Source organism: Phascolarctos cinereus, unplaced genomic scaffold (assembly GCF_003287225.1).
Source record: "Phascolarctos cinereus isolate Bilbo 61053 unplaced genomic scaffold, phaCin_HiC Scaffold_9;HRSCAF=440, whole genome shotgun sequence".
Taxonomy (NCBI): domain Eukaryota; kingdom Metazoa; phylum Chordata; class Mammalia; order Diprotodontia; family Phascolarctidae; genus Phascolarctos; species Phascolarctos cinereus.
Genome location: NW_027556402.1, coordinates 29,922,221 through 30,066,399, shown reverse-complemented (window position 1 = coordinate 30,066,399; position 144,179 = coordinate 29,922,221). Strand labels below are relative to the sequence as shown.

The window sequence follows — 144,179 nt, the reverse complement described above, 5'->3', positions numbered from 1 at the left end:
ATTTGAACTCAGGTCCTCCTGACTCCAAGGCCAGAGCTCTATTCACTGCGCCACCTAACTGCCCCTAAATTAGTCATTCTTAACCTCGGTTGTCACAGGGGAGGAATTCCCACCCTTTGCTGTTGTTTAATCAATTATTCATGTCCAACTCTTCATGACCACATTTGGGGTTTTCTTGACAGTGATACTGGAGTAGTTTGCCATTTTCTTCTCCAGCTCATTTGATAGATGAGGAAAGTGAGGCAAACAGGGTTAAGTGACTTGCCCAGGGTCACACAACTAGTAAGTGTCTGAGGCTGCACTTGAACTCAAGTCCTCCTGACTCCAGGGCCAGTGCTGTACTGACTGCACCACCTAGATGCCCCATTGCCTCTCTAGAGGCACAGAATTTTGAAGCTCAGAGACGTGGGGGCTCAGCTAATCCATTTCATTTTATAGAGGAAGGAAATAAAGTCTGAGGTCACTTAGTTAATTATTAATAGGATCAAGACAGAGCCTCTGGCTCCTGGCTCAGTTTTCTTCCTGTGCCCTGGGGTGCATTGGACAGGTTGTATAATGGTGACATCTCTCCATTGCCATTGCCAGTAGAGCTGGCAAGCAAAAGATCTTTAGCTCCTAGAAGGAGGAACTTTAGGAGCAGCCAGCTTGAATGCCCCCAAGTTTGCAGATTAATGAAGAAGCAGCTGTTTGAACCAGTGCAATTCTAATGGCAAGAGTAGATCAGGGGGCCTAGTTGTGTCCTGGATGCCTTGGGACACCCCCTTCTCAGAACAATGTTTTTAGTGCATAAAATAAATTAGGTGGATTACAAATCAAATCAATTGTATTGAGATAAAGATGTAGTTTTTTTTCCCATCTAAGTTCACACCCTTCACCTCCCACCTTGAAATCTATTCACGTTGGTCTGTGGACGCCAGTAAAGAATCTCTCCTTAGATGCAGGATTGCATTTCTCTACAAGGTTTCCAGGGCTGGGTACTGCTCACCTTTAGAATGGCACCTCCAGATAAAAGGATCAGGAATCAGGAAGAGTTTTAATGATGGAACCCCGAGGAGGCTGTTCTCTGAGAATGAAATGGCTCACATTCTCTGTGCCTCTGAGGTACCTTAAATTTAAGCTGGCTCAGTAGGAATCACAGCGATAAAAGTAGTCTTCTGGATTAACAGAGAAAACTAGCAGGGCATCTATCATATACTTAGTTTTAAAATATCATTGAAAGTGGGCCAGTTGTATGGGTGCCCCTCTTGCAGGGTGAGAGCCCAGTTTCCTGGACTACCAGCATTGTGCTGATCTATTCTAAAACCGTTAAGGAAACACCAGATAATGGGTGAAGTGCATAATGAGCTTTATTTATTTAGGGTTATTTCCTCAAGTCAGACACGCCACTGAAATTTGCACAGATCTAGCAGCACCATTTGATTCGAGTTTGAAAATGTTTGGCCACCCAAATAGAACATTCAAGTAACTCATGAAAGTTGTTCATACTCCTACAGAGGTCTCCCTTTAAGGAGAAATTTGGCTTAATTTTTCCAGAATGGTCTCATTAAAATTAAAAAATCATACCATATTTTATCAAATGGGCAGCTAGGTGGCACAGTGGATGGAGTGCCAGGCCTGAAGTCAGGAAGACTCATTTTCCTGAGTTCAGATTTGGCCTCAGATATTTACTAGCTGTGTGACTCTGGGCAATTCAGTTAACCCTGTTTGCCTCAGTCTCTCTTCTGATGAATGAGCTGGAGAAGGAAATAGCAAACTACACCAGAATCTTTGCCAACAAAATCCCAAATGAGGTCACAAAGAGTTGGATACGACCAAAATACTCAAAGAAAAACAGACTGTTTTATCAGAATAGTTCAAAGACAGAAAATAGTGTTGACTATTTGGTATGTAGAACACTCAGTAAAAAGTCTACTGTGTGGTTCCTGTTCCATTCTGTCTATTGAGCCACCTAGCTGCTGCAGACCAAGTGCTCAAGTACTTCCTTAGCCATTGACCATCCATCATAAAATAGACTGGGAAAAACGATTTTGTTTTATTAATCACATCAGCTTCACATGCAGTGAATATCAAATTAAAGTCTCTTTTGAGACTCAGAACCAGTGCTGTGCCCATGCGCAGGAGAAATCCAACATAAGAATTCCCCTCTGTGCTTCCCTTCTTGTTTCATTTTAATTGCAATGATGTTTTGGGTTTGTTTGGGGGTTTTTTGAGGCAGTTGGGGTTAAGTGACTTGTCCAAGATCACGCAGCTAATAAGTATTTGAGGTCAGATTTGAACTCAGGTTCTCCTGACTCCAGGGCCAGTGCTCTATCTACTGTGCCACCTGGCTGCCCCCATTGCAATTATGTTTTGAGAGAAGCAGAGTGTGTTTGTTAGGCAGATGTTTCTGCTTTTCAAAGTTCTTCAAAGGGGGGACTTCCTTCCATTTATTTACTGTTGCAGTGCTTTGTGTTAGGGTAGGTGCTTAGTAGATGTTTCCTTGGTTTCCTTAGGTATATGATGGGGGAAAAGTGAAAGTTGAGAGGCAGGCAGTGGCAGAAATAAAAAGGGGAATTCAGTGTCAATTGTACAGACCTAGTTATGGTTAATAGTTCCATGCAAGCCTAGGCCATGAGAGCTGTCCAGCACTGAACCACTATGCTCTGTCTTCCCCTCCGCAGGTGAATTTTGTAAACTCCAAGACAATGAAAGTGTCTGTGACAGTGGGGTAGAGACCTCCTTCCGTAAACTCAGCTTTACTGAGTCTCTGACCAGCCCCAGCCCATTGATAACACTCAACAAAATGCCTCGCGACTATGGACAGGAAGCATCAATCGAAGGCAAAGTTTAACCACATCGTCAAGGATTTACAGTACACCATGGAAACGAAAATCCTGAAATGCCATTTCACCAGTCAAAGGAAAGGAAGTTCAAGGTGCTCAGAGGAACTGGTTTGAACGATTTTGGATTAAAACCAGGATCTTCAACTTCCTTCTTACTTCTTAAACTAACTTTAGTTTGGTTCATGTACAAGATAAGTCTAGTAAGCAGAACCAGGGTCAGGGTGGTACCTTCTTTAGGGGAATGGGTCTTACCAAACCTTTTTGGCTGCCAATGAAGTGCTTTCTGTTTTTGTCCTGCTGTTCCTATGCTGCATACCCACTTCCCTTGAAAGACTTGGGGAGTGCCCACAAGGATACTCTCTCTAGCTTTTTGTAGTACAGTTACTCACTCAAATTATAAAGAAATTAAGAAAAAAGTATTTTGAAGTGGGACTCACTCAATGTACAATTTTTTAAAAGCTCATTGCTTTTGGTTTTCATGATTTGAAAGAAAGGAATATGTATATTTCAGTGAATATTTAAACATTGGTCTAATCAATGCTGAAAATGGTATTTTCCACTATTTCTGCATTTTACTATTGTAAATAATTTTTTTAGATCAAATACTTTAAAGGAGAAATGTTGGATTTATAAATGCTATTTTTTATTTTACTTTTATAATAAAAGAAAAAGTAAATTGAATACCTCACCTTCTCTGATCTTTGAAGAATCCATTTGCGACAAAATATTGCTTTGTTCACATAGCTCCTTCACTGTCAGCCTTTGTAAACTAAGAAACTTGAGACTTTGTCATCGCAGTCAAGAACCAGAATCTGGTGAATGTTTTAGACATAGGCTTTGGACATAAACCCAGATCCTGATCAGCTCATGGCAGATTGTGCCTTTCTTTCTGCCAAAACAGCAGAACCTTCTCTGAATCTTTCTTGAAGAATCCTTTCCATAAACCACCAAGACTGAAATATATGAGTGCCCAAGTCTCTCTGCAAGACATTATCTCATTAGGACTGTTACAAGGAGCTTTGATAACATTCAGTTGCCATTCTAATTGTTCATTCTGGTTAGTTGTACCCCACCATCCTACAGGATTTTAGCACAGCACCTAGTAAGTGTTTAATAAATGCTCTATTTATTTTCAGAAAAAATCTCTTTTGTAGAGTATCATCTTTATCTCCTCCTATCCCTCCCATATTACAGTTCTCTGCGCTGCTTCCCCTTCATTCCCCTATTAAAAATTCCATTGCTTTCCTTCTTTAGTTCTCTTAAAATGCAGCCCTTCCTTGAAGTCCTCTTCTAGGTTTCCTTCTGAACCGTCATTCTGCTTGTACCTATTTAAGGGGATCATTTAAAGCAGCAGTTTCCAAACATTATACAACAATACCTACCACCCGTCTGCTTACTAAAGTAATTTTTTAAAGCTCATACTTCATACTTTATATTTCTATTAGAATGTTAAAGTTTGTAATTTATAACATGTAGAACAAGTAGTAGGTTATTTATAATGCTCATGTGGATGACTTATGAAATGATAACCATAATGATAATATTAATTAGATGGATAGGCTTGGTTTTATGTACTGAGTTTCTATGAGATGCCATACATTTTCTGCCCTTCTGGTTTTCCTCATCAAGATTCAGTCCAGGGGAGGCAGCTAGGTGGCGCAGTGGATAGAGCACTGGCCCTGAAGTCAGGAGTACCTGAGTTCAAAGCCAGCCTCAGACCAAACACTTGACACTTACTAGCTGTGTGACCCTGGGCAAGTCACTTAACCCCAATTGCCTTAAAAAAAAAAGATTCAGTCTAGTACATTTTCTAGATCTGTTTAGAGAAAATTGTGGAGGGGAGCTCAATCCCATTGATTCGTAATACTCAGCCATCTTGACTCTGCCCTACCAAGTTTCTCAAAATATGGTGTCATTGTTACTTCTTTTTCAATCACTATTTGACACAGACACTTGGTGTTTTTAATGGCTGTAGCAGAAAACCCCATTTCATTCAAATGAGATGTTACAAACACTAGTAAGATTTGTATCACTTTGATAAAATGGAGAACTCCTTACTCATCTGGAAACACAACACAATAAGCTTTTTAGGTTTAAATGCCTAAACATGGCTTACAGGTTCCTAATAAATTTGTTTTTAGAGACAACTAATTCTTTAAAATGAGAACTGCTCCTGTAGACTGGGTCAAGTGATTAATTAAAGTGATTAAGGCAGAGTTTTGCTTTCTCTTATATTTTCAAGGCAGATTTTTTTTTAGATTATGAAATACATGAATATTTCACAATTTATTATCCATGACTTTAACTTTCTTATAAATAGTCACTTTATTATTGAGTAACCAAATGTGAATTTGAGGTCGTTGCATTCATTAACTACTGAGAATATCCATTTTAAAAATAAGGTTTCAGGAGGAAATTTGTTAGAAAAATGAATTTGCTTCATCTTTATTATAATAATCATGAAGAAAAATGGTGATGATTGTCTCTTAGCTCAAACATTCTTCAAACTACTTTGGCATGAGAAAGCCAACATATTTTATAATGCTATCAAAGTGTCCTCTCCTCTACCTCTATCTCATTACATTTTTATCTAGCTGGTAAGATTTTTTAAAAATTTGGTTCTGCTTATTAAAAGCAAGCAATTTTCTCCAAAAATATCACATAATGAACTGCTTAAGAAGTTGATTTCTTCTTTTAACAACTTTGAAAATTGGATATGGCACTTATTCTTTGATACAGGTAATTGTGTATGAAGCAATGTGTCTAAGTTACACACACTAGTGCTTATAGACCTATATTTCATTTGGACACTGAGCACCATAGGTGCTGATTCCAATACAATTTTCCCCCATTATATCATTTCCATTTCTAAAAGTCCAGCGATTTTACTGCAAATTCCTCCTGATGGGGTATTGCCATCAGTAGATTTGCAACTGCCCTATCAGTTTCAACAACCTGTCATACATATATAAACAAATTAGCGTATATAACTACATCTATTGCTTAACTCATTTGTAATGCATGAGGAATATTTTAATTTCTCAATTAATTACAAAGGTCTTCACACATGGGCAATTCTCTTATTACTTAAACTGTCTTTACTTGTACCAGTTTCAGCTTCTTTAATGGGTTTCATCTATAAGCTGGTTGTGTATTTATGCATCAAGAAAGGATATTATTGCACTTAAAAAAAGACAAACATTTCAGAAAACTAGGTTGGATTTTAATTGCTGAAAATTACTGAAAAGTTGCAAGTATTTTTGGTTTTGAGATTTTTGAGGGGGAAGCTAGCTTTATTAAAATGAATGGCATTGAGAAATATAACAGCTATTATGGTATTTTTAAAATACCAAAATTATTCTGGAAATTATACTTCTCACATGCCATACTAAGTAATTTCTGTGATACATTCCCTTGGCCCAAATTATCTGTTCAGTGTTGCTTTTACATTAACTTGGAACTTTCTCATTAAAAAAGTGCATTGATTTATGGAATTGTGCTAAAACATCCAATAATTTTAGTTATTGTTTTTCATTCCCCAGCACCACCGTGGTCTAGGTTTTCCATGTTGGAAAGCTCTAAACTTAAAGGAAGAACTGGCATGATAGTAGAGGGTCTAAGTGTGAGGCTCAAGACCATATTCCCTAACTTTCGGAGTAAAAGGATCCTACTCCAAAGCCCTTTCCCTCTGTTCCAGAAACTCCTTCATTATTTTACTTACTCTAACCTGTACCCTGGCCGGGACTTCTAAAGTTAAGAGTCAGGCTACTGACCTGATCTTTTCTGCACCTCTGTGGGATGGAGTCATTTTCATATGGTACCAGCAGATGGGGATAAAGCCACAATGAATGCACTGCTTCAGGGAAGGTCCTGCTAAGGCGTTGAAATACACCTTACCTTAGATCACAGCACGAAAAAAAAAATTGTAAGATCACTTCCTAGGACTTAGATTATCATTTGGGGTTTCTCTTCCTTTACAGGTATAACCCTGTCTATGAAGCCAGCTTTTTCTCAAGTCTTATTTGAATCAAGTCTTATTTGAATCAACATTCTTTTAAGCCAGGAATTCGTCACCTTTTTTTTGGGGGGGGGTGTCATGGTCTCCTTTAGCAGTCTTATGGATAGGAACTTAGTATGAGGCTTCTGGATAGCGCCCCACCTCAAAATCATGTTTTTATCTATCTATCTATCTATCTATCTATCTATCTATCTATCTATCTATCTGTCTGTCTGTCTGTCTGTCTGTCTGTCTGTCTGTCTGTCTATCTATCTATCTATCTATCTATCCTTCTATCCATCCATCTATCTATCTATCTATCTATCTATCTATCTATCTATCTGTCTATCTGTCTATCTATCTATCATCTATCTATCTTTCTATCATCTGTCTCTATCTGTCTATCTATCTATCTATCTATCTATCTATCTATCTATCTATCTATCTATCTATCCATCCTTCTATCCATCCATCCATCTATCTATCTATCTATCTATCTATCTATCTATCTATCTATCTATCTATCTATCTATCTATCTATCTATCTATCCTTCTATCCATCCATCTATCTATCTATCTATCTATCTATCTATCTATCTATCTATCTATCCATCCTTCTATCCATCCATCCATCTATCTATCTATCTATCTATCTATCTATCTATCTATCTATCTATCTATCTATCTATCTATCTATCTATCCTTCTATCCATCCATCTATCTATCTATCTATCTATCTATCTATCTATCTATCTATCTATCTATCTATCCTTCTATCCATCCATCCATCTATCTATCTATCTATCTATCTATCTATCTATCTATCTATCTATCTATCTATCTATCCACCTATCTATCTACCTATCTGTTTGTTTGTTTATTGGTGAGGCAGTTGGGGCTAAGTGACTTGCCCAGGGTCACACAGCTAGTGAGTGTTATGTGTCTGAGGCTGGATTTGAACTCAGGTCCTCCTGACTCCAGGGCCAGTGCTCTATCCACTGTGCCACCTAGCTGCCCCCATGTTTTTAAATATATAAAACAAAATGCATAGCAAGGAGACCAATTACATCGAAGTGCAATTATCAAAATATTTATTAAAGGCAAGTTCACAGACCCATTTTGGCCAAGGGAAACACCTGGTTTTCCTAAAGCAAGTGTCGTCAATCAAGTCAGCACACCCAGATGTTTTCAGCCACCTAGATACCCTAGCCCAACCTCTTGGTCATCTGTCATCTGCGTTGCTTGCCTTTATTTCTTAGTATTAGGCTGTCTATAGTTCTTTAAACAGGGGAAGAAAAAATAAAGTTTTTGATGGAGCTATTATAGCCTGCCAAGATGCAAAATGAACCAGGATGTGGAGAGAAAGGATGTAGGATCTGATAGAAGGGGCTAAATTCCCACCTAGCAGAGGGCTGGCTATGGTGTCTACCCTTTCAGTTGTACATAGATAAGTTCTCCAGTTTTTGGACCACATAGAAGTCTTGCTGCTCCATTTTCTTTTCCACTGTATGTTTTAGGGTGTCTTTCTGCTTGCTGGTACATCCATTATGTTAGGCCTGCTGATGCCTAAAACAGTCGTATTTCAGCCAAGACCAAAAAGTTCCATCAGAACTTTACTTAGCACATGACATCATTGTCATAGGTGCCCTTCCTTTTGCTGTAATATTGGACCAGACCTGTGATTTTGTTGGCATAGGCAACTCCCAGTGAAGACATTCCCACTACTAATGAGGATCACCCACCCATCCCTGCTCTTAAACTGAGAGGTTAAATGACTTTACCCACAGTCACAGAGCCAGTATTTATCAGGAGGCAGTCTTTCTGACTCAGAGTCTGGCATCCTGATGCCTCTCCCTTCTCTGCAATATTCACCCATTGTCATGAACAGCAGACGCTGGTAAATCCAAAGAAGTTTTTCAGGGTTGGAAATTAAAGTTAGGAGACAGCAATGGAAAATCAAAGTTATTCTTAAAAGAGTCTTTAGACCAAGGGCTATGGGGGATAAGATTGTTTAAGGGTTGGAGCAGAAAACCATCTTCCTGTTTGCCCTGGATTTTACTATGTGGCCTCATACAACCTGCACACCTTCCAAGTTCCTTACCTTTAAACACTCCATTATTCTGCTATTACACAGAGTCTTTCAGGTAGGAGGGCAGGTGTGTTACACCTCAAGAACAGCTAGAGCCGAAATGCAAATCAAAACAACTCTGAGGTACCACGTCACACCTACCAGATTGGCCAGCATAACAAAACAGGAAAATGATAAATGTTGGAGAAGATGTGGGAAAATTGGAACACTAATGCATTGTTGGTGGAGTTGTGAAATGATCCAACCATTCTGGAGAGCAATTTGGAGCTATGCCCAAAGGATATAAGTGCAATACCCTTTGACCCAGCAATAGCACTTCTAGGGCTATATCCCAGAGAGACCATACAAATAGGAAAAGGACCCACATGTACAAAAATATTTATAGCAGCTCTTTTTGTGGTGGCAAAGAATTGGAAATTGTGAGGATGCCCATCAGTTGGGGAATTGCTGAGCAAGTTGTGGTATATGAATATGATGGAATATTATTGTGCTATAAGAAATGATGAACAGGCTGACTTCAGAAAAACCTGGAAAGACTTGTATAGTCTGATGCTCAGTGAAGTGAGCAGAACCAGGAAAACATTGTACACAGTAACAGTCACACTGTGCGATGACTAATATTGATAGACTTATGCCTTCTCAGCAATACAAGGATCTAAGACATCTCCGAAGGCCTCATGATGGAAAATGCTATCCACATCCAAAGAAAGAATTATGGAGTTTGAATGCAGATCGAAGCACACTGTTTGCTCTTTTTTTTTCTGTTTTGTTTTGTTTGTTCTTTCTTGTGGTTCCCCCTATTGGTTCTAATTCTTCCTTACAACATCACTAATGTGGAAATATGTTTAATAGGAATGTATATGTAGAGCCTATATCAGATTGCGTGCCGTCTTGGGGAGGGAGGTGAGGAGGGAAGAAGAGAAAAATTTGAAACTCAGAAGCTTATGGAAGTGATTGTTGATAAACCAAAATAAATTGATGTAAAGAAAAAAAGAACAGCCCAATATTAGAAAATGAGGCAACCAAATTGCAAAGAACTGGCAGGAGCTAGTGGTTAGATTCCCATCTCCAGTTTCTGGTAGGGGGCTGAGAAGGGGAATGAGGGATAAAAACCATCTCCCCAGCAGCCCACAGAGAGAACCAAGGTAACCAAGTTCCAGAAAAATCAAAGTGTTAGCATAATAGAGCTGGAAAGAACCTAAATGGTCTCCAAGTCTAAACTCCAATTAACAGATGTGGAAATTGACGACCAAGGAGAGTAAATAATTCACCTACTGATATAAAGGTAGTTAGTGACAGGACTAGAATCCAGGTTTTCTCACCTCCAGTCTAGTGCTTAGGGCATCAAAATTGGGAGCCCTGATAACACTACTGATGGATCATGAAAAACAAGGCAGTTCTGCAAGGTCAGAGAAGGACAAATGTCCCAGTGCTCAAATACAAAAAGAGAACAGTCTGCAAACTGTAGGCCAATGAGTTTGACTTCAATTCCTGGGAAATTTCTAGAACAGATCGTTAAATACATGGTTAGCAAACATCTAGCTATAAAAGGAAACAGTGATTACAAAGAACGACTATGATTTCATCAAGAAAAGGTCATGCCAGACTGCCCTTTCCTTTTTCTTTTTTTTAAGTTAATTAATTTTTGTTTTCAACATTTACTTCCATAAGCTTTTGAGTTTTAAATTTTCTCCCCCTCCCTCCCCAAGACGGGGTGCAATCTGATATAAGCTCTGCATATACATTCCTATTAAACATATTTTCACATCAGTCATGTTGTAAAGAAGAATTATAACCAATACTTCTTTTCCTTTTTCTATAGAATTATGAAGGGATTGCTGTGGATAAAGTTCATCTAGGTTTTTGCAAGGCTTTTGATAAAGTATTTCATTATATTCTTATGAAGAAGATGGGGCAATATTGAATATTGATGTTGTGGTAAAATTCAGGGGTTTTGTGCAGCTATTTACAGAGACGCTTCTAGGGACCTGTAAATTTTTAGTTCTTCCTAGGTGGTATGATTGGTAAAATGGAATGTGGGCATTCTGTGGATGGTGTTGTAAGTTTCTTTGTATAACTATTGTGGATGCCTGGGCCATGTTGAGTATTATCCTTTCTGCTTTGAGTGATCCATCTTGGTGTAGCCATAGAAGACCAGCTCTGGATAGGAGTGGAGTGGGAGAGTATTGAAATAGATGGGGTGCTGGAGACAAGCCTGAGATTGGCTATGGTGGAGGAGGAAGTGGGTGCATGAGCAGTTGCACTTCTTCACCAGTTTATAAAGTCTTTGAAGTTGTTCATTTTATAATATTGATTCTATATAAATTCATATGTCTTTCCGTGTCTTTTTGAAATTAACGATTTCCTCATTTCTTATATTACATTCATCAACTTAGACTTTGCTCAATCAATGGGTCTCTTTTTAGTTTCTCCTTTTTTGCCACCTCAAATAGAGCTGCTATACACAGTTTTTTTGGTATATTATCTCATTGTTCTCAATTTCTTTAATGAAATTATTGGTTATTTCTATTATTTGTTCTTTGACTCATTTATTTTTTAGGATTATTTAGTTTCCAAATAATTTTTAATCTATTTTTCAATTGCCCGTTATTGAATGTAGTTTTTATTGCATTATGATCTGAAAAGGACGCATTGATAATTTCTGTTTTTTGGCATATGGTTATGAGGTTTTTATGTCCTAAAATTGGTAAAATTGTCACAGTTCTCAACCCCCTCCTTAACTTCAGTTGAAACATTTCTCTTCTAAATTACCAAATTCTCTCTCTCTCTCTCCCCCTTTCTCTCTCTCTCTCCCCTTTCTCTCTCTCTCTCTCCTCTCTCTCTCTCTCTCTCTCCTCTCTCTCTCTCTCTCTCTCTCTCTCTCTCTCTCTCTCTCTCTCTCTCTTTCTCTCTCTCTCTCTCCCCCTTTCTCTCTCTCTCTCTCCCCCTTTCTCTCTCTCTCTCTCTCTCTCTCTCTCTCTCTCTCTCTCTCTCTCTCTCTCTCTCTCCCCCTTTTCTCTCTCTCTCTCCCCCTCTCTCTCTCTCTCTCTCTCTCTCTCTCTCTCTCTCTCTCTCTTCTCTCTCTCACACACACACACACACACACACACACACACAAGGTTTATTTATTTCAAAGATACAACAAAGAAAGAATTACAAATATTTCCCCCAGTGCCTCAGGGGTATACTCTCATCTATACCATCTCTCAGTTTCTTTTAATGAGGGGGCTCAGGATTAACATAGTTTCTATATAGCATTGGTCTCATCAAGTTCACATCCAAATGTGGCATTGTTGCTATGAGTCTGTGTCTCAGCTACCAATGGGTTGGGTCCCAAAGGTTGATACTTACTCTCCTTTCTCTGGGTTTTGTGACACGACTCTCTCTTGGTTTACCTCCTTCCTGTCTGCCCATTCCTCAGTCGTCTTTGTTGAATCATCATTCATCTCACACCCCCTAACTATGGGTGTTCTCCAAGGTTCTGTCCAGGGCCTCTTTCTCTTCTCTACTGATATTCTGCCTCTTAGTTACTCCATCAGATTTTGTGAGTTCAGTTATCATCCATGTAGATGCCTCCCAGATAAAAATATTCAGTCCTAGTATCTTCAGTACCTCATCACAAAATGCCTCTGACATTTTGAACCTGAGGTACTGTAGGCATCTCAAACCGACATGTTCAAAATTGGACTAATTACCTTTCTCTGCAAATCCATCTCTTTTCCAAACTTCCCTATTTCTATTTCAAAAGTGTGTGCTGTTCAATGTAGTTTTTTTTTTTTTATGTCTCCCTGGCTTGTCTAAATGTAGCTCACTGGGAGGTACTTTGAAGTCTTGCCCACTCCTCTCCCTTTGATTCCTGTCTGGAAAGGAGTAGGAAAAGGGGCTGTTAGGATTGCCTCCCTCTTCTGAGAAAGAGGAGTACCAGACTAGATTTACAATTATCTGTCCCACTGAATATTTCCAATCTAGGGAAATGATTTTTTTTGTAATTCAAAGCATCAAAACTTCTAGCTTTGCTGATTGCTATTCCTCAAAGGAAAAGGGGGAGATATTCCCAAGGTTACATCTATAGACTTGAGTCATTCCCACCAAATGCTAGTTACACAGAAGATCGTCACAAATGGGGAATATTAAGTAAAGCCAGATTAGAATATTCCAGAAAATACAGAGTGAATTAGCTTCCTCACTGGGAGCCAGATATCTCAGCTCCCAAGAAAAAGACACTAATTTCACCCAAAGGAAATTCCTCAAAATGTCTAAAGAAATAAGCTGAAAATCAGGAACGCTTTGAAAAGCAGGCTTTCTCCTATGTTTCTGTATTCCTCTCTCTACATGTCTGGAATCAATCCCCAAGTGAGTGTGGAATCATGCATGTCCTCTCTCAAAGCAGGGATGAGGAATATATTTTCTCTCTAAAACTCTCCATTCAATCACTCCCTTTTCAGGTGGCATTCAGGCATCACTCTCTCCACCAGTCCAGAATTACTTCTAAATAGTAGCATGCAAAACAACTCAATATTTTATATTCAATTACATATTGAGAGTACCAACTTCCTATCAGTCACCCAGGTTCTCAACTTTGATGTTATCCTAGATTCCTTATTTTCCCTAATCCCACATATCCAATCAGATGCCAAATCTTGTCATCTCTGCTTCTACATCTTATAGTTGTTACTTTCTCTTCACTCACATAGCCACTACTCTCCTTAGTCTCTCTTACCTGGACTACTGCATGATTTCTGCCTCCAATTTCTCCTTACTCCTTTACACAGCTACCAAAGTGAGATTCCTCAAGTGCAGCCCATGTCACTTTCCTACTCAAAAAATTCCAGTGGCTCCCTATGGATTCTAGAATAAAATATTATTTTACCTTTAGCTTATCCTTTTTTAACTTCCATTTTATAATGTAGATAATGATCAGTACTGTAAAACATATATAATATAAACAAATATTTACTGAGGATACATGCACAAAATGTTTTTACTGGTAAGGGTGCACAATCTAAAAATTTGGAGACCACTGCTCTATACTGTTTTTAAAATTTTTTTTCATTTGTTCCCTTTCCTTAGTCATCTTTTCAGGATGCCTTATGCCAAGTTTCATGGATCCATGGTAATTAAATCTAATTATAAAGCATTCAAATGTCACCCTTTTGCAAAGGTAGCATTGATGGATTGGAAGGAAGTAGGCCAAAAAGCGGAGATAAGAAAAAGTTGCTCTGTGGCAAACCTTGAGCTCCAGCTCAAGGTCTCAACCTTTGTGAGCACTGAACTCTAAAAAAGAAATTGGGACTCAGAAAAAGAGCTACTTTAAGGGTTTCTTGAGTTCATATTCCCAGTGTCACTATTCAATAGCCATGAGATTCTGGGCGATTCTCAAACTCTGAGACTTAGTTTACTATATAGAAAAAAAGAGGATAACAACACTGGCAACTGAATTCTGGTTCAAGACACACATTGGTGCCTGACACATGTTGGCTGTGTGGCCCTGGGCAAGTTCCTTAACCTCTTAGACCTTTAGGCAACTCTCTAGGACTAAAAGTTGTGGAGAAGGTGTACCTCGTTTATGACACTGTTCCTGTGGAGTTGGCTGGCTTTGAAACATTCCAATAATCATCATATTTCTGCAGAATTACTCAACGCCCTTAAGTCTGGATTTTTCCAATTTTGCCCCAACCAAAATATCTAGGAGTCCTCCCAGTTCTCATCTCTTCATTGTATGGAGCCATCCCCTCTCTGTGGTTCATTTCTGGAATAAGAATTAGGACCAAACTGAATTTTTTAAAAATCCATAACCAGTTGCCTTGAGGGTAACAATCACAGAATTTAATTGTAATATTGCTAAAGAATGAACTAATAGATCTATGTAAGCATATTCAAATGTCAAACAAATACAGTCATGGCTCTCATGAGATTCTTAGTAGAGAAACATTCAACTTAACAGCCCCTAACCCATCTAAGTAAAAAAGAAAAAAATGGGGTACAAATGACCCCAACGTCATTTTATCCGGTTTTTGTTTGATTGGTTGCTGGGGGTACTGATCATGATATCCTTGAGAAAGGCGGTTCCAAGGGGAAATCCCCCTTAATAATGCAAACCTGAAAATGCTCTGCCAATGGTGGGGCCTTAAGAGAGTGACCTTAGAGCACTGAGAAGTTAAGTGACTTCCCAGGGTCACACAACCAGCATGGGTGAAAGGTGGTATCACAGAGGCAGATAAAAGGGATCTCACAGGTATCCAATATCTTCATTTAAAGATGAGGAGACTGACCCCCAGGGAGATTAAGCAATTTACCCAGGACCACCCGAGCAGAAAATGTCACAGGGGAGTCTGAACTCAGGTCATCCTGACTCCCAGGCCAGCCCTCTATCTACACCCCTTCTGGCTTCTCTTAACATTTAATATTTAAAATAAATTGGTTTCCTGATGACACCTACGTCTTGCCCTAGGGAGCACTTTGGCTTATTCGAGGGATAAGGGAAGAGTCAGGATATAATGAAAGTTAATCACAACATTAGTACCACCTCTGAACCAAGAGAGCTGTTAATGAAGATAGGTCTGTCCCAGAAGAAAACGTCTCCACCAAATAAAAAGTCCCAGCAAGGGTATTGTGTGAACAAGCAGCTGAGTCAGCAGCTATGGCCCCCAGAGGCCATTACACTCCTGATGAAAAGGAAGGAGACCACAGCAGCTGCCCGTACTCAACAGCCTCCTCTTACCGGCTTTATGATACTGTAAACTTCCAATTATCCATGCTAATGGGGGCCCAGGGATTTCACAGGCAGATGAAACAAACTGCTTTTATTTTTAGCTACAAGTTTGAACCTCTTCTCCAGCCTGATCCTGGGTGAGAGCTGCTAAGGCAGAAAAGAGGCTGATGCTGCGTCTCCCTTGCTCTCTCCCTTCTGTGAGTGGTGAAATGCCCAAAAGGTGCGGGGCAGGAAGAGAAAACAAAGAAGACAAAGGGCTTGGGCAAACCTCAAACTGGAAAATCGGATCTGAAATTATTGAAAGTTAGTGATTACTCTCCCAGATGCAAAGCTGAGATAGCAAGAACTTCCCTCCTTCCCACCCTTCCATCCATCCATCCCCCACGTAGTCTGGAACAAACTGTTAGGGAATGACTCTTGTTCTCTTGGTGGAAATGATGTCTGCTGTTACTGAATATGTTAAATGATTGTTTTTAATTTTCAGGTACTTATTGTCTTCTTTCTACTACTCCCACCTTTCCCACCTCCATTGAGAAAGAAAGAAAAACGAAACCCTTGTTACAAACGTGTAAAGCCAAGCAAAGCAAATTGCTGCGTTGACCATGTCAAAAAAAAATTATGCCTCAATCTGTGCCCTGAGTCCATCATCTCTCATTCAGGAAATGGGTGATATGTTAAGTCATTTTAACATTGAAATGTCAGAAGAATCAGCTTCTGTAAAATAACCCTCAGGACACTGAAGAGAATAATCTAAGGGCTATAAAACTGTGTGTACCTTGTGACTCAGTAATACCACTGTATCCCAAAGACACTGTATCCCAAAGACATGAAATAAAAGGGGGGAAGGACCTATTTATAAAAAAATGTTCGTTTTTGTGGTCATAAAGAATTGAAAATTGAGGGCCCCATGAATTGGGGAATGGCTGAATAAGTTTGTGCGATTGTGAAGGACTATTATTGTGCTATAAAAAAATGGCAAGCAGGATAGTTTCAGAAAAACATGGGAAGTCTCATGAACTGATACAGAGTAAAGTGAGCAGAACCAGGAGAGCCCTGTACACACCAACAGCGACATTGTAATGGTGATCAATTGTGACTCAGCTACTCTGATCAAGATAATGATCCAAGATGATTCCAAAGTACCCATAATGAAAAAGTGCTACCCACCTGTAGAGAGAGAACTGATGAACTGAGTGCAGATTGAAGCATGCTTTTTTTCATCTTCTTTTTTCTTGTTGTCTTTATATATTTTTTTGCAACATGGCTAATATGTTTTGTATGACTTCATATATATAATTAATATCATGTTGCTTGTCTTCTCAAAGGATGGAAGAGGGGTGGATGGGAGAGAATTTGGAATTCAATTTTTTAAAAAAATTAATGTTAAAAATGTTTACATGTAATTGGGAAGTATTTAAAGGAATGAACATATATCTAAAAATATGCTCCTCACCTTCTGACAGAGGTGATAGGGCTAAATAAGCAGAAGGAGCCTAACTATACGTACTTATAAAAGGGTTTTTTTTTCCTTCCCCAAGGAAGGGAGGCCTGAGAGTAAAAGTAAATGTCAATTAAAAAATAAAGACCACATCATCTATCCTATCAAAATGCAGAATGAGATACATTCTTGGACAATGTGGGAATATGTTTTGTTTGCTTATTTGTTATGAGGGTTTGCTTGTTTTTGTTTTTTCCCCATGGGAGAATAGGAATGGGAAGAAGAAAACATAGTAGCTATTGAAAAAAAACTTTTAAGGATCTCTGGCTTGCAGATGAGTAGAAATAGCCTCAAAAATAGGAAAACAAATAAGACTTAGGCAACCCACCTGGAAAGAGCAAAAACCTAGGCCCAAAGAACTTTTGGTAACACAAAGCCACACACATATAGAGCTGCAAAAGAATATCTGCAGGGTCAATGCAAGAAGACCTGAGGTAAAGGAGGAAGGAATATTTAGAGCCAGATAAGGAAGCAGCTTCTTTCTCCCAGAGGAAAGCAAAACATAGCTCAAGGTCAACAGTATTGACCTGGGAGTTGATAATCAAAGAGAAAAGGTTTAAAAAAAAAAGCCAACAAAACCATTCCTGGGAGAAATGCCATTTCCCCAAAAAACTACTGTGGGGTTGAAAGTCCAGCACCCCCTCTCCAATTCCAGAGAAGAAAAGGAACTAAGGTAAAGTGCCCCCAAAGTTATGCTAATCAAGCCAGTCTGTGGATAGGCTCTATCCTGAAGGAATCTATGCTTTTAAGACTCATCTATTTCCATGTTTTTCTATTTGTTTTCCTTCCTTTATTTTCCTGATAAAAATTCTTTTTGAAAAATTCCAACCATATCTTGGGGGAAAGGAACTTTAGTCATAATAGACATAGGGAGGAGGAAGAGGAGATGGGAGTAACCATTGGACCAGTTACTACACCCCATGTCCAGACTCTGCTGCTACCAAGTCTCCTGCCCCTCCCCCACAACCATGACCACCATGCCCAAGAGAAGGGCTGAGGGAGATTATGCACACCCAGTAGATGCGATGGTATGAACACTGATATTGCCAGCCTGTCTGCCGGGAGTAAAACATTTGTACTTCTCCTTCCCTGTCTGCCATTAGCATTGACTGGACTTCTCCAAACACAGGGGCCTATCATTCCCTTCACTTCCCCACCTTCCAAAACAATCTGGTCTTCAATAATGGCCCTAAGATAGACTCCCCTAAAGACCTGAAGTTCTCTTTATGTTGGGGATCTTTTTTCCAGTGAAGAATTCCAGTTTTCTTTTTGTTTCCTCAACGTGCTTTACAAAAAATCACTTTGGCAGCTATGTGAAGGTTATAATAAAGAGGGAAGAGGCTGGCACAATAGGACACTAAGAGGAGACAAGGAGGTGGGGTGGCAGATGAGGTGGGAGGGGGTCAAGCCACAGAGTATGTCCCCTGTCACCCCCACAACTGCCTTCTCCTCTCTCTCAACCCCCAACTTCCAGAGACCTCGCTGCCGAGGGGATGAGTGCCAGAGAGCACCAAGAGAGGGAGATGGAAGTATTGTGTTCTATTAATGAAGAAGATAAAAGTTGCAAATAACAAAGCTTTTGTTTTGATATAGGATTGGTGAAAATGGTGAGCCCCAAACCTTAATACAAGATTCTTGGAGGGAAACATATCCATAAACAACTCCAATGATATATAAATATATGAAGTTTCAAAAATCTATTCCTTTATTAAGATTATCAAAGGATATAGGAACATTAGCAATCAGTCATATATGACTAAGGTCAGGGATGTGCCTCCATGGGTCTATGGATGCTTTTTTTTTTCCAACAGTATTGAATAGTCATCTGCAAAGCTGCTAAACTGCTACAAAAAGCTGGACTTTATCTTGGAAATGTTAATCTCTCTCTGTCTCTCTGTCTCTCTGTCTCTCTCTCTCTGTCTCTCTCTCTCTCTCTCACTCACACACACACACACACACACACACACACACACACACACACACTGTCTGAATATGACAATAAAGACCAGTTCATGTAGACTCATCAAACTGTTCTTTTATGACATCAATAAACAATATTATCTCAGTAGAAACTCCTAATACCGCTCTTCCCTGATGTAAGGGGAAAAAAAGCTTTTTTTAAAAAGATCAGCTTAAAAAACCGCAGGAATGGAAAACAGATGACAAAGAGGAGCTTCCACAAGGCTGGCATAGATTGGTCTGGTTGAGCATGTAAGCCAAGCTGGTTCTAAAGATGATGAAGAATGAAAGGGACCTGAGAAAATGAGAGACCACCTTTTAATGCAGTGAACTGGCAGCAGCTTTCTTCTTTCAGCTCTCTTTTCTTGACTGCAGTGACAATTTATAAACCCTAAGTTTCCTAACTGATGCGATGTTTGATGCCACAAATTCATGCAGAGATGGCTTGGCCTCTCACTATTCTCATCAATTTGCCTTAAAGGAAGGTCCAGGAGCGTGCTAAGTTTTATAAATGGTCAAATACAGAGACGAATAAATAATGCTATATAATCAGTGCTAATATATACAACCTCATTCTAGAGTGTGAGATTTTAAGGGAATGTAAAACCAATTAAAATCAATCTGCTCACAAAGCATTCCATTTTCAATTTCTCACCCCGATGGAATAAAATAGTAAGAGGGAAGCTATTTAGCAGAATGATCCATGTTAATGGGCTTGTCACTTTATTTAAAGTCTTTGTTCTTATTACTTTTCTTCATTTACTGAGGCTTAAATTGATTCAGAGAAACTTAGCAGTTGAATACCACTGTGACCTCTTAGAGAGTTTGCAACTGTATTTAATTAGTCCCCTCTTTTTTTTTTTTGCAAAGGGGAGGGGGCTGCTATCTTCTCACAGTTAAATCTGAATTATATTTTCTTGATATTTATGTATTGCAAAGTGTAACCAGAAGAGGTTTTCACGGTATATGGACTACAGAAAAAACCTATTTGTGTCTAATGGTAGCTATCTTTAGGGCAAGAGGCTTTATTATATATTTATATTATTATCATTATATATGATATATAATATGTTTATATATAAACTTTATTATATATTTATATATAAAATATTTATATATTTTAAAATAGTAGCAAATTGTGCATAATAGATTTGCTTTTTCATGTGCAATCATCTTTTTATTATACTGTTATAGAAATGCCTGTTTTATTCCATAAATTAAAAAATTAAATAAAGGTACTGCTCATAAAAAAAAAGAAAAAAGAAAAGCCTTGGCAATTGATTGGATATGGATGAGAAATAGTAAAGGCCTTCGGATGACACTAAGATTGCAGACTTGCTGGGTGAATGGTGATGCCCTCGACATAAATAGGGAAGGTCAGAAGCTCAGTTTGCTGTGGTCAATGTCTCTACTTGTTTGTTGGTCTGTTTTCTCCTGTTTCCTCTGGGAACTTAATCCTTTGATCATCTCCTTTCTTTCAAATTCAGCTTTTCCTTATCTCTATCTTTACTGCCTAGAAAGTTTCCGTCATCCTTTAAAAAAAAAAACCTTTGAGCTTTCCGCTTTCTTCTATTCTCTTACTCTCTTTTCCATTTTCTGATCCATTTCTCATCCCCCACTTACAATCAAACTCTGATTTTAAAACACTATCTATACTCACTGTTTCCAGTCATTTACCTCCCACGTTTCCTATAATTTATTTGGAGTTATCATTTATATATTAATTAATTTTATGACAATATTGGGAGAGGGAGAGAGAGTGTTTGGATCTCTGATTTCATCAGAGTTTAAAGCTCTATTAGGGAACTTCTTTTACTCATGCACATGAGCACCAGAGTCTTAGAGAGTTGTGACAATATTATTTTTGCTGAGGATAATTCCACCCATCCATACAGTAGTAGGCACTTTTCAAAAATATATTGCATGATTTGACACATATGATGCTTAATGCCTGCCACTGGGCTTTTTTCACTTGACATAGTAAGTCGAAATTAAGAACAGATGATACAATTCAACGAGGAAGTCCTAGGCTATATTTGACCATCTCTTTTTTGCCTCCCAATTCTGGTGCACACTTTGTGTGAGTTCTGAAGGAACATGAGCCGTGGAAGAGCCATGATTCTGGAACAGCAGTCAGAAAGATCTAAGTTTAAATCTTACCTTGCTTTCTAGTTTTGTAACCCTGGGCAAGTCAGCCTCAGTTTTCTCCTTTGTAAAATGGGGATAAAGATGACATCTTTGTAAAAAGGATGTTTTGAGGATCAAATGAGATAATAAATGTAAAGAATTTTACAGAGTGTAAAATGATCTTTAAATATTAGTGATGATGATGGTGATGATGACAATGATAACTATCCTGGACAGACACAGACATACCAAATACTCCCCAGACACACTTCACCCCTACACATACACACAAATACAATAATAACAGAAGATGAAGAAACTACAAGCAAGGTGGGAGGCAACTGTGCCTTCCATCTTCAACTTATGTCTACTCTGTGCTCATCCCACTGACTCTTACCACTGTGCTCATCTTGGAGGATAGATCGGATAGATCTAAGCTATCCAAGCCTCTTTCCTCTGATCTGGTTCTCTCAATTGCTGCAGCAGAACAGCCAGTGCAAACAATTGCACCATTGTTAGCTGTTTCCCACAGTATTGGCATTACTAGGACATCTGCAAAGGAGCTCTCTTGCAAAGTGCCAGATCCTACCTATGCTCCTTACACATTCCTAATGCTCTCTCTGCTATACTTACCATTCCAAACAGGGCAGGAATTGTATTTTCATTTTTACAAATGAGTAAACTAAGGCTGAGAGAAATTAAATGACTTGGGCAAAGTCAAAGTTTATAAGTGTCAGAAACCAGGTCTTCTGACTCCTTGTTCAAGGCTTTTTTCAAATACACAAATTTGTAATACAGACAACAGGCTAGAATGAAAAGTTCTTGTTTGTACTTCATTTTCGAAGAGGGCCAATGAGATCACAAGGTGATTTCTTGACTTGTACGTGAATTGGATTTAAGTGAGTCACAGTTGCACCAAGGCATCAGCCTCACTCTCTTCCGGAGTCATCCAAATCCAGTGGCAAGACAGAAATCAAGATGACTGGTGATGACCTGGGATACATAGATGACCTTGGTGTCTTGGATGTCTAACTAAGTTCTAAGTACTTCACAGAATCTGCTTCAGCCACTTTCATAGCCGTTGGAACAAATTATTCTCATCTGCCCATTCTGTGTGGGGAAATTTTCATATGCTCAAGGTAGACAGCCCCTTAACTCACCAATGGGTTTAAGGCTTGTCTGTTACCCTCAGCCTGGTTTAGGTCATCTGCCAAGATGGTTTACGGGGTATGGCAGCTGTACATGGTACAGCTTTTTAGAGCCACAGAGGAAAGAATGAAGAGTACTCATAAGAGAGATATTATACCCTTCTCTGAAAACCTTTCACTTGAAAATCTGAACTTTTATATAAACTAGCTAAGTCCTAAGTTCCTCATCAATAAGAAATTCCTCCAATGTTACATAATAAAATTTGACCTTCCTTTTACCAAACCCTGAATGCTACCTATAAAAATCTTAAATGAAATTTGAAGTCAACAGATAATGTTGCAAAACGTAGTGAAATATACCATTTTTTTCGTTGAGCTTTAAATCTCTATGAGCAACATGAAAATTGAAATGGAGAAAAGTCACAACATGATATTTATAATCTTAAAAGTTTTAAAAATATTTCTTCAGAATAATCCACAATAAGATCTAGTTGTTCTCCAGTATAATAAATCAATCAGACAACCTCTTAGCTTTTGATTGTGTAGTGACATCTACATTACAAATGGACAAGGTCCAGGGAAAAAAAACATTCATGGGTCTTCTAGCCGAAGTACACAGAGTATATATGAGACGTGAGTTTGAAGTTTTTGGTTTTTTGTTTTGTTTTGTTTTTTAAGCCATTCCTCTTAACTACAGAAGAGCCTTTTACTTCTTTAGTTATGTTGTGGGACAGTTAAAAGGTTTGAGGTAACATTACAGGGAAATAGACTTTTTATCAACAAACATAAATTTCCAGATTTTGTGCTAATAATTTTTTTTAATGTCATGTTCTTTTCAAGATTTTGCAACAGCTTTGGACAACACAGTATGCAATTCTGTGCCTTCTACAATAATGAAGCTTAACTATTCTGGAAAATTTTTCTCTCTAAAACCAACTAAATGCAAACTCTTTGCTTTGAGACCATTTTTGTCTTTGTATTTCCAGAGTAGTACTTTATGCATGTTTGTTGAATTGAAATAATTGTGCTGATTATATTATTAATATCACAATAATAATAATATCATTCATTTTAGAGGATGTTAAATAAAACTTCATACACATTCAGCCTGGCCCCATGCTCTCTATACTAATTTTTAAAAATTTTTAAATAAATTTCAATTGCTTTTACTTTTTCCCCTATATCATCTCTCCCTCTCCCCTACCAGAGAATCACTCCTCATAACAAAGGAGAAAACCAGATCAGTGAAACTAACCAATGTATAACCGAGTATGACGTTATATGAAGTGTTCCACACCCATGGTCTCCAACTACAGCAAAAAATAGTTAGGGGAGGTTATTTTGTCACAGTTCTTCTTTGGGGGCCTAGCTCCCTAAAGAAGCCACAAATACAATTTTTTAATATTCATTTTACATAGCTTTGTTGTTTTTGTCTTTCTATTTACATTGTACTTATTGAGCATATTTTTTTCCCCGGTTCATTTTACATTAATTCACATCAGTCTTCCCAAGCTTTGTTGTATGTTTGTCATTTTTTACAATGTAGTAATAATATTCAGTGACATTCATGGAGCCGAATTTATTGAGTCAATTCTGCTTCTGAATTCCAGACTTTTCCATCTTCCAACTTTTCTACCTCCATCCCAGCAGCATTCTCACCCTAGAGATGTCTCTAAGTTTAGGCTGGTCCATTGTCTGTCTTGGTAAGTTCCTACCCAGAACCTTCATTTGAAGGAGTACTGAGCTCAGCCATAGCTTACTTTTCCCAAGCTATGCTCCTGGCTCCCTGGACTTTTTTTACTTTTTCCTCTCACTCCTTCTCCCTGACAATATTTTCTCCCTTTCCTTCTTTCTTTCTTCCTTCTTCCTCTCTTTCTCCCTTCACTGCTTTTCAGTGCCTTTTTTGTGTTAGCTTGCCACATTAGAGTATAGGCTGCCTGAAGGTAGAAACTGTTTTCCTTTTTTACTTATATTTCTGCTCCTAACTCTTAGCATATTGCCTGGAGCATAACAAGAGCTTAATAAATGATTATTGACTAATCCACCAGTCCACTAATGCTTATCTACTTCCTTTCTAGGTCTTTGCTACTACAAAAGGTGATATTTTGTTTTATGTGGGCTATGGTGTCATATTGTAGGTGCCAAAATCGTTTCCCTCTTCTGAGTGCCAAACCCTCAGCTTTAAATATTACAAGATATTTCCACTTGGCTCAATCAACCAACCAAGAAGTTTTTAAGTACTTCTATATTTGAGACCATGCTAAGTGAAGGATACAAAGAAAAAGTGAAAACAGTTTCTCCTTTGAAGAAGTTTTAATTTTAATGGGAGAAAGAACATGTACATAAGTAACCTTTAGGGGTTGCTTTGGAATTAGCCCTCCTCATTGCCTTCCCCAATCAAAAAGTCCCATCATTAAAAAAAAGAAAGAAATTAATTGATAGGCATGGAAGTAAATACTAAATGACATTACAAAAATGGAAATAATTTTGTTTTAACAAGTAATAAATACTTTGTTAATTAAGTGAGAGTCAGTCCCAAACCCGCTGTGTACTGTCAGACACCAAGCTTGTTATGCATGGTACAGAACAAAATCAATATAAAATTAGAGGAAAGAATTAAAATGAAAAATGTATATGGTTTGACTTTAAAACAACTCAAATTTAACCAGTTTTTAGTGATTAACCTTGAAAATGGGAAGTGGATAATAGACATCAGCACCAACTAAAGTGATATAAATCTATGCCATAAAAAGAAGCAAAAATGAATCTAATATAGTCTTTGTAAGAAAAGATGATTACCTCCTTGCCAAGCAGAAATATGGTTTTTAATAAAAGAGATAGGAAACACCAGAAAGGTAAATTCATTGGCAGAATGTTACAAAGAAAAATGATGGGAGATTATAAGCACTCTCACTTCATAAAAATCATTAAAAGGAGTAGAAAGAAAAATACACATAAAGAAAACATAGTAAAAAAAACCCACCTGACAAAAAGTCAACCCAAGGACACACAAGGATGGAAATATTAGAAGGATAAAAGAGAGGAAAAAAATGGAAAAGATCTCCAATTACTGTTTATAATAAGCTCTTTTCATCATCAAGGACAGGGAAGACATCCATTTGGAATTTTACATAACACTCCAAAATGTTTTTATTAAGGAATGACCATTTAAAATTGGGAAAAGGGGGCAGCTAGGTGGCACAGTAGATAGAGCTCCGGCTTTGGAGTCAGGAAGACCTGAGTTCAAATCTGACCTCAGACACATGACACTTACTAGCTGTGTGATACTGGGCAAGTCACTTAACCCCGATTGCCTCACCAAAAAGCAAAAACAAAAAAATTTAAAAAACCAAAAAAACCCAACAACAACAACAACAAAATAAAATTGGGAAAAGATCATTTTAAATTGGGGAAAGGAATTGGATTACACGGATGGAGGAGGTTAATGCTTGAGGCAACACAATTTTGAGGGCACTAAGGGATTGATTTTTAAGTTTTCTAAAGGAGAGGAAGATACCAAAGGCACATGAAAAAAATACACTCACACCTTCTTAACTCAAGTGGATCTGCAATTTCATTGATTCAGGAGCTCCCTCTAATTATATAGATCATAATTTATCCACATCTGCCTATCCTGTGTGATTACACACACTCTCTCAAAAGCTTGCCAAAGGGAGTCCTCCCAATATGATGAAGCTCTCCCTCACTTTTTCACAGCACAGGACTTCCAATGGAGCACTCTGGTTGTTCATGTGTCATGCTTTCCTCTTGCCACATGACTGTCTTCCCTTCATATCATACAATTGTTTGATAATACCCTTAACTCCTATTTTTCAGAGTTATTTCTTTATCCTATGTTGTATCCTTTTTATGCACCACGAATCCTTCCCATTTCCCTCTGTATGATACTCATTTTTAGTTCTTCACAGACAATGGTGTTCCATGTCTGGCCGCCATGTAACATTTCTAGTATTGAAAGGATGGGCCTTTGCTTTCATGGGAAGATGTGGATAAGGAAAACAACTTTGGAAGAGAAATAGCAATCTAGGTCACTCTCTCTTTCCCTTTCAATGCTAGGCCCAGTTAATGGACTATTTGTATTATCCCATATACATACAAGTAAGTATGTATGTATGTATATGCTGTTGGACAAGCTCTATAGGGTGTCTATCTGAATGTATGTTGAAATCTGAGCAATTGACATTCTTTGTTCATTGTTTCTTTCCTGTCTGGTGAACTTCTTTAAGGACAGGACAAGGGTTGCATAGAACAGACTGGCATAGATGGGTTGTGTTCTGCATTGTGGAAAGGAATACCCACACTAATGAGACAGATCAAAGATCTATTGGAATATAAAAGCATAATGGCTAATATGCAAAATAATTAGCAGTATAATGGGAAAATCATTGAACTTTTAGTTAGAGATCCTTGGTTACATTTTAGCTGCACTAGTAACAATTAGCTGTATGAACCTGGGCAAGTCACCCTAAGTCTCTCAGCTTCCTCATCTGTAAGACAGAAATAATAATGTCTCCCTTGCCTGCTTGTTATAGGGATCAAATAAGTTGAAGTGTATGAAAATATTTAAAAACTGCATACATGGCATTATGATATTGGTTCTGTTTCCATAAATTTTTCTGTATTTTATATTTTACATCTGGCCAGTAGAGGGCTCCTAGATACAGCTCTAGCTTGAGACTAATGTGATCTTTATCTTTAATTAAGTTTTTGTCCTTATTTAGATAATGGCTAAAATATGATAAAAGACATGTGTACATCTATAAATGTATAACTACTATCTGTGCTTTTTATAGATTACTCTGTGAGCCTTATTCCTTTACTGAAGACTTTTTCTGGTGTCTCATTATGGGTTCTTTTTAAAAATTTAAAAATTAAAATCTTTATTTAAATTTAAAAATTTTTGAAATTAATTTAATTAATTTATTTTTCTTATGTTTTAAGTTTCAAACTCGCTCCCTCCCTCCTTCCCCAATACATGCTAGAGAAGGTGGGCCACCATTTGACACAGATTTGTAAATATATGTAAAACAAAACTATGCATACTTCTATAGGTTCTTAAAGGCTATGCTCATAGGGTACAAAGGCTTTAAGTATAAGCTTAGTGACATTGTATATACATATACATACACACACATATATGCATATACATAGACACATACATACACACACACACACACACATATATATGTGTGTGTGTGTATATATATATATATGTATATATATATATATATAATATATATATATGTATATATATAGCAACAATATCAGGAGGATGGCCACCAGGTAATAAATATTTTGACCATAGCAACCCATGGAGAATATTTACTAAGACACAGAGAGATCCCAACCTGTGCCAGTGGAGGGAGGCATGAATGAAATCATGGATTTTCATTAAATATTGAAGAAACTGGTAAAACATGAAGAGGAAATTCTATTTTAAGGTTAAGTGATTCTCTTCTCTTTGCACAAGTCAATATTCAGCACATTTAGAGTACTGTACTGAGTTCTTTTTCTATTTTAACTATGTATTTATTACATTTTTCACTACTATACTATACATGAGTTAGACATGTTGTTTTTGATCAGAGGTGTCAAGCACACAGCTCATGGGCCTCATATGGCCCACAGCACTCCTGAAGGTGGCCAAATCAGGTTAAAATGTCATTGGGAAATATTTAATAAACTTAAAAATTTATAAAACATAGATATATCAATATATATTTTTCTAAATCAATATGTGGCCTGCAGAGATCTTATATATATATGTCTTAGGGACCTCCATTTCTATAGAGTTTGACAACAGTGTTCTAGATCATCTGACAGCATGTTAGATATGCTGTAGTATGTATTCCTTTTGGGTATGTGTTGAACTACATAGTCACTAAGGTTCCTTCAATCTTTCAAACTTCTGTGATTCTGTGATTCCATTATTACCATCTCATCTATAGGTATCAAGGTAGTGGGTCATATATCTTAGAAAATCACCCAAATAAAAGTTTGGAAAGGAAAAAATAATACAATCAGGTTTTTTTCATGCATACCTCAGGCTTTAAGGACCTGTGACTGTAAAAGTGTGGGGACATTTTCTACCAATAGCTTATAATACTTTCATGATGGGTGAAAAAAAATCCACAGCTTTGTAGCCATTTTTTAAAAATTTTGAACTTTTATGTATACAGTATCATATACTTTTTGAAATAGGTTTGGAGTTCTGGATTTTGTTTCACTTCATTTTTCTTTTATTATTGAAGTTGAGTGTTGGGGATTTTGTTCAGAGGTCGTACTTTGTTGTTACCAGGCTACATAAAGTCCTGGAGTCATCGAGTTTGATGAGAGTAGTAGCTTAGTCATCATTTCCTGAGGACAATTCTGTTATTGGAAAGCCCTTCCTCTAAATAATTCAGAATTATCTCCAAAGTTCAGACTCTTACATGAACTTTTATAAGACTTCACATTCAACCTACATATAGGAAAATGATTAGAAATATGGTTTATCTCTTTGATAGTGAATTATTTATTCAATAGATATTTACTGAGTACAGTACCTGCCAAGAAAACCCCAAATGGGGTCATGAAGAGTTGGATATGACTAATAGACTAAACAGTGACTATAACATGATGTGGTAGGTGGTATGGTGGGTACAAAGATGAATAAAACATGGCCTCTGCCTTCAAGGTTGTCTCAATGACAAATATGGATTGTAACATTTTCCACAAAACTGCAATCATTTTTCGCACATGCAAATAGACAGAGCTTATGCCACATAATGCATGTGTGGAGGAGGTGGAAATTTACTCCTTGGAACAAAAATACCATTTTAGGCTTGCTCAAACTCACCAATAAATACATTTTCTAATTAACCCTAGTTCCATTGGTATGGGTTATCGCTCCTCATTGATGGAGAACAATGCCTTATACTTGTCTACCTGTTAAGTGAGGTGGAGCTGGTGAAAACCAGAGATTTATCTCTTTGAGCATGAGTGTCTCTTCATGTCTCTTCTCTTTGAATTCTCTTCATTCTTTTCAGGTTCTATGGAATCTGTACTGTCTTCTGACACTTCTGACTTGCAGGTTTAAGAGGGAAAATGAACAATATCCACCTGATTTCAGGTTGCTTGAATACTCTGGGAATAGTCAACAGGAGAGGAGCAGGCAGTCTCCACTCATCCATCAGTTGATCAATAAACATTTATTAAGAGCCTACTATGTGCCAGGCACTGTGCTAAGTACTGGAGTTACAAAAGAGTTAAAAGACAGTTCCTGCCCTCAAGTAGCTTATGATCTAATGAGGCAGACAACATACAAATGAATATATATATCATGATTTATACAAGGTAAAAAGGAAATAATTAACAGAGAGAAAGCACTAGAATTAATAAAGATTGGGAAAGGCTTCTTGTAAAAAATGAGATTTTTAATTGGGACTTAAAAGGAAGCCACTGAGTGGAGCCAAGAAGACAGAGTGCAGGTAGCATTCTAGCTGAACCCTCCCAACATTCTCCTCCAAACCATTTTAAAATGTGTCAAATCAAGTTTTGGAGCGGCATAGCCAACAAAAGGTCAAGATGAGATATTTTTTCCAGCCCAAGGCAATTTAGGAGGTCAGGAGAAAAGGTCTTCGACACTGGGGTAGGGGCTGGCCTTGATTACACAAGGTAGCAAAACCAGCTCTGAGTCTTGGAGGTAGCTGTCACAGAAGCAGCAGCAGCAGCTACAGCAGCTTCAGGAGCTCTCAGCTCAGAGAGGGTAAGGCGATGGGACAAATGATCAGAAAGAGATCATAAGGCTCCCTGTGCTTTTCCTGGGCACAGGACCAGGTGTTGTTTGGCAACTCAATTGTCCACACTTTGTTCTGGGTCACAGATCCATAGCAGGGAGGAGAGCTAGCACTTGCAGCCTTTACCTGGGTAAGAACCAGAGCCCAGACCAGGAGAGCAGTAACCACACTTCTTGATGGCTCCTGTGACTTTAGAAGCACTAAAAGCTTAAAAGATTCTTAGAACTACCTGTGGAAAAAGCAGAGCCAAAAGGTCTGAAGCTTGAGACTGTTGTCCTCCCTGCAAACAGGTAAACAGAGCTCAACCTTAACAGAAAGTTCAAAGTCAAAAAATATGTTGGAAAAATAAGCAAACAAACAAAAGAATTTAATTATAAAAAGCTACTGTGGTGACAGGATGGGTCAAGCCTGAAGACTCAGAAGAAGGCAATGAATTGAAAATAACTGCAAACAAAGCCTGAGGCATGGATTTATGTACTTCAAGAACTGTAGAAAATAGACTAGTTGAAATAATTAAATATTTATTTATTTGGCTAGACAATGGGGTTAAGTGACTTGCCCAGGGTCACACAGCTAGTAAGTGTTCTGTGTCTAAGGTTGGAACTGAACTCAGGTCATCTTGAATCCAGGGCCAATGCTCTATCCACTGTGCCACCTAGCTGCCCCAATAATGAAATATATAATATGTAAAATAAACAGACATAAATCATCAGCATTTCTATATATTACCAATGAAGTCCAACAAAAAGAGATAGAGGAATTCCACTTAAAAAGAACAGCAGAAAGTACAAAATTCTTGGAAGTTGAACCTGTCAAAATAAACCCATGAACTATATAAACACAATTACAAAAAACTTTTCACACAAATAAAGACAGATCTGAACAACTGGAGAAATATTAGTTGCTCATGGGCAGGATGAGCTGATATACTAAAAATGACAGTTCTACCTAAATTGATTTACTAATTTAGTGCCATACCAATTAAACTACCAAAGAACTACAGAGTTAGAAAAAATAATCACAAAATTCATCTGGAAGAACAAAAGTCAAGACTATCAAGGGAATTGATGGAAAAAACTGTGAAAGAAGACAGCCTAGCAGTAGCAGTTTCCAAACTCTGTTAAAAATGATATTCATCAAAACAATTTGTTACTGGCTAAGAAATAGAGTAATGCACCAGTGGAATAGATTAGACACAATATATAGCAGTAAGTGACCATAGGAATCTAGTGTTTGAAAAACCCAAATATCTAAGCTTAGGGGGCAAGAACTCACTATTTCAAAAAATTTACTGGGAAAACTGGAAAGCAGTCTGGTAGAAGCTAGCCGGAAACCAGTATCTTACATTGTATGAAAACACAAGGGCAGCTAGGTAGCACAGTGAATAGAGCACTGGGGTTGGAATCAGAAAGACTCATATTCATGAGTTCAAATATGGTCTCAAACACTTAGTAGCTCTGACACTTCACCCTGTTTGTCTTGGTTCCTCATTTGCGAAATGAGGTGAAGGAGGAAATGGCACTCCAGGGCCTTTGTATTTTTGTCAAGTTTCTTTGTGTCTGCTCCAGTATCTTTCCCAAAAAGATCCCAAAATCCTGAAAGAAGTTCATAGAGAGTCTGACACAACTGAATAACAATAACGAACAAAAACATAAAAAGACAGATCAAAATGGGCACATGATTTACACATAAAGACTGACATTATAAGTTAATTAGGAAAGTTTATCTGTCAGATTTATGAATAAGAGAAGACCGAAATACATAGGAGCTGAAATGGATAATTTTTGTTACGTGAAATTAAAAAAGGTTTTGAATGAATAAAACTAATGGAGCTAAAATTAGAAGGAAAGTAGAGAAATTTTTTTTACAAGTTTCTTTGATAAAGGCCTCATTTCTTAAACATATAAAGAATTAAACCAAATTTGTAAATATAAGAACCATTCCCCAATTGACAAATGGTCAAAGGATATGAAAAAGCAGTTTTCAGAAGAAAGAAACAAAGTTATTCATAGTCATGAAAAAATGCTCTAAATCACTAACTAGATCAATGCAAATTAAAAGAACTTTGAGGTTCTACCTTAAACCTGTAAGAATGGCTGACATGACAGAAAAGGAAAATGACAAATACTGGAGGGAGTGTAGAAAAAATAGCACACTAATGCACTATTGGTGGAGTTACAAACTGGTTTAACCTTTCTGGAGAACAAGTTGGAACTATGCCCAAAGGGGTAGAATGCAATCTTCCAGATTATAATTACCCAGCAATACCACTACTAGGTCTGTATTCCAAAGACAGCAAAATGAAAGGAAAAAGGATTTATACATACAAAAATAATTATAGCAGCTTTCATTTTTTTTTTGTGGTGGCAAGGATTTAAAAATTGAAAGGATGCCCATCAATTGGAGAATGGATAAACAAGTTGTGATATATGATTGCGGTGGAATACTATTGTGCTATAAGAAATGATGAGCTCAATGATTTTAGAAAAACATGGAGAGATTTACATGAAAAAATGAGGAGCAAAATGAGTAGAACCAAGAGAACATGGAATACAGTAACAGCAGTATTTTTTTATTTTGACATGGAAATGATTTTATTAATAAAGATGTTGAAATGTGTGTATACCAATTTAAGTACAAAGCACTTTTAACCTCAGCAATCAGTCTACTAAAACAGTAGCAGATTTGACAGTTTTATTCATAACTACAATAATAGCTTACAAAGCTTTTAATTAGTATTTCCTCTGAAGCTGAAGCCTAACTCATCTAAAAGGCTTAGGTTGACTACTGCTAGTATCTGCAGAGGAACTGGACAGACAATCTTTGGTGGTAGAAAAAAGATCAGACTCATCAGATATCTTAACAGGCTCTTCCTCCTGCTGGCTCTCAATTTCTAGACCAGCTTCTGAACTGATTCCTTCAGGTTCTATCTCCAGAAATCATCTCCATCATCATCTGTCTCTGTTTCTACAGTTGTGGATAAACTACCAGTGGATATCATCACCATTGGAACAGATTGAGATGCGTGCTCAGAATGATCAGCAGTAGTACTTTGGCCACCAGAGTCTTCTTCATGTGCTAGGAAGAGGGGTGTTCACACATACCTGATGTCTGTGAAATGCAAGCTCATCGAGATCTGAGTGGCTAGAACTTATTTGTGGCATATCTTCAGGGGTTCCAAACCGAAATTTAGGAATACTAGCAACCTGAATTGAATGGATTGCTTCCACAAATGACTTTGAGCAAATAAGTTATTTTGTCTATTATAAATACCCAAATTAACTATAAATAACGTATGAAGAGAGATGCTATCTGCATCCAGAGAAAGAACTGATATATAGAAGCATGCATAGGATAATTTTACATATATACACACACACACACACACACACACACACACACACACACACACACACACACACATATACACTCACACATATACCTATTTGTGTCTAATGGTAGCCATCTCTAGAGTATGGGAGGAGGGAAGAAAAAAAGAAAATAAACTTACATGATAATTTTGTTTTTTATTTGAAAGGAATAGCAAGTTGTGCATAGTAGATTTACAGTTTCATATACAATCATCTTTATTTATTGTACTATGTAATGGAAATGTTTGTTATATTCCATAAATTAAAAATAAAATAAAAAAAACCTCAAAGCCTCTGATTCTGTGTCAAAGAATGAGCATTTATTTAATATTTACTATGTGTCAGGTATTGTTAAGGGCTGGAAGTAGAGCCACTTCTCTCATTTACGTTATTTAATTTTTTAGGTAAACCTTTTCCCTAAAAAATTCATCTTAATATTTCAGATTGGTGGGATTTTGTTTTTTTTAAGAAAAGGTCAGTTACTTTTAGCTAATGGTAAGACAACTAAACCCAACAAAATTTAAAAAAAAAATAATATGGTTTCCCAAAGTGAGTTAGGAAAATAGAAATGCCTGATATGTTCTTTGATCTACATGTTCATCCTCATCTGTTTGGCTTTATTAATAGTAACAGGAATTTCATCTAAGTCACTGAAGGCTGAATTTAAGTTTCTACTTATACATGTGTGCATGAGACAACATGAGGACGTTCAAGTGATATGATCATATCACATACATGTATATATGAGAGCAGGATTTGGGGATGGAAGCAGTTACATTTTGCTTGAGGCTGTTTAGGAATAAATACTAGGTGAATCGAAAAATAGCATATCCTATGTTTTTATTGATACTTCATTCATGATGTACCTATGTTGCAGGGTAAAAATAATGGCTTTCTTTGTATGTGATTTGTTCTTTTAAGCCACAAAGGGTGAAATGAAATACGCTTTTAATTTATATTTTTTCCCTGACAAGATAATAGGACTTGTCCTGCTGTTGAGAAATGACTAAGATGTTCATTTGATGAAGAACATTAAAAATTTCAACCATCTAAATCCTATATAGGAAATTATGTCTTCCAGGGCACTGTAATCTGAAAGAGTTTAATACTGCATTTCCAAGTGAACTCCTGAGAGAAAAGGCCCACCAAGACCTTACAGTGAGAGGTATAGCCGGTACTGTCTTTCCTGGTGACTGGAAAATGGACCAGGTCTTTCCTCGTTTTGTTTTTCTATGACTAGGACAAAAAGTTCAGGAGGTCCATCTGTGTAGATACTGACTTTTAAGTTCCAAGAATGGATACTGCTTTGTGATTATGGACTCCTCCTTGATATGAAAGTACTTGTGTTATTAAAGGAATACCAGAGCAAGGAAATGGGTACCTGTCAAAGAACAAAGAGAGTTCTCCTTGATGTGCACAATGAATCTCTTTCATCATCATCAAATTAGAAGAAGTAAAATGCATATCTGAGGCCACACCAAACAGAACCTAGTTTTCTGAAAAGATAATTTTCTTAAAAGGGGAGAATCTTTTCTCATGCTTTGTGCTGGAACAGAAGAAAAAAGTCCTCTGTTTCATTAAAAGTTCATGTTTCCCCCACAAGGTTATACACTGTTTTTCTAGATAAGTTCTAATTGATTGTAAGCCTATAGTCTTTGTCTTCTGCAATATTGCAATGAGCAATTCCACATTCTTTGCTCCTTTACAGTGATGGCTCCTAAATTTTGTGTGATACTGATTATGTTTCCTTGGTGTTTGATTTCTTTCTTTCCGGATGCTTGCAGCACCTTTCTTTGACCTGGAAGCTCTGGATTTTGGCTATGATGTTCTTGAGAGTTTTCATTCTGGGGTTTCTTTCAGGAAGTAACTGGAAGACTCTATTTCCACTTTGTCCTCTTATTCTAAAAGATCCGTGTAATTTTCTTTTAAGATTTCTTGAAATATGATGCCTGGGCTTTTTTTGTTACATATTCAAGTGATCCAATAATTCCTAATATTTTTAAATCTGTGCATCTCTGAAGGGAAGGTCCTGTTGTTGCTTTCTTAAAGTATTGAATGTCTAATTATTCCATGATCTCTGGGACTAATTGGGAACCAATGATCTTTTAATGTTCCCCAAAGTGGTCTGATCTAAGGTGAAGTCTGATTACTGCCCTCTCATCTGAACTCTGCAAGGTCCTGATCTGAATTTGGGTTTCAGCAAAAGTAGACTGCTCCTAGAGTCTACCTCTATTAGCCAACTGGAAAGTTCTGTTGGCTCAGACTGACATACCATGGATACTCTATTTTTTTCCTTCTACAAGCTAGTCAAGTCATGGAAAGTGAGACTCTGCTTTTACTGCTTTACTTTTTTACTTTTACTCTTTTTACTTTTTTACTCCTGAGGTCTGAGTCACATCACTGCTGGTGCTGGCTTCTGAAATTCCTCTTTTCTCTATATACTACCTTCCTACCTGGGAATGCCACTATGATGTCTCAAAGGCAGGTCTCAGTCGCCATTCTCACACTTCCCTGAATCTGCAACCAGGGAATGGGTAATGGGTGACAAAGCTGCCAGTTGGCACCTGTCCCCAACTGAGTGCCCTGGTATGGGTCTTGGGGCTTCCTGACATAAGTCTGAGACATCTTTTTGCCCTGATAGACAGCTTCTCCCTGGGCACTGGAGCGTTCCCATGCTCCTGCTCCTTGCCTGATCCCTTCCTCAGTATCTACAGACCACTGTGTCTGTCTCCCTGTGTTGAAATAGGCCAAACAAAGGACTCTGGATGACTTTTTTCTGGCTTTCTGCATCAGGTTTCTACTTGGTACATTCTCTAGATCTGTTAAGAGAAGTTCATGGAGAAGACCTCATTACATTGGTGCCTATTTGCCATCTTGGCTCCTCCCCCTTTAATAACTTCTAAATGCTACTTTATTTATGCCCATGTTGATAACTTTTACAATTGAAAGATCTATTGTGAAGATTTATTTCATAAATCTTCAAAGTAAGAGGCAAGCATGGAACAAATAAACAAGACAAAATGAGCATTTGGAATTTGAAGACTGGAACTAAAAATCTGTAGAGCCCCAGAATTGGCTCTGAAAACAGCTGCACAACAATCCTGAAGCTTGGAACAGTGCCCCCTCCACCCTGGGTGCAGAGCCTAACTTTAATATAAAGCTAAACGTCAAGAAATCGTTTGGAAAAATGAGCAAACAGCATAAAAAGATCCTGACCATAAAAAGTGACTATGGTGATAGGGAAGATCATGACACAAAAACAGAAGACAACAAAGTCAAAATTGCTACATTCAAAGCCTCAAAGAAACATGTGAATTGGTCTAAGGGCATAGAAGAGCTCAAAAAAGATTTTAAAAATCAAATAAAAGAAGTTGTGGAAATATCGGGGAAAGAAGTTAGAGGGATGCAAGCAAATCATGGGACTGCCGTTTCCAGGAGCCGAGATGGTGGAGTAAGAAGTAAATCACTCTTACCCTCCCTTATTAACCTTTGAAAGCCTAGAAAAATTTCACCTCAGCAAAAACCCTGGAACAGCTGAACCAGAAGAAAGACAGGGAGCAGCAGTCCAGCGCCCAGGTAGCTTGAGGGATTAACGGGAAAGGCCCCTCTGGCCCTGGGGGAAGGGGAGCAGTACAGAAAGGGAGGCATCCCAGCAAGCTAGAGGAAAGCCCCACCTCAGCATACCAGGAGGAGATCCTGAAACCCAGGTGGTAGAGCAGGTAAACACCAACACTTGGACAGAAGAGTGCCTCAGTGAGGGTGGGGGAACTGGTGGAAACCAGCTTGGAAAACCACCAGGTGCCTTGGCATTCTACAGCAACCGGGTCTCCTGGTGCCTCAGCACAACTAAGGGAAGCAGCCCTCCAAGGGGTCCCAGGTGGATAAACATCCTGCAACATCCATCTGAAAGGAGCTGAAGAAATTGAAAGGAAGTGAGCAGGAAATCTCCAGGGGCCACACTACCCAATCCTACTCCTAGAGTTCCAGTGTTGCTGATTCCAGCCCAACACCAGGTAAGCTGCCAGAACCCTACAGCCTCCAACTGCCAGCATTGGAGGCCTCAGCCCACAAAGCCAGTGACTAGGCCCTAGGCTCCCAACACAAGAAGCTTGGACCAGTGCCCTCTGCTTCCCAGCAGGAGGGCTCAATCTCTTTAAAGGCCAGGAAATAAGCAAACACCACGAGCCATATGATAGGTTCTTATTATGGAAAGAGAGAAGATCAAGGCAGAAATTCTGAAGAAGACAACATTGTCAACAAACCCACATCTGGAACCTCAAAAGGGAATATGAACTGGTCTGAAGCCCAAAAAGCCTTCTTAGAAGAGCTCAAGAAGGATTTTAAAAGTCAAATGAGAGAGGTAGAAGGAAAAATGGGAAAAGAAATGAGAAGTATGCAAGAGAGTCAATAGCTTGGAAAAGGAAGGACAAAAATTAAATGCTAAAAACAAGTCCTTAAAAAATACAATTGGTCAACTGGGAAAAAAGTACACTGAAGAAAACAAGTCCCTAAAAAATGCAATTGGCCAAATGGGGAAGGAGGTACAAAATCTAATAGAAGAAAACAATTTGTTAAAAATTAGAATTGGGCAAATGGAAGCTAATGACTCCATGAGAGAGCAAGAATCAGTCAAACAAAAACAAAAGGATGAAAAAATAGATGAAAATGTAAAATACCTCATTGGTAAAACCACTGACCCGGAAAATAGATCCAGGAGAGACAATTTAAAAATTATTGGTCTACCTGAAAATCACTATGAAAAAAAAAAAAGAGCCTGGGCAATATCTTTCAGGAAATCATAAAGGAAAACTGTCCTGAGGTCCTAGAACCAGAGGGTAAAATAGCTATAGAAAGAATCCACCAATCACTTCCTGAAACAGATCCCAAATTGAAAATGCCAAGGAATATAGTAGCCAAATTCCAAAATTACCAGGTCAAAGAGAAAATACTGCAAGCAGCCAGAAAGATATAATTTAAATAGCATGGAACCACAGTCAGGATTACACAGAACCTTGCAGCTTCTACATTAAAATGATATTCCATAAGGCAAAGGAGCTTGGATTACAACCAGGAATCAACTACCCAGCAAAAATAAGCATGACGTTTCAGGGGAGGAGATGGATATTCAATGAAATAGGGGACTTCCAAACCTTCCTGATAAAAAGACCAGAGCTCAACAGAAAATTTGATCTTCAAATACAAGACTCAAGAAAGACATAAAAAGGTAAATGGGACAGAAAGAAACAACATGTTATTAATAAGGACAAACTGTTTATATCCCTACAAGGGAAGATGACACTTATAACCCTTGAGAACTATATTGTTATTACACCACGTTAAAAGGGTATACGTAAAGAAGGTGGGTATAAGTTGACTTTGAGGTAATGATAAAAAAAAAATCTAATCAAGTGGGTTAAATGGATCCAAGTAAGTGGATCAATCTGATCTAACTAAGAAAATGTATTGAGAGAAAAGGAAAGGAGGAGGCAGACAAGAGTAAATTACAGGAAAAGGCACAAAAATACATTATAGCAGAGGGAAAGAAGGGAGGGAGATGAGCATTATTTGAATCTTACTGTCATCAGATTTGGCTCAAAAAGGGAATAACATAATCAGTTAGGTACTACTAATGATAGACTTAACCCTTCTCAGCAATACAAGGATCTAAGGCATCTCCCAAGGCCTCATGATGGAAAATGCTATCCATATCCAAAGAAAGAACAATGGAGTTTGAATGCAGATGGAACATACTATTTGATATTTTTTTTCTTCTGCTGTGTTTCGTTTCCTCTTTCTGGTGGTTCCTCCTATTGGTTCTAATTCTTACTTACAACATCACTGATGTGAAAATATGTTTAATAGGAATGTATATGTATAGCCTATATCAGATTATGTGCCATCTTGATGAGGGAGGTGGGGAGGGAAGGGGAGAAAAATTTTTAAACTAAAAAACTTATGGAAGTGATTGTTGATAAATCAAAATAAATTAATTTAAAATAGAAACAGATTAAAAAGTAGTTCCTATCTGATTTTAATGTGTTAATAAAAAAGAGAAATATATTTAAAAAAAAGAAAATCATGAAAAAATAGTTGACAGCTTGGTTAAGGAGGCAAAAAAAAAACTGAAGAAAATAATACGTTAAAAAACAGAATAAGCCAAATGGTGAAAGAGGCACAAAAAGAAGAGAAGAATGCCTTAAAAAGCAGAATTCGCCAAAGGGAAAAAAGATACCAAAAATACACTGAAGAAAAGAACTTCTTAAAAAGTAGAATTGGTCAAATGGAAAAGGAGGTACAAAAGCTCAATGTAGAAAATAATTCCTTAAAAAGCAGAACTGGGCAAGTGGAAACTAATGATTCCATGAGACATCAAGAAGCAATAAAACAAAATGAAAAGAATGAAAAAATAGATGATAATATAAAATATCTCATTGAAAAAACACCTGACTTGGAAAACAGATCAAGGAGAGAGAATTTGGGAATTATTGGACTATCTGAAAGCCATGATTAAAAAAAAAAAGAGCCTAGACACCATCTTTCAAGAAATTATCAAGGAAAACTGCCTGATATCATAGAACCAGAGGGTAAAATAGAAATTTTTTAATTTCCTGAAATAGATCCCCAAATGAAGACTCCCAGGAATATTACAGCCAAACTCCAGAGCTCCCAGATCAAAGAGAAAATGTTTCAAGCAGCCAAAAAGAAACAGACAGATCTAAAAATTTGGGAAAATATTTATTGCTCATGGATAGGCTGAGCCAATATAATGAAAATGACAATTTTCTCTAAATCAATTTGCTGATTCAGTGTCATAATCAAACTACCAAAGAACTATTTTGTAGAGAAATAATAAAAAACATTATATAATAAACTCATCTGGAAAAGCAAAAGCTCAAAAGTATTAAGGGAATCAATTAAAAATGTGAAGGAAGGTGACCTAGCAGTACCAGATCTCATGAAAACAATTTGGTACTGGCTATGAGAGTGCAGTATCAGTGGAATAGATTAAGTACATAATACACAGTAGTAAATGACCATTGTAATCTAGTGTTTGACAAACAAAAAGATCTAAGCTTTTGGGGTAAGAACTCAAAATCTGACAAAAATTGCTGGGAAAACAGGAAAGAAGTTTGGAATAATCTAGGCATAGATCAACATCCATGCTGTATATACCAAGTTAAAGTCAAAATGGATAAATGATTTAGATGTTAAGGGTTATATCATAAGCAAAGGAGAGGAGCATGGAAAATTTTACCTGTTAGATGGGCAAGTGAAAGTTTATGATTGAACAGGAGACAGAGAGAATCATAGGATATAAAGTCAATAATTTTGATTACATGAAATTAAAAAGCTGTTGCTCAAATCAAACTAATGCAGCAAAAATTGGAAGGAAAGCAGAAAACTAGGGAAAATTTATTGGAACTTTGATAAAGGCTTCATTTCTAAAATGTATAGGGAACTGAGTCAAGTTTATAGAAATAAGAGTTATTCCTCAGTTGATAAATGGTCAAAAGATTTGAACAGGCAATTTTCAGAAGAAAAAAATCAAAGCTATAATATACTCACATATAAAAATGCTCTAAATCACTACTGATTAGAGAAATGCAAATTAAAATAACTCTGTGATACCACCTTATACCTATCAGATTGGTTAACATGACAGAAAAGTAAAGACAAATGCTGGAGGGGAATATGGAAGAGAGGGACACTTATGCCGTATTGGTGGAGCTGTGAACTAGTCCAACCATTCTGGAGAATGATTTGGAGCTACAGCTAAACAGGTATAAAACTGTGCATACTCTTTGACCCAGCAATATCACTGTTGTTCTTATTGTTCAGTCTTTCAGTCATGTCTGATTCTTTCTAACCCCATGGACCATAGCACACAAGGACCTTCTATTTTCCACTATCTCTTGAAACTGTCCAAGTTCACATTCATTGTTTCCATGACGCTAGCTATCCATTTCATTCTCTGAGCTCCTCTTTTCATTTTGTCTTCAATCTTCCCTAACATCAGGGTCTTTTCCAATGAGTCTGTCTTCTCATCATGTGGCCAAAGTATTTAAGCTTCAGCTAAAGTATTTGACCTTCCAGTGAATAGTCAGAATTAATTTCTGTAAGTATTGAGTGATTTGATTTCCTTGGTGTCCAAGGGACTCTCAAAGTCTTTTCTAGCTCCACAATTCAAAGTCATGATAACATTCCTGGGACTTTTCATTTTAGTATCTCTTTCAAGATGTAATCAGTATGTATATGTTTCCCTTCATTTTTATTGTATGTAGTAAACAAACTTGACAATAGGTTTGTTTTTTTTAAATCCTAGATGTCCTGGGTTTTATCTTTTATACTACCTTATATGACAGGATTTCTTTTTCCACTCCCCCTAACACATAGGTTAGACTAGTCCTCCTAAAATCCGAAGAAGATATTCCCAAGACTTGATTGGCCCAAGGGGATCGATTTACTTAATTCCTGGAAGCTTCAGGCCATATTGACATGACCTGTTCACCAAAAGGTTTAAAAAGATGCATGCATATAAAGTCAGGGACCCTTCAGATTCAGAGGATGTCCAAGGATATGAGAGTTACTATGTTGAACCCTCCCAACCAGACATATTTCTGTACAGGGGCTGAGGCTACCCTTGCTGAATGCTATATTTTTGTTGAGTGTCCTTTCTATGATACAGCTAAATAAAACTCCTTTGACTGTTGAATGACTTATGAACATCTCATTTCATTCCAAGATGTACTTAAAATACCAAGAGGTCAGCTTGATTCAGGATTAGTCCTCTGCAAAGACAAAATTACCCTGCACTCTCTTTGTATATATTTAGCCTATACATTATATGTATACATGCAGCTTCATCAAATAGGATATAATCTCTTTGAGGACAGGGACTTCTTTTTTTTTGTCTTTGTGCCTCCAGCACCTAGCACAATGGCTGGAACATAGAAGGCACTTAATACATCTTTTTTGCTTAATGAATTCATTGATTTTCTGTTACCCACTTCCTCATCAGAAATATGCTACAATCTATGAGATTTGCAATATCATGTTCACTGATGACAGTAGATAGGAAAATAATGGGTAGATCAAAGGGACATTAAATAAATGAAGCATAGTTTCAATTTATCATAAATCTTAATTTTTGCACTGCCCTGAGAAATGTTTTCTTCAAATAGAATTAACCTCAACAAGTTGTTAACTCGTTATTTTATGACAACAGTCAATAGCTTTATTGACTTTAAGCGGACTCTCTTTTTTTTTACTCATTGTTACTCATTAGGTGACAGTTTTGCCAAGCAATACAAACACAAAATCCTACCCTCATTCATCCGGGAATTGATGTGTTCCTTTCTAGTAACACAATATAAATTGTGGCTAGGGTAAACCTGGCAAAGAGGAGTCCTACCTTAAAAGAGAGCTGAAGAGAAAGAAAAGCAATTTTGTGCTTTTCCAATTACTATAGCTTTAATGTAATTAACATGATCAAAGCCAAGGCATCTGGACACAAAAAATTATTTGGATGCACCACTGGACCTAAGAAACCTACAGGCTTCCTAAACCCTGCCAGCTGCCTGGAATGACCTGGTGTACCTCATGTGAGGCAATGAAGGTTTTTTCTGACCTTCTGGTACCTGTACTGCAAAAGTCAGCTTCCTGTAGAACCCTGTGAGGGTGCCTACCCCCTTGCTACCTTGCTCTCTGCCTGCTCAGATAGCCCTGCATTCTTCTGCCAACTGGTACCAGGCCTGCCCTTACCCCACACTGGAAGTCTTTGGCAGAGGCCTGTGTTTTGCTAGTAACCTCAAGTTCAGACAGCTAGCAGGGATCGGGAAGGAGGGGACCCAGAGCATTGCCAGGGGGAGAAATGCCTGAGCTCTATCTCTATCAAGCATTAAACAAAAGGAGGAAGTTTAGCTATCTGGATTTGCCACAGACTCAAGTGAGCAAGCATAGAGGAAGCAGCTAGCTCCTCAGAATGGGCAGGAAATCAAGGCTATAACCACCACTCACCACCAAGACCGCTGTCATTCCTATTTCCCTCAAGGCCATGTGCAAGAAGGAAACAAGATCTGGACTTTTAGCAGCGGTCCCCTTCTCTTGCCCTCAAGCTGATTTTGGTTGCCTTAAAGATACCAGAACTGAGGGGCACAAAGGGCTGGTTCTTCCCTCTGCCTGTCGGACAGTTCCCCTTCCCAAGTCACCTAATCGCCTGGGTCAGTTACAATAAAAATGTGTGTGTGTGTGTGTGTACATATACATAGGTGTGTAATGTGTGTGTGTGTATATATATATGTGTGTGTGCGTATGTATATATACACTTATACGTACATACACACACATATACGTATACACACACAATCCTCTATTTCCAATGGCTTATTGGACATCCCTGCCTCTAATGTCTTGCTGTCAGCTCAACTCAATGTGTCAATACTTAACTAGTAGTCTTTCCTCAGACGCTAGCTCCCTTAGCTAAAATTTTAAACTATGTCACTCGCATCCAGGATATAAACCTTATCATTAACTTTGCAATTTCTATGTCTCTCTCAGAATCATAGAATCTAAAATTTGAAAAATGTCTTATCAGCAATCTAATCCAACCAACATCCCACCTATTCACTAGCCAAATATGACAAGATAACTAACTAGTAGTCATTCAGTCTTTTTTTTTTTTTTGGAGGCAATTGGGGTTAAGTGACTTGCCTAGGGTCACATATCTAGTGTTTGAGGCTGGATTTGAACTCAGGTCCTCCTGACTCCAGGGCTGCTGCTGTATTCACTGCACCACCATTCAGTCTTTGATTGATGAACTCCTATGGGGAAGAGGGGATTAATTATTTAGCTCAATCTATTACAATTTTGAATAGCTCTAATTGTTAGGAATTGGGCGGGGACAACAAATCAAAATTTATTTCTTTTTAACATGCGCTAATACTTCAAGTTCTACCACTTAGGCCAAAAAAACCCAAACACAATCACTTTTCCTTATGATAATTCTTCAAATACTTGAATATACCTTTGTTCTCTGTATTAAATTATTGCTATTGCTCTTTCCCTCTCAAAATTATTTTGCTTTATATTTATTTTGCTTTATTGCTTTGTATTTGTTCATTTTCATTTCTTTCTTTCTTTATTTAGCTAGGCAATAAGTTGAAGTGACTTGCCCAGGGTCACACAGCCAGTTAGTGTTATGTATCGGAGGCCAGATCTGAACTGACTCCAGGGCCAGTGCTCTATCCCTGTGCCACCGAGCTGCCCCTATATCTGTTTATTCGTGCACATATTTTATTCCTTCAATGGGATGTAAGTGCCTTGTGGGCAAAGACTGACTATCACTGTAGATTACACTAATAGCTGCTTAACAAATAAATGTTTGTCAAATGATCGAAAACAAAGGCAGCCGTAGGGGAAGATGGAAGCGTGCTGAAAAACGCAATTCAGGAGAAAGACGTGAGAAAAGTTAAGAGCTTCTAGACTGTGCAGAATTCTCATGCATCATGAATCTTTTCTTCAAAAGAGAATCAAGCAATGCTGGCCATGGTGAGCACCAACTGTAATCACCAAGAGATTGGTTATATTTTAACAATAAAGTATTGGTTAGCAATACAGGAATCATTCCCAAATCATCTGCCATTCTATGTAGCCATTCAACTAGAATGCTCTTTTCACCTTTCTTCCTCATCTCACATTGCTCAAGCGTCTTCCTCCACCATCTCCTGTTTCACTCTGGTGTCAATTGAAGAGGTGACCTTTTTCCTTGTCAAGTATACCTCTTCACAAGCCTTTAATCCCTTCCTCTTGTTTTCTTCAACAGGTTATCCCTACTATCATCCTTACTCCTAATCTTCAATTTCTTTCTGTGTCACTGGCTACGCCCCAGTTGCCTGACAAACGTGTCCATATTCCCTCCACTCTTAGAAAGCTCTCACTTGATCTGACTGCTCCTGTAGGTTTCATCCTCTGTCTCTCCTTCCTTTTTACCTACATTCTGAGAAAGCTATCCACTTTAGGTGTCTTTACTTCCTGTCCTTCCCTCTTTTTAATCCTATGTTCCAACCTCATAATTCAATTGAGACAGCCCTCTCCAAAGTTACTAATGATCTCTTAATTGCTAAATCGAGTGGCCTTTTCTCAATCTCCATCAGTCTTGACCTTTATGCAGCCTTTGACCCTGTAAATCACCCTCTTTTCCTTTATACATCCCTCTCTCTGTATATTTGTGACACCACTCTCTCCTGATTCTCCTTTTATCTCATCCTCCTTTGCTAGATCTTTATCCAGGTCATGCCCACTAAATGTGAATGCTCTACAAAGCTGTCTTGGATACTCTTCTTTTCTCCCTTTATATCATTTCAGCTGATCATCTCATCAGTTCCTATGGGGTCAAATATCATCTCTATTCAGAGGTGATTCTATGCAGATGATATTTAAATCTATTTTATCCAATCTCCAGTCTCATATCTCCAAATGCCTCCTGGACATCATAAATTGGTTGTCCCATAGACATCTTAAAATATATATTTAAAACTGAAAATATTATCTTTTGTCCAAATTTCCCCCTCTTTTAAATTTCCCACTTACTTTTGAGGTCACCACCAGCCTCCCTGTTACACAGGATTATCATACTAGAGGAGACACAATGTTGAGTGCATTAAAGGATCCATTCTCAAGATATCTGGAAAGTGACCAAGAAAATATCAATAGCTAATGATGATGAGGAAGTGTTGTTAACACAAAAAGACACAAAAAACATTAGCTAAACAAATTTTGTGGTTACAAATACCTCTTCTTTTTTACATTCTTTTATACATTTCCTGCCCCAAAACCTGATAAAATGCAAACCCTTCAGCCTAACTTTTAAGGTCTTCCTAATCTAAAAATTATCTCCTCCTAATTAACAACATTTAATGGGAGTGGGAAGGAGAAGTGATATAATTCTGTCTGGTACCCTTTCTCTTTGAGGAGAACAGAGTGGTTAGTCTTCAGACCCAATCTTCTACTTCCCCTTCTGGCAGGAATCAGTCTGTGATCTGTGAGATCCTGAGCAAGTCACTTAACATCTGCTTGCCTCAGTTTCCTTATATGTAAAATGGGGATAATAGCAGCACTTACCTACCAGGGTTGTTATAAAGATGAAATAAGACAATAATTGTAAAGTGCTTAACACATGGTAAGCACATAGTAAATTGTCTGGCAAATCACATATACTGAACACCTTAATTGATTGTAAGGTCATAGATTAAGAGAGGAAGGGACCCTACTGGCCATCTAGTTCAATACCTTCATTTTATAGGTGAGAAAACCATGTCTAAGAGTTTAAATGACTTTCCCAAGGTCTCACAGGTAGTGAGTGGCAGAGCTGAGATTTCAAAACGGATGCTTTCATTCTAACTTCAGTGCTCTTGAGTTACAGCTGCTGAAAAAAATCGCTGCCTAGGAACCAATTATACAGTAATGAATCTCTACCAGTATAGAGCACTTGAGTGACAAGTCTGTTATTTCATCTATATTTGAACCTGCACAGAGTTCACACTGTGATAGCCTCACCTTTGGGAAGCAAAGGTCGAATCTATGCCAAAATGTGGTTTTAACAGACAACGTTTTATATACTAAACAAATATATATTCATTTTATTAGAAGGCAAAAGATAAAATATAGTTTATTCACTTTTTTTTTTAACTACTGGGGCACAGGCAGCAAAAGTGATGCAACGGATAGAGCACTGGCCTTAGATTCAGAAGTACCTGAGTTCAAATCTGACCTGAGACACTAATTAGCTGTGTGACCCTGGGCAAGTCATTTAACCTCAACTGCCTCCAAAAAAAAAAAAAGGGAAAAAAACTATCGGGGCATTTGGGGACCTTGGTGAGACAGGCATTTAAGTGGGTTTTAAGAATACATTTGAAAAAAGGAAAACTAGGAGGTTGAGGCTTGACATTTCTTAATCAGAATAATATTCAAGTCAAAAAAGTGGAGAAATAAAGAAGTTATTAACGACAGTGAAGAGTGGGAGAAGAAAACAAAGGAAATAATAAGATTAAAGAGATTTCAGAAATACTTAACAAGATAAAAAGAATGTGGGCGGTTATGAGGGTGTAGAAGGCAGGGAGTGGAGCTCGGGTATAATTTTACCTGTATACCTAATGATATTTAAGTATGAGCTGTCAGAGAAGTAACTTCTAGGCTAAAATAAGGTATATGTAAGGATTCAGAAGATGAGAGGTGTATTATTGGCCTTTTAAAAAATCTGTTCATTGTATAATGCTATCTAAGAATATTGACTTCCCAACTATTGCAATGGTTCTAACAGTTACAGAAACAGGCAACTTAAGGGCCAGAAGGTCATCTAGTCCTCTCCAAACTATATTCAGTGAAGCTTCAGGATTTCTGAATTTTTTTTCTTCTTCTATGAAGGTATATGAAAAGGATAATTAGATTTTAGGCATTTTTGTTAAATTACTAAAGTTCTCCATATTAAGCTTGCATGAGGGTGTTATTTCTGGATCCAGTTAATTTTCTTCTGTCTTCAAATTAAATTCCTATCTCTATAGCATTGTTCTTTAAAGTGTGCATTTGAAGCAACTCTAACCTGACCTAAACAATCTGTAGACCCCCCAAATCTAAAGAAAACACATGAAAGAAAACACATGGACAGAGACTATTCTCAGTCCCAGAAGTTTACAAGATGTAAATCAATCACAACAAAAAGGTGAAAATTGCCTCAAAACCACCTTAGTCAGCAAACACTTAGTCTTTTCAAACACAGAGGAGTCAGCAGCAACACCGGTTTAGATATATGTACTTGCCTGTACAATGTTATGGAGGAAGATGGTGGAAGATGATGAATATTATGACTTCATGATGGGCCAAGATACAATGAAGAGAAAAACAAGTTTGCAGAAAGATAGGTGAGAGGCACCTCAGCCATGCCAGGATGTATCATTTCTACATTCTCAAGTACATCAAGGCTCTCCAATAAAGGATGTTTCACACTCTTTTTTTGGAATGTGCAACAGAAGGTTCAATACATTTCATCTCTATGGAAGTCTGACGGATAGCAAGGGCAACTACCAGAGAGTCTACAGGACAAGCAAAGAGGGACTTATCTGAGTAGGACTGGAATAAAGCCATTTGGGTTAAGACATTGGGTGAGATTTAATGTGAAGGCCAAGAACTCAGTCCTGCCTCTTTTCATCTTTTCTCAGGCATTACCCTATGGGGTGATTCCTGGCCCACAAAGGTTTTCCAAGGAATTGGTTTCACAAATCTTTTCCAATTAGAATACTGGTTCAATCACCATAAACAAAAGACAGCTGACAGATAGACTGATAGAGACAGAAGTGCATAGAGAATCAGCAGAGTGGGGGCAGTTTGATCACAGCTCAGGGCTGCTATTTCTCTTCTTTTCTACTTAATCTCTTCTCTCTAGGCTTTTGGAACACCACTGTCACCTAGTTCTTCCTCCTATCTACCAGACTACTCCTTCTCAGTCTCCTTTACTGGATCATCATCTAGGTCATGCCCACTTACCCTAGGTGTTTTACAGGGTTCAGTCTTGAGCTCTCTTCTCCCTCTATACTATTTCATCAGCGTCCATGGATGTAATTAACATCTTTATGCTGATGTTGCTTAAATCTCCTATCGTGCTCTAACTTCTCTGCTGATCTAAAGTCTTGCATTTCCAACTGTCTTTCAGAAATCTCAAATTGTATGGCCAGCAGAAATTTTAAATTTCTAAATGTACAAAAAAACTTAATATCTCCCCCACCAAGTCCTCTTCCACTCCTAACTTCCCTATTATCATATCATACTCCCAATTCCCCTAGGTTTACTTTCTAGGTGTCATTCTTCATTCCTCACTGTCTTTCATCATTCATAACCCAATCTGTTGCCAAGTCCTGTAGACTTTGGCCTTTGTAACATCTTTCAAATTTACCACCTGCTCTCCTCTGACACCCTGATACTGGGCCTCATCATCTCCCACTTGGACTACTGCAATAGCTTGCTGGTGTGTCTGCCTGCCTCAAGTTTCTCCCCTCTTCAATCCATTCCCAATTCAGCCACTAAAGTGATTTTCTTAAAATACAGGTCCGATCATGACACCACCTTTACCCAACACTCAGTAAACTCCAATAGCTCCTTATCACCTCTAGCATTAAATACAAGATTTTCTGTTCATTATTCAAAGCCTTTCATAACCTATCACCTTCACTCCACCTTTCCTATCATCTTACATCTTACTTCCCAACACTCTTCCATTCAATGATACTGGCCTTCTTGTTACTCCTCAAACAAGACACTTGCTCTCTTAACTCCAGGAATTGTCTCTGTCTGCCATGCCTGGAATAATTTCCCTCTTCATTTCCATCTCCTGGCTTCAAGTACCAACTAAAATCTCATCTTCTATAGGAAGCCTTTCTCAACTCATCTTAATTCTAGTGCCTTCCCTCTATTAATTCTTTTTTTATTTATCTTGTATGTAGCTTGTTTGTGCATATTTATTTGCTTGTTGTTTGCCTCATTAGATCATGAGTTCTTGAAGGCAGGGACTCTCTTTTCTCTTTACCCTCAGTGCTTAAGCCAGTGCCTAGCACAGAGTAGGGCTTAATAAGTATTTATTGACTGACCGACTAACTATGACTGTGGTAATAGACATCTGAAATGTTACCTGCTCTTACTAAAATGTCTTCATGATTCTCCTCAAAAGGTTCTCATTTGCCATTTGGAATGAAATTGCGAACTGTGGCCAAGAATGCTTGGAGTGTATGTGCTGGGAATGGCCTATTCTCATGGAGCGTGGAGGATCTGGGAGCAGTGAGATAGCATCACCCTTCCCTTAAACTTCAAGGACCCAAACATGTGATTCGTTTTGCTAATCCGCCTGCACCCTGGCAGCCATTAGGTAGTTAGAAGATTGGTAGGAGGAGTTTCAATGGAGGATTCTGTAAAGTAGCTCCTAACTAGTTCCTGTTTCAATTTCCTTGTACAATGAAATATGAGACCAAAAAGTGAAATAAATAGAGAAGATTGGCCAGGAGCAATCATCTTTTTTTATTGTGCTGTGTTATGGGAATTCTTGTTTTGTTCCATGAATTGAAAATAAAATAAATTTAAGAACAAAGATATCTCCCATACATGGAGTGGAGGCAGGAGTCAAACAATTTCAGTAATTAACAGCAGTAATCCATTTTCACTTCCATACCCTCAGATCAATATTGAAGCAGAGCTTACACAACTAGGTCAGGAGCTGCAAGAGATTGGTGTGGGTAGAAGGTAGGAGTGTAGAGACATTGTAGGAGAACACAGTTTGATGAGAAGTGGAAATCTGCATGTAGCCCACGGGAAAGCCAGAATACCTACACTCTGATGACACCACTTGACTTGAATGTTTTAGTGTATCACTACTTGGTAGCCAAATTATATGCTACACTCCCTTGCTAGTCAATTAATTAATGATTAAGTGGCAACCTATTTTTCTGTTGGCTTGTAGAAAACAGGAAACAAGGTAGGTGTGGGCTGCTACTGCTAAAGCAATCCATTGAATGTCCCCTGGAACACCAGTCAAATACACAGGAAGCACATGCCAATGGCATATTTGGTATTAGGGTTTGTGAAATTGTTGTAACTGTTTAGATCAAAGATGATACATGGAAGACAAAAAGGAAAACAAATAGATAACATGACTTTCCATTTATTAATTTTATTACTATGCCACTTTTTCAGAGACAATAAATCCTGTAGAAATTTCTTTGACTTTTTATATAATTTGCCATTTATGTTTTCCACAAGTTCATTTCAGAGATGTTTCTTCCATTATGACAATTTGGCATCATTTGGATGCCAGATTCCTATTTTAAAATACTTAAAAGAAAACTTTACCCAGGTAAGGGAATCAAAGGAGATGAATCACATATTGAGCTTATATTATGTTACAAGCACTATGCTAAATGCTTTAGACTTTTCTGGATTAAGCCTAAACATTCGAGGGCCCCCCAAATTATCATTACTTTGAGAAGAACTGTGTAGATATTTTAATGGCTTCACAATAAATTCTTTAAATTTTTTTCCTCAGTGCTCATCATTAAGTTGTGCCAATATAATAAAACCACACTATCAAAGTTAATTTACAGATTAGTGCTATCCCAATCAAACTACAAAAGGGATGCTTTACAGAGTTACACAAAAATAATAATAACCTTCACTTAGAGAAACAAAAGATCTGGAATATCAAGAAAAATAATTGGGGTGGGGGGAAGCAGCATGGCTAGAACTCAAACTATTGTTATGCATTATTCATCAAAACCATTTGGTTAAAAAATAATGAAGTAGATCAATAGAACAGATTAGACAAGGAGGAATCACAAATAATTGAACTCAATGACCCACTGTTTATTTGATGAGCCTAAAAACATATATTATTTGTTTGACAAGAACTACTAAGAAAACTGGAAAGCAGTCTGGCAGAAATAAGAACAATATTGTACATGATATCCCACAATAAATTAAAAATAAGTGCATGACTTGGATGTTAAAAATAATTTTTAAATGGGAAATTTTTTTTTTTAGTAGAAGAGAAGCTGATCATAATAAACCTTTCACAACTTTGGGTAGGAGATCTTAAGAATATGCTAAAAAGAAAAAAGATCATTTTTTTAATTACTGTAGCTTTCTAACTATTTAGTATCTGGCTTTGATTTCATCATTCCAGGTAACCTTAGCTTTCTCACCTACTTGTCAAAATAGATGAAAATAAAGAGTTTGGAAACTTCTTTGTTTCTACCTTTACATTGTATGCTATTTTACAGTTGATGTACTATAACATGTACTTCTTCTGGAAAGAACAAAGGACCTGCAATTATCATAAAATCCTATTGTTCAGTTGTATTTATTTTAATCATATTTACAGTAATACTTACTTAAATATCCTTCCTTTGCATACTTTGCAAATAGGTCTTAATTTGTTTTTGAAAAAGATAATTTCTTTGTCTATGTGAGGACAATGAATTCTCTGGATAGGAGAGGGCTATAGTCAGTCAATAAGCTTTTATTAAACCTACTATACTCCAGACAAACAGTCTCTGCTATAAAGGAACTCTCAGTCTAATTAATGGAGGAGATAATATGTAAATCATTATGTACAAACAAGATACATACAGGACAAATTGGAGATAATCAACAGAAGGAAGGCACTACGTTAAAGAGTGGTGGAAAAGGCTTTTTGTAGAAGCTGGGATTTTAGCTGCTACTTGAAGGAAGCCTGGGAAGCTAGGAGGCAGAGGTGAGAAGGGGGAGAATTCCAGGCATGGGAGACAGTCAGCAAAAATGTATGAAGTCAGGAGATGGAGTGCCTTGTTTGAGGGACACGAAAAAGTCAACAGTATGACAGTGTGTTTGGGGTGAGAAAGGTAGAAGAAGGATGGAAAGGTAAGAGGGTGCCAGAATTTGTTTTTTTGTTTAGCTTTTTTTTTTGTAAGTCAACAAGCACTTATAGAATAAAGTTGCAGAAGTGTCTATTAAAAAATAGTATCTGTTCTTGTCCTATGTTTGAAAAACTGTTAGACGAAATAGTTTCCAATTAGATACTTTATGAGATCTAATTAGACACAGCTTTCTTTTATTCAGCATTAACATTTTAAAATTATAGCCTGGTGTCAAAAGAACCAAGTCACGTAATGTTTCACGAGCATCTTGCTAACACTTCATCAGATTGTCTGAATGTGTTATTTGTATTTTGGGTTTAATTTTGTAGATGTACAAAAGTAGGAGTAGGAGTAGGAAGACAGAGAAATATGGTGTAGATCAAACTCACAAACTTCAACAACTGAAAGTGAGATGGAGCTGCAAGAGAGGGAATAATTGTAAGCCTAAGAAATATATCTTAAACAAATGTGTGTATGAGTGATATGACAGATTAAAGGAAAATTACCCAGTTAAGGTTTTTAATAAACTCTCAAACTAAAAAAAAAGTTTTTTTAAACTTAAAAACAAAAACAAAAAAATGCCTCTGGAGTAAAAATGATTTTTCTTTTTCAATAAATTGACGAGCTGATGAAAAACAGCACACTCACAGCACCATCCTTACAAATTTTAAATCACACAGGCCAAGATACAATTTGTACATCTACATCTGAGAATGCTTTCTGTTCATCTACTAAAAGCAAAAGGTCGGACAAAAAAAGTACAAAAAAGGTAGCACATGTAGGGGATGATGAGGAAATGACAAGGGGATGACAAGTTATAGAAACAGTTTCAAGACTTTTCCAGGAGCAGGGCATAGAAACGGTGTGCACTCCTTTGTTTGCTAGAGAACCTGCAAATCAATAAATATCTAGGGTTTGTTTTAAAGACCTTTACACATGCAGATTAAGCAATGGCATTTATAGTAGTGGAAGAAGATTATTCATCCGATTTTTGCATCTACACTTTACATCTGCAGCCCTGCTTGGTCTTAACTCCATGGAACAAGATGGCCCTTCCAGGATAAGCTAATCAGCAGAAATCTCATTATGGTGTTCAGCCTCAGACATACTCAGGACTTTTCCAAACCCCACTGCCTTGCTCTCCCCTTGATTGGAGGGCTGGGGACAGGGGTACTAAATTCTACTCAGAGCCTTCTTTATAAAGGGCTGAACCTGTACTTCACAGTTTATTCCAATTTGTATCACCAGCCTGGCTTAGTTTCAAGTCAATCCAACAAGATGGCCCCCAAAGGTATTCGCTGGTTTCCCTCTCCTCCTTCCCCCACTTTCCATCTTCCTCTTATGTGTTGTTTTCTCACATCAGATTGTAAGCTTCTTGAGGGTAGGGACCATCTTTCTTTTTCTTATTTGTATACTACAGTTGTTGGCACATTGTAGGGCTATTAATAAATATTTATTAAATTGAATTGATTAGTTGGAACAGAGTTTTTAAGGAGTCCAAAATTAGAGCATTTCTCCATCTGGGTTAGTATAATACAGGGCCAGGGTCAGATGAAGGTACTACTCAGAGACTATTACATGACTTTTTAATTAGTACTGAGCTGGTTGCCTAAGAGCATTAATGAAAATCTCAAAGATGCCTAACTTAAAACCAACAGGGGCCAGGCAGCTAGGTGGCACAGTGGATAGAGCACTAGCCCTGGAGTCTGGAGGACCTGAGTTGGGTCTGGCATCATACACTTACTAGACGTGTGACCAAGGCTGCTGATATGGACACTGATATATTCATCTAAAAAAAATCATAGGTGCAATTGTTCTGTCTTTTAACACTCTCTTGACCAAATAAATTCAATGTTTGCTGCATGCCAGAGCACCAAGTCCTTTCATAGTCTGAACCAAGCCAAAAAGCTCTGTGAACGTTCCCCTAACACTTACAATTATTCCTTTTCTTACAGCATTCCCCCTCCAATGCTTTCAGTTGTTGAAGTTTGTGAGTTTGATCTACACCATATTTCTCCTGTTTTATCAATTCCTCTGTCTTCCTACTCCTATCACCCTTGTACAAACATCCAAACTGATCCTGCCTTCATTCTCTCTCCCTCCAGGGCATTCTTTATACTACCAGATTAATCTTCCTTGTGCACAGATCTCATCTGCTCAAAACCCTTCAACAGTTGTTTATCCAGCATAGTTCACATATTTTATTTCAACATTCAAGGTCTTCTGCAACTGGGTACCACCGCAGTTTTCTGGCTTTCCTCCACGTACAATTATTCCTTCCCCATCATGACTTTTTCCACTGTGGTATTGCAGGGCAGCATAAAAAATTAAATGGGAATTTAGGGGGAGTTTTGTGGAAGCCACAGATGACACACGAAGGCAGCAGGTGACAGAGAAAAAGTTTAGAAACTCAGAAATGCATAAAATATACATATAGTATTGTATAATATCAATATATTTTATCTTTTAATACCATAATAATTCAGACTTCTTCTCTGGTACAAAGAGAGGGCCAAACATTCTATGCAGATTTTCCAGGTTGCCGGAGTGCTGGGCCCCTAATCCCGGTGATGTGGAAGGGATAATTGTACACCACATTTCAGACAAACTAGTCTATTTTCTGCCTCCCATATGTATCACACACTGTTGTGCTTCTTTTGCGTCTATGATTCTTCTTGCTGAAATGCCCTTCCTCATCATCCACACTTCTACCCGTATCCCCTCAGCAGTACTGATGTTACTTGACTTTTCATAACCTTCCATGGCCCTTTCATGCATTTAGATATCATTTTATATTCTGGTTATTTGTGTGTGTATTATAGTCACTGGTTAAGCTGCAACTTTCATGAAGACAAGGTCATGTCTTTTATGATCTTTTTCTTTCTTCTAGCATTTGGCATCAGTGCTCTAAATGTAAGCTTAGCAAATATTTGTTCAAATTGGGGATATTGAATTCTGAGCCATTCTACACATGGGAACAATTAATAATAACTTTCAGAAGATGACTTCTATGACTTTCCAAAGTACTAAGGTATATAACTGAAGACAATAATACTGAAAAATAGGCAAGTGAAGGGTCATTTATTCATTCGTAACCCATTGAGTATAAGAATGTTCTGCTTTCCGGGAAAAATGAATGGGAAAAGGAAACTTGTCAACACTAAATCACGTGACCAATATTTTCTATTGCTGTCTCAGAACCTTCATATCCTCTTGTACCTCATAATACACCAGTACCTTCAAAATGCACTGTGTTGCACTAAACATTATTCGACTTTAAGCCACCATCCATGCTCTCAAGTGCAAAAAAAAACAGTGACCAAGAATTAAATACTCATACTTGTGAGAAACAATTTTTTTAAAAAGCCTAGTTTAATAGGTAGACAAATATTCTGAGAACAGAGCCTTATTCCTCAAGTTAGTCCATTTTTAGTCTCATCTTATCACATATATCTAAACTATGGAGGTTAAAAGGAAATCTCCTCCCTTCTGGAGTAGTCCTGGAAAGTTTAGGAAGTTTATCTGGCACTGAAACATCTCAAGTCCCACTCTCTAGATAAAAAAATTTTATTCTGAAGCCTATTGGATGGCTCAAGTCATGACTATGGTGACTATGGGTTTTTGTTTAGGTCTATTTGTTCTAGGTTTGGGGACATTACAAGAGAGGTCTGAAGATGAAGAAGTATTAGGGTCTGCTGGTTCCTCTGAAGGTTGTTACTGTATCAAAAAGAAATAATGGATGCTTGGTTATCTTATTGTTGCCAAGCCAACATACTGAAACCTTGATGTCATCTTTGTAATTGATGAGGCGAATGACATAAACATTCACTAAAATATCAAAAGTCACATACGTGCAACTTTCCTCCAGGAAAATCCTAGAAATTTCTGGAGGTAGAAATCCCAGCTCATTTCAGGTCAAATAGCTTTACAAAATGCTTGTACTCATTCACAGCTCTACCAACAGTACAGTAGTGTACCTATATTCCTACTCATCTGTTGGACATTTTGGTCATAGATATGCCCTTTAGTAGTCTATATATGCTGTATACCAAATCCTTATCAGAGAAATTTGCCATAAAGAATATTCCCTGTTTCCTTTTTTATCATAGATGAATTGATTTTATTTGCACAGAAGCATTTCAGTTTCATATAATTAAAATTACCTATTATACCTTTTGTAATTGCCTCTATCCCTTGTCTGGTTAAGCATACATCACCTATCCATAGCTGTGAAAGGTATATGATATGTTTATCTTCTAATTTTTTGCTTATATATGATCTTCAATAATTAAATGATGTATCTATTTTGAATGTATTGTGGAATATGGTATAAGATGATAGTATTAGGCTAATTTCTGTCAGATTGCTTTCCAGTTCTCTCAAAAGATTTTATAAAATAGGGAGTTTTAAATAATTTATTTTTGGATTTATTCATTATTGATTTATTAAGTTCTAAAGTTTCTTATTCCTCCTTGTGTGGTCTGTTCCAATTCTTTATTTCTCTCTCTTTTTTAAAACCAATACCAAATGGTGCTGATGACTTATGCTTTAAAATGGAATTTGAAGTCTACTATTTCCCCTTCATCCCTTCCTTTTTCATTATTTCCTTTCATTGTCGGGTTCATTTCTTTCATCTGAATGAATTTTGTTACTGTGTTAAGGAGTTCTGTAAAGTATTTCCTTGATAGTTTAGTTTAATATCTGTAAATTAACTTTCGCAGTGATGTCCGTTTTATTATGTTGGCATGATCCAGCCAATAGCACTATTTAAGTTCTGTATTTATATTCTTTGTATTCTTTCAGAAGCACTATGCCAATGAAGATCTAGAAGTTTTTTGTGTAATTTGGTAGATTGATCTCTAGATATTCTATGCAATTTGTAGTAATTTTGAATGGAATTTCCCTTTCCATGCTTGCCTCTTGGATTCAGTTATTATTGTGCATAGCTTCTATCAATTTTGTGGGTATATTTTGTACCTCCCAACTTTGCTAAAGATATTAATTGTCTCAATCATTATCTTTGCTGATTTTCTGGGATTGTTAAGTATATCATTACGTTACCAGCAAACAGGGATAGTTTTACTTTCTCTTTGTATATCGTCACACCTTCAATTTCCTTCTTTTATCTCATTGATATTGTGAGCATTTCTAAAACTTATCAAAGTTTATGAGGAGAATGGATATCCTTGCTTGACTCCAGTATTTATTGGCAAAGATTGTAGTATATTTTCACATCATATAGTGCTTGCTTCTGGTTTTAGATAGATTTTTAAAAAAATTTTATTAATTTATTTTGATTTATCAACAATCACTTCCATATGTTTTTGAGTTGAAAATTTTTCTCCCCCTTCCTCCCCCCCCCAAGATGGCACACAATCTGATATAGGCTTTACATTTTTGTTCCTATTAAACATATTTTCACATATGTGAAGTTGTAAGTAAAAATTAAAACCAATAGGAGGAACCATCAGAAAGAAGAAACAAAACTCAACAGAAGGTAAAAATAAGTGATAGTGATTCAACTTCCATAGTTCTTTCTTTGGATGTGGACAGCATTTTTCATCCCAAGGCCTCTGGAGATGTCTTAGATCCTTGTAATGCTGAGAAGGGTTCAGTTTAACAATATTAGTTATCGCATGACGTGGCTGTTGTTGTGTACAAAGTCCTCTTGGTTCTGCTCACTTCACTCAGCATCAGACCAGATAGGTCTTTCCAGGTTTTTCTGCAGTCAGCCTGTTCATCATTTCTTATAGCACAATGGTATTCCATTACATTCATATACCACAACTTGTTCAGCCATTCCCCAATTGATGGGCATCCTCTCAATTTCCAATTTTTAGATAGATTTTTTAATGGTATTAAGTAAAATTCCACTATGGTTATACTTTGTAGGTATGTGAGTATTTTTTTTAAAAAGCTTTAATGAGTTCTATACTTTGTCAAAGCCTTTTCTCCATCCTTTGAGATAATCATGTTTCTGGATATTTTGTTTTTAATATGATTAATTATGTTTATTATTTTATTAATGCCAGACAATTCTCACATCTCCGGCATAATGACTGATTTCTTTACAATAGTTTCTAAAGATTGCTATAGTCTGTTTCATGAGATTTTATTTAAAAATTCAAAATCTATAGAAGTTATATTAGTTTGTAATTCTCCTTCTTTGTTTTTTCCTTGCCTAGTTAGGTTTAGGATTATATTTGTCTCACAAAAGGAGTCTCTTAGAGTTCTTTGTTTTTCAATAATTTGTGTAGTGTTGGTATTAACTTCTTTTTATGTGGTTCTTAATTTTAATATTTTATTTTTCCAATTATATGTAAAAGCAATTTTAACATTCTTTTTTCAAGTTTTGAGATCCAAATTCTCTCCCTCCTTCCTTCCCCCTCCCCATTGAGAAGGCAAGCACTTGGCAAAGATTATACATGTGTAGTCATGCAAAACACATTTCCATGTAAGTCATGCTGTGAAAGAAAACACAAACAACCCTTCCCCCACCAAGAAACATAAAGAAAAAGTATCTTTGATCTGCATTCAGGCTCTACCAGTTCTTTCTCTGGAGATGGATAACACCTTTCATCATAAGTCCTTAAGAATTGTCGTAGATCATAGCATTGCTAAGAGTAGTTAAGTCATTCACTGTAGATCGTCATACTATATTGCTGTTACTGTGAAATGTTCTCCTGGTTCTGTTCATTTCACTTTGCATCAGTTCATGTACGTCATTCCAGGTTTTTCTAAGAGCATCTAAATGCTATTTCTTATAGCACAATAGTATTCCATCATAATCATATACAACAACTTGTTCAGCCATTCCCCAATTGACGGACACTCCCTCAATTTCCTTCTTTGCCACCACTAAAAGAGCTACTATAAATATTTTTTGTACAGATAGGCTCTTTTCCTTTTTTTTTTTAATCTGCATGGGATATAGACCTGGTAGTGGTGCTGCTGTGTCAAAGGGTATGCATTGTTTTATACTCCTTTTGGCATAGTTCTAAATTGCTCTTCAGAGTGGTTGAATCAGTACATAACTTCGCCAAGAGTGCATTAGTGTTTTAATTTTCCCAATCTCTTCCAATATTTGTCATTTTCCTTTCCTGTAATACTAGCTGATCTGACAGGGTGAGGTAGTAGCTTAGAGTTATAATTTGCATTTCTCTAATCAATAGTGATTTAGAACATTTTTTCATATGACTATAAATAGCCTTGATTACCTCATCAGAACACTGCACATTTATATCCTTTGACCATTTATCAACTGAGTAATGGCTCTTATTTTTATAAATTTGACTTAGTTTTCTATATACTTGAGAAATTAGTTCTTTATCAGAGAAACTTGCTGTAAATTTTTTTTCACAGTAATGATAACCAAATATGCATTTCCCTCCATCTTATTTTCTCCCTGTTTATCCTTCGCTCTCTCTCTCTCTCTCTTTTCTTTCATCCTGTCCATTCTCAAAAGTGTTTTGCTTCTGACTTTTACCTCCCCCAATCTGCCCTCTTTTCTATCAGCACCCAACTTCTTTTATTCCCTTCACTTCTATTTTCCTGTATGGTAAGATAGATTTCTACACCTAACTGAGGGTGTGTTATTCCCTCTTTGAGCCAATTCCAATAAGAGTAAGGTTCAAGTGATTTCCTTTAAAGCCCTCATCTTTCCCTCCTCTGTAGAATTTCTTTCAGGCCTCTTTTATGTCAGATAATTTATCCCATTTTACCTCTCCCTTTCCATTTACCCCAGTGCAATCTTCGTTCTCACCCTTTAATACTATTTTTTAAGATAATCATCCCCTCATATTCAACTCACACCTGTGCCCTCTGTCTATGTATATGCTTTCTAATTGCCCTAAGAAAAAGAAAGTTTTTAGGAGTTATAAGTATCATTTTCCCATGTAAGAATGTTTAACCTCACTAAGTCTCTTATGATTTCTCCTTCCTGTTTATCTTTTTATGTTTCCTTTGAGTCTTATATTTGAAAGTAAAATTGTCTATTGAGCTCTGATCTTTTCAGCAGGAATGCATGAAAGTCTATTTCATTGAATGTCTGCTAAATACTCAGTTTTGCTCGGAAGATGATTCTTGGTTGTAATCCTAGCTCTTTGGTCCTTCAGAATATCATACTCCAAGCTCTCTAATCCTTTAATGTAGAAACAGCTAAACCTTGTAATCCTGTGGCTCCACAATATTTGAATTGTTTCTTTTTGGCTGCTTGAAATATTTTCTCCTTAATCTGGGAGTTCTGGAATTTGACTATAATATTCTGGGAGTTTTCATTTTGGGATCTCTTTCATGAGACGATCAGTGGATTCTTTCAATTTCTGTTTTATCTTCTGGTTCTAAAATATCAAGGAAATTTTCCTTGATAATTTCCTGAAAGATGATGTCTAGGTTCTTTCTTGGGTCATGGCTTTAAGGTAGTCTAATAACTCTTAAATTGTCTCTCCTTGATCTATCTTCCAAGTTCGTCATTTTTCCAATGAGATATTTCACGTCATCTTTTTTTCCATTCTTTTGATTTTATTTTATTGTTTCTTGACATCTTATAAAGTCATACTTCCACTTGCCCAATTCTAATATTTAAAGAATTAGTTTCTTCAGTGAGCTTTTGTATCTCCTTTTCCATTTGGCCTATTCTACTTTTTCAAGAGTTCTCTTCATTGGATTTTTGTGCCTCTTTTACCATTTGGCCTATTTTTTTAAGGTTTTTTTTTTGTTTGTTTTTTAGTACTTTTTGTGCCTCCTTAGCAAGCTGTTGTCTCTTTTTTTTCCATTTCTTTCTTGCATCACTCTCATTTCTCTTCCCAATTTTCCCTCTACCTCTATTACTTGATTTTTTTAAAAATTTGTGTTCTTTCATAGACTGTGGCCAATTCATATTTTTCTTTGAAGCTTTGAATGTAGCAGTTTTGACTTTGTTGCCTTCTTTTGAATTTGTGTTTTGATCTTCCTTGTCACCATACTAATTTCCTGTAGTCAAAATCTTTTCCTGCTGTTTGCTTATTTTCCAGCCTACTTCTTGACCTTTAACTCTATGCTAAAGCGAGCCTCTGCTTTCAGATTGGAGGGGGTACTGTCCCAAGCTTCAGGCTTTTTTTGCAGCTGTTTTCAGAGATAAATTGTTTTTAGTGTTAAATATTAGTGATATATAATAAGTTAATGTTGATCCTTCCCTTTTATATTTTGACAATTCATTTGATAATTTATTTCCCTGAGTACTGCTTTAGCTATATCTCAGAAATTTCTGCATGTAGACTCATAAGTATCATTGTCTTTCATATTATTATTAATTATTTCTCTGATTTAATCTTTAACACACTCATTACTTAGATTTCAATTGTTGTCTCCATTTGTGTCTGTCTTTGTGTTTGATAAACTGGTTATTATTTTTATTCTGTTGTGACCCATAAAAATGCATTTACTATTCCTAACTTTTTGCATTTATTTGCAGTAACTTTGTGGCTTGATAATATGTTCAGTTTTTGTAAAACTCCTATATGTTGCTGAGAAATATATGTATAAGTAAGTTTCTTTTAAAAGGAGTTCATTTAAAAGATGCCATAATTCTTTTAGATCCATGTCCTCCAGCATTTTTTTCAATTTTATATTTCCCTTCTTTTATCTTTCTGCTAGATTTATTCAAAACTTAGAGAGGAATAATGAAATCTCCTCCTGGAGTCTCCTAAAGAAACATTAAAGTCATCTTACTGTTTTTTGTCTTTTTGTAAATAAGCTAGTTTTCATTTCATGAATTTTGATGCTAAGGAATTTGGAGCAAGTAAGTTTTATAGTGATATTGTATTGTTGTCTATGGTACCTTTCTGCATAATATAATTTCTTTATTTATCTCTATTGATATCATGAACTTTTTATTTTGCTTTGACTGATAGCAAATGATTGTGATTCCTGTTTGTTTTTTTAATTCATCTAATAATGTATAGTAAATTTTGTTACAACCCCTCGTTTTTATTCTGCATATGTCTCTAGTATTCAGATGTCTTTCTTGTAAGACATAGATTGTAGGGTTTGTTTTCTTATCCAATTTGTTACTCTCTTTTTATTGGATTTTTTAATTTAATGGTTCTCACATTTTCCACAATCATATAAGGCTTCAATTAAAAAAGCTTTGTCAGAACTCTTGTAGCAAAATCCTGCAAACTTATTATATCAATGCCTATTAAGGGGCTATACAAAATAAAGGGGGTATTTCAGTGCTCCTTGCAGCACAGTTTCAGTAACACTGGAATTCATTCATATTTAAAGTTATGAGAGCTGGATTTATATTTTCTTCATTTGTTTCTTATATTGCTTTTTTAAAATTGAGATTTTTTTCTTCTTCTTCCTTTGTAAAGAAAGAACTTGTCTTTTCATTTATATTTGTTCAATCTACTTTAAGCCAACTCTATTATCACAGGTTCCCTTCCCCTCACTCTCAAGTCTTCTCCTTTCTATTTGTTACTCTTTTCTCCTGGTTTTTGAATTTAACTTTACTTATTAATTCTTTTTTCTTTTTCCTTTTTATCATTATGTAATTTTTTCCCTCTTTTTTCTAAGTAGTTAATTAAAATCCTCCTTCCTTTTGAATTTCTCTTGTTTGTTAATTTCTTTTTCATTTTCTGTGCCTTTTTCTAAAAGGATTTATTTAACTCATTCTTTTCTTTAATTCTCTAATTTATGTGTCTATTCTGAACTTTTACTCTTTGATTCATGGGCCTCATACTTTTTTCTTCTATCTTCGGTCTCTGTGTTCCTTCTGGAATTGAAATTTCTAAAGTACCAATTCTGAATTTCCTCTTTAGATATTGATCCATGGTAGAAAATTTCCTCTGTTCTTGGTTGTACGTACATTTCTACCCCATGATCATTTTCTTTCTCATTTGCCATGAAATATCCTCTCTATATGTACACCTCCCTGTCTTTCTGGATGATAGTTTACTTCCTGAAGCTCTGATTACTGAGGAAAAATGCTGTCCATGAAGGCACAACACTCTCTTTAAGGCAGTGGTCTTTTTGATCAATAAATCTCCATAGATTATAGATTTTAGGAGTTCCTTTGAAGACAGAATATATCTCTCCCCTCACAGGGGCATATAGTCCCCCAAAGTTTTTCAGTGGAACTCTCACCACTAAATTCAGATTTTCCTCTTGCTTTCCTGCTACTTTAATTTCCTGCTTTGTCACCTCATCTGTTCTCCTGTCACTCATCCCATTCAAGGAGTTTTCACTTCATTGCTTATCATTGACTTGATTAGGGCATATCACAAATTGCCTTCTATTTTCTACTTTCCGTCTTCCTTTTATGTGTCCTCCAATTCTGCACTTTAGTTCCACTAAAATCATTGATTTACTTGTGGGGTGAGAGGTAGGGGTGGGTCAGAGGGTTGGGGTAGGGCTGGTTGTGAGGTTCATTGTATTCTCTTTCAGGTCTCTTTCTCTACCACCACTTAATCAATTTATGTTTTTTTCCATCTTTATCTAATTATTCTGAGAATTATTTCTGCTCCAAAAGCCATAACTTCTGATTTCACTATTCTTAAATCTCTTTTGAACCACATCCTACTGCAGTTCCATGTTCTCTTGGGAATCTACAAGACTCTACCTCAGTGATATCAAACTCAAATAGAAATGAGATCCACAAAGCTATAAATCAGTATCTCCATGGGCCATATGTTGACTTAAAAATACATTTTGACATTATCTAAGTTTTATTGTATTTTTATTTTGTTAAATATTCCCCAATTATATTTTAATCTGGTTTAGCACTTAGGAGTATTGTGTCTTTAACTCCTCTGCCCTACCTCATCAGATATTGGTTATATTTCCTTTATATTGTTATCTGTTTAGCATTGCTTCATCTTATTTAGATTTCCAAGAGGCAATGTCCTCTTCTTTTTTTTTTTTAATATCTTCCCTGTTAGTTTATCTGCTTGTGCTCAGGACTTTTAATGGTTTCTTCTTCTGTCTGGAATCTTCAGTAATTTCACTCTTTTCCCCTTACATTCCTCTATTGCTCACTTTCTGACTCCTTCCTTTTAATGGCTGGAACTCAAAGTTCTATCAGTTTCCCCCCAACACTGGCAAATTTACCTTTCACCACTTTCAGTGTGTACCCAAAATGAGTTCTGGAAGGACAGAAATGGCCCTAGATGTATGCTACTCCCTTTTCCCTGAGGCATTGTGGCTGAATTACCTGACTATTATCTTATTTGACACATATACTGGTGCTTTCTGTTCTTTAGTTCTTTGACTTAGAATGCTGCCTCTATAGGCAAAGAATACTTCTCTTTTCCTATATATTCCCAACTTTGTGAGGGAAGAGGTATGAAGTTAGGGGGTGATAGTTGAGGTCTGCTGCTTGTTGCCGCAGAGTATGTGTGTGTGAAGGGGAAGGTGGGGGGGGTGGATGGAGGGTATGCTGGCAAAGCCTGCTTCAGCAACAAAGAAATTGCTAAATAAATATTACTATACAGTCCTGTGGATCAGGTCCTACTATCTTTCCAAAGAATAGAGATTGGTAGGGGAGTGAATCCCAAGAGAGAAAGTTAAGAACTAGTCCTCTTGGCTGTGAATTAATAAGATTATTACCTCCATAGTCTTCGTGATATCTTGACCTGTGTAAAGAGCTGCAATTACTTTACTTCTAATTTCTAATTCCTATTTGTTATGGTTTTTGAGAAGTGGAGAAAATATCTAGCTCTCCATCTTGTTGGTCATGTGTCAACTTTTATTTTCAAGTGTTGATGAAGAGGATCTAGAATTTCTTATGTTATTATTTTCCAGCTTTTTCTATATGTTTCTTTTTTTGTTGTTTTTAATTTGGAAATATGGTATTCAGGTCTTCTACTGAATATACCAACTAATTACTTATATCATCTCCCAACACTTTTTTGTTTTCACAAAGACTGCTAATTTTTATTCAGTTCAGCAAACTCACATTCCTTAAGCCCCAGACTTCAGATGGGCCTTTTGAGGAAGAGGGGAAGGAGAGAGGAGAGGAGAGGAGAGGAGAGAAGGCCAGTACTCCTCCCTTTCCCTCCTGCCACCCCCCACCTTGTCCCAGGAAGGAAGGGAATAGGTAGAAGAGGATGCCTCTGCCAAGAAGAGGTTTATCCAGATGTCTGGTTTTCAAAGTCCAGCTATGGATAGGACAGTAGCCATCACAGGCTATAAATTGAGTACCAAGGCTGAGGGTAGGGGAAACAGAAAAAACCCCCTTGTCGAGAAGTTTATGCTTCTACCAATGCAGTGCCCTGAACCCTCACCTAAAGAATGGCTATAGGGACACAAATCCCCAACTGAGAGAACAAGCCAGGTGGGAGAATGAATAGGAAGGTTAAAAAGGTCAAGTACCCACCAGTTTTGGTCCAGGAGAGGGAGATGATAGTGTGGTTGGTCCAGTTTTGCTGACTGGGAGGGAGAAGGAGTGTATTTTAGCTAGTTCAAGATGAAAGGACACTGGCTTGGTACCTGTAGACTCAACAAGAGTGGCAGATCCACCTTTGGGCAGAGAGTGACGGTGAAGGGGAAGAGTTGGGAACAGAAAAGGGTTGAGAGTTACATGGCTTCCTGGGAATGCACTGCTAAAAATATATTAACCATTCCAGAGAGGATAAGGAAGAGAGGTAATCAGAGGATCCGGTATGGCCTTCTATTACCTATTGTGCCCACCTGATGTAGCCCATAGTTAGTGCCCATTTGTAGCCAAATGACAACTTTATCTTCTTATGGCTGATTGTCCATAAAGTTTTGATGTTTCTCCTTATACTTCTTAGGTAACCAGTTAGGATCTCCAGAGAAGAAACTTCACCCTGAACCATTGCCAGCCCACCAAATTTAATCAGTGTCTGATGCACACAGGCCAAATTCTTTCTTTCCCGGAGGTCTTCATTGATGCCATAGCATTCCACTGTCTGTAGGAACTAAGAAAACTTCTACGTGTTTGACAGGCATGCCTGAAGCTACATCTTTTTCACTGGGCCATGGTTTTCAGGGTCCAGCTTTGTTGATGAGCTCTCACAGCACCATGCCATTCTTGAACTAGTTCTGAAAATTCTCTTGCCCAGGGTGAGCCCACCAAACATTCATGTGGCACTATATGGTAATTCATTGAATGAGGATCTGCTCATACTGCTTCTCAACTTTCTGTACCTCATGCTTCAGTCCATAAATGGGTTCCCTGAAGGCCATTCTGAGACAGCATTTATTGATGTGGGTATCTTTACCACATGGCAGCATCTGCAGAGTGGAGACAGCTGGGGCACAACATGGAGTGAGTCCCAACACCTTTAAATAGCTTTTTTTCAAGTCATTTTAAAGTGGTGCTTTTTTTTAGACAATTGGGGTTAAGTGACTTGCCCAGGGTCACACAACTAGTAAGTGTCAAGTGTTTGGTCTGAGGTTGGATTTGAACTCAGGTCCTCCTGACTTCGGGGCCGGTGCTCTATCCACTGCGCCACCTAGCTGCCCCCAAAATGGTGCTATTTTATATCTATCCTTGATAGCTTCTTCTTTCCTTCTATGGTTCCTATCATGGCAACTTGAGTATTACTTGTACTTCTGTGTGCAGATCACATGTTGAGGTGACTATGCGGGTGGAATTGAGGTATGTTTAAAAGGCACTAGTCAGCTATGATGAGTTTCTGTCTATGACTCTTTCTAGCCTGGCTAGCTTGCATAATGAGGTTTCTCTTCTCTGTGCCTCCAGGTGACTGGGTCCTCTCTCACCCAGAGCCAAAAGCTAAGAGTGCATGGCCCTACTATTCCTTTTATCTCTGTTGTGCCTACAAACTTGTGAGCTTTAAAAAGTCAGGAGACCAAGCCATTGGGAACTGTCCAGTCCAGTAGTGGTAGAAATGCAGACTCATCCACCCATCAGCTATGCCACATTTAGAAATTAATTTGGTGGGAGTAAATGCTATGTAGAATCTTTATTCATTTGGAGCCTATGGACCAAGATGGTGTGAGGCAAGTATGCCCCAAGGGTGGGAAGAAATTTCTGTAATTTCTTTTCTTACTATAAATTCACAGTAAGTGTCCTTTTTAAAAAAGCTAATTAATGTTAATTGGTTAAATGAAACTGGGCTGTTAATCACTGATGTCTAAAAATGGCTCAGCCAATGAAGATGCACAGAATCAGATATAGAGTGACATCTATGGGGAATAGAACATAGCTCGATCACAGAGTTTTTTGAGGGATTAAGTGTTAAGGAACCTGGAAAAGGAGAAAGGGGTCATGTTGTAAAGAGCTTTAAATACCAAACAGAGAGTTTCCATATTAGATCCTGGAACTAATAGGGAGCCAATAGAATTTGTTAAACAGATAGGTGATATAGTGACATCTACGTTTTCAGAAAATCGCTTTGGCAGCTAAGTAAACAATATATTGGAGCAGGAATGACACAAAGGAGGGACACCAAATATAAGGCTATTGTAAGAGTCCATCCAGGTGAGAGGTGACAAAGTCCTCAACTAGAACGATGACTGGGTCAGTGGAAAGAGATATGTACAAGCTATGTTATGGATGTAGACATGATAAAACTTGACAAAAGATTCAATGTCTGGGGTGAGTAAAGATACAATTGAAGATGACACTAATGTTGTGAGTCTGGGTGACTGAGGTGATGGCAGCATCCCTAACAGTAAGAGGTGACAGGGACGGGTTTTGGGGGGAAAGATAATGAGTTCTGTTTTAAACATTTTGAGTTTGAGGTGCCTATGTTTTGAGGACATCCAAAAGGTGATGTGGAATGAGAGGTCAGGAAAGAGTAGAGCTGGCTATATAAATCTGGGAATCATCTGTATGGTGATGACAACCTACTATATGGGGACTGATGAGGTCACTAAGGGAGAGAGTATAGACTGAAAAGAGAAGGCCCAGGATAGAGGTTCTGGGGACACCAAAGTTGGTGGGTGTGACATGGAAGAAGATCTAGCAAAGGAGACAGGACTGGTAAGAGAGGTTGAAGGAGAACTAGGAAAGAGCAGTGTTTTGAAGCATTGTAAAGGAGAGAGTATTTAACAAGTGAAGGTCATTATCATTGGTGTCTAATGCTACAAATAGGTGAATAAAGATGATAATTGACTGAAAGCCATTGGTTCTTAATTAAGGGACAATTGGTAACAATGAAGAAGATAGTTTCAGTTAAATGATGAAGTTGCAAACAGAAGGTTAAGAAGAATAAGAGGAGATGAAGTGGAGGCACTTGGCTTTCTCATGGAGTTTAGCTGAAGAGGGAAGGAGAGCTATAGGATGACAGATTATCTCCATCTTTTTTGTTGTTCTTCAGTCTTAGAATCCACGTTGACTTTGATTGCATCCCAACCTGTAAGCCAGTGGGTTGGTATGTGGGCTCACCTACAGTAATGAGGTTGGCTGGGAGTGAACACCTTATGGGTTATTTCTTGACAATTCTAAAAGAGAGATACACTATATAAGAGGTGAAGAGACAATAACTATAAAGGCAACAAAACAGAAATTTTTTAGAAGAAAGAACCAAAACTTGTTAACATTAGAAGCTTTAATTCTTTGAGGAATTATTATTTCTGTTGTTCTGTCATTTTCAGTCATGTATAAGTCTTTGTGGCCCCATTTGAAGTTTTCTTGGCAAAGGTACTGGAGTAGTTTGCCATTTCCTTCTCCAACTCATTTTACAGATGGGGAAACTGAGGCGAATAAGCTTAAGTGATTTGCCCAGGGTCACACAGCTAGTAAATGTCTGAGGCTGGATTTGAACTCAGGAAAATAAGTCTTCCTGACTTCAGGTCTTTTGGTCTATCCGCTTTTCCACCTAGCTGCTCTACCTTGAGGAATACAAAGAAGTTTAAACAATATGTTACATAATAGTGGAGCTTTTGGAAAGCTCATCTTATTGGAAAGACCTCTCACTCATATTCATCTCATGTAATCACAGGTTTCAGTTTTAGAAATTTGTTGTTGTCTGCCCCTCGTTTTTGAAGAGGACCTTGGACATCACAGGGTCACCCACTCGTGAATTGGATTTAAGTGAGGCAGAGCTGCACAGTCATCAGCCTCACTCTCTTCCAGAGCAATCCAATTCCAGTGGTAAGACAAAAGTCAAGATGACTGGTGATGGCCTGGGATGCAGTGGATGACCTTGGCATCTTCAATGTGTCTGATCAGGCTCTAAATGCATCACAGTAAGTGCTTCAGCCACCTTCATGGCCATTGGAGCAAATTATTTTCATCTACCCATTCTTCCAGGGGAAGTCTTCACATACTTGGGATAGATACTCCCCCCCCACCAACTTGCTGAAAGGTTTAAAACCTGTCAGTTACCCTCAACCTAGGTTAGCCCATCTGCCAAGAAGGTTTACCGGTGTGTGGCTGCTGCACATGCTACAGATTCTTGGGGCCACAGGTTAGAGTTGAGTGCCAGGTAGACACCAAAGGTGGATGAGCAGCCCTAAAAAGGGCTCAGCAAGCCCTCACACCAGAGGTGGTAGTCTTCCTTGAACACTCTATACACCCCTTTAGAAAGAAAAATACTAATTAATTTAGGGAAAGGTCCATTTAATCCAATATTTTTAAGTGTAAATCTTTTCTTCCTAGCTAAAAAAATGCTAGCCATAGCAATAAGAGGAAAGAAAGAAAGAAAGAAAGAAAGAAAGAAAGAAAGAAAGAAAGAAAGAAAGAAAGAAAGAGAGAAAGAAAGAGAGAGAGAGAAAGAGAAAGAAAGAAAGAGAGAGAAAGAGAGAGAGAAAGAGAGAGAGAGAGAGAGAGAGAGAGAGAGAGAGAGAGAGAGAGAGAGAGAGGAAGGAAGGAAGGAAGGAAAAAAGAAAGAAAGAAAGAAAGAAAGAAAGAAAAGAAAGAAAGAAAGAAAGAAAGAAAGAAGAAAGGAAGAAAAGAAAAGAAAGAAAGAAGTCAAAGGAATAAGCATGAGCAAAGAAAAAACAAAACTATTGCTTTGGGGGTTTTTTTGTTTGTTTTATTTTGTTTGACAGTTGGCATGTTGTTCTATCACTAGAACCTAAAGAGTCAACCAAAAATTAATTTGAAGAATTAATAACTTTAACAAAGTTGTAGAATATAAAACAAATCCACATAAATCACCAGCATTTCTGTATTCAACTAAAAACAGTTGGAAGAGGTAGGAGAGATTTTGCCAAAGTAATTACAGAAACAATAATATATTGGAAAGATTATCTACCAAGACACATAGAGGAACTATATGAATATAATTATAAGCTAATTATAGTCCACATAATCTCTGGGGATCCTTACTCCAATTCCCATTCTCGCTAATATATTAAGACCAAAGAAAGAGCCTAGTTACATCTCCGCCTCAGAAATTCTCTCTTGCCATTGGCTTCAGCCCACACTGATGTTCTTAACCACAAGTTTATCAGTTAAGTATCATCTTAGCCAGACTTAAACACCTTTTAAAAATGAATATTTACTAATGTTTTATATTAAGAATAGTTGGTGCAAACATCTCCCCAAAAGTCTGTGAAACATCCTCCCACAAGTACATACACAGTCCAGGGAAAAACAGACTCAAGCTTAGGAGCACATATGGCAAAGAATTCTCTCTGTTTGTTTAGTTGTTGGTTTTGAGAAGTCTTTTTCTCACATTCATGAAATGCTCAAAAAGTTCCATTTGAGTATGATTAATTTCTTTGCTGGATTCCTAACACAAATATGAGTCAATATATCCTTGACTCCTGATAATGCAGTCAGTGTTGCTAGCTCATCTGAGACATTGATGGGGGAAAATGGCAATTCCAACTTCCTCTAGACTCTTTGGAGCTATAAAGTCCTTCTCTGGTCAAAGTGGGAAGAGAAATGAAGCATGGTCAAAGTTGAGATCTTTCATTCATCCACAGAGCTATTCTTCTTCAGTACTGTGTGAAAGCAGCCACACACTTCAACTTCTGGAAAAGGTCCCATTCCAACTAACTTGATGGTTTTATACAGGACCCAGAAGATGTAATGAAATTCCACAGTCAGAACAGGCCTCCTTGTTTGGGATCATTTCACTTCATCAAATGGCTTTCAAAGACTTTTCATACTTAGCTTGAAGTCTTTTGATCACTGATTGCAAGTTAAGGAATCAGATTAAATTGAGCGAGGGGTGATTTGACCTCACCCTTACACACACTTCATAGAAATGAAGATAGATCTAAATAATTAGAGAAATACTGATTGCTTGTATATATGTCATGCCAATAAGATAAAGTGACAATACTACCATCAAACTAACAAAGAATTATTTTATGCATCCAGATAATGATGAAATTCTTTTGAAGGAACCAAAGATCAAACATCTCTAAGGAAATAATGGGGAAAATGGTACAGAATAGGGCCAGCTCTCAAACTGTACTACAAAGCAATGATTATCAGAAAACAGTTTAGTACTGGCTAAGTAATAGAGGTCAATCAGTAGAAGAGATTACGTAGGCAATCAGTAGAAACAAAGGAACCTAGGAGTCCATTGTTTGATAAAATCAAAGATCCCAGTAACCTGGGTAAGGCTCACCATTTTGACAAAAATTTATGGGAAAACTGGAAAACAAATGGATGGAAATTGGATATAGACCATTATTTCATTCCATAAAGCCAAATAAGTTTCAAACATATACATGACTTACATATAAAAGGTGATACCATAAACAAATTAGAAGTACAAGGAAGAAACTACCATTCAGATCTGCATATAGGGAAAGAGTTTATAACCAAACAAGGGATAGAGAGAATCACAGAAGATAAAATAAACCATGTTGGTTACATAAAATTAAAACTTTTTTGTACAAAAACAAATGAATGCACTCAAATTAGAAAGGAAACAGGTAGCTAGGGAAAGAATCATTCCTGTAAGTTTCTCTGGTAAAAGTCTCATATCCAAGATATATAAAAACTGATTGAAATAGATAAGAACAAGAATCATTCCCCAATAGGTAAGTCAAAATATATGAATAAGCACTCTTCAAAGGAAGAAATCAAACTCAAACTGTCAACAATCACATAAAAAAGTTCTCTAAATAGTAAGAGAAATATAGATTAAGACAACTTTGAGGTTCCGTCTCATACCAATCAGATTGGCAGAAATGACAAAAAAATATTGGAGGGGCTATAGGAAAAGGCAGACAAATACACCATAAGTAGAACTTTAAATTGGTCCAACCATTTTGGAAAGCCACCTGGAACCATCCACTCAAAATCACTAAACTTTCATCCAGTGATACTATTACTAATAGGCCCATACCCCAATGAGATCAATGACAGAAAAAAAGGACCCATCTATATTTATAGCAACTTAAAAAAACACAGAGTACTAGAACCTAAAGTGGTGCCTATCAGTAGAGGAATTGTGAAACAAATTATGGTATGTGAATGTAATTGAATAGTATTGAACCATAAGAAATGAAAAAAAAAAGTGGATAGCTTCAGAGAAACCTGGAGAATTTTATATGAACTGTCTGCTTTATCCACTGTGCCACCTAGCTGCCTGGAGTCAGGAAGACCTGAGTTCAAATCTGGACCCACATGCTTCCTAACTTTGTGACCCTGAGCAAGTCATTTAGTCTCTGTTTGCCTCAGTTTCTTTCTCAGTAAGATGGGGGTAATAATAATACCTACTTCCTAAAGTTGTTAAGATCAAATGAGATAATAATTATAAAGCACTTAGCACAGTGCTTGATAAATAGTGTTATATAAATGTTAGCTATTATTGTTGCTATTGTTGAAAAAGGGAGAATAAAGGATGGTACATTAAGAGTAAGAAGCAAAATAGACTTTTAAGGAGGACATAGAGTAACAAGAGAGAAGTGTAAGTATAAGTGAGTTGTGGGAGGTGGGGTGGAATATACAATTAGTAATCAAAACTGTGAATGTCAATGGGATGAATTCACCCATTAATTGGAAGAGAATAGGAGACTGGAATTGAAACCAAAATTCAGCTTCATGTTGTTTATAAGAAACACACTTAAAACAGAAAGATATACATATAGTTGAAATAAGAGGCTTGAGCAGAATTTAGTATGCTTCAGTTGAAGTAAAAAAGGCAGGGGTGGCAATCATGATCTCAGTCAAAATAAAAGCAAAAACAGATCTAATTAAAAGAGATAAACAGTAAAGCCATATTTTGCTAAAAGGTACTATAGACAATGAACTAATGTCAATATTGAACATATATGCACCAAATACCATAGCATCTAAATTCCTGAAGGAAAAGATTAAATGATTTTAAGGAGGAAGTAGATAGTAAAACTATATTAATGAGGGCCTCAATTTACTCTTCTCAGATCTAGATAAATCTAGCCATAAAGTAAAGAAGATGCATGTTAAGGAGATGAATAGAATTTTAGAAATTTGGATATGATAGAACTCTGGAGAATATTTAATGAAAAAGGAAAGGAGTATACTTATTTCTCAGTCAAGCATGTCACCTTCAGAAAAATTGAACATGTGTTAGAATATAAAAACCTCACAAACAAATGGAGAAAAGCAGAAATATCAAATGCACCTTTTTTGGACTACAACTTGTTAAAAATTACATTCAAAAAGTGCCTTTGAAATATAGAATAAAAATTAATTGAAAACTAAAAATAATAATAAATAATAACTCAATAAAAAGTATTTAAGGACAAATCATAGAAACAGTCAATAATTTTATTAAAAATAATGAGAACAATGAGGCAATACACTAAATTTGTGGAATGCAGCCAAAGCAGTCATTAGGGGGGAATTTATATCTCTAAGTGCTTACAGCAATAAAAAATGAGAAAGAGCAGATCAATGATTGAGCATGCAACTAAAAAAATGAGAAAAACAATCAATTAAAAACTCCCAATACTGAAATAGAAATCCTGAAAAATCAAAGAAGATATTAACCAAATTGAAAAAAAAAATTGAACTAGTAAATAAAACTAGAAGCTGTTTAAAAATAATAAAATATAGAAACCAATGATCAATCTGATTTTTTAAAAAAGAAGAAAACCAAATTATTATTGTAAAAATGACAAAGGTGAATTCACAATGAAGAGGGGGGAAAAAGCAATTATTAAGAACTATTTTGCCCAACTATATGCCAAGAAAACTGACAAGCTAAATGAAATGGACAAATATATACAAAATGTCAATCACCCACCTTAACAGAAAAGGAAATAGAATGCTTAAATAACCATTTGTTTCTTCTATTTTTTTCTTTTTATTTTTTAGTTCCAAATTCTTTTTTTCTTCCCTTTCCCCCACCAATTGAGAAGGTAAAAAAAAATATGATACACATACATATGACATCATACAAAATATATTTCCATGTGAGACATGTTGTGAAAACAATCAAAAAAATAAAATAGAAAAAAATGCTTCCGGGTGCAGTCTGAAGGCAGAGTGCATCAGTTCTTTTTCTGGAGATGGATAGTATTTTTCATCATGAGTACTCTGGAATTGTTGTAGATCATTGTATTGATCAGAGTACCTAAGTCTTTCACATTGATTATCATTACAATATTACTGTTATTGTACAGAATTTTCTCCTAGTTCTACATTTTATACCAGGTCGTATAGGTCTTCCCAGATTTTTCTGAAACCATAACTTTAATAATTTCTTACATCACAATAGTATTCCATCACAATCATATGCCACAACTTCTTTAGCCATTCTTCAATTGATGAATATACCCTGACTTTCTAATTCTTAGCCACCACAAAAAGAGGTACTATAAATATTTTTGTACATATGGGTCCTTTTCCTTTTTCCTTAATTTCTTGAGGTGTAGACCTAGTAGCAGTCTGTGCTTTGGGCATATTTCCAAATTGTTCTTCAGAATAGTCGGATCAGTTCATGGCTCTGCCAATATGAGGTATACATTATACTTAACAATACGTATTAGTGTAATACACCAGTGTCGCATCACCTCCAGCATGTCATTTTCCTTTTCTGTCATGTTAGCTAATCTGATGACTGTGAGGTGGTATCTCAAGTAGTTTTAATTTGCATTTCTCCAATTATTAGTGATTTGGAATATTTTTATATGACTATTGATAGCTTTGAAATTCTTCTGAAAACTGCCTGACCATATTCTTTTACCATTTATCAATTGGAGCATGGCTCTTATTTTTCATAAATTTGGCTTATTTCCCCATATATTTGAGAAATAAGATCTTAATTGGAGAAAGTTGCTGGAAAAATTTCCCCCCCATTTTCCTGCTTTCCTTCTGATTTCGGCTGCATTGGTTTTATTTGTGAAAAACTTTCAATTTAATGAAATCCTACCTCCTGTGATCTTTTTTTATCTCTCCTTTGGTCAATGACTTTTTTTTTACTTATCCAAAGATCTGACAAGTAACTTTTTCCATGCTCCTCTAATTTGCTTTTGATATCACCCTTTATGTTCAAGTCATGTACCAATTTTGACCTTATATTGCTATAAGGTGTGAAATGTTGATCTATACCTATTTTCTGCTAGACTGCTTTCCATTTTTTTCCAGCAGTTTTTGTTAAATACTAAGTTCTTGCTCCAATAGCTAGGATTTGGGGGTTCATCAAATACTAAGTTTCTGTGGTTGGTTTATCACATACCTAATCTATTCCATTGATCAATCACTATTTCTCATCCAGTGCCAGACTGATTTGGTGATTAATGCTTTGTATTGTAGTTTGAGATCTAAGTCGCTTCCTCAACATTTTTTCATTGATTCCCTTGATATTCTTGACCTTTTGTTCTTACAGATGAAATTTTTTTTCTAGCTCTATAAAATAATTTTTGGTGGTTTGATTGATATGGCCCTGTAAATAACTTTATCTTAGAAAAAGAAATTGAACAAACAATAAATGAACTGCTAAATAACAAAAACCCAGGACTAGATGAATTTACAAGCAAATTCTACTGAACATTTGAAGTACAATTAATGTTACACAAATGGTCTTTTAAATAGGCAAAGAAGAAATGCTTATGAAATTCCTTCTATGATACAAATATGATCTTGATATCTAAACTAGGACAAGTCACCACAGAGAAAGAAAACTATAGAGCAATTTCCCTAATGAATATCATTGCAAAAAATTTTAAATAAAACACTAGCAAGGAAATTACAGCAATATATCACAAAAATCATACACAACAACTAGACTGGATCTAAACCAAGAATGCAGGGGTTGGTTCAATATTAGGAAAAACATAGGCATAATTGACCATATCAATAACAAAAACAACCAAAAATGATAATTTCAGTAAATGCATAATAAACTTTTTCTGTTTAAAAACTAGAAAGCACAAAAACAAAGCACTTTCCTTAAAATGATAAGTATTATCTATCTAAAACTAAAAGCAAGTACTCCCTGTAATGGGAATAAGCTGGAAACTATTTCCATAAGATCAGAGGTAAAGCAGGGATGTTCATTATCACCATTACTATTCCATCTTGTACTAGAAATGCTAGCTATAGCAATAATAGGAAAAAAAGAAACTGAAGGAATGAGCATAGGCAATGAGAGGGAAAATATCACTTTTTTACTCATAAAATGATGGTTTACTTAGAGAGTTAACCAAAAAATTCTAATCAAAATGATTAACTTCAACATATTCAGAAGATATAAAATAAAAAATTTCTGTATGCTGTCAACAAAACCAAGCAGGAAGACATAGAAAGAGAAATTCCATTTAAAATATCTATCCACCTGCTAAGCAACACAAACACAGGAACTATATGAACACAATTTTAAAACATTTCACACAAATAAGTATTGAACTAAATAATTGGAGAAACACTAAAATTGCTCATGGATTGGCCAAGCTATTATAATAAAAAAGACAATACTATCTAAATTAATTTACTTATTCAGTGAATACCAAAAAACAAAGAATTATTTTATAGAGTTAGAAAAATTAACAACAAAATTCATTTGAAGGAACAAAATGTCAAGAATACCAAGGGAAGGAATGAAAGAAAAAATGAAGGAAGGGAACCTAGCATTTCCAGATTTCAATCTATGCTACAAAGCTATAATCATGAAAATCATTTGATAGAGGCTAAGAAGTAGAAAAGTTTATCAGTGGAACAAATCAGGTACACAGTGTACCCACACAATTAAGCATAGTTACCTAGTGTTTGATAAATGCAAAGATCCCAGCTATTGGGGCAAGAACTCAATATTTGACAAACACTATTGAGAAACCTAGAAAGTAGTCTGGCAGGAACTATACATGGACCAATATCTTGTACTGTATGCCAAGATAATCTTAAAATGGATGCATGATTTAGACATAGAGGGTGATATAATAAGCAAATTAGTAGAGCATAGAAGAAATTACCTATCAGATCTATTGACAGGGAAAGGGTTCAAGACCAAATGAGAGATAGATTCACAGGAGATAAAAAGGACAGTTTTGATTACATAAAATTAAAGAGATTTTTCACATATAAAACAGGAAAACAGGAAACTGGGAGAAAATGTGTATAGCCAGTTTCTCTGATCAAAGTTTCATTTCTAAACTATATAGGGAACTGAGTCATATTTACAAGAATAAGAACCAGTCTCCAATTGATAAATTGTCAAAGGATATGAACAGGCAATTTTCAGAGGAAAAAATATCAAGCTATGAGAAAATACACATATGAGAAAATGCACATGAGAAAATGGTTTAAATCACTAACAACAAGAGAAAATCAATTTAGAACAACTCCAAGGTATTATTTTACAACCATCAGATTGACCGAGATGACAAGAAAGGAAAATGACAAATGCTGGAGGCAATGTGGGAAAATAGGTACACTCATCGGTACATAGGTACACAGCATTGTTGACAGAGCTGTGAACTAGTCCAATCATTTTGGAAAGCAATTTAGAACCACACCCCAAAAAACTATCAAAGCATGCATTCCCTTTGACCCAGCCATATCACTAGTAGGTCTACATTTCAAAGAAATTTTTAAAAGGGGGAGATGGAGGGGAAAACACTATATTATAAAAATATTTATGAAAGCTCTTTTTGTGGCAGCAAAGAATTGGAAATTGAGTTGGATGTCCCTCAATTGAGGAATGCCTAAGCAAGTTATGGTATCTGAATGTGAAGGAATACTAATGTGCTGTAAAAAAATGATGGAGTATTTTCAGAAAAGTCAAGGAAGATTTGTATGATCTGATGCAAAGTGAAGTGAGCAGAACCAACAGAACAATCTAGACAGTAACAGCAATATTGTGAAGACAATCAACTGGGCAACACAATGACCAGTCACATTCTATTCTAATAGTAGTTCTTATAGTAAGTCTAATTCCAAATACTCAAGATGAATTATGCTATTTATCTCCAGAAAGAGAACTGATGAACCTGAACTACAGATAGAATTTTTTTTTATTTTTCGGAGGGGTAAGGAAGGTGGAACATGGCTAACATGAAAATTATTGGGCCTGATTATGCAGTTTTAATGGGTTTTGTTTTTCCTGCCTTAATAGTGGGTAAGAGCAACAGGGGAGGAATTTGTAATTGAAAATGACATAAATATAAGTTTAAAAAAAAGAAATTTCACAGAAGAAAGGAGAAGGAAGGTCTGGAAAAAAAAACCCTACAGATTGCCTTAAGATTAAGTGTTCAAATTACTACATATTTTAAAAAGAAAAGCCATTCATACATAACAGAGATCTGCAGTTTCATGTGTGATCTTGATCTTCTGTTCTACTATTATATAGTAATGCTTCTTTTAAGTGTAAAATTCAGAATTAAGAAATATAAACAGAGAGAAAGGGAAAATACTGTTGCATGAGTAAGTCTTTGGGTTTTACCAGAGAGCTTTTTTTTTTTCCTTTGAGGAAATAAGCTTCCTTTTATCTAGATTTTCACTCCTGTTGTTTATTTTACATTAATTACTTTTTTCAAATTGTTTTGTTTTGTTTTTGTTTGAGTCGGGGACTTACATTCACCAAGGCAGTCCTAAGATACTAGGATGATCCTCTTATTTCTTTGTAAAATCTGATGTCTGAACTCTTGAACTTGGGACAGTGAGGTGATTCCCCAAGGATGCACTGAAAATCCATTCTCTAGTTAGAAGGTTATTGTCTCGGACCATACCATAGGAAATACCATCACCACCAGTTTCTAGGCAGGAAGTTGGTGTTCAGGAACATTGTCTAAGTGTGTCTCTCTTGGGCCACACAAGCAAAAAAAAAAAATCTGTTTCTTCAATGTTATTCTCTGGGTGCCCTATTAATGTCCAGTCCTCCATGACCTGGAAAAGAGGCAAGTAACGTAAACTACCTCTGTTTCTTCCTGTGTAAAATGGAGATAATAATAGTACAACAACTCAGGATTGTTGTTAGGATAAAATAAAATACTTATAAAGCCCTTTGCAAGCCTGCAAGCCCATATAAATTAGGATTTTCATCATCTTCACCACCATCATCATTATCATGATTTAGTGAAGCATTTCCACATTCTCAATGGAAAGATGCCCTTCAGATGCCTCTAAAGAGACCCTTGTGCCCTATAATCTCGTCAAGTTAATTGGGGGCACTCATTAAATTACCTCCCTGATAAAACCCACTAATCTATTAAATACTGAAAGAAGTAAGAAATAATTGTGTGTTTTTTCTTAAAGGTCAGTTGGGTAGTTACCTGCCTTCAGGAAATCTGGCAGCAATCTTAACTTCAGAGATATTATTTACATAACAAACATAACAGGTTATAGCTATAATCAGAAAACACACTTTACATGTTCAGTAGAATCAGATCTGCAGACATTTAGATCTTCCAGCAATCCTTTCATACAGGAGTGATTATGGTATTTTTATCAAACTCATCTAAACTCAGCATCACAGTGTAGGTGAGTAATAATTCATATTTATACAATTCTTAAATCATATTCTTTACAACAACCCTGTGAAATCTTAGTCTTTATTTTACAGACAAGGAAAGTGAAGCTCAGTGAGGTGAGAAGCGTCTTGTCTATCTGGGACTCCGACCCAATTTTCCTCACTCCAGGTCCAACACTATCCCCCAACCTGCTGCCTCTCTAGAGTTTCGGTGCACAGGGTATTGTGAGAAGTATCCTGCCAGCTATAAAACCCCAGACATGGAGTCTGGAGACAGAAAGGTAGAAAAAACGGAATCCCTGCTGAGGCAGTCTCTCTACCCCTTGATCGCCTTACTGAACCTCTCTGCACTTTCGGTGGGTGTCCCAGGTCCTTGACCACAGACCAGACCCGCTGCGGGTTGCTGTTTCTCCAGCATTGGAATAGCAGAAATGATTTCTGGGGAAGAAGAAAGCAGACCAGTCTGGGGAAGGGTTGGCTGGGAGGCGGAGCCTGCCACCCCGCCTGTCTCTACCTCCGTGGCCGGCAAATGTTCCAAATGCTGGTTGACTAGGCGAGTTCAACTGTAGGACAGAGGGAGGCAGCGGGGATCTGATAGGGGTAGGGTGACGGGGTTTCTGCCAGGTTGATCTGTAGGCGGGCACGTGGAAAATCCACCTCTGCGCTAGTTCTTTGAGGGAAAGGAGGAGGGAGCAAAACGGAGCTAGGAGCAGCCGCAGGCTCAACCTCGGTCATTTCAGTCTCTGCGTGCCAAGCTTTGACAGCTGTTGCGAAACCCTTCCCTCCCCCCCCCCACGCTCCCAAACCTGCAAGCGCGAGCCGTGAGCCTTCCTGCCTTTGCAGCAACGGCCCCTTGCAGGACACAGGAGGGCAGCGTCCCCAGCTCCTGGGAAGCAGGTGACCTGCGGCTTTGCGGGACACCTCCCCTCCTTTATTAATGGGGCCCACACTCGCCTCGCGTTTTACCCCGTGATTTCTAGGAGGCTGCTCCTAGTCCATATTCTGCCCGACACCCAAGGACGAAGAGTAGCGGCTGCTGCTACCAGGTGATGAATTTCTCTGCAAGGTCATTGCTTTCAGTCTCCTGCCTTATCACTGGCTTTGAAGGTAAGAAAGGGGGAACGTTCCCTCCCCTTTGTGCTCGGAGGAAATTTATATATACACAGTGTGCGCACAGTGGTGTGAGAGTGTGTGTGTGTGTGTGTGTGTGTGTGTGTGTGTCCGCGTGCCTGTAAGGAGAGGTGTGTTTGTTGCAGTGGTGGAAAAGCGCATGTGATTAATAGGGTCTTTTCCTGCCTTTAAAGCAAATTGCGTTCTGTTTTCCCCCGAGTCTGGGATTGTTAGGAGAAGATTGTGAAATTGTTCTGTACGTAAACTTTGGAACCGCATTAAATCAGGGTGCTAAATACACGCTGTAAAGTGTCCTTTAGAGATGGATTTTTAGAAAGCTCTTAAGAGAAATTGTAAACCAAAAAGTACAATGCCAGGGGCTGATTTTTTTTGTGCTCTCCAGGCCTCCGAAGAAAATCCTGGGAAAATTGAGGCCTCATCAGTGGACACCCAACAAATGAGACTAGACCCTATTATTATTTATTATTATTATTATTATTATTATTATTATTATTATTATTGTTGTTGTTGTTGTCATTACTGTTATTAATTTTATTATTATGAAACGGTTTGGAAAGGTTCAAAAGGACTTCAGAGGAGGTATCTGAAGAATTGTGAGCTTTTTGCTGTTCAAGGTTAGGGATATGAATTTCAAGAATTCATAACATGTAGTGAGGAAGGGAAAAATGCAAATGCAATGGGAGAAAGAAATAGAGTCCTGGAGTGGCTATTGACTCCAGAGGCAGCACAGTTCTCCGTTTTCCCCCTGCAAAATCCCTTTCCAGAATTGCAAATACTACATTGACATATTTTTCAAAATATTTTTATAAGCATGCTGGCTCTTATTCTTGGCTTTGTTTCAATGCCAGAAATTTGAGTCATGGTGGGACTTGAAGAAATTGAAGTGTTTACATGCCCTATAAAGATTTTGAGAGACATGTAGCGGAAGATTTTACTCTTAATCTTAGGAAATACTTACACCTAGCTTTCACCAGCTTTTTGCGGTCACTTCTACCTGTTTTACGTCTTTTACTATTTTGGGAATAGAGATACATATATGAGTCAATGAAAAGAAAAAAAACTGCTCTTTTTAAAACATTTTTAATCTGTAAAAGACAGAAGTTTGTATCTGAAAAGACTCTTTTCAGATTGACTGTACACAACCAGTGTAGATGGTTCAGGGTGTGATTGGTTCTGTCTAACAATGAGGGTCAGAATAAAAATAATTGTGGCTCCAAATGCTACATTGTATGAATCGCTTTAAGATATATGTATAGAACAGGTAGAATCTATAGACAGCATATATTTAGTCAATTTTCTTGTATTTTACTTTATTTTATTATTTAAAGGGAATATTTGGTAGGAGGAAAATAAGAATTAAAAAGTGTTAAGAAAGAAGTGGATTTTGGCTTGACATTGCCTTATTATTATTAAAATTCCAAATGCAGAGGTTGTATAAAAACTTAAATGATATACACATGGGGGCTCTGTGTAGTTGAAATAAAGAACGGAGGTAATTAAAAAAAAATAATTCAGGCAAAGCAAACCACCCTTAATGGATTTTAAAAAATTTCTAACAAACTCATAATATGTTGGGTTTTTAACAGACTTTTTCATAATGCTTCTGAGATTTTCACTCCACATTTTAGGTTTGAAAGTATCAACAATGCATTTAATATAATTAATCTAATGGAGAGAGAAAAATTCTGGGTTCTGCCATTAGCTTTGCAACCTCAGACTGGTCACTTAACTTTTCTGTGCCTGGCCCAAATGAAGAGGCTGGGGCCCCTTTAGGGACTGTCAGACCTCAGTCTCCTACGATGTGTTGCTGGAAAACAGCACATGTATCAGAGCAAAGGTAGAAAAATAATAGAACCATATTCACTATAAATTTCTATTAGGTAACCTCAACTGGGCTCTCACTCTCGCTAGACAATACTTCTAGAGTTTATTTATCAATTTATCAGCTCTTCCCAACTTTTTCATTCCTCCTGAAACTTAGAGGGTTCTTCCTCCTCCACCCTCTAAATGAAGAAATTTGCTTCATTTTACTGAAAAAAAAATGAGGCCATTTGTTGAGGGCCCTCTCTTCTCCCCTCTGCCTCATTTCAGACAAATGCCTTCTACCACTAGCTCTACCTTCACTTCTGTCTCAAACAGAATTTAAAGAAGCTTCATAGTTCTAAATTCTATGGTAGGTATGTTTTGGTATTTGTATCTCTCTGTGTCTGCTACAGCCTAGAGGATAAACCAATAAAGTCTAGGTTAGGATGGCAGATTTCAGCCCTAGTTTATACTTAAGTTATATCTCTCCAAATAAAGTCAAGCAAAACAAATTCTCCAACTAATCTGAGCAGTAAGTAGCTAACCTGGATACTTTTTTTTGAGTATATAATTGTCCTTTCATTTATTTCATTTGCTACAGTGAGACTCATCACCCTAGGTGGCTGGTCACAAAGTGCTGTATACTTTGGTCATGGAAACCGAGGAAACTAACACTGACAAATATTGGTACCTAGGTGGAGGAATAACTCTATCACCTTGGACAAGTCATTTAATTTCTCTGTACCTTGGTTTTTTCATCTATAAAATTTCTCATACCACAAGGAATATTGTGAGAATGTGAGAATGTGAAATTTGAGCTTTAAATAAATCCATAGCTCTTAGCTTATTATGATCAGTCCACATGAGTTTACTAAGATGTGCAAAAAAAGTACATTTATAACATTTAATAATTGTGCATAGCTTTCATTGTCCAGAAGCATGGCAGCTGAATGAAAACAAATAAAAACTGAAACTAACTCAAGAATAGTGTAGCTACATGTAAATTTCAAAATGAAATTAAAAACTTCTAAGACTGAGGGAAAATGTTTAGGACAGTCCAACATGAATGATTATGTTGATCATTGATCAGATCATGTTTATTGAATACTATGCTGACCACTCCATCTTAGAATTTGTGATAGAGAAAGCGAGCAAGCTGGGAATAGTGTGACAGTCATCCTAGATCTTGAGAGAGCAGATTTCAAAGGGTTCAGAGGAAGGACATGGATAAGGTCATTTGGAAGGAGGAACTGGGTCCTTCTCACCACTCACCTTCCATTTCACGTTCTGCTTGTCTCCAGCCTCTGCTGAAAAGAGTAGAGGTACCTTTCACCTAACGATTAACAGAGTTCCTACACATTGATTCTGAAACCCATCAGTCATATTCCAAACTCTATTCTCCATCTTGCACTCCCCAATTCCTTATTTTTATCTCCCTCAACCCACCCACCCAAAAGACCCAACCAAATGCTATTCATTCCTCCACTGTGCCCTCTGGAATGCCCACTCCTTAGGCAACAAAAAACTTGCTTTCATCTTTCATCTTTTCTCACCCCTTTCATTTTCTGGCTGTCATTGAGAACTCACTTCCCCCTGATGGCACTGCCTCTCTGGCCAGCCTTTCCTTCACTAACTGTACTTTCACTTACTCTCCACAGTTTACTAGTCAAGGTGGAGAAGTTTGGATAATCCTTGCTTCCCCATTGCTACTTACAGATTCTCTCCCTACCATTATCACTAAGTAATATTTCCTTTGAGATCCATATAATCCATATCTACTTCCCAATGAAAATACAGGTAGCTATTGTCCACAGACCTCCAGGACAATTCCCTTCCTTCCTCAATGGGTTCAGTACCTGACCTGCAATTTTTCTCTCCTTCCTAATTCCTGCTTTCATACTAGGGAACTTCACCATACTCCTTTAAATACTCCCTTAGACACCCTAACCTCACAGTTTCTCAACCTACTCATTTCCCATGACCTATTTCTCCACTCCACCACAACCACATATAAAGATGGTCATACCTTTCATCCTGACATCACCCACAAATGTGCCACCTCCATGTTTAAGAACTCTGAAAATCCCTTATCTGAACACAGTCTACTTTTCCACCTCTCCCTCTGCCTTCCCATACTAAACCCTACTCTTTCACCATGCTATGACCTCCAATCCCTTGACCCCTTAGTTCTGTCCTAGACCATCATCCCTGCACTACTCACTCTCTTATACTTTACATTTTTTACCTCTTAGTGAATCGGTTCAATTCTACACTGTCCTCTTTTGTTTCCTCTTTATTTTGTCACCAATTGTGCCCTGTCAAACTTCAGCCTTTCCTTCTTCAATGGGTTGCTGAAAACAGCACACGAATAGGAGCAAAGGTAGAAAAAAAAATCATAGAATCATGCTTACTAGGTCCTCTATAAATTTATGTTACATAATCTCCACTGGGCTCTCACTCTTGCTAGACAATCAATCCTTCTAGAGTTTACTTATCAGCTTATTTCACTTTTCATAACAGCTCTTCCAAACTTTTTCATTCCTCCTGAAACATTGAGGGTTCTCCCTCCTCCACCCTCTAAATGGAGAAACTTGCTTCATTTTACTGAAGAAAAATGACTGAGGCCATTTGTGGGGAGCCCTCTTTTCTCCCCTCTACCTCATTTCAGATAAATGCCTTCTGCCACTATCTCTTCCTTCACCTTTCTCAGATATGAAGATACGGCCCTGCTCCTTGGGAAGGCAAACTCCTTTGCCTGTAGAAGAGATTACATTATTTCATATCTCCTTCATCAGATTGCCCTCTCTCCACTCTCTCACTTCTCTTCAATCTCGGTCCATTGGCTACTTCCACACTGCCTACAAACAACCTTTGTCTCAATATTTCCAAAAAACCTTCACTTGACCCTTCCATCCCCACTGAGTGTCATCCCATCTCCCCTGACCTTTGTGGATAAATTCCTTCAGAAAGCCATCTATAATAAGTGCCTTCTCTCCTCCCCTTCTCATTCTCTCCTTAACTATCTACAGTCTGGTTTCTGGTCTCATCATTCAAAGAAACTGCGTTCTCCAAAGTTACCAGTGGTCTCTTCATTGACAAATCCAATAACCTTTTCTCAATCCTCATTCTACATCACCTCTTTGCAGCCTTTGACACTGTTAATCACCCTCTTCTTAATATTCTATTCTTTCTAGGTTTTGAGGACACTGTTCTCTCCTGGTTCTCCTCCTATCTTACTGTCCTTTCTCAGTCTCCTTTGCTGGATCTTCATCCAGGTCATGCCCACTTACCATGCTCTCTCCTGGGCTCTCTTCTCTTCTCCTTCTATACTTCTTGACTTAGTGATCTCCTCAGCTACCGTGAATAAATCATCCCCTCTCTGCTGATGATTCTCACATCTATTTGTCCATCCCTAACCTATCTAGTCTCACACCTCAAACTGCCTTTCAGACATCTTGAACAGAATGTCTACGAGATATTTCAAAATCAATGTATCCAGGGAGCAGCTAGGTGGCACAGTGGATAGAGCACCAGCCCTGGCTTGGGGAGGACCTGAGTTCAGTTCTGGCCTCAGACACATAATACTTAGCTGTGTGACCCTGGGCAAGTCACTTAACCACATTGCCTAACAACCCCCCCCCAAAAAAATCAATGTATCCAAAATTTAACTCACTATCTCGCCTTATAAACAATCTCCTCCTTTAAACTTTACTGTTACTATTGAGGGTACTCACCATATGCTCCCTTCTCTCTTCTGATACTGCCACCACCCTGGTACAGGCTCTCAACTCCTCGTGCTCATACTGTTATGATGGCCTGTTGGGTGGTCTGCCTGCTACAAGTCTCCCCATTCCAGTCCATCCTCCACTCAGCTGCCAGAGAGATTTTTCCTAAATCAAAGGTTGGATTATGTCACTCCCATACTCAGTAAACTCCAGTGGCAGATTATCATCTCCGGGATTAAACATAAGATCTTCCATTTGGCATTCAAAGCCTTTTCATAACCTAACCCCCATACTCCTTTCCAGTCTTCTTACATCTTACATTCCCTCATGTACTCTCTGATCCAGTGATACAGCCCTCCTTGCTATTCCACAAACATGACAGTCCATCTCTCAACTCAAGGCATTTTTATGGCTGTCCCCTATGTATGGAATGTTCTCTATCCTCATCTCCTCCTAGTTTCCCTTGCTTCACTCAAGTCCCAGCTAATACATTGCCTCCTACAGGAAGTCTTTTCTAATCCATCTTAATTCTAGTTCGTTGCTTATATTGTATTTGTCCTTTTATATATCTTTACTTGCACGTTCTCTCCCTCATTAGATGAGAGTTCTTTGAAGCAGGGACTTTCTTTTTCCTTCTTTTCATATTCCTAGTGCTTAGCACAGTGCCTGGCACACAGCAAGCACTTAATAAATGTTAATTGACTGACTGAAAATGATGGCAATCTTTGAGAGAAAATGACCGCTGCATCTTAGAATTTGTGATAAGGAAAGGAAAGTTGTGAATATTAAGACATGCAACCTAAATTAGAAAAAAACACCTACATTTCAAAGGGATCAGAGAAAAGATAAGCATGATCTTGTAGCCTAAAATTCTAGAGAGGACAAGAAGAAGTTTAATAGGGAGGGATAGAAAGCTCTGAAGAATGAAACTGGAAGATAGTCAGAGAAACAATTGCAATGAAGAAGAAGGGAAACAGTTGTCTGATGAGTTCCATGTGGCTGTTCCTGGAACTTCCCAACCCATCTACATTTTTAAAAGGAATATGCGGAAGATGGAAACAAGGAATTGTAAAAGAGGATGAGTACAAAAGAATGGTTTGATACTATAGGAAGAATGACAGGAAGCTGAATATAACAAAAAAGTTTTATTACTTAAAAAAATTAGTTATATTGGAAAAAAGAGGGGAATCCCCCAAAAGCTTACTGCTTAGGGTGGTTGGGATGACAACTGATACTGGAAAGAACATCCAGCTATCCAAGTCTTATTTCACTTCTATTTTCACTCCCAAGGAAAGTGCTCTCTGGACTGGAATAACACAAAAAAAGACCAATAGGGAGTTGATACCCATGATAAATAAGGAAATAGTGAGAGAGTACTTAATTGTCCTCATTAAGTTCAAGTCACCTGATGCAAATGAAATATGTCTGGCAGTACAGAAAGAACTGATATATGTTTGCCATTGTTAGTGATCTTAGAAACACAGTGGAGAACATAGACAGGACTAGAGCAAATGTTGAGCCTAGTTTCATAAAAGAGAAGAGAACAGTGATTGAAAAATATGAACCTGCAAGATTAACTTTGATTAAATTCTAAATTAAATTCTAAAATTAAAATTCTGGAATGTTTACAATAATGATGAGTAAATGTATGAAAAAGAAACAGTGATCACAAGGAGCATGCTAGAGAGCTCATCTTTTATTTATTTTTTTAACAGAGTTGTGTACTAGGGAATGTGGTAGATACAGCTTACCTATGTTTTATTTTCAATCTTTAATCTATTAAGATATAATAATTGACCTTTAAATAATGCTTCAAAGTTTACAGCATACTTAACCTAACTTTTAACTTACTATATATCATATTTCATCCTCACAGCCTCTCTGTGAGGTTGGTGATATCCCTATTTACAGAAAAGGGGAAGTCACACTCAGAGAGGTTAAATGAGTTGGTCGTGGCTGCATACGTGTATTGTGTTGATAATATATTTTAACAATATATTTTATATATTTTAATGTAATAGATTTAAGTACTTAAATATATTATACTTTAACAACACATTTTAATATATTTATATTATTATATTTTCAAATGTATTTTAACATATATAGGCTAATATATATTTAACAATAGAATTTATAATTCTAACAATAGACCAGAACTTAAGAACAAAGCTGCATATTTTTTTATCTGTGTGCCAAAGAAAACAGAGCTAACAGGGTAAACGATTTTATTTCAAAGTCATTTTTGTGTCAATTGACACGCCTTTGAGTAAATTGTATTTTAGCTTCTCCAGCTTTGTTATACCTTACAGCCCAGTAATTTAAGCCCTCTCAAAGTTCTTTTCGATCTCTTCAGAACTCAAGTACCTTCACTGAAGCCTATAGGGATTGAATTTTGAGGGATTCAGAAAAAGATTTTCTCATCAGCAAAGGACAAATTCATAAGTAGTGTTCTGACATGAAGAAGGAAAGGTCTCATTCTCTATTCTGGGGGATCTCATGGGCTTTTCCAGTACTCAGAGTTCAATTTCTTTGATCAGCTTTTTCATTCATATTGTTATGATCATTGTCTTTATTATTCTCTTGATTCTGCTTATACCATCTATATCAGTTCATGGGTCACATTTCCAGTGTTCTTCTGGGTTCTTTGTATTAGTCATGTCTTACTGTACAAAAAGACTCTGTTATGTTTACATATGGGCATTTTTTCAGCCATTCTCTAATCATTGTGTCCCTACTGTTTCTAGTTCTTTGTTACCAAAGAATGTGCTACTTGGATATCAGTTGACCAATCAACACATGTGGTACATTGTAAACCTTTATTATCATCTTTTATTTTATTAGTATGTGTGATTAGTAATACGATTACTGGGTAAAGGGAAAGAGTATGAATGGCTTACACACTTTTCTTCCAAAATTCTCCATGGATAGCTATAATGGTTGGACTACTTCACAATTCCACCGGCGGTGTATTCGTGTATCTGTCTTCTCACAGCCTTTCCAAAATTTACACTTTTTGTTGTTTCCAATTTGCATGGTCTGAAATGACACCGTAAAATTTTTCTTTAATTTTTATTTCTCAGTTCATATCCTTCAACTACTTGTCTGTTCAAGTGTGTATCCAGAGTTATATATTTCTGTTGAAAACTGCTGAAGACAAAGAATTCTTGTTCAGTGATAGGTGGCACTAAATGATCATTGAGTTCTCTATCTTTTTTTTTCAGAGGCAGATGGGGTTAAGTGACTCGCGTAGTATATGTCTGAGCCCAAATTTGAACTCAGGTCTTCCTGATTCTAGGCTCAACACTCTATCTACTGCACCACCTAGGTGCTCCAAGTTCTCTTTTAACTCTGAGTTTCTGAGATTTTGAATATCAGAATTTCTTCAATTACTTAAAAAATAGACCACTCTCTTTCAGACTCATGCCCTGTAAATGCAGAACTTGAGGTAATAAGATAATGATCAACAAGAATTTATTAAGCCCCTACTTTCTGCCATGCCCTGTTAAGCACTGAGGATACAAGGATGAAAAGGAAGCAACTTTTGCCCTCAAGGAGCTTACATTCTTTCAGGGAAGAAAAGTACACACACATATACATATAAGTGTTTTCTATATGTGTGCATATATATATATGTACAATACAAAAATATACAAGGGAAGACCACAGCTATAGGAGGTATTTACATGATATAAATTTGGAAGGGAGCTGAAGAGGTGAGGAGGAAGATCATTCCAGACATTTGCCTGTATAAAAGTGCAGAGATGGGAGTTAGAGATGTGTGAGGAACTGAAACAAGACAAGTTTAGTGGAAGAATGAATGCCAGAGGGTCAAGTATAATGAGCCTGGAAAAAGAAATTGGAGCTGGGTTGTGAAGGATGCTAAAGGCCAAGCAGCAGTTTGCATTTGATCCTACAGATGACAGGAAGGTGAAAGAGTTTATATAGTGATATTGTCAGACATATGTTTTAGGAATATCACCTCGGCAGCTCCATGTCATCTGGATGGAGAAGGGAAAGACACAAGAACCTATTACAATTGTCCATGTGAGAAGCTAGGAGACCTTTTGATATAACAAGCTGGACATTTCAGATGTGACTCAGTTGGCACCAAACTCCTAGGAATAGTTCTATTAAATCTCCTATTATTTCCCTACTTGCCTGCTATCTCATCCCTCCTCAGACACACACTTAATTGCTTTGCCACCCCCACTCATTGCCTCCTACTTATATTCTAAAAACATCCTCTCATCTAATTATTAATTCCAGAACATCTTTGATACTTCACCATAGCTCTAAGATGACATGGAGGCCTGAGAACACTATTAATTAGAATATTAGATATGTTGTCCATTTACATAATCAGCGGCATCTTCTTTTCAATGTGTTTCTATCTTGGTGTTGAAGATTTAGGCATATTCCCTCATAATAAATATGTTTGTTTACTGTCAGGAAAAGAAAGTTAGCTATTACCTTTTGGAGATCATTTTTACTCTTATATTAAAATATATATATATATATAATATATAAAATATAATGATAAATTCATAAGTATCAACAAAAATAAACATACAAGCTAAGAAAATTAGATAAATGGTACATTTTTTAAAAATAGAATCAAACCACCTCTGAACTCAAGGAATTTATATTCTTTCTGGAGAGATAAGATACATGTATGGGTGTATATACAAAACATATAAAGGTTGATAAAGTGAGGATTTTAAGAGTCAGAGATGTGGAGGAAGTGCATTCCAGCCACGAGCACCTGCCTGTATGGCGCAGAGATGGAAAATGAAGTCTTTTGTGGAAGAATCAGTAAGTAAGAAGACAAACGTGACTTGATCGTAGAGAGACCAAATGTGGAGTGAAGATAGTTGGGAGCCAGCTCATGAAAGGCTTTTAATGCGAAACTGAGGGGCATATATTTGCTCCTAGAGTTCACGGGAAGTCCCTGTGGTTTATTGAGTACACAAGTGTCATAGTAAGACTTAATGAGCACTTTCGGAGCTCATTAAGAAACATATTCTTTTGATTTGAACGTACACAAGTAAATGCAATTTCATTTGAAGTGGGGAGACAGCACTAATAGCTATGGGGATCAGGGAGAATTTTTATAGGAAGGGACTCTTGCAATGGGCCTCAGAGGAAGCTAAGGTAAAGGGGCTTCAAAGAGTTCTTCACATGTGTGGTGTTGGTTTTTATTTTTATAGCTTTGATATTCAATTTTGTTAATATGCCATAATTTGTTCTGTTTTTTCTAATTATTGGATATACAGATTATTTTTTCAAATTTTGTGCTATTACAAACAATGCTACTAGGAATTTTTAAAAATCTCTACCATCACACAATTGCTAGAAATAAATAGGACAAGTTTCTACTGTGATTGCAAAAAAAAAAATTTAATTCAAAGTAGTTTTGGAAGGGAGGGAGGGTGCCTGCAGCTGGAAGGAATCAGAAAATTATTTCTGTAGAAGCTAGTACCTGAGGTATACCTTTTTTAAATTTTTAGGTCCAAATTCTCTCCCTCCCTCTAGCTCCTGCCCCATCCCTTTAGAAGGCAAGCAGTATATGTTATACTTGTGAAATGTCTCCAATGATTTTAATGCTGAATTAAATTTCTCTTCCTATCTCTTCCTACTGGGTTTTGTTGGTAATATATAGAAATGCTAATGATTTATGTGGGCTTGTTTTATATTCTGCAACTTTCCTAAAGTTATTTATTGTTTCAGTTTGTTTTTTAGTAGATTCCTTAGGGTTTTCTAAGCATATTATCATATCATCTGCAAAGAGTGATAGTTTTGTTTCCTTACTGCCTATTCACATTCCTCCAATTTCTTTTTCTTCTCTTATTGCTATAACTAGCATTTTTAGTATAATATTGAATAATAGTGGTGATAATGGACATCTTTGCTTCACCTCTGATCTTAATAGAAAGGCTGATCCCCATTACAGAGAATGGCTGCTCTTGGTTTTAGATCGATACAACATCATTTTAAGAAAATATCCATTTATGCCTATGTTTTCTAGTGTTTATCAAAAGTTCTTTCTGCATCTATTAATAGAATTATACATTTTTGTGGGGTTTTTTGTTATTGATTTCATCAGTTATCCTCAGAGTTTTCCTATATTCCTGGCATAAATTCCACCTGTTCATAACATGTGATCTTTGTGATATATTGCTGTAATTTCCTTGCTAGTATTTTATTTAAAATTTTTGCATCTATATTCTTTAAAGAAATTGGCCTATAGTTTTCTTTCTCTCTTTTTGCTCTCCCCAGTTTAGATATCAGAATCATTTTGTGTCATGAAAGGAATTTGGTAGGACTCCTTTATCTATTTTCCATATAGTTTACATAATATTGGGCTTAATTGTTTCTTAAATGTTTGGTAGAATTCACTTGTAAATCCATCTGATTCTGGGTTTTTTTCTTAGGGAGCTCATTGAGGGCTTCTTCAATTCATTTTTATAACGTAGGGTTATTTAAGTATTCTGTTTCCTCTTCTTTGAACCTGGGCAGTTTATATTGTTGTAAATATTCGTCCATTTTATTTAGATTGTCAGTTTTACTGACATATAATTGGGCAAAACAGCTCCTAATAATTGCTTTGATTTCTTTTTGGATATGAATAACTTGTTTTTCTTCTTTCTTGTTTTAATCAAATTAACCAATGATTAATTTAATTTTTTTTTCACAAAACCGACTCCTAGTTTTATCAGTTGAATGCTTTTTTTTAAACTTCATTTTATCGATCTTTCCTTTGATTTTCAGGATTTCCATTTTGTGTTTAATTAGAGAATTTAAAATTTATTCTTTCTCTCTTTTATGAATCTAAGCATTTAGAGATCTTGACTGTCTTCTTGTTCTGCATTCTGGTTCTTACGTAGGAAAGTTCCATGATCCCTTCTAGCGACAAACACTATTGCTTCTCAGGGTCTCTGCTCCTTGTGACTGCAAGCACTCCTCTCCCACCACAAATGCAACCTAGAAGCGGACATAGGCAATGAGTTTGGCTAACAGCGCCTGGTCCTGTCTCAGGGCTAGAACGGGGGTTCCCTTTAATCTCTTCTGACCAGTTGTCCAATTTCCTTACTGTCTCTGGGCTCAGAGTTCCTGAAACTGCTGCTGCTGCTTCTGCCCACAAGTGGTTCTGTTCCATTTATTCCAAGCCAGCCCTTGTTCAGTGTCATAGACCTCACCTTCCAACCTCCCAAAGAGTCTTGGCCTGGAAAAATGTCTCACCTATACCTCTTGTTGGCTATGCTGCTCTAAAATTCAATTTAAGGTGTTATTTTAAAGTTGGCTAGAAGAGAATGTTTGGAAAGTTCAGCTGTAAAGCTTCTTCTATTCCACCATCTATCTCAAACCTGAATCTCTGAACTGAATAACTTAGGCCAGATCCATAATATTTGGCAATAGTCAGCAGGGTTGGATTGCAAATATATTTTGCTTAAATTCATTGTAGAAGTGGGGCATTTGAGGTGTGCAACATTGTTAGATATATATGTGGAAATCTCTCAGTGGTACAAGGAATGTACTATCACTGACTTTGTAGGGCTAGTAATGATGGATGATTAAGGAGCATTAAAGAAAATAAAATATATGAAAAATGAAATATCCACTGGCTCTTTTTTTAAGAGTTTTTAAAAAGCTGGATTACCAAAGTAAGGAAATTCAAAATAAATTGCTTTTTAAAAACTTTATTTTTTTTTAATTGCTTTTGAGGCAGCAGAAATTTTTTAAAAAAGTTTAATGAGTTTTTGCTGGAGAATATGTTAAGCCTTGCTGAGGTTAGGGTCTTAGTTGATATTGAATGGCTGCTTAGGGTCATATAATTGTCTTTTGTCAAAAGGTGCCTATTGAGATAAGGATGAGGTAGGATGGTTCCTCTAAACAGCACTGGTAGGGAATAGGAGACTTCTATTGTGAAATGAGAGGAGAGAGGAGGTAAAGGTATTTGGCATGGCAACATGTCAGAGAAAGTACAGGAAAGTCAGGAGTATAGCCTGGAGAGGAATGAAGACATGACCGGCCTTGATGTCGCACTTAAAATGGAGGTTCTAGGAGGAACTAGCCAATCAACGGGAGAGGCTTCAGAACAGAGGGTATTTCAATGTGTGAAGTCCAGGGGTGGAGGGAGCTTACAGGATGAAGAGGTTTCTGGGATATTGGATAGATAAAGGTATCTGGCATGAGGGTACTGCAGAGAAAGCTAGGACATTCAGCAATGCAGGCTAGAAAGGAACACATACCTCTGATGTTATCTCTCATTCACTTCTAGACCCAATTCATTGTCCCTATTCAATGAATATCCAAGATATATGTACTGATGTTGAGCTCTATGAGCTATCTACTGAGCTATCAGAATCTAGTCAATAGGCAATCATTTTTAAAAATTTAAGTAGCCAAGGAGCCCATTTATCTAAGACAAATCATGAAAAGCAGAAATCAGAGAAAACATACGTAGGATAATATATACCAAACTATCCAGAGTAAAAGAGCACTCCCATTGGAAGAGTGATATCTCTATTCAACAGAGGGGGGGCATTGGGAGAGACAGACAGACAGAGAGACAGAGAGACTGTAGTGTAGCAAGCTGGGGTAGGGACATGATGGAGACTGCCAGCTCCTCTTCTCATTCCAGCTTCTTCCCAAAGTCTTCTTCTCCCCTCAGCAGCAACCTGAAAGTAGGGTTGCTGTTGTCGAGTTGTTCAATCATGTCTGACTCTACATGACCTTCTGGACTTTGTCCATGGGGTTTTCTTGGCAAACATACTAGAGTAGTTTGCCATTTCCTTCTCCTGCGTTTCCTCCTTTTGCAGAAGAGAAAATGAGGTAAATAGGGATTAAGTGACTTGTCCTAAGTCACACAGATAGTAAGTACCTAAGGCCACATTTGTACTCAGATTTTCCTGACTCCAGGCCCAGTGCTTTATTTGCTGCCCTGAAGTGGGGTAAGCATCACCTGACTTCTCTCTTAAAGATGGAAACGAGAAGCACTTGTAGTAACTGAAAATCCTGAAGAAACCAAAGAGACTGGCATTCTCCTCTCTCCCTGGCTCATGCCAACTCTACCCCACCCCTCATATAGGTACAGAGTTTTGATTTCCCCCAGTGAAGACAGAGTGCCATACCAATGGGCTTTGGAACTTGGATTATAATCCTCACCTGGGTCAACAGACTTTTCAATGACTTGTTTTTCCCTGTATAGATAAGATAAATTCTTCTGAATGATTACAGATCTCATTGGAAGAAAGCACTGTTTTCCTGTTCCCAGTGCTTACTTTAGCACAGTGTTTGGTCCATAGAATGGGTTTATTAATGCTTTTTTCATTCATTCATATATTTATTCATTCATTCATTCATCTCCCTTCTTAGTGAGGCTGATCCACAGGTAGCACAGATTGTTGCCAGACAATATTCAAAAGCTTTCTAGAATGTTAGAACAAGACAATTGAGAACATATGAATGAAAATTCTGAAGTCAAGATGGTCATGGCAGTTTTCATTTACTTCTGATCCATATGGATATCACTATAAGTTGGGTTGTTAAAATGAAATGTGAGCAAACTCGCAGAGCGTGTGAACATTAGAAATAATCATGAGGGTCATAACTGTCATTTTTAGATAACTTTCACTCAAAATGGCTTTGAACTAATGGGTGACCAGAACAGTGGGTCAAAGACTATATTAATGAGGGCAATCATAGGTCTAGTTCCCACATGTACCTCATAGCTTATTTTGTTCTATGGTCACCGATGGATCTGGGAAAAATGCAGCCATTTAAAAAGTGTGTAATGTTTACTTCAATCAGAGATAAGGTGAGATGATTGGGATGCAGCAAATCTACTGCTTGCTACAAAAACAGCTTAAAGTGTTGTGTTGATGGCCAGTCATAGGATATCCTTTGGTAGGCTTCCTCATTGTAAGGTGCAGTGGCTGAGAAAGGTATTGCGTGATGACCAGCTTTCTGGTGGTGATTTGTGTATGTACCTACACTGGTCCTTGGATGAAAAATATATTCTTTATTCTCAGCCAATGTCTTGAAGTCTTGCTATATTGGGAAGATCTACAGGAGCTTGCATTCTTCTGGTATAGTCTTCAAGAACCCAACTTCCCTTTCACATAATGAAAAAGCTTTGGAGAAGGTTGTTACTGTTGGGATAAGAGAGAGAGTACATCCAATATGACATTTGTTACCCTGTGCATTTGTAAACTAAATTTAAAGAATAGTAATGGTAACTAACAAATAAAAATAGAAAACTCTTAATGAGTTGTGTATTTCCTGTTTTAATCAAATATAATAACTTCTGGAGGTTCTTCCAAGCTAAAATATTTTGGCAGTACTTGTAAATGGAGGGGGTATAGTTAAATGCTCTCTAGCTGAAGGAATGAGGTTTCTTTCTCATTTTTAGATGCTCATAGATAATATACATTTTTTTCATTTGTAGGAGTCAAGTGAAGTCAACAAACATTTATTTTCAGTTGAATCCAAACATCCTGACGTATCCAGTTATTTTCCTGTGGACTTAATTTTTTGTTGTTCTTGTTCAGATTAGTGATTTCATTAATTTAGGGAAATCCTGATTTGGAAGCTCCTTCTAATCAAAACAGATCAGCAACTACTCTGTATTTTTAGCTTTAGAGAGTTGTGTGCGAGTACTGGGAGATGTGAAGTAAATTGACCATGTTCTCCTAGCCGGTATGTCAGAGGTAGGACTCTAATCCAGACCTTTTTAGTTCCAGGAACGATCCTAGGCCCATTGTGGCACCTTTTCTAATTTACTTCTCCATACTAAAATATCAGTTATAAATTAATTTTTAAAACAAAAGTTATGTGTACTCCTTTTCTTCTTCATCACCACCAAAAATCATTTCCTAAATGCCCACTTTGCATATTAGAGTTGTAGGCTGGATAGAAATGTACTGAATATTGAAAAGGATGATCTTCAGCAATTCTAGCTATAATGACAGCTGAAATAAAGACAGGCAGGCAGCGCCTACATAGCTACTGAAGTAAAAAAAAAAACCCAAATACCAACATACTGAATAATTATCAAAAAATCTAATGACTATGGGACAGCATGGGACTTCATTCTGGAACTACACAAAAAGTCAACCATAGGCAGTAGGAAAGACCAAAAAATCCAACACCAATCCAGTAAAAAATAAGACAGAAGACTCTTGCCATGACTGGAGATAGACTAGAGACATCTATAGCCTACAAGGATATCAGTGTGAAGGGCAAAAAATAATGAGAATGTATTCTAGTTGTCTGGAAAATCTCATTGTGGTCCTTGGAAACAACTTGAAACAGCTGCAACCAGTCTAGGCATGGCAGCACTAAGAGAAGGACAGAGGGGAGAGACAGAGACACAGAGACACAGAGAGAGAGCTACAGAGAGAGACAGAGCCAGAGAGACAGAGAGAGAGACACAGAGAGAGACACACACAGAGAGACAGAGAGAGAGACAGAGAGAGAGACAGAGAGAAAAATAGAGAGAGACAGAGAGAGAGGGAGGGAGGGAGGGAGGGGGAGACAGGGACAGAGAGAGAGAGACAGAGAGAGATTTTTTTTAAAAAACAATGCAATAGAGACAGAGAGAGAAATAGAGAGAGACAGAGAGAGAGGGAGGGAGGGAGGGAGGGGGAGACAGGGACAGAGAGAGAGAGACAGAGAGAGATTTTTTTTAAAAATCAATGCAATAAAACTAGATTAGAAACTTAACTGGGAAAAAAATCTTTGCAGCAAGTTCCTCTAGTAAAGGTCTGATATCCAATATATGTAGAGAATTGATTCAAATATATGAGAATATAATCTATTTCCTAATAGATAATGATCAAAGGATAATAAGAAGCAGTTTTCAAAGGATGAAATTCAGGCTATTAAGAGCTATAGGAAAAAATACACCAAATCACTAATAATAGCAAATGAAAATTAAGTATTTCAGAGGTTCCGATTTATCTCCATCATATTGGCAAAGTAAACAAAAAAGGAAAATTACATTTGATGGAGGGCATGTGGAAGGACAAACACACTAATGATCTGCTTTTTGAGCTGTGTGTATCCCACTGTATGAAGTTGATCTAGCCATTCTGAAAAGCAATTTGAAAAGGTGCCCTGAAAGCCATAAAACTGTACATAACCTTTGACGCAGTGATGTCATTAGTAGACCAATATCCCCAAAGAGTTCAAAGAAAGAGCAAAAGAATACAACTATACAAAAATATTTATAGCAGCTGTTTTCATACTGGCCAAAAACAGGAAACTAGGCATTCTTCTCAATTGGGGAGTGGCTGAACAAATTTTGGTATATGAATATAATGGAATACTCTTTTGCTATCAGAAATGATGAAAATTATTTCAGAGAATCTTAGAAACACTTGTGTGTACCTTTGTTAAAACTAAGTTCCTTATGAAAACTTTCACTTTCTCTGTTGCATCAGGTCACCAAAGTCAAATCTAACTATTGCTCCTTTTCAGGATTCCAAGTATACCCCTATAATATAAAGTTGTCAGAAGGCCTTGAACTTGACCCAGTTGAGTTCTGTGCCTCTGGTGCTCACCTGCAATGCTTTCTGAAAAAAGCAGTCTTTGCATACTGTTTTGTTCTCAGCCAAGATCAGCCCCCATATTATGACAAAATTTACCAAAGAATCTTATAAACTCTTGACATCTAGAAATATGTACCCCTGGCATGTCTTTGCATCCTCTCCCTGGTTCCTGTAAACCCCCTTATTTTGCAGAGAGGAAGATTCTTTGCATGTTTTACCTCTCCTAGAGAGAGAGGTCCAACAATTCCTCACCATCTTGGAAAGCCCCTCTTGCAGGTGCCAAAAGGGACTTGGCTATTCCTGGACCCAAAGTCAAGATGCCTTTGCAGGATTCTAGGTGAGTGGGGTTTTCTATAATACTTTCAGCTCGAGCCACCATTCTGGTGGCTTCCTCAATATCTCTTGTCAGTTTTAACTAGTATCTCCATTATATCATAGATAACCTCCAGTACTTAGCACTTCAGTATCACTCAGCAATTTAATAGCAGTTTACTTTTTGAAGAGATATTTACTGAGATACAGTAAGAATAGACCTTACAAACTATTTTCCCAATTTCCAGGGACACACTTTCCCCTATACCACCTCAGTTTCTTGGTAAAGTGGTCCCATACTTAAAAAAGCATTTGAGCGGTTAAGTTTATACCATCACACTTCCGAATGTGCCATGGTTGATGGATATATCTTTCCGTCTCATAGGATCTGTTGTCTTGAATTGTGAGAACAGCTCACAGCTGGGCTGAGTCCCAGTCACTCCTCAGGGTTTTGCTGTCTATTAAATTCTGATCTGGAGTCCTATTCTTGGCTCTTTGGTTATTATCCTGACCTTTTGAAGCTTATAGAGTTGCAGCTGAGTCCAATCCATCTCCAAAAGTCCTTCACCTAAGGCAGGAAAGAACAGACAAAACAGCAATGGAAGCAACAGCATGGCCATGTGCTCATAGCTTCTTATTGGCTTTAAGTGAGGCCTACTGGGAGATGAGTACTGGAGCCCTTCATCACGGGTCATTATGCCTTTATGGAAGCAAGTTTCCTAACCTTTTCTTTTTTTTCACTTAAGAGTAGTTTATTTTTTTCCAATTACACGTAAAGATAGTTTTCAACTTTCATTTTTGTAAGATTTTAAATTTTGAATGTATCTCCCTCCTTCCCTCCCCTCCCACCTCCCCAAGACAGTAAGCAATTTGCATATACATGAACAATCATTTAAAGATATTTCCACATTAGTCATGTTATGAAAGAAGGATCAGGGGCAGCTAGGTAGCACAATGGGTAGCGAACCAGCCCTGGAGTCAGGAGGGCCTGAGCTCAAATCTGCCATCAGACACATAACACTCACTAGCTGTGTGACTTTGGGCAAGTCACTTAACCCCAATTGCGTCAAAAAAAAAAGGGATCAGAACAAAAGAGAAAAATCACAAGAAAGAAAAAAAAAGTGAAAATGATATACTTCTATCTGCATTCAAACTCATAGTTCCTTCTCTGGATGTGGATAGCATTTTCTCCTAACCTTTTCTAGGTGACTGGCAGCAGCAGAAAGAGTAGCCTTCTGCTCACATTCTGGGGGTTCCCATTGGCCAGGCCACCTGTTTCACCTGAAATGATACATAAGTAAGTAAGCAGAAACAAGAGGGCAATTTATATAACACCAGCAACACTGTGAAGAAAAACAACTTTAACAGACTTAAGAACTCTAACCAAAACAGTGGCCAACCCATAACTCCAGAAGATGCATGATGAAATATGCTGCCCAACTCTCAAGGCACAGAGATAACAAATTATTGGACATGGTTGCTCTGTGCATTTGTTTTACTCGATTATTCTCATTTGTTTCAAAGCTTTTCTATTTTCAATTTGGGGTTGGGGGAATTTGGGTGTCACAATTTGAGTGACAATTTGTGGTCTTAACAACAGAAAGGCCAATAAAAAAAAAGAACATAAGCGGCCACTGTCATTAAAAATTCACAGAAGGCAATAGAAGAAACATAGAAGTAAGCATAGATAAGGATGACAGCTTTGAAAGAAGCATATTGAATACATTATATCTTTTCTTAAAGCAAGCAGTAAGAAATAGGGATTCGTAGTTCATATACAATACCTTTTATGTTCTACTTTGTTATATGCAAATACTCTGGGGTGTGCATGTTAATTGAGAATTAAAACAAAATTTAAAATGCTTTAAAATAACATGACCCTTTGGTTCAAAGAGTTTATCCTTTAAAAAGGAAAATAAAACAAAACAATTGACTTTGGGTACTTCTCTGCGCCTCAGTTTTCACATCTAGAAAGTTCACAGGTTGCTTGAGAAAAGATAGGAAAGCACAGATTGTACTTTGTGATCTGCATTCACCTGAGGGATTATCCACAATCAGACTGAAGAGACATAAAACAGGAGAAGACAGTGTTTTATGCCTTAAAGAATTAATCAAATAATACCAAATAACTAAAAGAAAACAATTAACTGGATACAAAATTAAGTAATCTGATTTCTTGTTGGAGGAAAGAGTAGGGGCTTTCCAAGTCGGGAAGGGGAGAGCAAATAGGTACAGTTCCCTGCAGTTCCATTTTTGCCAGAAGAAGAGATGTCCCATCATTTCCAAGTATCTGGATTCAATCAAGGGAACATGGAAACAATAACTAATTGACTAGCACAAAGTCCAGTTTTCAGATAAGATGTATAGGTTCCTTAAGATGTATAATTGTATCAGTCATGGGATCTGACTAAGTCTCTGGTTGGCATAGTAGGTCCGAAGTTAAGGATCTCTAAGCAACAGGTAAAGATGGTCCAGCTTCCCAGCCACGCACGGCTAAATTTAAACAGTGTAATAAAGTTTCCTCATCGTTCCCGTAATGGATAGAAAGGAACTGAGCTAACTCCAGAATTGAGTCACAAGATGGAGTCAATGTGGTTCACTCAATTCCCAACTACCACTGGATGTTTTAATTCCCTCACAATGAAGTCATTGAGTATTAAAACCTAGGTTGACTTAATGAAGAGAGTTTTGCTAAGTTTTTTTCTAGAGTCTCTGCACTTCCTTATATGCTGAAAAAGATATTGGTTCATAAGCTACAATTATTTTCAAGTTGGTCTTCCTGCAAAACTTTACCGTGAGCATTTCGATACAAATTGACCAAGTATCCTATGAAACTGTTTCTCATTGTTCTTTGACTCATGATAAAACCAATCACACCAACTCTTTTTAATCTCTCCGAGGAGAATCTGTGAGCCATCCTTCTATTTAGCCTTAATTTCCTTTTATTTACTGTAATACCATCAAGATGATAATTATAGTTCATATTTAAGGTTTGATAAGTATTTTTTACAAATATAATTTTGTTTTGTCTTCATAACGAAGGGGCAAAGTGTAATAATATATGACCTGAAAGGAAAGTAGTGCTAGATGATTATGTGGTGAGAATCAGTATAGCCAAAGAACAGCTTTCATAGTCATTGGCATTCACGCAAGGTTGTGGGAACTACCGGGAGACAGCTAGCATGTAGAGTGAACTCCTTTCTGAAGGATTTACGGAAGAATATGGGCAAGATAGGAAAGTATAGAGATAGGTGCCATTTTACAGAAGAGGGAACTGAGGCAGACAGTGACTTGCCTAGTGTCACACAGCTATTAAGTGTCCCAGGCCAGATTTGTACTTAGGTCTTCCCAACTCCAAGTCCAAAACTTTATCCACTGCACCACCAGCTGCCTTTGAAAGCAGTGGCCAAAGACCAATTGTTAATGGAATACACCCTGAGTTCCAACCTCCTGTGTGTGGGGCTGCCTCAGACACTGAAAGCAGGATCAAGTGAAAGTGTGCCCTGGGGCACAAAAGGTAGGAGCTTGCAGGTGAGGCTTGTTGAATAACAGCCTCCAGAGCACTGGAGAAGGCCCTGAGGGGAAACAGGGACTGGTAAGCAGATGGTCTCTCTCTGTAGCTGCCACAAGGCTCCCCGTAAGTCAATTGTGAATGTTGAATGACTGACCCTAATCAGAATATTTATCCATGGCTTATTCAGCTGTGGCTTAAAATCCATGCCTATTGTTATAGCTTGTATAAGTTAAGTATTTCAAGGACTTCAAGCATTTTCTTCACACACACACACACACACACACACACACACACACAAACACACACACACCTGGTAAAGTAGGCATTATCAAAATGCCCCATCTAAGAGCTGAGGATATAAAAGATCAAAAAGATTAAGTGACTGGCCCAAGTTCACATGGCTAGAAAGTTGGGGTTTGACCCTTGAGTGAGCAATCTAACTCAAAGACCAGTGCTATACCACCCTACCCAGGGTCTAACAAAAATATGATCAAGGGTGAGACTGGGGGCTATGTTTGTTATTCCATTGCCTAAGTACATGTCACTTTAAAGTAATCTAAAAAAATTCCTAATTAATCTGTTTGAGGAATGAGTCTTCCCATACTATGAATGACTTAAGGGAACAGTCTAGGAGAAGAATGGAGGAAATCTTTTTCTCATTGTTTCCTGGCTCCATTCTGAACACAAGGAGTAGAAAAGAATTGGGTCTGTCAGAAACAACATCTTGAGGCTTTTGAAGGACAAATTTTCAATTAGAAGTTCTAATAATTCTCCCAACTTATTTGTGCAATTCACTGCCAAATGAATGCACCATTCATGAGAATTCCTTCATCATTTGTATCTGTATTTGATTTTAGCTATCTGTCTGAAATATTTTTTAAACAGCTCTTTCTAGGACATGAATAGGCAGTTTTCAGATGAAGAAATTAAAACTATCTGTAATCAAATAAAAATGCTCTAAATCACTATTGATTAGAGAAATGCAAATCAAAACAATTCTTGGGTACCACATCACATCTATCAGATTGGCTAACATGACAAAAACAGGAAAATTATAAATGCTGGAGATGGTGTAGGAAAATTGGAAAACTAATGCATTGTTGGTGGAGTTGTGAACTGATCCAATCATTCTGGAAAGCAATTTGGAACTATGCCCAAAGTAATAAAATGTGCTATAAAATGTGCATACCCTTTGACCCAACAATACCACTTCTAGGGCTATACCCCGAAGAGATCATAAAAATGGGGAAAAGACTTACATGTACAAAAATATTTATAGCAGTTCTTTTTGTGGTGGCAAAGAACTGGAAATTAAGGGTATGCCCATCAGTTGGGGAATGGCTGAACAAGCTGTGGAATATGAATGTAATGGGATGATATTGTGCTATGAGAAAGCAGGTGGACTTCAGAAATACCTGGAAGGACTTACATGAACTGATGCTGAGTGAAGTGAGCAGAACCAGGAGAACATTGTACACAGTAACAGCCACACTGTGTGATGACTGACTTTGATACACTTAGCTCTTCTCAGCAATACAAGTATCTAAGACAACTCCAAAGGACTCATGATGGAAAATGCTATCTACATCCAGAGAAAGAACTAGAGTCTGAATGCAGATCGAAGCATACTATTTGCTCTCTCTCTTTTTTTGTTTTGTTTTGTTTCTTTTTTCTCATAGTTCCTTACATTCATTCTAATTCTTCTTTACTACATGACTAATGTGAAAATATTTTAATAGGACTGTATATGCAAAGCTTGTATCAGATTGCATGCTGTCTTGGGGAGGGAGGCAGAAAGGGAGGAGGAGAAAATTTAAAACTCGAAAGCTTGTAGAAGTGAATGTTGAAAACTAAAAATAAATTAATTTTAAAATTTTTTAAAAAATCAATATTCACATATATTTAGAGAGCATTGGTTCTCCAAAGGCAATACTCTTGCCAGTGTTCAGTGTGCCTTGGGTGGCAGATTTAGTTCCATAAATATCTGGAAGGTGCTAGGGATGCAATAAAAACAGCTGACGTTTTTAAGTAACACTTCAAAGTTTGCAAAGCACCACACCATCTCACTTGAGCCTCACAGCAGATAGATGCTGTGATAGATGTGAGATAGATGCTGTGGAGGTTGTTGGCTCCTTTTTTTTATAGATGAGAAAGCCAAAGCTCAGAAAGGTGAGGTTACCTGTTCCTGGTCATGAAATTGTGTTGGATGCAAAATTTGACCTTGGTCTTTTTGATCCAGCACTGCTGCCTCTCCGTTATGTGGCATGCTTTCCTTCTTTAGATGAAGTATGCACTGAAGCATTTGCCATATAATAAAGTGCTTTGCCATCTTGAGGAGAATGTATAGCTTGATATAGGTTTATAAGAGTACACCTCTATTCTCTGAGCACCTTTTTACTGTTCTATAAAAATCATATTGATGCCCTTCTTGCAAAAAATGAGGCATCTAATTAAAGTCAAGGTTATGTAAATATGTACAAGATGAATGTGAAGTCATAAGTGCAAGATATGATGCACAATTTTGGTCTTCAGCATTGTTAACTGGACATTCTTTATAAAAATCAAACAAAATGAATTCAAGGATGTCAGGCAGGAGGCTATTACAATACTCTAGGTTAGAGGTAATGAAAGCCTGTGCTTAAGTAGCCATGGGTATAAATTTAAGGAAGATATTGGGAGAGGATTCTGGGTAGATGGCAGAATGAGGAAGGAAATTACCTGGCTCTCCCAAACACAAATAATTTAAAATAATGCCTCAAAGTGAACTTTAGAGTGGCAGAAATAATTAAGTCGGTATAAAACAGTCATACAGCCTAAGGCAACTTAGGAGGATGTTAGGAAACACCTGTCCTCCCTGAAAGGTAGTCTGATCTGATTAAAGTGCAGATACCTCAGGAAGAATCAACAAACAACATGCCCTGGGGGCACCTGGGTAGATGGCAGCTGCAGCTTCAGGAACTTTCGTCCGGGTAGACAGTGGCAGGGGAGGTCAAATGGTTGATCAAGGAAGATTGCAGGGCCCTCTGCTAGTACACTGGACTCAGGGCCCAAGTGCACTGACCAGAGTCCTGGGCTGTGACTGTGGGCAAGGTGGAGTAAGTGCAGGTTCAAGGAGTGGGTGCCTTCCTGGTTGTGGTTACTCACAAGAGAAGAGTCCCTGGTTTTGGTTCCAGGGCAGAGGGGTGAGCTGAAGCTTGCAGCTATAGGAGGGACCACAAGAAGTAAAAGCGTTTGCAGTTACAGCATTGCTGGGGACCCTGGTCATAACTCAGGGATGGAATGTAGTACCTGAGGTCAGGCCCTCTCAGAGAGAGAGAGAGAGCTCATAAAACAGCAGCATGAAAAATCCAAAGTGAGACATTATCCCCTACACACTGGGACTAGAGCCTGACTGTAACATAAGTTAACAGCTAAGAAGTAAGCTGCTTTGAGAGAGAGAGAGAGAGAGAGAGAGAGAGAGAGAGAGAGAGAGAGAGAGAGAAAGGGAGAGAGAGGGAGAGAGAGAGAGAGAGATAGGAAGAGAGAGAGAGAGAGAGAGAGAGAGAGATAGGAAGAGAGAGAGAGAGAAAGAGAGAGAGAGAGAGAGAGATGCATTCGAACTCAGAAGAAGACAGTGAAGTCAAAAGAGCTACTTCCATGTTAAAGAAAAATGTAAAATGGTCACAAGTCCAAAAAGAGTTCTCAGAAGAGCTTAAAAGGGACTTTTAAAAAATCAAATAAGAGAGACTGAGGTAAAAATAGAAAAAAAAGAATAATACAAGAAAATTGTGAAAAGAAAGTCAACTAAATAGAAAAAGAGATCCAAAAACTTATGGAAGAAAATAACTTCTTGAAAATTAGACTTGGGCAAAGGGAAGCTAATGACTTCATAAGACACCAAGAAATAATAAAACAAAATTTTAAAAATTTTAAAAAATAGAAGAGAATATGAAACATCTTATTGGGAAAACAACTGACCTGGAAAGCAGTTCAAGGAGAAGCAATATAAGAATTGCTGGACTACCTGAAAGCTAGGAGAAACAAAAAAGAGTCTAGACACTATACTTCCAGAAATTATTAAGGAAAATTGTCCCAAAGTTTTGGAACTAGACGGTAAAATAGAAATTGAAAAAAATCCACCAATTACCACCTGAAAAAGATCCCAAGATTAGGAATATTATTGCTAAGTTTTGAAGCTCCCAGATCAAGGAGAAAAATACTACAAGCAGCTAGAAAAAACAATTTAAATACTGCAGAGCTAGTCAGGAAAACACAAGATTTAGTAGTTTCCACATCTACAGATTAAATGGCCTGGGACGGGATATTCTGAAAAACAAAGGAGCAGGATTTGTAAGCAAGAATAACTTATTCAGCAAAACTGAGTATAATCCTGCATGAAAAAAAAACTGGATATTTAATGAAATAAAGAATTTTTAGGTGTTTGTGAGAAAAAGGCCAGAACTGAATAGAAAATCTGACTTACAAGATTCAGGAGAAACATAAATGTAAAAGACCAATAATAAGAGATTTGACAAGGCCAAATTGTTTCCTTCTTATATGGGAAAACATTATCTATAACTTCCTAGTATGTTATCATTCCTAAGGTAGTTTGAAAGAGCATAAATAGGTAGAACGCTTGGGATCGAGTTGAGTGTGATGGGATGATCCTAAAAATAAAAATGAGTAGAGAGAGGAAAAATAGAACAATTATCTCATACAAATGAGGCATGAATGGAAGAACTGTTAACTGGAGGGCTGATGAGGGTGAAGTGCTGATAGTACTAGAATCTTATTCTCATAAGAACTGGGTTAAAGAGGAATATTTTATGTGTATATACATATATTTTGTGGGGGTGGGGGGCATAGAGAGGGGAAGGGAGGGAGGGAGAAGGCTATAAAACTTAAAGAGAAATAGGAGGGTGAGAAGATAGGATAAGTGAGGGACTTGCAGAAGGGATGCAGATTAAGAAATAAATAAGGGGGCTAAAAGGTACTACAGACAAAGAATTAATATTAATGCTAAACATATATGGACCAAATGGTATAGCATCTAGATTTTTAAGAAAGAAAGAAGTTAAATGAGTTATAGGAGGAAATAATAAAACTATACTAGTGGGGGACCTCAACTTTCCCCTCTCATAACTAGATAAATCTAACCAAAGAAAAATCAAGAAAGAAGTTAAGCAGGTAAATAGAATTTAAGAAAAGTTAGATATAATAGACATCTGGAGAAAACTAAATGGGAATAGAAAGAAATATAACTTTCTCTCAGCAGTATATGGCACCTACACAAAAATTGACCAAGTATTAGGGCATTAAAACCTCACAACCAAAAGCAAAAAGGCAGAAATATTAAATGTATAGTTTTCAGATCATAATGCAATAAAAATTACATTCCATAAAAGGTAGTAGAAAGATAGCTTAAAAATTAGTGGGAAATGGGGCAGGTAGGTGGTACAGTGGATAGAGCACTGGCCCTGGAGTTAGGAAGACCTGAGTTCAAATCCAGCCTCAGGCATATTATACTTACTAGGCAAGTCACTTAACCCTGATTGCCTCATAAATAATAATAATAATAATAATAATAATAATAATAATAATAATAATAATAATGCAAAACTAAATGAGCTAATCTTAAAGAATAAGTGAGTCAAAGAACAAATCATAGAAATGATTAATGAATGGGGCAGCTAGGTGGTGCAGTGGATAGAGCACTGGCCCTGGATTCAGGAGGACCTGAGTTCAAATCCGATCTCAGACACATAACACTTACTAGCTGTGTGACCCTGGGCAAGTCACTTAACCCCATTGCCTAACTAAGAACAAATGTACAAAAAAAAACCCTATCCGAAATGATTAATGATTTCATTAAAGAGGATGACAATAATGAAACAACATTCCAGAATTTGTGGAATACACCCAAAGTAGTACTTAGGGGGAAATTTATACCCCCAAATTCTTACATCAATAAAACAGAGAAAGAACAGATCAATGAGTTGGGGGTGCATAGTTTAAAAAGCTAGAAAAAGAACAAATTAAAAATCTCCGATTAAATGCCAAATTGGAAGTTCTGTAAATCAAATGAAAATAAAATTGAAAATAAGCAAATAAGACTAGAAGATGGTTTTATGAAAACACCAATAAAATAGATAAATCATTGGCTAATTTGATTAAAACAAAAAAGAAGAAAACCAAAATTACCAGTATCAAAAATGAAAGGGGTGAAATCATCACCAGTGAACAGGAAATTAAAACAATTTTTAGGAGTTATTTTGCCCAATAATGTGTCAATAAATCTGACAATCTAAGTGAAATGGATGAATACTTACAAAAATATAAATTGCCCAGATTGACAGAAGAGGAAATAAAATACTTAAATAATGCTGTCTTAGAAAAAAGACATTGAAAGAAGCCATCAATGCATTCCCTATGAAAAAAATCCCTAGGGCCAGATAGATTCACAAGCAAATTCTACCAAACATTTAAAGAACAATTAATCTCAATACTATACATACTATGTGGAAAAATAGGCGAAGAAAGAGTCCTATCAAATTCCTTTTATGACATAAATATGGTGCTGATGCTTACACCAGGAAGAGCGAAAACAGAGGAAGAAAACTATAAATCAATTTCCCTAATGAATATTGATGTAAACATTTTAAATAAAATACTAGCAAGAGGATTACAGCAATACATCATAAGGATCATACACCAAGACCAGGTGGGATTTCTACCAAGAATGCAGAAATGGTTTGATATAAGGAAAACTATTAATATAATTGCTTATATCAATAACAAAAATAACAAAAATCACATCATTGATATTAGTAGATGCAGAAAAAACTTTTGACAAAATACTACACTCCTTCCTATTTAAAACACTTGAAAGCATAGATATAAGTGGATTTTTCACTAAAATGATAAGAAGTACTTACCTAAAACCATCAGCAAGCATTATTTGTAATGGAGATAAGCTAGGAAGCCTTTCCAATGAGATCAGGAGTGAAAGAAGGGTGCCCATTATCACCAATATTATTCGATATTGTATTGGAAATGCTAGCAATAGCAATATGAGAAGAAAAAGAAATTGAAAGAATCAGAATGACAATGAGATAATAAAACTATTTCTTTTTGCAGAAGAAAGATATGATGATATACGCAGAAAATCCTAACGATTGAACTAAAAAGTTAGTTGAAACAATGAATAATTTTACAAAGTAGCAAGATATAAAACAAACCCACATAAATCACCAGCATTTCTATATGTCACAAACAAAACCCTACAAGAAGAGATAGGAAGAGATGCTCCATTTAAAATAACCATAGACACCATAAAATACCTGGGAGTATACCTACCAAGACAAACCCAGGAACTACATGAACATAACTATAAAATACTTTTTATACAAATGAAGAAAGAGTTAAATAATTGGTGAACCATTAATTGTTCATGAATAGGCAGAGTCAATATAATAAAAATGACAATTCTACCTAAACTGATCTATTTATGTTATCCCAAATAAATTACTAAAAATATTTTGAGCTAGAAAAAAATAATAACAAAATTCATCTGGATGATCAAAAGGTCAAGAATCTGAAAGGAATTCATGACCTTGATTCCATTTTTGTCCTCATTGAAGGCATCTGACAACATCATGAAAGCATCATGCTAAAAAGCATGGGAGCAAGCATGTAGCCCTGCTTCACTCCATTAGTGACTGGGAACACATAAGAGTATCATCCTTCATCCAGAACCTGTGCAAGGATGTCATCGTGAAACTGGCATACAATACTGATAATATTCTCCAGGCAACCAAATTTTTTTTGTAAGGCAATTGGGGTTAAGCAACTTTCCCAGAGTCACACAGCTAGCAAGTGTTATGTGTCTGAGGCCAGATTTGAACTCAGGTCCTCCTGACTCCAGGGCCAGTGCTCTATCCACTGCACCACCTAGGTGCCCCTGGGCAACCAAATATTGCCATGATCTTCCATGAGCCCTCACCACTGACAGCATCAAAGGCCTTAGTGATGTTGATGAATGTTGTACATAGACATCTGTTTTGCTTTTCTTGTGGAATTGGTGGGCAGTGAACACCTTATTAACCATTCCTCAGCCTTTTCTGAAGCCACACTAGCTCCCAACTAGATGACCATCTTCCAGGTGAAGGATCAGATAATTAAGGTGGTCTCTGGCAAGAATCTTGCTGGCAATGACTAAGAGAGACATTCTTGTGGTTGTTACAGGACGACCTATTTCTTTTTTCTTCATAGAGATGGACAATGGAGGTACCCTTGATCTCCTGGGGGATAAACTTCTCTTGCCATATGACCTGGAAGATTTCAGTCAGCTTTTGTATCAGCAGTGGAGCTGGTAGGAGCTTGTAGATCTTTGCTAGAATGGAATCAGCAGCAAGGCACTTTGCCAAATAAGAGCATCATTTAAACTCTTCTTCAGTGAGAAGTTTGGTTTGAAAGGGATTTATTTCAACCTGAAGTATATAGTCAAAGGTTTTAGAATTAATTGATGATGATCTGTTGAGAATACTATGGAAGTCATCACATCCTTATCACTGATCAATGTGGCTCTATCAGAGCTGAGTAACTGAGATGTACCAAAGGTCTTTGGCCCATAAACAGCCTTCAAGGTATCATAGAAATGCTCTGGATTGTTACTATCAGTGTAAAACTGAGTCTCATCTGCCTTCTTACTGAGCCAAGGATCCTGTATCTCTCTAAGATTTTCTTGCACTTTACTTTTGATGTAGTTAAAAGTTATGTTCTTAGAAACTGACAAATTATCCTGCTGGTGACATTCCAGTTAGCCACCTTTATGACCAAACATTGACTTCTGAGGCCAGAATCTTTTTTTTAATGTCATACTGAGTATTCAAAACAACCAGTTAACCAGCCAAAGACCACAAACAATAATTCCTATTCAATGCAAGATATAGAGGGAACCACAACAGAGTTAAGAAACAAAAGGTTTTCCTTCTTCAGAAGTCTGACAAAATTTATTGTCCAAGTTGTGTATCACTTCCTGAAAGAAAAGTAAAATTGATTCCTTCCCTTTTCTTCTTACCTTTGCCTACCATCCACAGAAAGGGAATGCTGAAATATAATTGTGTAGCACTTTGTCCTTAACTATAAATTCCTCTTTCCTTCATGAAATAGGCTTTTGTTTACTCATTCACATCACCTACAATGAGAACTCTGTGACTGGAATATAATCTGAGATCTCAATCTGGCAAGTTAATATTTACATTTCATGAAGAAATAAAAGAGAGAAAGAAAAGCTTGATCTATTTATCCAGTCATGACTGTGAGTAAGTTTTATAGGAAGCTCTCAGTTCCATGGTGACAAATGCTAATCATTAGCTCAGGTCAGGAAGATTTTGAAATTTTATTGAAGGAACTGTTTTCTTTCCCTGATCACCTCAAGGGAACAGAATTCCTGAAAATTTTATTTCAATTATTGAGAAAGGAGAAATGGATAGCTTTTTTTTTTCTAAGGGAGGATTTTTTGGGTCTCAAATATATACTACTAATAAAGAATTTTTTAAAGAAATAACAATGAATTTTAAATACGGTAACCCTTCTTTGAAAGTATATGTATATATGCTTGTATATTTACATACATATAGACATTTCTATACATAGATGTATCTATAGACACAGACAGATATTTCTACATGTTTATTAAATGTAGAATTGTTGTAGTACATACGTACTATACACAAGCTTTGAAATTACCCCTAATAATAAACTTTCTATCTCTTTAGATTACTCCTGACTTTCTCTAGTATAGACAATACTTGATGCTGATTAATGTTGTACTATTTTAAACATATTTACATCCTGGATTTTCTTTCTGTCCCCTTTGGCCTCTTCCTTTTTCATTAGAATATTGTGAAGGAGAGACTTTTGGGACACATACTGTACTGTGGGAATTATAAATACACACACATATAATGAGTTTGTTAGAAAAAATTTTAAGGGGATAAATTAAATAAATTCTTCACTTGTTCTTAGAGGGCAGAATTAAGAAAGAAACATATTTCAAACCAATCAAGGAAAAATTTCCTAACAATGAGAGCTGCCACGAAGTGAAATTGGCTCATTTGGGAGGTAGTGAATTCCTCATACTAGAAGTCTTCAAGAAGAGGCTGAATAGGGACTTATTGGGCCTTCAAGAAAGGAGCTTATGCTTTTGTTTGCACTCCTTTGGTAGCCAGAACTTAAAACTTCCTTGAAGCTAGAAAAGTTACTATTCTAAGTGTGGAAGATAAGGAAAGAGATAGAGGTCCTGTCCCCACTTGCACCTTGGAAGTTGTTGATTGATGGTGAAACCATAAATTGCTGAGAAACTTTACATGAACACAGTCATATTGGAAGAAAACAACACATTCTACAGATTCTCCCATTCATCAAGGGTAAGTGATTCACCCAGGTAACAGTCAGTAAGTATTGGACGTGGGACTTAAATCCAAGTGGATTTGACATCAGTGTGATTTGGATCTGAAGCTAGAAGGATGGACTTGGGGCTGAAAAAGGAAATATTCTAGAATAGGAGTGGGGAACCTCACTGATGATCTAAAAACTATATTTTGATACTGTTAATACTGAACTGTTACCTATAGCATGACCATTAGCTGTAAAGGGAAGCAGATGGAATTGTCTGTGGCTTTTATGGTTATATTTGACAGCAAATGGATGTAGCCTTCATTTGATTCTTCTCCTCACCAACTTCCTGGCATTGAATCTCAAGGTAGTAGATAGTAGTATCAAAACCAATTCCCACTGAGTTGTTTTAGATTCTTAATTATATACTTTCTGCAATTTTATAACATACTTGATACAAGAATTTAAATTGAGCAACATTGAATATGTGTTGAAATATGCAAGAGATGATACCAGGCACTAAAAATACAAAGGAGAAATGAAACATAGTCCCTACATACAATCTAATGGTATATAACCATAGTCCATTCAGCTCAAGATATCTTTTGACAACCAAAGTGAACCAATTGCTACAAAAGTCTTGCATAATCTTGTACATTGTGTTCTCCCAGTTTAATCCTTAAATATCCTTGAAATAACTCTACTTAGTTGGAGATATTTCTTTACTTTCAGTAAACTTAATTTTCCCTCTATCTCTTGGCCCTGTTTTATGAGGTATTAGAAAATAATTTCACAAGAAATCCACATAAAGCCTCAGAGAAAAGAAAAATACATATGTATATATGTATATGTATGTGTATGCATACACACACACACATACACACACACACACACACACACACACACACACATATATATATATATATATGTACACACACACATGCATATATGTATTTTCTGGCCATAAGCACTACAAGAGTGCCTGGAAGAAATGAAACAAGAGATACAGAAAATGAATAGCTCTAGGGAAGAAAGAATGCCAGGAAGAATTGATGTCCTAGAACAGAAAGTAGAAAACTTACCCTAGAAAGGGATGGTATGAAAATTAATATTAAGCAAACATAAAACAAGTCAGCGAGACAAGAAATATTAAAAACAAAAGCAAAAATCATAGTAAATTAGCCTTACTTCCTTTCTTGATAGGTTTCTAATAGATCAGGACCATACTCTAGACCAGGGCTCCTTAAACTTTTTCTACTTGCGACCCCTTTTTGAGTTTTGGCAGTGTGGCAGTATTCATTGGCATTGCTTGGCTTCAGGGCATGTCCAGTGCAAAGTGCACATGTTTTGTGTTCAGAAAAGGCTTGCAGTGAAGTTGCACAATGCAACACAGGCAAGGGCTGCCAGAAACACCTCAAATTCATTACTCATGTGATTTTGAATTGATTTTTGGTCATTATGTGTTCAGAAATCTTTTACTGTTAACAAATTTTTCACGATTCCATATGGGGTGGCAACCCACAGCTTAAGAAGTGCTGCTCTATAAATGGTCAAAGGATATGAACAGACAGTTCTCAGATGAAGAAATTAAAGCCATCTATAGTCATATGAAAAAATGCTCTAAATCATTATTGATTAGAGAAATGCAAATCAAAACAACTCTGAGGTACCACATCACACCTATCAGATTGGCCAACATGACAAAACAGGAAAATGATAAATGTTGGAGAAGATGTGGGAAAATTGGAACACTAATACATTGTTGGTGGAGTTGTGAAATGGTCCAACCATTTTGGAGAACAATTTGGAATTATGCCCAAAAGGCTACAAAAATGTGCATACTCTTTGATCCAGCAATAGCACTTCTAGGGCTATATCCCAAAGAGATCAAACAAATGGGAAAAAGGACCCACATGAAAAAAAATATACATAGCAGCTCTTTTTGTGGTGGCAAAGAATTGGAAATTGAGAGGATGCCCATCAATTGGGGAATGGCTGAGCAAGTTATGATATATGAATGTAATGGAATACTATTGTGCTATAAGAAATGATGAACAGGCTGACTTCAGAAAAACCTGGGAAGACTTCTATGGACTGATGCTGAGTGAAGTGAGCAGAACCAAGAGGACTTTGTACACAATAGCAGCCACATTATGCAATGACTAAGAATGTTAAACTGAACCCTTCTCAGCATTACAAAGATCTAAGACATCTCCAGAGGCCTCGGGATGGAAAATGCTGTCCATATCCAAAGAAAGAACTATGGAAGTCAAATCACTCTCACTTATTTTTACCTTCTGTTGAGTTTTGTTTCATCTTTCTGATGGTTCCTCCTATTGGTTTTAATTTTTACTTACAACTTCACTAACATGAAAATATGTTTAATGGGTATGTAAATGTAAAAGCCTATGTCAGATTGTGTGCCGTCTTGGGGAGGGTGGGGGGGAGAAAAAGGGAGAAAAATTTTCAGCTCAAAAGCATATGGAAAAAAAATTTTTTTAAATGAAAAAAATAAAAAAAAATAAGTGCTGCTCTAGACATAATAGATCCCTGGTTTCTCCAAAATCTTTAATAAAGTCACATAATATCTTTGTGAATAAGGTGAAAATATGAGCTAGATGATAGTACTAGTGGACAGAGTCGAAAGAGAATAAGAAACTGTACCTGAGGTTGATAGTTTTGTCTAAACAACCTTCAGAAGTAGGTCTCTAGTAGAGTGTCAGAGGTGTCCACCCTTATCCTCATTAACATTTTTGTCAATGGCTCGGATAAAGATCATAAGTGCAGAGCTAGAAGGTACCTGAGAAGTCGTCTGGTCCAACCCCCTCACTTCACATATGACGCTGACTCCCAGAAACATTAAATGACTTCCCCAGGGTAACAAAATAAGTTGCAGGTCTTCTAATTCCAAACCCAGCCCTCTTTCCTCCATTCTATGATACCTCCCACTAATGAAACATTTATCAGATTTGAAGATGACATAGAGGATAGTTAATATGAATCAAGGCTAACATGATTTTAACTGGTTAAGCTCAAATCAAAATAAGATAAAATTTAAAAGGGAGAATTATAAAGCCTTGCAATTAGATTTTAAAAATTAATTGCACAAGTAAAAGATGGGAAAGACAGTCCATGAGCAAGAATTGAGAATCTTAGTTGAATAAAAATGGCTTCTCATCCCTATGAGGGTGCTTACTACCAAACAGAGGACTGACAGCTCCTATTCTACAATAGACAATCATATTTCCACTGTGTTATTGAATTTTGTTCCTTCCCCAGCTTATGCTGGGGCATGAGTCAGTGTCTCTTGTCACTAGTACTCTTGTGCTAGGTTGGATATCCCACCTCTTCTCTTTATAAATGAGCTTGGGTTTTGCCTGTTTTCTCTTGTCTGGTATGGAACCTGAGACACTAATCCTGGCTCTCTTAATTGAATTCCACACCTTCAGTTTGACTTATCATCTTGGTCGCTGACACAATTTTAACCTTGGATTTGCATATTCCAGCTGTCTTATACTAAGGGATCCTACCCCCTTCAAATCTTTCTAAGAGCAGGTTGATTACAAAGTCTGACTAAATAACAATTTAACTACGCTCCCTCTACCTCTTTTGTGATATCGTGTCTATAGACTGCCTTCACCCGTGCCCTGCTACTCTCTGCCAAGCTCCCTCTCAATGTCAGTAATGACCAATGCTACCATTTGTTGTTGTTGTTGCTGTGTAGTTGTTTCAGTCGTGTCTGACTCTCTGTAACCTCATTTGGGGTTTTCTTGGCAAACATACCAGAGTGGTTTGCTGTTTCTTTCTCCAGCTCATTTTGTAGATGGGGAACTGAGGCAAACAGGGTTAAGTGACTTGTCCAGGATCACACAGCTAGTGTCTGAAGTCAGATTTGAACTCTTCCTGACTCCAGGCCTAGCACTCCATCCGCTGCACCACCTTGCTGCCCTAATACTAACACCTAGCTAGGTGGCGCAGTGGATAGAGCACCGGCACTGGATTCAGGAGGCCCTGAGTTCAAATCCGGCCTCAGACACTTAACGCTTACTAGCTGTGTGACCCTGGGCAAGTCACTTAACTCCATTGCCTAACCAAAAAAAAAAAAAGAGCCTAATACGCATACAGTCTGTTTTCTGTATTGGTCCGGTGATGCCTGAAGTGTATTGTATTCAATTCTGGTAACTGTATTTTATAGAGACATTGAGAACATATGCTTACCCAAAAGACAGGTGACCTCAGGTATCTAAGAAACATTTTAGGGAACTAGAAATGTTTAGCATAACAAAGAAGACTGGAAGTCATGAGATCTGCCTAAAGGTTATAGAGAATAAGACTCATGTCATGCATGCAGGGTGGTAAGGTAGAAGTTTCCAAGGAAAGAATTTTAATTCAAGTCTTTTTAAAATCAAGTCAAGGACCTTTTGTGGCTGTTGACTTGTCTGTCATGCTTGACTCTTCATGACCCGAGAACCAGCCCATCTGGGAAGGAGCCAAATCATTGAAGCAAAGTAATGAGCCTGTTCATGCCAAGGCTTGACTGTTTAAATATCTGGAGGCTGCTCATCTGTGTCAGCAGCTTTTCACTCTGGTTATTGAAAAAGACCATGACTTCCAGATCCTTCAGTTCTGCTGCTTGGTGGCATACTTCTTAGCTTGTTGTGAATGAAAACCAGTTGTGCACTGTGGAATAAAGTAAACCAGTCATTGACATCAAGCATGCTGGAAATGCCCTGTTCACACATGTTCTCCTTGGACTGGTTCTTCTCCCAGCTGTCCTTCACCAGCTTCATCAAGGACTCGGACATGGTTGTAGAGAAAAGCATACCGGTCTCATTTTGAGATGGGAAGGATCATTTGGAGGGCTCAACCAGATGCCAGCAAGTTCCAACTTTTATGAGAATCATTAAACTATATTTTTTTCTGAGTACCACACTATACACATTTATTTCTTAAATGAAAAGTAGTTGTATTTATTTTGTTTTGAGAATTCATAGAAAATTTTCTAATATCCTCTTAGGTAGGTAAGTGTACTGCTATTATTTTCACTGCCTGGAAACAAAGGCTATAATGAATTTCTTCTTCAGGATCCTTCTAGAATATAATTCTGTAATCTTTCCATTTTATGAAAGACTTTAGATATGACCTTTGCCCATCAATCCTAGTTTTAAAAGGTGAGAATAAGACACCAAATAGAGAGGCAAGGTGGTGAAATGAAATGATTACTGACTCTGCGGTATAATGATTTGGGTTCAAACACTGTCTCTGATATTACAGTGGTTTTGAGGAAATCATTTTCCACACTTATGTTGTGGTTTTCCTCATCTGTAACACGAGCATGTTGCACTAAGTGGCCTTTTAGAGAATCCTTTAAGCTCTAAATTTTTACTTCTGTTGATCTCTGTCCTGACTACCAAAAATTCATTTCATATTTCTTTTCTTTACTTCTGTTTGATAAGAAATCAAATAAACCTAAACCAAATCAGATCCAAACATGAGTTAAGACATCACACTCAACATCACTCATCTCTCCTAATATCATTCATAATAACTCATGTGCTTTAAGATGTTCAGAACACCTTCCTTACAATAATCCTGGGAGAAAAGTAGAAATTTGCAGATTATTATCCCCATTTTACTGGTAAGGAAACTGAGACTCAAAGAGATTAAGTGACTAGCCCAGTGTCACAAAGCTAATAAATGTCCATTAGGATTTGAATCCATGTTTTCTGACTCTAAATCCAGTGTGTTTTCCCTCGTAATGCTGTATTGTATGATTTAGCCCCGGTTCCTCATGAGCATATAAATGGTAAGCTTCCCCTCCTCATGTCTCATGATCTAAAGGTGGTTGGAAAGTATAGCATATCTTCTGTTATAGTATTTGCAACAATTAGCACTTTTCGCCGTATTCCATTTGATAAGAGAATTTCTTTTCACACTGAAAAACTTCAGGAGAAAAAAATGTTTCCTATGTTTTTTTTCCTCTCTTCTATAAACTATCGTAACACATGAAGGCATTATGCCTGGTTCTCCAATCCATAAAATGAAGAAAATCATGATTGTGCCTATTTCAGAGGCATTATGAGGCTAGATCGATACCTGACTTCAGTCACTGAAGTGGGGAGGGCACTTCCTCTAGTGAAGCAGATTAAAAATCTTCTACCACTTAGATGATGATCTTCAAGAATTGGCCAAAACAAAAAATCCTCATTCAGTGGCCAGTCTCTAAACTCAGCAAGGATGACTATTGAACAGCAGACATATAACCTGTTACCTACCCCATCCCTGAAGTTCTTTCCATCTTGGTAAGACCTGTTACAGCTTATATTCTACTGTTTTAGTGCGCGAGGACTGAAGTTCCTCTGCACAATGCAGACATCAGTGTAGGTCTTCAGTGAATGGTATTCATGGATTTAGGTATTCATAAATAAAAGCTTTATAAATTACAAGTGTGGCTGAAGTCATCTGCCTGATTGTCTTCTGTCTTATTGGCTTTCTTACTAATCCTTTAGAAGCTAATAATATTTTTATTAAATTAATGGGGTTTTTTTCTTGTGGCCTCTTCCTCTTGATAGCTCTATAACTTCTAGAGTATTAAAATTAAATACTTAGCTTAAAAAAATTAACTCAACCAATTTTCTCCCATAAGAACTACCCATAAATGACTGTTTTAGCTATATTTTCAATATGTACTGTAAAATTTCCATTAAGGTTAAAGGATCTCTTGACTACGAGCTTTGAAATACAGTGTGCTCCTCTTTTTCTCTTTCTCTCCCTCCATTCCCCCCTCTCTGCCTCCCTCCCTCCCCATCCTTTCTCCTTATCTCTTTTTTTGTTTTTTTATATCAGCCTCTTATTTTTTCCTCCTTCATTGTTTTAACTCCTTCTTCTCAACTTTATTTCTCCTCTGATTCCTAATCCCTCTTACCTTCACTTTTTTCTTTTTTTCTCTTCTTCCCTTTCTCCTTCCCTTTATGGCTCTTGCTCTCATTCCCCTAACTCTGGCTTTCCAGTAATTTTTATTTGATTTGCTGATCCTTTTTATTGACTTTATTAGAGAAACTATCAGTACTGCCCACTTTGAAGAATCAAAGTAAAGGAAAATACATTAACACTTTGAGGGAACAAGATGATGAATAAAAGCATTAGCACAAGAGAGACTGACTTGAAATCAATCTTTTTTCATTTTTTTGTTTCTGTTTGACTGATTCTTGCTCTCTCATAGAGTCATTAGTTTCCATTTGTCCAATTCTAATTTTTAACAGATTGTTTTCTTCTGTCAGTTTTTTTTATTTCCTTCTCCAGCTGGACAATTGTATTTTTAAGGGATTTGTTTTCTTCAGTGTACTTTTTTTCCAGTTTGCCAATTGTGTTTTTTAGGGACTTGTTTTTTTCCATTGGCCAATTGTATTTTTTAAGGGCTCTTCTACCTCTCTCATTTGACTTTTAAAATCCTTCTTGAGCTCTTCTAAGAAGGCTTTTTGGGCTTCAGACCACTTCATAGTCCCTTTTGAGGTTGCAGATGTGGGTTTGTTGACAATGTTGTCCCCTTCAGAATTTCTGTCTTGATCTTCACTCTTCTCATAATGTGAATCTATTATGGTAAGTTTCTTTTTACTCATAGTGTTTCTTTATTCCTTGGACTTTAAAGAGATTGAGCTCTCCTTCTGGGGAGCAGATGGCACTAACCCAAGCTTCTTGTGTTCAGAGCCTAGATCTTGGTCACTAGCTTTGTGTGCTGGGGCCTCTTAATGTTGGCAATTGTAGGCTGTAGGGCTCTGGCAGCTTACGTGGTGTTAGGCTGGAACTTACAGGCAATTCTAGATTGCCTGTTCCTTTAGCTTTCTTCAGCTCCTTTTAGATGGGTGCTGCAGGGTGTTTATCTGCCTGGGGCCCCTTGCAATGCTGCCTCCCTTAGATCTGCTGAGGCACTATCAGGCTCCTTTGCTGTAGAGTGCCGAGGCACCTGGTGGTTTTCTGAGCTGATTTCCACCGGTTTCCCCATCGTCACTGAGGCACTCGGAGGTCCAGGTGTTGGTGTTTGCTTGCTCAACCACCTGGGCTTCAGGATCTCCTCCTGGCTCTCAGTTGGAGGCTGTAGGGTTCTGACAGCTTACCTGGTGTTGGGCTGGAATCAGCAAGGCTGGAACTTTAGTAGGACTCTAGGTTGCTTTTTTCAGCTCCTTTCAGATGAATGCTGCAGGGGCCTTATCCGTCTGGGGCCCTTTGTAGTGCTGCTTCCCTTATTTTTGCTGAGGCACTGGGAGACCTGTTTGCTATAGAATGCTGCGTCACCAGGATCTCCTCCTGGTGTGCTAAAGTGAGGCTGGGCTACTGCTCTGCTTCTCCCCATCTTTCTTCTGGTTCAACTGTTTCAGGGTTTTTTCTGGGGTGATATTTTCTGGGTTTTCAGAGGTTGATAGGGGAGGATGAGAGGCTCCCGCTTGAAAGCGGTCTTAACACTTATCATGGTGGTCCTACAATACTAATAATTTAGGCATCTAATTTGGCCATGAAAATGAAGAATTCACCTTATTTGACTAAGACAAATTATTCTTCTCATGTAAGAATATTCTCCTTCATTGCCAGAGAATTAAAAGTCATCACACCATCCACGTAAAATGTATGATTCTATGCAACCTGAATCTCATCTTTCTTGTGCTTTTATCAATATTAAGAGTTCATGTGAAAATAAAATCTCTATTACTGTGCTCAAGAAGATTTACTTCCTTCATTCTCCCTTAATGAATTAACATTATAGATAAAGGAAATCAGAGGGGGAAACAGTGAGATGAGAAAAAGAATTACATATAGAAGGACCTCCCAAAGACCTGGTTCTTATAGCTTACCCATATTTTTCTTCCTTTTAAAAGACCAATTGTTTAGAATTTAGTCAGAGAAAGACAGTAATGTACATCCATGGTGCTTTTCCTGGTTTTCAGCTGTAGATGCATAATATGTGTCATTCATAGGACTGACCCACTGCCAAAACATATATACTTTGGGACAGTATCTTATTCAATATATTTTTATCATAAATGCTTGCATAGGAATATGGGGCCTTCTTTTTGCCTTTTCTGTAGAGACTTAGAATGTGATAGATTCTGATGCAGTGAGGAGGAGAAAGGGTCATAGTGGGGTAGGGCAAAATATGTCAAATTCTTATGTTTCTAGAGGCATAAACTAAAATTAATGATTCAAAACCAATGATGAAATCCCCCAACATAATTCATGACTCAAACCCACAGCTTTGGGTTTATGTCTATTACAAATCAGGAATAAGGAAATTTAACTGATATAAATCAGTCCCTTCAAGGAGACTGAAAGAATCCAGTTCAGCTAGGAAATACTTAATATCCTTGAAAGCCAAGAGATATGGTGGTCAAAGATGCCCAGTAGCTTAGAATATAAATTACTTTGAAAAATATCAAAGATGGTAGGACGTTTGAGGAGTATCTCCTCGTGAACTAGAAAGAAGCAGTGGAGATGACAAGCCTACAGAAGGCTTAGGCAAGAAATACGCCTAAGCCAAAACATCCCTGTGGTTTTTCTGAATGAAATTAGATGGAAAACAAACATGAAAAACAAAGCAGAAAAAAATCTTCAAAGATTTCTATAACAAACGCTTTTCTCCATCAATTACAGCAGAACCACAGTGTACATTGTTTAACATCACATTCCCTGATGTTCTGCATGAGAAGTAAAAATGTCACAGAGATAGTGAGAGCAGCTTCCCAGTAGAGACCAAATATACTCAGAAGAACATGATGGAGAGATGTGATTTGCAGGTGTTGAAGGATGATTTTTTTTTCAACCTCTCTGTAAGAGAATAGAATGCTAAATTCTCAGAAAAAAAATTAAGGAACCTGTTATTACCAAAAGCAAATGGTGACCAAGAGACATAATTTGGTTAAATTCAATGAGCATTTATTGAATACCCACTGTGTACCAGATCTGTGCAAAATATCTGTGTGGTGAGCATCAAGTAGGATAGATTGACAAAAATATAGACTGTTTGAAGGGTAGTAATATGAAATCAGGCTAGGAAAAGCCAAGTGGTGAAAGGCTTTAAATGCCAAACCGAGGAGTTATTATTTTATCCTAGAGGCAATAGGAAATGGCTGACACTTCTTGATCAGGAGAATGACAGCACAGGGTCACAGAATTTTAGAATCAGAGGGGACCTCAGCTGCCATCTAGTTCAACCAATACTTGGAAATGAATCCCCATACAATATATTCAGCAAGATGTCATCTAGCTTGTGTTTGAATATACACAAGTAGGAGGAACCCCCCACTTTATGAGTTGGGGATACCTCTGTTATGAGTTTTTTCCTGATATCAGATTTAGACTTGCTTCTTTCCATATCTTACCCATTTACCAAGTAGAGATCTCTAACACTCACCGGAGACAGCTGACCTATTTGATATCAAAATATTGATGACTATTCTTTGAGTCTATCTCCTTGCATATCTTGAATACCAACTACCTAGAAGCCATTTTTGTTCTGTCCAAAAGTCATTTTTGTGGGCAGAAAAAACAAGTGAAATCAGAATTGAGCAGCCCTTGGCTTCTCTCTGTTGTCTTTCTCATCCCGTCTCCTCCACATAGTATATCGACTGCTTCTTTGAGCCTCTCTTTCTCCCTGATGTTGTTTCTTGGGTGCCCTCCCCAGTATCAGCTCATTCAGAACCTTAGCACTTTTGCCCCATATTTACTGAACTAATCCTAAATCCAAATTATGATTATTATAGAAAATTATTATAACTCAGGGATTTTGTGAGGATCAAATGAAATAGTGTATGTACATAAGGTGAATTTCATACCTTAAAGTATTATATAGATATGAATTGTTGTTGTTAGTAGTGGTAGCACAGTATCATTTTGTACTATGGTATTAATATTGTATTCCCTGGAGAAGACCCCCTGCACACACTGGTTTCTTGTCCCCAGTCCCTCTGTTCCTTAGATTGTATAGATTGTATAGATGGTCTGCCCTGAAACCTAAAGATGTACAAATTTTAGAGACAGACATTTCTGATGAACATACAGTAGTGTGTCACGTGACCCAACAAAATGGATGACTACATATTTTCTCTGATCCTCACTACCTCTAAAAACTTTCTAAAATAAGTATTATAGTCAAGATGAAAAGTAATTATAGCTATCTCTACAAGCTAAAATAACAAGAACACTCATTGTTATACCCTGACAAATATACCTGAAGGCTGTTTATCCCTAAGGTGCTCATTCAGCACCTACTCTTACTCTGGCAGGACTCCACAGCAATACCTTTGCTACTGTGGTCATCTCTACTGGTACACCCTTCCCAGGCCATACTTGAACCTCAAAAATTGAGAAATACATCATATCCAAAATGGAAATAAGAAGGAAAAGGAATGAAGGAAAATGGGTGGAGAACAAGAGGGAAAGTAAAGGGGGCAATGGTCAGAAGAAAGCGAACTCCTGAAAAGGGAATCAGGGAAAAAAGAGAAAGAAAAATAAGAGACTACAATGTAGGGAAGAAGGCAGAAAATTCAATTTGCAATCATAACAGTGCATGTGAAAGGGATGAGCTCACCAATAAAACAGAAGAGGATTGCACCACGTGTAAGAAATCAGAATCCAACAATACGTTGTTTGCAAAAAATAAACAAACAAAAAACTCATGATTTATTATGCTTCAGCTGAAGTCAAAAAGGCTAGGGTAATAATTGCAATATCAGATGAAACAATGGAAAAAATAGACATTATTAAAAAGAGATCAACAGGGAAACTACATTTTGCCAAAAGATACCGTAGACAGTGAATAAATATTAATATTAAATGTGTATACATCAAATGACATAGCATCTAAAGTCTTAAGGGAAAAGTTAAATGAGTTACAGGAAGAAATAGACTGTAAAACTGTTGTAGTTGGAGAACCCCTTCTTACACCAAGATAGTCTATCAAAAAGAGTATAAACAAGGAAGAAGTTAAGCGTTTGAAAAGAACTTTAGAAAAGCTGGATATGACAGACCACTGGAGAATATTGAATGAGAATAAAAAAGGAAAAACCTCTTCTTAAACTGTGCATGACACCTTCACGCACAAAAAAAAGACCTTGTGCTAAGCGTAAAAACACACCAAAAATGTAGAAAAGCAGAAATATTAAATGTATTTTTACCAGCCATAATGTAATAAAAATTACATTCAATAAAGGGCATTTGAAACAAAGATTTAAAATTAATTGGCAGCTGTCATAGCAATATAGAGTATATCATAGAAACAATAAATTTCTTTACAGATATTGACAGTAATGACACAGCATAGAAAAACTTGTGAGATGCAGCCAAAGCAGCATTTAAAGGAAAATTTTTGTGTGTGTGTGTACACACACACATATATACATGTGTGCACACATATATACATATATACACATATATGCCCTCTTTCATTAATAAAAAAAAAAAGAAAGCGTATTGGTGAATTGGGCATGCAACTAAATAAAATTAGAAAATCAACAAATTAAGAAAAACACAAGCTAATACAAAATAAAAATTCTGGAAATGAAAAGCGAGATTAACAAAACTGAAATTAAAAAAAAATAAACTAATAAAATTAAGACCTGGTTTTTAAAAAAAACAAACCAGTAACATAGATAAACCATTAACTAGTTTGATTTTTCAAAGGAAGGAGTAAAACCAAATTACCAGTTATTAAAAATGAAAAAAGTAAATTCACAAATGATGAAGAAGAAATAAAGGAAATCGTTATATAAAGAGCTATTTTGCCAACTACATGACAATCTAAGTGTATGAAATTTACAAAAGTACAAACTTTCCAGATTAACAGAATAGGAAATAGGATACTTATAAATAACCTTATCTTAGAAAAAGAAATTGAAAGAGTCAGGGGCAGGAGGTCTCAGTGGCTCAGGTGCGGGTTGGGCGGGGCCTGGGCATCTGGGCTGGGGATGGTACCTGCTTGGGGGAGAAGGAGGCGAAGGCAGAAGAAGCGGCGGCGGAGGAGGGAGGCTGCCTCGGTCTCCACCTGGGCTCGCGCTAGTTACTCGCAGTGCCCACGGTCATGATGAGTCGCGGCTTCCAAAGAAGCTGCCAGGAGTTCTTCTAGCCCTGGAAGCTGACGGCTACCAAGATGCATATCATGAAGTCGGCGGATGTGGAGAAATGAGCTGATGTTCTGAAATGTTCGGATGTAACGTTTCAAGAATCCATAGTGTTTCTGGCTTTGGAATTTAGTTCGATGCGAATGCTTTAGAATTTTGTAAACAATTCCCAGGGAGTGCTTAAGGTGTCACGTTCCTGAGGTATGGCCAGAGAGCAGGACAGAGAGAGAACACCCCAAAGAGATGATTAGAACATATGATTGGACCTATACAACAGATCATAAAGGAACATTGCTTGGTGAAGCGCTTAAATTAAAGGTTGTGCCTACAACAAATCATAGAGCCGCAAAGAAACTGAAAGCCAAGGAATAGATGACATTTTTTGAAGAAGCTCTGTTGTTTGAAGATGAACTTCATGTTCCTGAATTTTCAAGCTTAACCGTGAAAATCAGAGCAATGCCTTCTAGCTTTTCCCCCTGAAGGGTGATACTATCAGCAAATTAAGAGAGCATAGAATAGGTTTATCTGTCAGATTTATGGGTAATGGGATAATTTAGGACCAGAGAAGATATAGAGAACATTACAAAATGTAAAATAGATGATTTTGATTATGTAAAATTTAAGTTTTTGCACAAACAAAAGCAATGCAAACAAACTTACGAGGAAAGCAGAAAACTGGGAAAATATTTTTGCAGCAGGTATCTTTGATAAAGGCTTCATTTCCCAAATATATAGAGAACTGAGTTAAATTTGCAAAAATTCAAGTCATTCTCCAATTGATAAATGATCAAAGAATATAACAGGCAGTTTTCAGACAAAGAAATAAAAGCTATCTATAGTCATGTAAAAAGTGCTCTAAATCACTATTGATTAGAGAAATACAAATTAAAACAACTCTGAAGTACCACTTACACCTATCAGATCGGCTAATAGGACAAAGAAAGAAAATGTTAGATGTTGGAGGGGACGTAGGAAAAACCAGGACACTAATGGAGTTGTGAACTGATCTAATCATTCTGGAGAGCAATTTGGAACTATGCCTAAGAGATTATAAAACTGGGCATACCCTCTGATCCAGCAATACCACTGCTACATCTATAACCCAAAGATATCCAAAAAAGGGGGAAAGGATCTGTGTGTACTACAATATTTATGGTAATTCTTTTTGTGGTGACTAAGTATTAGAAATCCAAGGGATTGCCATCAATTGGGGAATGGCTGAACAAACTGTGGTATATGATTGTAGTGGAATTTTATTGTGCTCTAAAGACTTACATGAACTGGCGCGTAGTGAAGTGAACAGAACCAGGAGAACATTGTACAGAGAAACAGCAATATTGTTCAATGTGAATTGTGAATGGATTAAACAGTCCAGTGAAATGAAAGTGAGAGACTGAACAAGAAAACAGTCATACCTATAAAACAAAGACATACGCAGATCAAAAAAGAAAGGTGAGAATAAGATTTCCTATGTGCCAGGTGAGTAAAAAAAACCAGGAGCTGTAATCATGCCATCAGACAAAGCACAAACAAAAATTCATGATAGAGATAAATAAGGAAATTGCATTATGTTAAAAATAACTATGTACGACACACCAATATCATTCTGTATCTGTTCGCGTACATCTTCCCAGGTTTTTCTTAATTTCCATGACATATCTTTTTATTACTACATGATAATTTTACTATAGCAATACATAGTAAAATAAATGGAGCTTTCCCTAACATCCTGAGCAGTACCTGTCTAAAACCAATCGCCAATGTTACCTGTAAGGAGGGGAAGCTGGAGGCCTTCCCAATAATATCAGAGGTAAAGTAAGGATGTACATTATCATGATTATCATTCAACATTGATTCTAGAAATGCTAGTATAGCAGTATGATAAAAATAATAATTGAAGGAAATAAATATAGACAAAGTAGAAAAACATTACATTTTGTTAGGTGGTATGATAGCTGACTTGAAAAACTATAGAGGATCAACTAAAAAGCTAATCGAAACAATTGATAGCTTCAACAATATTTCAGTATATAAAATAAACACATGTAAATGATCAGCATTTTTTATGATACCAATAAAATCTAATAGGAAAAGAAAGATATTCTATATTCTAATTATTCTATACATACTTTTATTTATCTGTTCTTTCTCTAAATGCAGATAGCATCTTTCTTCATATGTCCTAATATTATAGTTAATTTGGATGCTTATAATAGTCGAAATGACCTATTCAGTCAAAATCTTTCTAAAATAATATTGCTGTTATTGTATACAATTTTCTCTTGATTCTGCTCATTTCACTTTTCATTATTTTGTGTATGTTTTTCTAAGATCATTGAGCTTATCATTTCTTATGGAACAATAATATTCCATAATATATGTATCACAACTTGTTCAGCCATTCCCCAATTGATGGGTATCCCTGCAGTTTCCAGTTCTTTGCCACTACAAAGAGAGCTGCTATAAACATTTTAGAACATATAGGTTCTTTTCCTTTCCCCCTAATCATCTTTGGAAATAGATCTAGTAGTCGAAGGGAAGTTTATTTACTCTATGGGCATAATTCTAGGTTCCTCTCCAATGTAGCAGGATCAGTTCACAATTCCACCAATAATGAATTAGTGTCTTAATTTTTCAACATCCCCTCCAACATTTGTTGCTTTCCCCTTCAATCATTTTGGCCGATCTGATAGGTGTAAAATGATATCTCAAGTTATTTTAATTTGCATTTTTCTAATCAGTAATGATTTACAGCATTTTTTTTCATGTGACTATAAATTGTTTTGATTTCTTTATTGGAAAATTGCCTATTCATGTCCTGTGATTATTTGTCAATTGGAGAATGACTCATATTCTTACAGATTTTACAAAGTTCTTTGTATATGTGAGATATGAGACCTTTATCTGAGAAAATGTCAATAAAATTTTCACCGAATTTTCTGATTTCTTTCTGATCTTGGCTACATTTATTTTATTTGTATAAAACATTTTAAATTTAATGTAATTGAATTATCCATTTTATACCTAACTTTGCTCTCTATTTCTTGTTTATTCATAAATTATTCACCTACTCATAAATCTAATGAGTAATATATTCTATGTTCTTCTCATTTTCTTGTAACATCTCTCTTTATATCTAGGTCATGTATCCATTTTGACCTTATCTTTGTAAATGGTGTAAGATATTGGTCCATGCCCAATTTCTGACCAACTGCTTTCCAGTTTTCCCAACACTTTTTTTTACCAAATAATTAAATCTTCTCTCAAAACCTTAAGTCTTTTTCTATTCTGTTCCATTGATCTAACTTTCTATTTCTTAGCCAGTACCACATAATTTTGATAATTACTGCCTTATAATTTGAGATCTTCTACTGCTAAATCTCCTTCCTTTACACTTTTTTTCATTAGTTCATTTGATATTCTTGAGTTTTTGTTTTTCCAAATGATTTGTTTGATTTTTTTTCTAATTTGCCAAAATAATTTTTGGTCATTTATTTGGGATGGTATTGAATACATAAATTACCTTAGGTAAAATTGTCTTTTTGATCACATTGGCCCTGTGTACCCATGAACAAACAATATTTCTCCAATTATTTAAATCTAATTTTATTTGTATGAAATTTTTTATATAGTTCCTGTGTTTCTCTTGGCAGGTATACTCCCAGATATTTTTAATATCTAGAGTTATTTTAGAGTTATTATCACTTCTTGAAGGGTTTTGTGTATAACTGTATAGGGATACTGATGTGGATTTGCTTTATTTTACTAAATTTTTTATTTATTTTACTAAAATTATTGATTATTTCAACTGACTTTTTAGTTGAGTCTTTGGAATTTTCCAAGTATATCATCATATCATCTGCAAAAAGGGAGCATTTTCTTACTCATTTCCTATTCTGATTCCTTCTAATTATTTTCCTCTCATTGCTATTGCTAGAATTTCCAATACGATATTGAATGATATGCAACCATACCATCAAAAACCTAGAAGAGAAGTAAATTATCTGCTTTTCATTACTATGGGCAAACCAGTGATAAAAGGGTAAATAGATTATGTTGGCTACATGCAATTGAAAAGCTTCAGCACAAACTTTATGCATCTAGGATAAGAAAAGGAAGAGTCAAATGGGGAAAAAACATTGCATAATATTTTTAAGATAAGGGTTTAGAATCCAAAATTTATAGAACACAAATAGAAATATGTAAGACCAAAAGCCATTTCCCAGTAGATAATTAATTTGGCAAATAATATGAACAAATGGTTTTCAAAAAATTAATTGTAGGGGGCAGCTAGGTGGCGCAGTAGATAGAGCACTGGCCGTGGAGTCAGGAGGACCTGTGTTCAAATCACACACATAACATTCACTAGCTGTGTGACTTAACCCCAGTGGCATCCAAAAAAAATTAATTATAAACCTTTTATGACTATATGAAAAATTCTCCAAATCTCTAATAATTAAAGACATCCAAATCAAAATGTCCTTGAAGTTTCACTTCAAATTTCAGTGACGAAAGAACAGAATAATCAATGTTGCAAGAGTTGAGGAAAGAAAGGCCTACTAATGTATTGTTGGTAAACCTGAGAATTAATACAGCTATTTTGGAATTATGCTAATAAATTGACTAAAATATCCTACCACCTGATCCAGAGATTATACTACTGTACATATACTACAAGAAGGTCATTGATTAAAAAAAAAGAAAATCCCTATATACAGCAAAGTATTTATACTAGTGCTTTTTGTGGTACTATCAGTGGTAGTGGCAAAGAAGTAGAAATAAAGTTTATGTCTATTGATTGTAGAATGGCTAGATAAATTGTGATGTGTGAATATAATGGAATATTTTTATATTGTAAAAGATGGTGAATATGGTGAGTGGAGATGTATAACAGGATTTAACAAGAGCTGACACAAAGTGAAAGAGCCAAGAAAACAATATATACAATGGCATGTAATGGGAAGAACAACTACCACAAAAGAATTGAAAAGGAATGTTGCAAAATTACAAAGAATAAGCTTGGCCCCAAGTAAGAGATATTAGAAAATATGTCCACCCTCTGCTTTGCTAAAGTAGGAGTGAAGAATATTGTACATATTATCAGGGTTTTTTCAATGTATTATCTGCTGTCTTTTCTCTTCTTTTTTATTTTAAAGAATATTATATGGTTTAACTTTCTGGGAGGGTTCGGGGGCTGGATACAGCAGTAAATTTAGGTTATTATAATAGATAACTAAATTTATTTCACTTTAAGTGACAAAAAGCTCAGTATATTTATATGTTTTATAGCTTGCATTTTTAATTCAAAATATTGCTTTAAAGAATATAAAACATAAACAAGAAGTCTAGTGGCTGAAACTCTAGATGAATGACTACAGGTCAGGCTGACTTGGAGATTGTCCCAATATCCACCATAACATTCTGCCTCTTTATTAATGAGAAGTAATATCAGAATGTTCAATGCCAGTTATGAAGATAAACATTGACGTTAATTCTGGAGCAAAGTGAAACTTGCTGCTAATCTTTTTGTATTAATTGGCCTGCATCATATTGCCATTCAGTTGATTTCATTAAGTATGTTTAATTATCCTACGGTAGTTCTATTTTTGTCTGCATTTTCTCATTTAGAATGAGAATATTATAGTTATGACTGCTCCAAGAAATTAAAATTTTTACTTTGTGTGAATGCTTAACATTTTATTGTAAACTTTAAATGAAAAAGAGATTCTATAATACCTCACTTCAGATATATAATTTCTCCTATATGTGAATTACCTCTTGGAGGAAAAACAATTATTTTGGAAGTTGTTTCCTAATGTTTAAGTAAACATTAAATAAAATTAGTGTCAGAGTTCTATCTTTTTTATTAGTTTGCTTTAAGGTTTCTTGGGAAAGTTAAAAGAAGAAAAAGTTTAGAATTTAGTATATTTGAAGAAAATTGAAATAGAAGAAAATGAATCTTTAGGAGACTTGGGTGTTTTTAGTTATTCATATACTATGTCATTATTGATATTGTGTTTTCCTTTTTTCAAAGATTTGTTTGTGGAGGAGTTGTGTCTCATTGCCTTGACTGTGAAGATCAGCTATCACTCAACAGGGACACTGTCAGAGGAAATTCCTAGAGATCGTCCTAAAGAGATCTTCCATGGGGACTGTGCCTGACCCATTGAGGTTGACTAAAGCTTCCCTGACTGTAGCTTCAGAAGAGAAAGAAGAGCTTCAAGACCAGCAGCCTTCTGTTCCACAGCAGCCATCAGCCATTGCCTATACCAATGCTGATAGTCTTTCGTGCTTTCCTTCAGAATCTGTTAGAGTTGGCTTGTTGGACTTCAGAGGCCCTGGACCAGTAGAGACTATAATGAAGGAATCTGAGCATGATCTTACCCAGACAGTCATGTCTTCTGGGATCTCCAGTGAGGATGAAAAATTACCTCCCATATACAACAGCCCTCCTGAAAGCTCTCAACATCAAGTTAGCAGTGAACATGTAGCACAAATCCCAGGTCCAGTAGTAGACTTGACCCTTACACACTCAGTCAACCAGGATGCTAGCCATCCCACACCCTGTGATGAGCCAAAGACTTTGACAGGTGTTGTTTCTGTGACTACAGCAGACCAATCCTCCAGGACATCTCCACAGTCTAGCCTCACTAGTAAACATTCAGCACGCCTTACAGAGCAAGAAAAGACTCTAAAAGCAGGGCATCTGTCCTCCAGATTCAAAGAAATAGGTACAATGACAAGCCTAGATGAGAGCAGATTTTTGGCAGAGGAGAGGGCAAACAGAACTTGGCAAGATGCTGAGGTTCAGGCAGTAACCAGAATGGAGAGCAGAGCTGTCTCTACCAGCCCAAGCATCCTTGCTACATTCTTAAGGAAAATTCCTTCTTTTGAGAGTTTAGAGCAACAAGAGCAGTTGTGTGTTATTTACCAGAGCAACGTGAACAATCCATCAGCGCTCTCTGATAAGTCGGTAGGTCCAAGAGAAGCACCTTGCCATTTTCGGAACAAGACAGAAGTGCACATCCAAGCAGCTACTGGTGATTCATCAAACATACCAGCTTTCCAAGTGGAAAATAAGTCAACAGACTCAGCAGCCCCAGTCTATCAAATGGCATCAGGCAATAGAATATCTGGCCTATGGGCAACAACTGATACCAACACTACATGCAAAGAGGAACAGCAGACAGTAGAAATGGTCACTGAAGGAGAAAGTCAGATCATTACACAGCCAGCCCCTACTATTTTCATCCCACTGAATACAAAACCAGTTGATCAGATTTCTACCCATGCATGCAATCAAGCTGATATAAGTCATGGCTTGGGAAAAGCTGAAACCAAGTCATCTGACTTATTGATGAAAACCATGAAAAGCGTTCCCAGTGATAAACCACTCAGTCCTGACAATGAACTGAGCAAAGCTGATAACTTGAATGTCACTGACAAAGATAACGCAACCGAGAAGCCTTTGCCTACTCAAGTAGTAAAAGAATTGGAGACTGATGATCCCAAGGCAGATATAAAACCAAAAGCGGAAACAAAATCAGAATTGCTTTGTCCTGATGCAGAAGGACTAACTGTAGTTACTCCTACCACAGGCAGAAAGAACCAGGACAAAGCCTCTGAAGAAAGTAAGCAGGCAAAGGTGGTTACAAGCCTGGGACTCCCAGGAGAGTCGATGGGGGAATCCAGTCCAAATTCTGGTAAACGTACCCCCTCTCGGTCAGTCAAAGCAAGTCCACGTCGTGCCAGCCGTGTCAGTGAATTCTTAAAGGAACAGAAACTAAATGTGACAGCAGCTGCTGCTCAGGTTGGATTTACCCCCGGAGAAAAGAAAAAGCAGCTTGGATCTGATGGCAAGCTCCAGTTCAAACAATCCAAGCAAGTCAGGGATGTCATATGGGATGACCAAGGCATGACATGGGAAGTGTATGGTGCTTCCCTAGACCCTGAGTCACTTGGTATCGCTATTCAGAACCACTTACAGAGACAGATCAGGGAACAGGAGAAACTGATTAAAGTTCAAAGCAATCAGAATCGGAAATCCATTTCTTCTGATACATCTTCAAGTAAAAAGCTTAAGGGGAGGCAACACAATGTGTTCCAGGCCATGATGCAGAACTTTAGACGTCCCAACTGTTGTGTCCACCCTGCTCCCTCGTCTGTGTTAGATTAAAAGAGAAAATGTATAGAAGAGTGTGTGGACACTTAGTACCAACATGAATCTTGGTCTATGACGAAGGTTACCTATATCTGATGAGGAAATCTGCTAATCACAAGAAAGTGTTAATTTCAGGAAATTGCTTCAGTACTTTAAAAGATGAGGACTTTGTCGATTTGAAAGTTAGATCTAAAGAAAAAATATAGGTGATAGGAAAACATTTCAATGTAGGTTTATGTACTAGGCAAAACAAAAATATTTGTGGAAAAAACATTGTAGCTATTCCATTTTTATATTGTTTCCTCACTTTAGCAAACTGGAGTTATTTGTATTCAAATCTTTATTCTGTGTTCAAAAGTAGGGATTTAGCACAAACACATAAATTTCCTGTGGAAAACCCTAATCCAGAAAATGGGGAGGCTGGATAAGACCATCTTCAAGGTCCCTAGTAACTCTTAAATTCTATGATTTCAGTTCAATAAGGGTGATATCAACACACAAAAGCTTTAAGTGGAAGATAACTAATACATAAAACATGAAATTGAATTTTCACTTATTGATCAGACAGATTCTATAAATTAAAGAATCCTTAAAATGCAAAGAAGCATCCAACATCAAAGAATGTTTATACGCATATGCAGACATTCAAGCACATCAGTCTTGCTATAATACTCGGCAAACACAAGCAAGTTTTATTAGAGATCTTCAGGCCTTTTCTTGTATGTAGGAAAGATAATACAGAAATATTATAGTCAGAATTCACTGATCTCTGGCACAATTTCACATTCTTAGTCTATAGGAAGTCTATTGGTCTGAATTCATGGAAGGAGTTTTCTGTGACGTTCTACTAAGAAATGAAAAAAATAATTCTAAGAAACTTCTCAGTAAATGCAAATGCCCAGATATCACAGTTTTCTATGGGAAAATGATAAGAATACTACATTCAGTTGCTGATTCCAGTTCCAATAATTATGTAAATAAAAATACATCATGTTATTTTTCCATTGAATACGTCCCAGCCCTAATTCAAGAAAATGTGGTGAATGTTTGTGGAATATGAGCTTCCTTGGGATGATATTTTCAGAGGCAGCTAGTGGAACAGTGGATAGAATGCTGGGGACTGGTGTCAGGAAGACCTGAGTTCAAACTGGCCTCACATACTTCCTAGCTGTGTGACCCTGAGCAAAACAAAATAGAACAAAAATCTCTGTTTGCCTCCATTTCCTCAACTGTAAAATGGGGATACTAATATCACCTTCCTTGCAAGGTTGTTGTGAGGCTCAAATAAGATCCTCACTGTTAGCACAGTACCTGGCATAGAATAGGTGCTATATAAATACTTAGTGTCTTCCCCTCCCCCTATCTAATTTGGGTTTGTAGTTAAAGTTTGTTGCCTGGAAAAGAAGTGGCCCCACTAAGTAATTTAGTTTGAGAAGCATTACCATACACTTTATCAGAAAAATACAAAAAGAAAAGATTATTCCTTTTCTGAGCAGTAGTTTCCTGTTTTTGGTACTATGTTTCGGGTTCTCTCTCACACAGCCTTTATCTACCACTTGCCTCAGTAAGATAGACTACATCTAGGACATATACGTTTTTAAATGGCCTGAGCAGTGACAACCCACCTCTATTGTCATCTCACACAGTTTGGTTAAAAAAAATGACATATGAAGTGACTAAGAAGGCATGTGTTGCAATATTTCTTGTTGAGATGAGCATTGACCTATCCCTAGATATAGGGCACTGACTGGGTGCAGGCTGCTAAAAGGGCCATTGATTTTAGTTGTTATGAAATGTTAATTTCTTCTTAAAGAGCAGGTCTCTGAGCATAGATCATTTTTTCAGCACCTGATACAATACTCTGTGTCATCATTTGTCTTTTAAAAACAAATTTTGGTTTGCAAGTTCTGAACTTGTAAAGAACAATACCTAAGTTTAATGCTATAAATTACACAAGGCATACATAATTAAAGGTTATAACATGAAGTTTTTTGTTTTTATTATTCATCTATGTGAAAATGTGCTATGAGTAGATTAGAATCACAGCATAATTGAAAGTGAGAGGAGTTATCTTCAAACAATCTACTATTCAGACAGATCTGTGATCTTACTGATACAAGTTATTTCTTCCATTGATGCAGATTATAATTCATCCATGCCTGACCATTCTATGCAAATGGTGGCCATGTCCTGCCACAAGTTTGAAATGGGATTGTCCATTCAAGGGACTTTCCTTCAAACACACATAGACCAATTAAAGGCAACTATTTAATTGTTTTGGGAGAAGCTCTGAAAATATATCATAGTACCATTTAAAACAAAAGTTTTAGTTCTTGGCTATTTGGACTATGTTAAAATGATTTCTGAAATAGAAGTACCTCCCATACCCAAACAACTACAGTCAAAAACACATTTGACCCTTTCTTGAAATTACTAGCATATGATAATATCCAGGTATAACTCTGTGGTTCCATGGGCATTTGCAATATTTTCTCTCCATCTCTCTCTCACTCTGTCCTTTACACATACACACACACACAACACATACAGTAACAATCATCAATAGAAGGAAGCCACAGGTCAAATAATACTATTTATGAGTTTGGGATGAAAATATCATTCATATGTATTTAAATGAAGAAGAGCCCCAACTGTTTGGGGAACATATGTCCCAAAGAAACTAAATTACATAGTTTGGTCTGTTGGAGCTGGAGTTGTGTTTTTGACTTCTAAAACTTTTTTTAAATTAAAAAGATATTTTGTAGGTAGCAGTTTTGATTAGTGTCTGGTAAGAACACCAAACTTTACTTTTATGGGATTTTTCTTTTCTTTTTTTCAAAATAAGTTTTCCCCCTCAGACAACAATTTATTTATATTATTCATGCTTCTGCATGAGGTTGCAGAAGCAAATCAGGTCCAAGGCTCTTGGTCTGAGTGAGGACCCAGAACCTTGGTTTCTACACAGTCACTATCCAGTTAAAGGAGAAAATAACGACAACAACAGCAATACAATGTAGGGATTGAGACACCTTGTTCTTATACTTTTTATTTTCACATCACATATATAACTGGAAATACTTTCCTCCCCCACCTCTCATTTGAACCTTTCTTATTAAGAAAAATAACTAAGAAAAAAAGAAACCAGATTTAGCAACCGTGTCTGACAGTTTATACATTTTGTCCTAGTAAACTCCCACTCTATTACAAGGAGGACAGAACTATGTTTCATAATCTTCACTTGTTTATTTTTTTTTTTGGAGTCTTTCATTTATGTTGTGGTAGTTACTATATATCTTGTTCTCTTGGTTCTGCTTTTTCATTCTGTATCTGTTCACATGTATCTTCCCAGGTTTCTCTTAATTACCATGATTTATCTTTTTATTACTACATGATAATTTTACTTTATATTCATATGCTATAATCTTTCTGGTTATTCTCCTATGAAATTTTATTTTTATAATTACATGATATTTATAAAGTGTTCAGAACACAGCAATAATTATTTATTTTTCAAATATTTGTTGGGGACCTACCATGTAAAAGTCACTACTGGATACTAAATTATTGATCATTGAGTCTCAAAAAAGAAACAACTTTAAAAAACTAACAGAATTATGATAGTATCTAATAATTATACGTAATGTGGGATTACTTTGAGATAGTAATATTCTCACCTCATGATATTCTTAAATTATTAACTTTTTCCATTAAACAAGTTTTTATTTAGAATTTTGTTAACTTTGATAAGCAATATAAATATAGGTTTACAATGCAGAAATCAGTGAAGAAGAATAACGTAGTTTCAATAATTGATTTTGTGAAAAGCAACAATTCAAACCACAAGAATATTTTCATTTTGACCGGCATTTTTGATAATTGCTGTTTCAAAATTTATTTGGTGAAACTGAGGACTTTTTTCCTTTGAGTTTATTTTGCTAGAGATTTGAATTTGAAAGGTTTTAGGACATTAATTTTATTTCTTATGAACTACTCTTCCTACAAAAAATCATTTCCATTAATAGAGATGTTTATGTTGGCTAAACTAGAAGGGAGAGGAGTGAGCTATAATTCGGTATATAGAAGAAAATGGAAATAAAACAGAAAGTGTTGAGATGATATTTTCTTTGGCAAGTGAATAGAGATTTAAAAAATCTAAATTCTTAGTCGTGTTTTCATGATAACAGTAATATTTGGGTACAGAAAAAAGGACAACTATCTTACAGATTTGTCTCTTCTATCAAGATTTATTTCATTCATCTCTTGTTTTTTTCTCTTAAGAATGTTCTAATTATTTGTTCTTATATATATATATATCATTTTTGTTATCACAGGCTCAAATTATGTATATTAATACAGTTATTTTTTTTTAACTTGAGCATTAAGGAAATGGGACATTTCCAGAAAGCTTTTCAGTTTTACCTCCAACTGAGATATTTGTAAAAATATGTTTAGTACATTTTACTTAACTCAGTCATTTTGGTATACTGAACATAATTTAAATACAGGTATAGTACTTGTCCCTTAAAACTTCTCCAATAGGGGCAGCTAGGTGGTGCAGTGGATAGAGCACTGGCCCTGAATTCAGAAAGACCTGAGTTCAAATCTTGTCTCAGACATATAACACTCACTAGCTGTGTGACCCTGGGCAAGTCACTTAACCCCATTGCCTAGCTAAAAACAAACAAAAGAAAAACTCCTCCAAAAAGCTTAAAGTTGAAATAGGGTATTTTATTTTCTCTTTTTCATTTCCTTTTCCCTCATTATCATTTTAAAAGCTATTTCTCTTCTCTTTGAATAATCTATAATGATACCAAAAGTGCATCACATTAAATTTCACTTTCTTTATAGAATATACTCAAGGATCCCTATATGAACTTAGGTTGTTTCAACATTGTTTTAGCTAGGCACCACAACCCAGCAAAGGTTTCACACATTCTTGATATTTTAAAGAAAATCTATCCCACATGTGCATTTGTGTGTGTGCATTTGTGTATTTAGGCAAATAGGACAAACTTGGTTTTGTTTAGTAGGCTTATAACGTATAACTACCAGATAGTAATTTTCTACAAATGTTGCCATATTGATGAGGCTATTTCTTTTATATGATAGTTCTAATTTAAATGATGACATGAGAATTGCTATTTTTAACAGTTATAAAATTAAATAAGCAATATCTTTGTTACGTGAGTTCAACAATTTGAACTTCCTTACTCTGTTCACCCCCACATCTCTCCTCTCCTGCCCATTAAGTTGGAGTCCCTGTCTGTTTTGGTGTTTGTGATTTTACATTAAAGGTTAGCTTCTTATTTAGGTATTGATACTAGTGTCCTCACTGGTTGGTTCTATACCAACGTAGGTGTTAGCACTACCTGAAAAAATGACATTTGATATATAGAATTTACTCTCCATTTCTTGTCTTATTCCTTTGAATGAAATTACTAATCTAAATGACTATTTTGGGGAGGGGATGTGAAGCATCTCTTAGTTGTAAATGTCATTTTTCATTGATGTGAGGTCAAGAATATCTCCAAATTTCTCATGAAGAGGAAATCAATAGCCATAAACTTGATCTATTTCCCTAGACATAGACACAAAATGTGTTTGGTTTGCAATAACCAGGAACCATCAAGATGGGCTGAATTGTGAAGTTCATCTGTTTCACAAGTAATTAGTAACATCTGCCAGCAATCATTTTATGAACACTCACCAGCTCAACTACCCACTTACCACAACTCAGTAACCTCTCTAAATAAGTAGTAAAATCCAATACATATTTACATAGGTATAAAGAGAAACAACAAAAAATTACAGTATACAAGAGATTGACTATCAGGAAAATACTTTCTGATGATCATTTTCAAGTGTTGGTATAGACCTGAACATTATTCAGAATGGTGCAACTCAATTATATTCAAAAACAAGACACACAAGTCTAAAGACATAAATCATCAGAATAACTGCTGTGGTCAAAGCTAAGCAATAATGTTTCCCCAAAAAAGGTACCAGCAAGTGTGTATATTACATGCACAACACTACATCTTTTTTTTACTTTAAGAATCCTAAGATCCATAGTATAAATTACCTGAAGTGATGCTTTCTCCTTCATAGTTGAAAAACTATCTTTGCAGGTTCTATAAGAACCTATAACACTAGAAAGAATTAGTAAGGATGTGGCCATGTATGTTGACTGTCTGCATCAAGAGATCCTTATGCTGGCCAAGATAAATATAAGATTACCATGGCTCCCCCAACTGAAAATCAAAGATATGCATAACAGGATAAGAAAATGAAAGCATTAACACACACTTAATTTTCTCTCCGGTATAGCACCAATTCAGAATCAGTTGATTTGACTCAGTGCAAATGATTACCAGGTAGGAGTAGTGAGAACTGTGTTTCCAAATAAAAAATGCAATAAAATAACCCTAAATTTTGGGGAAAATGTGTGAATTCATGTACCTAAAAAGGTCTCAAATGTCTCAAATGATGTATTCTCTGTAAAGAAAAAAGTATCCTAAACACCACATCTTTGTGGACTCAAGTGCAGACTTGGTCCTGTGGTTGTAGAACGATTGGGCTGAATATAGATAGTTTAGGAAAGATACCCATATTTTGACCTTCTGGAGGGGTTTATTAGCACACAATCACCATAGGGATGCCTATAATAAGATGCTTTAGTGAGCTGAGCATGAAGGGGGATTTTTTTTCCAAGAAGGTTTAATGGGAAAGGCATGATTACTTGTCTTTGCATCTCTAACATGTAATGGGGCTTTAGGTGTGGGGAGGGGGAGGGAAGACTGCATCTATCTATTTCTGGGCTGAGGATTCTATGTTTACTTTTCATCACTGTTGCTATTATTACTATTTGTTAATTTTGGAATTAAACAATCTACTTGTTTGCAAAAGTCCTCAGCAGTTGCTGATTTTTCTGATTTATATAATTGCTCCTAATAAAATGCAACCATATTGGATGTGTATAGAGCACAATATATTGAATGAGTGCAAGGCAATTACCTCTGATTATTAGTATTTCTAAAATGTTTCTTTTACAGTAAGAAATTTTACTAACATTTTAAATATTAAAAATGCTTAGAAAGTAATTGTTTTAGCCAAGATCTTTCAGTTGTGATTGGCCAGTTTATTTTCCTTCACATCTCAGCATTAAGAACATATTTAAAAGCATATTTGTTACTCAATAAATTACATTATTATTGTCATCCTTCCCATCCCCTACAAGAGGAAAAGTTATAAGGTCCTCCAGAAATTCCTTGAAAGGTTTTGAGAGAAGCTTGAAGAACTGAAAATTTGAAAAAAAGAAATTTGAAAATATATTTCCAGTAATACTGATGTAGAAGCAATACATCGTCTGTGCTATTGAAGTTGGAAAAAGTATGCTAACATATTTTTGTTAATGAATATATCTGCCTAAGAGTAATTGCTCTATCTTTTTTATGTGTAAAAAAAAATACCATATCACATATTGTGACCAAATTCTGTCTACAGGTAAGCACATGCATATGACTGTGAATGAAGTCAACAGAGGCATCCATGTGTATGAAGGAACCGAACTGGGTCTTCTATTGTTGTATGTCCTTCATTCTCAAAGGGGATCAATATGATCATGGGGGTGATGTTTTGACTCGGGCACTGACAGACAACTCCCACAAAGACAAACTCATTATTTATAATGATTAGATAAAAGACCTATCTTCTCCATACTGTGGCTGTTTATGAATATAAAGTCCAGTGTCTCTCCAATCTCTAAATCACTCTCCAGAGGTAGGTCAGATACAAGAGTAGTAAGCCTTTGATAAATGCATACGGAGTGAATGCATGAACTTCCTGCTGGTAACAATGATCCTGAAGCTTTATTCAATATAAAACAATAGAATGTGACACAGTGTGCAAAGTTCAATTTTAGGTTTCAGAATATATTGTCCCCTTCCCTCTGAAAATTATTTTCTGACATACATTCTGACATATAACTTCTGACATACAGAAGTTGATTTAATTTTTGGTCTAAACCTGTGATTTCACCAAAAACTCTCTAAAAGGGCATAGGATTCTAAAATTCAATTGCTGACAGTCAAACCTCTAAGAAATTTAATGTTGTTTTGCATCTGATTTCCACTATGAATATAATAGAATGAACAGTTACATAAATGGAGATCGATCTTAGTTTATTTGCTTGGGACATATATGTTATAAATGAGCTAACTTCTAAATCACTGACATCTGTTTGGGATCCACAAAGAGAAAAGTGAAATATAAAAAGATGGAGTTTCTGTGTTTAGAAATGTCCCCTGGTCATTAGAAGTAGCAGTTTTTCCATATGTTTACATGGCATTTACTACATTTTCCCTTAAGAATCATTACATTTTACAGATCAACTCCTTAAAAGTCCAACTGCTGAAAACCATTTGTTTGTTTTAAGAATCATGAGCACAGAACCAGGAGGGAGAAATCACAACTCAATCAAAAAAAGAACTTTTTTTTATAAAAAAGATTTTTAAAATGTCTTGTGTCTGAAATCAACTAGTTCCTGACCCATTCTCCCTTTCCCTACCAAACTACTTGTTTAAGAGTAAAATGGTTTCCTGACAATACATTTATCCTGTTCTGTGAATGTTTTTATGCGAAGGAGTAACCGCACACTCAGAATTGGGGAAATAAATCAGCTACATATATCTTGAGGACCAAATACTATTTACAGAAAAATAGAATGATAATCCTATAACCACAGGATTATGGATCTGGAGCTGGACAGAACTTTAGAAGTT

General features: G+C 36.8%; 2 protein-coding genes and 2 pseudogenes across 2 annotated transcripts in view; 3 read left to right on the top strand and 1 right to left on the bottom strand.

The window, feature by feature from the left end:
* Positions 1 to 3,503, top strand: part of NFKB1 (nuclear factor kappa B subunit 1) — a 159,613-nt gene extending 156,110 nt beyond the window's left edge. Inside the window, 1 exon segment of the mRNA XM_020988300.2 lies at positions 2,661 to 3,503. Coding sequence (XP_020843959.1) covers positions 2,661 to 2,830 — 170 coding nt within the window. The 3' untranslated portion in view covers positions 2,831 to 3,503.
* Positions 3,504 to 66,575: 63,072 nt separating this feature from the next.
* Positions 66,576 to 67,136, bottom strand: LOC110209642 (transgelin-2 pseudogene; annotated as a pseudogene).
* A 14,225-nt stretch (positions 67,137 to 81,361) lies between these two features.
* GPRIN3 (GPRIN family member 3) lies at positions 81,362 to 142,370 on the top strand. Its single transcript, XM_078148234.1, has 2 exons — positions 81,362 to 81,823; positions 133,273 to 142,370. The coding sequence occupies exon 2, from the start codon at positions 133,384 to 133,386 to the stop codon at positions 135,412 to 135,414; it is 2,031 nt and encodes a 676-aa protein (XP_078004360.1). The 5' UTR covers positions 81,362 to 81,823; positions 133,273 to 133,383; the 3' UTR covers positions 135,415 to 142,370.
* LOC110209643 (TIP41-like protein pseudogene) lies at positions 127,101 to 127,718 on the top strand (annotated as a pseudogene).
* Positions 142,371 to 144,179: the final 1,809 nt, after the last annotated feature.

Excerpts from the sequence above, each read along its gene's own strand:
- GPRIN3 (XM_078148234.1), top strand. The coding sequence starts at position 133,384 with ATGGGGACTGTGCCTGACCCATTGAGGTTGACTAAAGCTTCCCTGACT.